This window comes from Heterocephalus glaber, unplaced genomic scaffold (genome assembly GCF_053883595.1).
Source record: "Heterocephalus glaber isolate CG9 unplaced genomic scaffold, H.glaber_assembly_v1.0 deba00001479, whole genome shotgun sequence".
NCBI classification, from domain to species: Eukaryota; Metazoa; Chordata; class Mammalia; order Rodentia; family Bathyergidae; genus Heterocephalus; species Heterocephalus glaber.
The window spans coordinates 6585792-6724596 of record NW_028258316.1 but is presented as its reverse complement, the minus strand read 5'-3'; the positions used below and the strand labels follow the sequence as shown (position 1 = coordinate 6724596).

General features: G+C 51.2%; 6 protein-coding genes and 2 long non-coding RNA genes across 57 annotated transcripts; 5 read left to right on the top strand and 3 right to left on the bottom strand.

Annotated features, from left to right (window-relative positions):
* Window positions 1-26451: 26451 nt before the first annotated feature.
* On the top strand, window positions 26452-29861 carry LOC101702190 (neutrophil gelatinase-associated lipocalin-like). The gene is made up of 6 exons (XM_004849605.1): window positions 26452-26589; window positions 27007-27140; window positions 28468-28547; window positions 28703-28822; window positions 29212-29313; window positions 29788-29861. Exons 1-6 carry the CDS (start codon window positions 26452-26454, stop codon window positions 29859-29861), a joined length of 648 nt encoding a protein of 215 aa, XP_004849662.1.
* A 9409-nt stretch (window positions 29862-39270) lies between these two features.
* Window positions 39271-42271, bottom strand: LOC147826059 (uncharacterized). Its single transcript, XR_015439833.1, has 2 exons — window positions 41785-42271; window positions 39271-40254 (listed from the first exon to the last, which is right to left on the bottom strand). It is a non-coding gene; the product is annotated as an uncharacterized LOC147826059 (long non-coding RNA).
* Window positions 42272-42335: 64 nt separating this feature from the next.
* On the top strand, window positions 42336-45995 carry Bbln (bublin coiled coil protein). Its single transcript, XM_004849251.4, has 2 exons — window positions 42336-42532; window positions 45578-45995. Exons 1-2 carry the CDS (start codon window positions 42454-42456, stop codon window positions 45748-45750), a joined length of 252 nt encoding a protein of 83 aa, XP_004849308.2. The 5' UTR covers window positions 42336-42453; the 3' UTR covers window positions 45751-45995.
* Window positions 45996-46184: 189 nt separating this feature from the next.
* On the bottom strand, window positions 46185-64826 carry Ciz1 (CDKN1A interacting zinc finger protein 1). Of its 26 annotated transcripts, none has more exons than XM_087183109.1 (18): window positions 64623-64826; window positions 63774-63885; window positions 63428-63534; window positions 62312-62383; window positions 60968-61197; window positions 59736-59829; window positions 59440-59548; window positions 55680-55986; window positions 55385-55595; window positions 55038-55159; window positions 54161-54358; window positions 53334-53455; window positions 49483-49570; window positions 48974-49087; window positions 48670-48792; window positions 47179-47248; window positions 46853-46974; window positions 46185-46535 (listed from the first exon to the last, which is right to left on the bottom strand). In XM_087183109.1, the coding sequence occupies exons 2-18, from the start codon at window positions 63878-63880 to the stop codon at window positions 46302-46304; spliced, it is 2430 nt and encodes an 809-aa protein (XP_087039235.1). In that variant the 5' UTR covers window positions 63881-63885; window positions 64623-64826; the 3' UTR covers window positions 46185-46301. The 26 variants fall into 26 exon arrangements, with proteins under 26 accessions (XP_087039235.1, XP_087039233.1, XP_087039234.1 ...); XM_087183107.1 differs by lacking the exon at window positions 64623-64826 and adding an exon at window positions 64274-64547 and having other exon boundaries at window positions 48646-48792; XM_087183108.1 differs by lacking the exon at window positions 64623-64826 and adding an exon at window positions 64274-64547.
* On the top strand, window positions 64204-69219 carry LOC110350159 (uncharacterized). The gene is made up of 3 exons (XR_002396557.2): window positions 64204-64322; window positions 67739-67838; window positions 68143-69219. It is a non-coding gene; the product is annotated as an uncharacterized LOC110350159 (long non-coding RNA).
* Window positions 69220-71988: 2769 nt separating this feature from the next.
* Window positions 71989-112486, top strand: Dnm1 (dynamin 1). Of its 9 annotated transcripts, XM_004849233.4 has the most exons (23): window positions 71990-72266; window positions 83587-83660; window positions 83895-84044; window positions 84296-84499; window positions 84925-85023; window positions 85123-85283; window positions 86553-86695; window positions 86783-86918; window positions 87070-87137; window positions 88202-88340; window positions 95758-95844; window positions 97962-98032; window positions 98187-98238; window positions 98451-98462; window positions 100202-100315; window positions 103749-103858; window positions 104766-104877; window positions 105300-105311; window positions 105581-105751; window positions 107462-107703; window positions 108056-108271; window positions 110400-110436; window positions 111277-112486. In XM_004849233.4, the coding sequence occupies exons 1-22, from the start codon at window positions 72106-72108 to the stop codon at window positions 110419-110421; spliced, it is 2556 nt and encodes an 851-aa protein (XP_004849290.1). In that variant the 5' UTR covers window positions 71990-72105; the 3' UTR covers window positions 110422-110436; window positions 111277-112486. The 9 variants fall into 9 exon arrangements, with proteins under 9 accessions (XP_012929047.1, XP_021117614.1, XP_087039246.1 ...); XM_013073593.3 differs by lacking the exons at window positions 88202-88340; window positions 110400-110436 and adding an exon at window positions 89867-90005 and having other exon boundaries at window positions 71989-72266; window positions 111280-112486; XM_021261955.2 differs by lacking the exons at window positions 88202-88340; window positions 110400-110436 and adding an exon at window positions 89867-90005 and having other exon boundaries at window positions 71989-72266.
* Window positions 112487-112869: 383 nt separating this feature from the next.
* Golga2 (golgin A2) lies at window positions 112870-130179 on the bottom strand. Of its 17 annotated transcripts, none has more exons than XM_021261946.2 (28): window positions 129951-130160; window positions 127474-127596; window positions 126497-126577; window positions 123728-123835; window positions 123405-123448; window positions 123225-123288; window positions 122765-122821; window positions 122504-122584; window positions 121673-121711; window positions 121354-121416; window positions 121178-121271; window positions 120981-121087; window positions 119826-119884; window positions 119364-119505; window positions 118243-118332; window positions 118028-118135; window positions 117633-117720; window positions 116943-117280; window positions 116597-116710; window positions 115621-115845; window positions 115468-115543; window positions 115239-115327; window positions 114819-115037; window positions 114640-114742; window positions 114445-114551; window positions 114171-114330; window positions 113899-114092; window positions 112870-113662 (listed from the first exon to the last, which is right to left on the bottom strand). In XM_021261946.2, exons 1-28 carry the CDS (start codon window positions 130032-130034, stop codon window positions 113609-113611), a joined length of 3111 nt encoding a protein of 1036 aa, XP_021117605.1. In that variant the 5' UTR covers window positions 130035-130160; the 3' UTR covers window positions 112870-113608. The 17 variants fall into 17 exon arrangements, with proteins under 17 accessions (XP_021117605.1, XP_021117613.1, XP_004849278.1 ...); XM_021261954.2 differs by lacking the exon at window positions 129951-130160 and adding an exon at window positions 129312-129884; XM_004849221.4 differs by having other exon boundaries at window positions 112870-114092; window positions 129951-130179.
* Window positions 130180-130217: 38 nt separating this feature from the next.
* On the top strand, window positions 130218-138389 carry Swi5 (SWI5 homologous recombination repair protein; the record flags this gene model as incomplete). Its single annotated transcript, XM_021261962.2, has 5 exons — window positions 130218-130453; window positions 130720-130768; window positions 133615-133736; window positions 134512-134606; window positions 136135-138389. Coding segments are annotated over 5 exons (567 nt in total), but the record flags the coding sequence as incomplete, so codon positions are not given.
* Between the last annotated feature and the right edge of the window lie 416 nt (window positions 138390-138805).

The window sequence follows — 138805 nt, the reverse complement described above, 5'->3', positions numbered from 1 at the left end:
ACACAATAGGAACAAATCCATTTGTCAAATCTTCTTTTATTACTTCCTGTTCAATTCTCTAACAGTTATGATTTGGTTTCCAGTAGGCCCATTGAACTGAAATATATAGAACCTTGATTTCTAAACACACACTTTTTTTTCAATTATATTATTAACTTTTGGGGGGGTTACCAGAGATAGAACTCGGGACCTTGTGCTTGCGAGGTAGGCACCAGAACCACTGAGCTAAATCCCCAGCTAAATTATATATAAAGTACTGGGTTTACCTCTTTTTTCACACCCCCAAGGAAAGAGGTTGGACAGAGTTGAAACTGTTGCCCAAAATTTATTACAGCAGTGCAACACTTTAGCAAACATTATTCCCTAAAGGTAGGAGAGGCTGTCCTGTGACTGTCACACCACCTCATCAGACTCTGGTCCAATGACTTCATATGAAGTGTCTAGTATGTGCAGCTGCTTTTCCATGGCAGCAAGGAAAAGACTGAAGTCTCTCTGCATCCTAATTCTGAACACTTCTTTCTGGTTGTCACCTTTCTTTGTGATTAATGCAGCCACAAAATCTTCATAGGATGGAGCTGCCCTTAGGGCTATGGAAAAACTCCTGAGCAGTACCTATAAGTGCATGGCCATGTTTTATCTTGTGCATTATTTGAGACTATCTGGGTATCCTTTTCCCTATTTTTCACTTCTGTCAAAATCCCTCTAAAAATTTGAGATCTTTCTTCATCCACAAAAAGGCTTCAGCAGTTGAGTTCCTATCCTGAGCTGCGTCTGATTCCACCTGCAGCACTATTATTCTAGAGGGTAGGAGACTCTTCCTTGTTGTTTGTATACTTCTCAATTACTTTCTTAATATTTCTAACAAGTTCCATTTTCAAGGAACATGTTATTTTTTAATTTTTATTAGTGCATGTTACAGCACATAATGATTATATTCATTGTGGGGACCTGGTACTTATGCATAAGACATCTCAATTCTTTTTATTCCCTTTCCCCTCTACCCCACCTTTTTTAGCAGCATCAGATTCTTTTCTTTATAAGTCCTTATAAAGTTAATTATCATATGTACAGATTAACAACCAGATCGATGGGCCAAAAGATATGTAAAAGTATGACAATTATACTAAGTCAAGGTACACTTTTAGACACATTGTCTATGCTAGATTACAATAACTTTCATTTTTCTCTCTCTTCCTATTATCTGTCTTATATTTCACACTTTATTTGCTTATTGAGTTTCTCATATAAGAGAAAACATGTGATAGATAAGTTTGTGTGTCAGATTTACTTCACTTAACATTATGGCCTCAAGGTGCATATATTTACCTACAAATGTCTCAAGTTTATCATTCTTTATGGCAGAGTAGTACTCCCTTGTCTATAAATACCACATTTTCTTTATCCATTCATCTTTTGATGGTCATATAGGCTGCTTTCAAGATTTAGCTATTAAGAATCATGCTGCTATAAACATGAGTGTGCATATATCATTGTGGTATGATGCTTTAACTATTCTAGGAAGATACCTCAAAGGGAACTGGGTGGGTCAAATAGAATTTCTATTTTTAGATTTTTGAGGAATCGCCATACTGATTTCCATAGTGGTTGTACCAATTTACAGTCCAACCAATAATGAAGAAGAATGTGTTTTTCCCTGAAACCTTGCCAGCCACCAGCAAGCAGAAATGTTACCAGGTTTTTGGGGTGCTAGAGTCTCCTTCTGGAGGTGGTTTCTAGGTTTTTTCTGTCCTGAGCAAATAATTTGCTGAGACAAGCACAAATGGCAGCAAAGCTTTATTAGAGGTAGGAAAAGAAATGCTCTGCAGAGTGAGTTTGGGCCAAGTAAAAATAGGAAGAGTACACCCTACAGCATGAGGATGGGCCACCATGGAAGAGCAAACACAGTGGCAAAAATCCAACATGGAATATCCTTTTTGCATCACTCACTACTCAGGCTTACATCATCTCTAGGCCATCCTATCAAAAACCTGCTTGAGTTTTTGTGAGAAATCTATATGCAGGGCTTTGGGAACTGTTCCACACATATTTCCTGGGATTTTGTAATTCAAAAGTCACACCTACTTCCCCAGCCAGCTTTACTATGCCCTAATCTCCTGTCTTATTTCCCCAAGAGATACATATCCTCATAATTCTTTATGGAGTACTAAGGAAGTGGAGGTATCTGTCTTCTATAGCTTCTTCCAGCTGGAAGGCACAGTAAACCTTACCTCCTGGGGATTATGTGCTCCCCAACAATGTCGGACTGTTGTGGCTCACTGGCTGGGTTGAAGAAAAGAATTGTCAAAAGACAATGAGAAGAGTTAGTGACTACTGAGCTGTCTGTCTGATAAAAGTAATTTTAAAACCCAAATATGAAGCCAGGCATGATACTGCATGCCTATAGTCCCAGCACTCTGAGAGGCTAAAGCAAAGGGTCACCATTAGTTTGAGGCAAGCCTGGGCTACACAATGAGTTCAAAGGCAGTCTGCACTACAAAGCAAGTCCCTGTCTTAGAAAGAAAGAAAGAAAGAAAGAAAGAAAGAAAGAAAGAAAGAAAGAAAGAAAGAAAGAAAGAAAGAAAGAAAGAAAGAAAGAAAGAAAGAAAGAAAGAAAGAGGGCCAGGGATTTAGCTCAGTGGTTCTGCCACCTGCCTTGCAAGCACAAGGTCCTGAGTTTGATCCCTGGTACCAAAAAAAAAAAAGAAAGATAGATAGATAGAAAGAAATAACCCAAATATGAGGAGCAGGTCAGATTTGCATGCTTCTTATGGAGGACAAAGCATGGCAAAGAGGAAGGTTAGATAAATTATCAAAAGCCTTAGATCCATAGTCTTAGCAAGATTATCCATATAATGGCTTACAAATAGGATCCTCAGTACAGATGTCTGTTTACATTGTGGTGAATTAGGGTCATTAGTGACTCTACTTATCTGCACCTGAAGCAATACTGGAGTCTTGCTTTCTGAAGAGGCACCTCAGGTCTTCCAGAAATTCTCAGGAATAGCTTTCCTTCTTAGTCCTGTGAAAATTCTAGTGACAATTTCACATGTAGGATTTTTATAGCTTGTAACTGTATTCCTTGAGAAAGGACCAGAATTGTTCCTCGGGAACTAGGAATAAAGCTAAGACCTTGAGTCTGTAGGGCTGCCCTTATTGCCTCTCTATCAGCCTTATGATTCCCCTAAGGACACTATAGACATATGCCTTTGGGATTCCTTACAATGCATGGCTGTGACCTGCTTGGGAAGAGGGAGTGCCTCTAGGAGTTGTAGAATTTCCTGCCTGTGATTCATAGATGATTGCTTATGAAAGAACTCCAGATTACTGCATGAACATGTAGAACCAGAAAGGTATATTTGGAGTCCATATAGCTATATAGCTTCTTGCCTTTTCTTAATACCAATGCCCAAAAAAGAGTAATTATCTCTGCCTTTCAAGCAGAGCTCCTGGGAGAAGAGGTTTGGTTTCAATGACCTGCTGTGAACTGACAACTGAATACTTTTATCAGTGAACCACACCTCTACACAGTGGGGGCGGGGGGGGGGGGGCAACCACTGATGTCCTGCCTTGTTTGCATAGGTTTTCAAGATCACTTGTTCACAAGACTGCCTAACTTCTGGGTCTATAGGAATCAGAGTGTTATGGCGTGTGCTTAGATATCCCCCCAAAGCTTCATGCAGTCATAGGTGGGGCTTTTTCAGAGGTGACTGAATCTAGAGTGTGTGATGCTGAAGCTGATTCCTGGTGCAATGCTAGGCTCAAAGGCACTAGGATTAAGGTGTGAGTGCTACCCACCCTAAGTAGACTGGATAAGATAAAAGGGGCTGAGTGCTCACTTCAGCAGCACATATACTGAGATAAAAGGGACAGAAAGATGCTGTTAAGGTCCCTTGCTCATTTGCTTTGCTGTCTTCTGCATGTGGTGAACTTTTTCTCCTCTGCAATAACCCTCTGCCATGTGCCACTCTGCCTTGGAGCCAGCCAACTATGGACCAATACCTCTACAACCATGAGCTAAATAAACCTTTCCCCTTTAATTTTGGGTGTCAAGTATTTTGTCTCAGCAATGAGGAAAGTAACTAAGACAGAGAGGTAGTATTAAGAGTATTATAAGTTTTGTGATAGCCTCAGGGGTGTCTAAGAGCGTGCCCTGATACTTTGCAAGCCAGTCCCCTGTTAATCACAAGTAACCTCTTGTCTCCAAAATATCCCTGACCTGAGGAGGAGTCAGAACTTCTAGTCTCTATTCTACCCCTTGGGTCAAGACATAAACAGCAATTCCTCTCTTTCCTGATATGTAGAGGCCAAAGAGTTTTCTTTAGTCTATAATTCCATCAGCAAGATACACCTCTTGGCTAGTTAGGTCAGGGAGACCTGGTATAGTCCCAACAGGGAAAATCTACTTTGGTCTTTGCCAGAATTTGAGAATTGCCCCCAACTTTGCTAGTAAATATCTTCCTAGCAAGGAAGTAAAACCCTGTGGGATAATTAGAAACTCATGGTTAAACATTTGTCCTTCAAAGTGACACACAAGTAAAGAATCTCTGACAAATGGTCCCTTTGACCCCAACTATGGCTATTGATCCAGAAGAGGGTTTTCCAGAGAAGTAAGTCAAAACAGAATGAAGTAATTTAATTGGCTCATCCATGACATCCAGTGTTGTGCAGGGCTTCTCATAAGAAATGATAATACGGGCCGGGGATTTAGTGCATTCAGTGGTGCTGCCAACTGCTTCACAAGTGCAAGGTCCTGAGTTCAATCCCCAGTACAAAAAAAAAAAGAAGTTATAATATACATGGATGGAGGCCTTGTGGATTCCCTTATGCCTCTTCAGAGCAGAAAATGTGGATTTGGGGTGACCTAGCCATGCTCTGGGAGGAAGGATAGTCAGCCCTTCAATGCTATGAGTCAAGCACATTGGCTGCCTCATGCTCAGAGCAGAACTCAGGCAGTGGCTTGGTCCAGTCATGTGCCCAGTGTCCCAACTTCTTGCACTTCAAACAGGAACCTCGGTTGTCCTTGGGTTTTCCCTTAGACAATTTGGGTGATTTTAAAGCACTGCCAGTTGCAACACTTATAATTCTAGCTTTTCTTTTTTGACCCTCCTCCAGCTCCTGATTGTTGAACACAGAAAAGGCCATGTCCAGCAATTGGTTCATAGGTGCCTGGGGTCCCATCTGAAGTTTCTTCATTAAACAGATAAAAGAGATCCATATCTCCCTGAGATACAAGTGGGGGCCCAAGGACAGGATATTCCTCAGGGACCACTCTAAATACCATAGTTTCTGGACTTTTCTTGAGATAAAATGTCACAAAAACCTGAAAATAAGGCATTGCATTCCACCTTCTATGTTTTAAGCAGAAACAATTTAACTGAAAAATAATCTCACAATTTAGACTTCCATCCTGTACCCATCTCTTGCCATTTCCTACTTTATATTGAACACAAACCATATTGCAATAATGAATAAGCTATTCCTTTCTCAAATTGGCAGGGTCAAACCTTTCCCACTGATCAAGCAGGAATCTGCAGGGAATGGTTCGTGAGGTTTCCCATAGTTCTTCTTGGGGCCTATAGAGAGAAACAACTAGGTCTCAGGTCCTTAAGAAGCTGTCCCATGAAGAAGGAAGAGACTTGATGAACCCATAAAGTGTCCCTTGTAAGATTTAAGTATTATCTATACATAATGCAATACTACTCAACTATAAGAAGGATAAACTCAAGACATTTGTAGGAAAATAAACACACCTGGAAAATATAATGTTAACTGAAATAAATCACACAAGATTAGATACCATATGGAATCTCTCACTTATGTATGGAAAAGTACAAATAAAGAGCAAAATAAAGGATAAATGGGGAGGGGTCCAGGAAACCAAGGGTGAGAGAAGTTGGGAGATGAAGAAGTTAAAAGATTTAAGATGAGCCATATAAATGTACCAAAGATCCACAATGAATGTAAACATTATATGTTGTAAACATGAACTAAATACAATAACAAAAATAATAATGAAAATGGAGAAAGAGGATTTAGAGGCAGAGGGAGGGAGGGAGGGGAAGGAAAGGAGATTAAAAAAGAATCGAGGAGGGCCAGGGATTTAGCTCAGTGGTTCCAGCGCCTGCCTTTCGAGTGCAAGTTCCCATGTTCAATCCCTGGCACAAAAAAAAAAAAAAAAAGAATTGAGGGCAGGGGATGTAGCTCAAGGTCCTGAGTTTGATTCCCAATACCAAAAAAAATGAATCGAGATGTGCTATGTGTTATGTACATGTACCTACTGCCTAAGATGAATGTAAACCATGTACTTCAAATGTGTACTAGTAAAACTAAAAAGAATATAGTACTAGCATAGTTCCAAACATTAAATATGGTAGACAGTCAATGCAAGATTTGAGGATGAAGGAGTGTTTTTTAATACATATTGATTTAAAAGGACAAAAATCCCACAAGCTAAAATATGGAGTTCAGAGGTGTCCCAATATGACATTGGGAGAAGCTTTATATTTCAGAATGACACTCACATAATAATGGGAAGTTGCCTCAAGCCACTGCACATGCATCCTAATGGATATTACCCTTCAAAGTCAACTCCCTGGGCCTGTGTGCTCAACATTCCACAAAACCTTATTGGAAGTCCCTTTAGACCTGGATCAAGAGCCCCTAAAGAAATCACCTCCTCTTGATAGCTGAGTATGCATGAATCATTGCCATCACCAACTTTAAAGACATCTTCACTTTACTATGACTTTACCAACCAATTTAAGTTGGCTCACTATTAAGCCATGCAAATAAAAAGCATTCGGACTACATCATGAGGGCCCACTTGTCTGTAAACCAACTTAGTAGAACTTTTGGAGAATAATATATACCTGAAAGCTAACACACCAAAAACACACACATTAACCTAAGTCACATATAATTTTTGTTATCAAAGTTTAGTATTTTTATTTGTAAGTTTTATGTAGGCCTTGAGCCTAGCATGTTTTACCTTCTAATATGTTGAGCTTAGTTACCCTTGAATATTTGTATTTAGTCAATATTTTTATGGCAATCCCTAAGAGCCTAAAGTCTGTAAGGACAAAAAAAGAAAAAAAGAAATAGAAATTCATATGAGCTCAAATTTTTTTCTTTTTTTGTTTGAATGAAGGAGCTACAGGTACCTCAATCAATTACTAAAACAGATTAACAGTCAGAAAAACAGACAATAAAACATATGGAATACATAAAATAATTACATTAAATCAGACTGCATTCTTAGATGCATTGGCCATGGTAAATTATCATAATCTTTTTTCTCAGTTTTAGGTTTATACCTACAAATTGATTGCTCAGAATTTTCCCTAGGAGTTATTAGTTAAGGTTTACTTTTTCTTTCTTTCTTTTTTTTTTTTTTTTGGTATCGGGATCGAACTCAGGTCCTTGCACTTGCGAAGCAGACAGCAAAACCACTGAGCTAAATCCCCAGCCCAAGGTTTACTTTTTCTTATGTATATCATCACAGTATTTCCTTTAATACTTTAAGTATTCTTTTTCCTGTAATTAACATTGCACATTTTTTTCTTAGGTTCTTTTATTGGTACATTTTAGGTATACAATTCATTTACATTTATCACTGGGTGTTTGTACCTGTACATGATGTATCTTGATTCTTATTTTTTCCCCATTACTGTGCACCCTTCACCCCCTCCACCCCTCCCTATTTACATAGACATCATTTCCATTTTCTTTTTCTTTTCTAATAATTTTTCCTTTCCCTTCTTTCCTTTTCCCTTCCCCTCCCTTCACCCCTACGTCTTTGGACCTTTTTTCCTATTTCAAATTATCAATTATTCATTTTGATCATTTTAACCCTAATTTACACTATCAGTTTCTCATGCTAGAGAAACTATTCGGTATTTACACGTGTCCTATTAATTTCACTTAAGAGTATGGCCTCGATATGCATCCATTTAGCTATAAATGACTTTAGTTTTTTGTTCTTTATGGCTGAGTACTACTCTATTTTATTTAAAAAAAAAAAAAAAAAACACATCTTCTTTATCCAGTTTCCAGTTGATGGGCACTTGGGCTGCTTCCAAGCTTTAGCTATTACAAACTGTGCCACTATAAACATGGTTACATGTTGCTGTGGTATGATTCTTTTAATTCTTTTGGGAAGATCCCCAGCAGGGGAAGAGCTGGGTCAAATGGGACCTGTAGGCCTAGTTCTTTGAGGTACCTCCATACTGATTTCCACAGTGGTTACACCAGCCTGCGCTCCCACCAGCAATGGAGAAAGGTTCCTTTCTCCCCACACCCCCGCCAGCATTTGTTATTGATTTCTTGACAGCAGCCATTCTTTCTGGGGTGAGGTGGAATCTTAGTGTTGTTTTCATCTGCATCTCTCGAATGACCATTAATGTTGAACATTTTTTCATGTATTTATTTGCTGCTTTTACTTCTTATTCTGAGAAATGTCTGTTCATTTCAGATGCCCATTTTTGAACTGGGTCTTTGAATTTGGGGGGGGTCTGATTTTTTTCAGTTCTTTATATATTCTAGATAGTAATCCTTTGTCTGAAGTACTGCTGCTAAAAAATTTTTCCCACATTGTAGGTTGTCTGTTAGCTCTGTTGGTGGTTTCTTTTGCAGTGCAGAAGCTTTTTAATAAGATGAGGTCCCAGTTGTTGATTCTTTGTGCTAGTTCCCGTGCTACTGAGGTTTTGTTCATAAAGTCTTTTCCTATGCCAATGTCTTCTACACTGAAAACTACAGGACTCTGAAAAAAGAGATCAAAGAGGATACAAGAAAATGGAAAGACATCCCTTGTTCTTGGGTAGGAAGAACAAATATAGTGAAAATGGTCATACTTCCAAAACTACTATATAGATTTAATGCAATGCTGATTGAAATTCCAACAATATACTTCACAGAACTAGAGAAAACAATCCAAAAATTCATATGGAACCAGAAGAGACCTAGAACAACAAAAGCAATTCTAAGCAACAGAGACATGGCTGGGGGGTATCACAATGCCCAACTTGAAACCACACTACAAAGCCACTGTGATAAAAACCGCATGGCACTAGCAAAAGGACAGACATGAAGATCAGTGGAATATATTAGAAGATGCAGAAGCAACTCCAGACACACTCAGCCACCTCATCTTTGACAAAGGAGCCAACCACTATCATTAGAGGAAGGACAGCCCATTTAATAAATGGTGTTGGAAAAACTGGATTTCAACCTGCCAAAGATTAAAACTAGACCCATACCCATCACCATGCACTAAACTAAGATCAAAGTGGATTAAAGATCTAAATATTAAAACAGAAACACTAAACTTGCTGGAAGATAAGTTAGGTAGAACTCTCGAAGTTTCCCCATTTTTGAATGAAGCTCTGAATCCCAACTCTGGAGTTCCCTACCTAAATAGAGTTAGAGTGAGGACTCCCTCTCAGAGTAGAGAAAGGGGCCCTGGTCCTACTGAGATATGTGGGTAGGAGATGGCAGGGTTCATTCACTGAACACATGTATATGAAGCACCTATCGTGTCCAGGCATGTTTCCAGTCACTTAGGATCTAATTCAGGGGAAAAAAGCAAACAAACTTCTCAGCCTTCCCCTGCTGCCATTCTCATCAGGGAAGGAGACAGTCCCCCTAGACTGCCTGGTAGGTGGGGGCACTAAAAGAGGATGCTAAGGGGCCACCCTCTCCTGACCTTCTCTATGTATGGATTCCTTCACCCACCCCAACTGTGAGAAGGATGAGTAGATCAAGAAGTGAGTGAGCCTAGGGCCAAGAGAGAAGGTTCTTGTCTCCAAAGTGGGGGACATTTGAGGAAACGAGTTTGAGGGGAGCTGAGAAATCCCAAATCCCAACATGTTGATTGCTAGTAGAGGGATGGGGGCTAGGGATTTGCCTTAAGGAGGAGGAAGACAGGCAACCAGGCAGCACAGGGGCTGTGGGGAGCTGTGAAGAGCAGGCCCCTGTGAAGACACATGCCCCATCACAGACCATCCCAGTCAGACATGCCCACATCATCCTGTATGAAGGCTATAGAGAAGCAGTGAGAGCACACTGCTCACATAAGCCTCATGCATTTGCTCTCAGTGCCCAGCTGCATGTGGGGTGGTCACTACCCTGAAGAATTGGGCCCATTCCCAGACCTGGCCAGACTAACCAGCTATGTGCTACATACTGAACAGCATGCCAGGCTCAGACTTCTCCACAAATGTACAAATTCCTGACCCAGCTGGAGGACCTAGTGACCAGGGAGGACAAGCCTGAGGATGAGAAGGCCTGGGGTGGGTGTCTGAGGGCATGGGTGGAGTGGTCATAGCTGAGCCCCACTGGGAGGGAGCTCTGACCACTATATCCTCATCCACTGAGAGAGAACAACCTCCTCAACTGGCAGCAGATGTTCCATCCAAGGTGCACCAACAGTGGTCCAATTCAGCAGAGGCAGAATATCACCCCATTCCAATCCTGTCAGCACATCTTCCTGCAGCTGTGGATCTCTAGTCACTGATTACCCTTTCACTGAGATACAATCACCTCCCAGTGTGGTAACAGACCCTGTTTCCAAGATCACCAGGAGCCATCTAACTCAGAAGTGGTACAGCCTGATGCCATTCCACCTCTGACAGCATATCTTCTGGCTGGTGTGATCTCCAGCCAGCTGAGTCTCCATCCCCGAAGACAGACCCACCTCCCAGAGTGGCAGTATGCATTTCATCCAAGGTAGAACAGGAGCAAGCTGATATAAGAGAAGTTGAGCCTGACTCCATTCCAACTCCAGAAGAACATCTTCCAATGAAGTTTATCTCCACCTGATTTTCTGTCCACCAAGATAAATTCACCTCCCTCTGTGGTAGTACACCCTCTCTGAGTGGCCTTGGCTCAGAGGCTCCATGTCCAGGTCAAGGGGAAGATGAGGCAGTTAGAGTAGAATTCAAACTGTCCATGGGCTTGCACCACCCTTTGCTGCTCCACCCTCCTTCCATGCACAGAATGTCCTAAACTTGACTTGCATTGACAGCTCTGAGCAGACAGCTGCTGAGGAGATGAAGCAGAGCTCTGTGGTCACCCCTCTAGAAGGCTCTCTGCTGGACATAAAGCATGGCTGACTGCCGTGCTTCGGTCAGGAGGCGGGAAGGGTCCAGAGAGGACTGTGAGCAGCTGGTCAACATTGTACATTTATAACCAGTAAGAATCAGAAGAGGGGAAGAGAGAAGAGCTGTAGATTGCTAGATGAGGTCTTTGTTCATTTTCCCTCCTTATTATAAAACCAACTTTGAAGGCTTATCTCTTTATTCTTTAATTTACATTTGGAGAAAATTTAACCTTTTTAAATCTTTTATCTCAAATGGGTCCCCAGTTTATAAAATATAAACTAAAGGTGATTATTTTTGGATGGATGTCGAGTTACCCATAATCATTTAAGATGAACTATGCACCTTTAAGATTCTCCTTGGGTACTTTTGGAAAAAGATAGAGAACTGGGCATGTTAGTACAGGCCTGTAATCCAAGCACTCTGGAGGCTGAGGCAGGAGGATTGCCACAAGTTCAAGGCCAGCCTAGGCTACATAGCAAGTTCAAGGCCAGCATAAAATACATAGTGAAACCCTGTCTCAAAAAAAGAAAGAAAAGAGAAAAGAAAAATAGGATCCTATTTAGCCCCCCTGGGTCACTCTGCATCCACTTCATCCCACAAACCAAGGTCTAGGCATGTGTGCAGCCCACCTAACATGAATCTACAGGTATGCGTGTGCATCAGCCCTATTCCCCAGAGCCTGAACTGCCCACAAGGGCAGCTCTGCCCTGTTACCCCAGTGTCAGAATCACTCACAATTGGCAACTCTGCCTTGTTTCCTCAGAGTCAAATTGCTCACAGGGGCTACTCTGCTCTGAGACCCCAGAGTAGGGACTGCTGGAGAGGGGTGGGGCACAGCTCTGCTGTGTTTTCTGTCATTGATTACTCCAAGCATCCCTTCTAATGGTACAGAAATCTGTCATTTAGGGTCCTTGTTCCTGGCACATAGCTACTGCAACATCCATCAACAGATCAGGAAAGCAAAGAAAGGGCATTGCACACACAGCTGGGCTTTACTCAAAAAAACTCTTACTTCAAAGATCTTTATTGTCAGGTTGATAGCCTGACTATAGTTGTCATGGCTTATAGCTGGACCAGTTGTCATGTTGATACCCTGACTAGTCACTAGGGATGCCCAATCACCTCATGAGGGACAGCAGGGGATGAAAGAATGATATACAAAGAACAAGAAATGAAGAATACAGAACGAACAATAGTTTATTACTTGGGGAGCCGGGAGTTGATCTTTAGCTCTCTCTCTCTCTTGGCTAAACACTACATGATCTTGGCTCTGTCCTGGCTAAGACCACGAGCTCTGGATAAGTCAGTATTTATGGTTATACAACATAGCAAAGAGGCATGAAATGAAGGCAGATGTAAGGAATAGCAGAACTAATGCACTTAATGAGCCAGGCTTGGAAAAGGGAGTAACTATGTATACTTGTGAAGGTCACAGTTAACAAGCTATCTTGCAGGTCATAGCTAACAAGCCACCTACATTACCTTGCTGACGTTTGATCTTAGAGAATGGTTGTACAGAGTCATAATTCCTCAGCTGCAGTGTTTCCTTGCTACAGAGATGTCACAACTGCATGGATCATTGAGACCTCAATTGTGACCATTGGCATAGGGAAGTCTCTCTCCGAACACCAGCAGAAAGGTCAATTAGCACTTTGCACTTCAGAGTGACTCATAACCTTAATCAATACCCGAGTTCATAAGCCAAATCAATAATATTTAGCCTGCTCAGTGCAGTTTCAAGTTGGTCTCCTACACTTTATATCTAGGAGTCTAGGAAATCATAGAAGGTTTAGAAAATCTGGAAATGTCCCTTAGCAACTATAAAATATCTACTATTTTAGACAAGAAGATAAGCTTGAGGCCAGAATTATCAGAAGAATATTAGAACCAAATAAGGTAGAAGGAGGAACCAGGCTAGCATTAAAGAAGCAACCCAGAGAGGCCCCAGGAAAAAGAGAGAAAAAAATACCAACAGGCAGGGCTCAAGGGGTGTCCCTAGGACCCAGGAAGGACACACCAGGCAGATGTGAAGAGCTGCCAGTGGGCCTTTCCCACCAGCAGGAAAATATGGAGGCCATGTGCTTCCCCACATCCTTCCCACATAGTGGGCCACACTAGAAACTGCCTCCAGAGCCATGAGAAAATTGCCTGAGCTCCCCACCAGGCCCCTTTCCCTCTAGCTTCCTGCTTCTCCCTGACAACTAATATCAGAAGAAGTTGAAAGATTTGAATTTTCTGACAGGTGAAATCCTGAGTGGGAGAGAAAAGACAATAAGAAGGTTGGAGCTTTCTTAGGGCAGAAGAGATGGGAGAAATAAAAACCAGTGGGCTTGTTCTTTGTCTGAATCCATAGACTCCACCAGGTTCTAAGAATAATGTCAGTGATCACCTGAGTAATCTGACTCTGCATGCTTTAAGAAATGCTCCCAGCCACCCAAAAATATGGGAGCCATGGCATCGATGGGCTGAGCCTATGCCCTTTGGGGGAGAAGGAGATCAAAAGCACACTTGAGAGGATCTCCTTTTATCCAAAGTGTTCAGAACCTAAAACAGCACATGACCTAAGGAGATTGCTTCCCTCAGGTGTCCCTCCAAAGGTTGCTCTTCTTCATTGTGTCTTGGGTATGGGTTTTCCATGGCAGTGGCATGAGAAACTGTTTGACACGCTGCATGGGCCTATCCTTACAGATGTCTCCACACTGAGAAAATTTTAGCTCCATGTGACACAGGAATGGATATGCGATCCTGAGGGAATACTTCATGAGGCTGCTACACATCATGGAGGATGCCTCTTGACACCTGTTCCCATTTCTAGTTAGAGGACGTAGGTACCTCTTGTCTTCAGTGTTTGTGTGTAAAAGCACTCATTTTCTAGGGAATTGATGAAAAGGAACTGTCCAGACTTATTGTGTTCTGGGACAAGAGAAAGAAAAAAAATTTAAACTGGATTTGTATCCTGAAGCTGAAGTTTTCACTTTTAAATTATAATTATCCTTGCCTTCTTTTTGCCTATTTCCCGCATTAAGTTTATTGGTACATTTTAGGCATAAAATATATTTACATACATCATTGGGATCTTGTACCATTACATGAGTATCTTGGTTCTTATTTTTTTCCCCTTCCCTTGCAATCCCTTCATCCCCTCCACCCTTCCCTATTTGCAAAGACTTTGTTTCCATTTTTTTCCTTTTCTCATATTTTTTCTTTTCCCTTTTTTCCTTTCCCCTACCCCTTCCACTTCCCCTGCTCCTTTAGACCCTTTCTTCCTATTACACAATATCAATTATACATTTTTTAAATTACAATATCAAGATCTAGGAGACATTGCCATAGATTTTACAGAATTTAAAAGGATATAGAGGGCTGGGGATTTAGCTCAGTGGTTTCGCCCCTGCTGCGCAAGCGCAAAGACCCGAGTTCAATCCCCAGTACCAAAAAAAAAATTTTTTTCAAAAAGGATATAGAAAGCATATTTCAAAAATCTGTTTTGAAATAAATTTGAAAACTTCTAAGAAGTACCTTGGAAGACAAATTAATGAAACTAACTCTGGAGGAAATACAAAATTTGAATAGCACCTATTAAAGAAAGTATATTCCTAGCTTGAAACCCTACCTATATGACAACAGCAGGCTCATATACATTTTAACTGATAAATTATATCAAGCAATTAAAGCAGAAAAAAAAAGGAACACTTCTCCCCTCATTTTAGGAAATCAACATTGTGCTAGTCCTAAAACTGGATAAAGATAATAGAAGAAAAAAGTATAAACATAGAAGTTTGTTTAACAAAACAAACCATTAAAAGTCAGATCTGGCAGTATGTAGAAAGTGGTTTTATTATAGGGATGGCAGTATTGGTTCAGCATTCAAAGATCCACCCCCAAAAGTCATCATTTTAACAGAGGAAAGGGAAAAGCCATATGATCCTGTCACTAGTTGGAGAAAAAGTATTGGACTAAATTCTATAGCTGTTCGTGGTAAAAGCTATCAGGAGACTAGAAGTAGAACAGAACCTTCTCAACAGATTAAAGACGTAGTCCATACTTCCAGTGAGAATACCTTATACAAGTGGAGAAGATACAATGCTTTCTCCTTAAGGTGGGGAACGAGGGCAGATATGCTTACTCTTCATCTGTCCATCAAACTTTGAAACATAGGCCCAAACCAAAATAGTCTGGCAATAAAATGACACAATTAGGATAGGATTGGCAAGGTAGAAGCAAAATCTTTATATGTAGATGAAATGATCATCTACAGAAAAAATACTAAGAAATCTCTAAGAGCCCCAAGAACTTATATTTGAATTTAGCAGGATTAGAAAACACAGGGTATATATAAAAATTCAGGTCTATGTATACTTGCTATAAATGAAGAATTGGATATGGAAATTTAAAAGTTATGTAGGAGTACAAAGGACCTAGAAAAGGTAAAAAAAAAAAAAGTGCTGGAAGACATTTAGTACCTAATTTTAAGACTTCCTGTAAAGTTACAGTAATCAAGGTAGTGTTGGTGTAAGGAAGGATCATTGGAATAAAACAGAGAATCTAGAAATAGAACCACACAGATATGGTCCACTGAGTTTTGAAAGATTACTTAACATTAACATTTTATAGAGTATAAACTCAATTCAAGAGCCAAGGAAAAGACAGTGTTTTCAGCAAATGGCACTAGAACACCTGGTATCCATATATAAAAAATTAACCTCAACCCTTTATTTCCATACATAAAAATAACTTGAAAGGATCTATGAATCTAAATATGAAAGCCTAAAAGTATAAAACTTTAAGAAGAAATTATAAGGAAAAATGTTTATGAATTTAGGGTAGGCAAGAACTTCCTAGGATACAAAAAACATGATGTATAAAAGAAATTGATAAGAGAAGCTGAGCTGGTCCCAGCATGTGGAAGGAAGCTCCCCCGCTGCCATCCCAAGCTCCTAGGGCAGAGAAGCTGAGCCAGTCCCAGCACCTGGAAGGAAGCTCCTCCACCGCCATCCCACGCTCCTAGGGCAGAGAAGGTGAGCTGCATGGGCACCAGAAGCACACCCCCCACCCCATGGAAATGAGAAGATACGTAAACAAGCCTCAAAAACAGACTTCCAGATCACCTACAGTAACCCCAAAGGGAAATGAGATGGAACAATCTGATACTCAACCATCTGGACTCTCTGAACTGGCAACAAAAGAGGATCTGGGAAAAATGAAATCAGAAATAATTACTCAGATAACAGCAAAGATTGTGCTCATAGTGCAAGACGTGACTAATAAATCTAGAGAGGACACAGATTTTTAAAAATAGAGGATCTGAGGAACATGATGGAACGCCAACACAGGAAACAAATGGAATCCATAAAACATATGCAAACAGATTTCCAGGAGATGAAAAACTCCATCGAAAGTTTACACAGCAGAATGAAACAATGTGAGGATAGAATTTCAGATATAAAAGATAAGATTGCAATTAGTGACCAGGAAAAGAAAAATTGCTTTAAAATTGTAAGGGAACACAAGAAATCAATCCAGCAGCTGCTAGACGATGCAAAGAAGAATAACATAAGACTGATTGGAGTAAATGAAGAAACAGGAGAGAGTGCAGATGACATAAAAAACTGTTCACAGAAGTGATGGCAGAAAACATCCCAAGGAGGGGAAAAGAACTTGACATACAGATAAGTGAGGCATATAGGACTCCAACTAGCCTTGATCAAAAAAAACCTACACATAGGCAAATAATAGTTAGGATTCCAGAAATTCAACAGAAGAACAAAATTCTACAAGCAGTGAGAGAAAAGAAACAAATCACATACAAAGGAAAGCCCATCAGAATCACAGCAGACTTCTCCATGCAAACCCTCAAGGCAAGAAGAGCTTGGAGTGATGTATTTCAAGCCCTAAAGGAAAACAGCCTCCAACCCAGATTGATGTACCCTGCAAAACTATCTTTCAAAACTGATGGAGAAATAAGATACTTTCATGATAAAGAGCATGTCAGGAACTTCATGAATACCAAACCAGCACTCCAAAAAATTTTAGACAATACCCTAGGAAAAGACAATGAGGATCACAACCCCAGGAAACCCAACAGAATGAATCCATTGGGCATGACAAATTAAATGCAAAGGGGGAGAATCCAACAAAAAGAAAATGTCATGACAAAGCTTTTAAAACTTTTAACTTCATCTCCCTAATGAGTATATAATTCAATCTTGTTATTGTACTGATTAGTATTTTTAAAGTTGCACACCTTTCCTTGTGCTATACTGGCTATTTATCATCTTCTTATGTCTACTTTTTAATTGGGTTGTCTATTAATGAGCTGTAAGAGTTCTTTATATATTCTGGTCATAGGTTATATGCATTGATAAATATGGTCTGTTTAAGGACTACTTTTCATTTTAATGATGTCATTTAAAGTTCTAAATTTTGATGGAATCTCATTTATCAATTTTTTTCTTTTATACATCATGTTTTTTGTATTCTAGGTAGTTCTTGCCTACCCTGAATTCATAAACATTTTCCCTTGTAATTTCTTCTTTTTTTGTTAAATTCTTTTATTGGTACACTTTAGGTATACAGCACAATTACATTTCTCATTGAGAATTGTACCTTTACATAATGCATCTTGGTTCTTATTTTTTCCCCATTCCTAGCCCTCCCTTCACCCCCTCCACCCTTCCCTATTTTTCCCTTGTAATTTCTTCTTAAAGTTTTATACTTTTAGGCTTTCATATTTAGGTTCATAGATCCTTTCAAGTTATTTTCATGTATAGAAATAAAGGGTTGAAGTTAATTTTTTATATATGGATACCAGGTGTTCTAGTGCCATTTGCTGAAAACACTATCTCTTCCTTGGCTATTGAATTGAGTTTCTGTTCTGTAAAATGCTAATGTTAAATAATCTTTCAAAACTCAGTGGACCATATATGTGTGGTTCTATTTGTAGATTCTCTGTTTTATTCAAATGATCTATATGTCTTTCCTTACACCAACACTGCCTTGATTACTGTAGCTTTAGAAGAAGTCTTAAAATTATGTACTAAATGTCTTCCCACATTTTTTTAACTTTTCTAGGTCCTTTGTATGCCTACATAACTTTTAAATTTCAATATCCAATTCTTCATTTAAAGAAAGTATACACAGACCTGAATTTTTATATATACCTTGTGTTTTCTAATCCTGCTAAACTCAAATACAAGTTCTCGGGGCTCCTAGAGATTTCTTAGTATTTTCTCTGTAGATGATCATTTCATCTACATATAAAGATTTTGCTTCTGCGGTGCCAATCCTATCCTAGTTGTGTCATTTTATTGCCAGACTATTTTGGTGGGGACTAGGTTTCAAAGTTTAATGGACAGATAAAGAGTAAGCATATCTGCCCTTGTCCCCCACCTGAAGGAAAAAGAATTGTATCTTCTCCATTTATATAAGGCATTCTCGCTGGAAGTATGGAGTACATGTCTTTAATCTGTTGAGAAGTTTCTGTTCTACTTCTAGGCTCCTGATAGCTTTTACCATGAACAGCTGTAGAATTTGATCGAATACTTTTTCTCCAACTAGTGATAGGATCATATGGTTTTTCCCTTTCCTCTGTTAAAATGATGACTTTTGGGGGTGGATCTTCCAATGCTGAGCCAACACTGCCATCCCTATAACAAAACCACTTTCTACATCCTCCCAGATCTGACTTCCAGTAGTTTGTTTTGTTAAACAAATTTCTATCCATGTTCATACTTTTTTCTTTTATTATCTTTATCCAGTTTTAGGATTAGCACAATGTTGAGTTCCTAAAATGAGGGGAGAAGTGTTCCTTCTTTTTTCTGCTTTAATTGTTTGATATAATTTATCAGTTAAAATGTATATGAGCCTGCTGTTGTCATATAAGTAGGTTTTCAAGCTAGAAATATACTTTCTTTAATAGATGCTATTCAAATTTTATATTTCCTCCAGAGTTAGTTTCATTAATTTGTCTTCCAAGGTACTTCTTAGAAGTTTTCAAATTTATTTCAAAACAGATTTTTGAAATATGCTTTCTATATCCTTCTAAATTCTGTAAAATCTGTGGTAATGTCTCCTTGATCTTGATATTGTAATTTTAAAAATGTATAGTTGATGTTGTGTAATAGGAAGAAAGGATCTAAAGGATCAGGGGAAGTGGGACGGGTAGGGGAAAGGAAAAAAGAGAGAAGAAAAAATATGAGAAAAGGAAAAAAATGGAAACGAAATCTTTGCAAATAGGGAAGGGTGGAGGGGATGAAGGGATTGCAAGGGAAGGGGAAAAAAATAAGAACCAAGATACTCATGTAATGGTACAAGATCCCAATGATGAATGTAACTATATATTATACCTAAAATGTACCAATAAACTTAATGGAAAAATTAAAAAAAATTTTAAAAAGAAATTGATAAATGAGATTCCATCAAAATTTAGAACTTTAAATGACATCATTAAAATGAAAAGTAGTCCTTAAACAGACCATATTTACAATGCATATAACCTATGACCAGAATATATAAAGAACTCTTACAGCTCATTAATAGACAACCCAATTAAAAAGTAGACACAAAAAGATGATAAATAGCCAGTACAGCGCAAGGAAAGGTGTGCAATTCTAGAATCAGAAAAATACTAATCATGAACAATAACAAGATTGAATTATATACTCATTAGGGAGATGAAGTTAAAAGTTTTAAAAGCCTTGTCATGACATTTTCTTTTTGTTGGATTCTCCCCCTTTGCATTTAATTTGTCATGCCCAATGGATTCATTCTGTTGGGTTTCCTGGGGTTGTGATCCTCATTGTCTTTTCCTAGGGTATTGTCTAAAATTTTTTGGAGTGCTGGTTTGGTATTCATGAAGTTCCTGACATGCTCTTTATCATGAAAGTACCTTATTTCTCCATCAGTTTTGAAAGATAGTTTTGCAGGGTACATCAATCTGGGTTGGAGGCTGTTTTCCTTTAGGGTTTGAAATACATCACTCCAAGCTCTTCTTGCCTTGAGGGTTTGCATGGAGAAGTCTGCTGTGATTCTGATGGGCTTTCCTTTGTATGTGATTTGTTTCTTTTCTCTAACTGCTTGTAGAATTTTGTTCTTCTGTTGGGTTTGTGGAATCCTAACTATTATATGTCTATGTGTAGAGTTTTTTTGATCAAGGCTAGTTGGAGTCCTATATGCCTCACTTATCTGTATGTCAAGTTCTTTTCCCCTCCTTGGGATGTTTTTGGCCATTACTTCTGTGAACAGTTTTTTATGTCATCTGCACTCTCTCCTGTTTCTTCATTTACTCCAATCAGTCTTATGTTATTCTTCTTTGCATCGTCTAGCAGCTGCTGGATTGATTTCTTGTGTTCCCTTACAATTTTGAAGCAACTTTTCTTTTCCTGGTCACTAATTGCAATCTTATCTTCTATATCTGAAATTCTATCCTCACATTGTTTCATTCTGCTGTGTAAACTTTCGATGGAGTTTTTCATCTCCTGGAAATCTGTTTGCATATGTTTTATGGATTCCATTTGTTTCCTGTGTTGGCATTCCATCATGTTCCTCAGATCCTCTATTTTTTTAAATCTATGTCCTCTCTAGATTTATTAATCGTTTCTTGCACTATGGACACAATCTTTGCTGTTATCTGAAAAATTATTTCTGATTTCATTTTTTCCAGAACCTCTTTTGTTGCCAGTTCAGGGAGTCTAGGTGGTTAAGTATCAGATTGTTCCATCTCATTTCCCTTTGGGGTTACTGTAGGTGATCTGGAAGTCTGTTTTTGAGGCTTGTTTATGTGTCTTCTCATTTCCACGGTGGGGAGGGGTGCTTCTGGCACCCACACGGCTCACCTTCTCTGCCCTAGGAGCAGGGAATGGTGGCGGGGGAGGCTCTTCCTGGGCACTGGGATTGGCTCACCTTCTCTGACCTAGAAGCGTGGAATGGCAGTCGGGGAGCCTTTTCCCGGGTGCTGGGATTGGCTCAACTTCTCTGCTCTAGGAGCGTGGAATCCTTTTTGCCTATTTTGAAATTTCTTCTATCAGCCTGAGCTGGCTGCTGAAAAGAACTATGCTTTTCTAGAAATGCCTTCCTGGGTAGGGGAATTACAGAGAGGATGGTACTTGGAAAGTACCAAAGAGCCCCCCTCAACTACTTTTGGGGGCGTCTAGAGTTATCCTGGAGCTGTCTCCAAGTTAGGAAGCAAGCACCTGAGAACAGGTCCCAGGAAACCACAGCACTGGAGAACAGTGGGCCTTCAGTCCCAGTTTACACAAGTGGAAACTGAGGCAGCTTCAAGAACATACTGTTTAAGATTTGCTCCAGCTACTTCCTGAAATTCTTAAGGAGATGAAGTTGCCTGGAAGGGACCAGGCAGAGTTTAGCCAGCTTGGCTCAGCAGGAGGGTCTGGCCTGGTACCTTGATCACCCTCCTGGTGAGTCTTCTCCCCTTCCCAGACACCTGGCTTAGCTGATGTGACCTGTTACAAAACAGCCTGTGTCCATGCAGCACTACCAAGGCCTGGAGAACCATCCACCATCCACTCTCGTCTCTTTCTCCAACCTCAGTAATGTAGTAATAATGACTGGCATCCCCCACATTGACAGGTCTTGGGATTAAAAGTGAAAATAAATGGGGAGAGGCTGTGAAACCAGCAAGGCTGATGCCAGGAGATCCTTTTTTGCTTTTTTGTTGGTGGGGGGCGTACCAGGGATCAAACTCAGGTCCTTGCACTTGCAAGGCAGGCGGCAGAATCACTGAGCTAAATCCCTGGCCTTGATCCTATTTTTAACTCACCTACCAACTACCAGATCCTAGCATAAGATGACTCGTCTTTTTTAAATCTAGGGAGGAAACCCCATGACCAGCCCCTCTACCAAAATACTTGGCAAAGTTCTCCCTTTGCCCTAACTAAAATGACTCTTGCCTCACTGCGATGCTCAAGTGTGATCAGCACTGGTCACATATGCTTAATAAGCAAGGATGCAGAGGACCACAGCCAGACAGGAGACTAAAATGTGGCCAATTGGCTGAGCATGTGGGCATTTATCAGAGAATTCTGCAGTAGGTTCTGATCTCCAGGTCAGTGCTATGGTGCAAGGCTGAGAAAAAACCTGAAAAACAGAATTAAAGAGACAAAAAACTGGGGAGCCAAGACAACAAATGCTGCTCGTCCAGCAAAAGCACTGGTTAGTCTAAGCCACTGATTTTTATTGGTAATCAATTGGGGTAGAGGCAAACTTCGTGCTAAAGGGGAACTAAGTGTGAGGACATGCAATGTGCAGTTACTACGGATACTAATGCAAGCAAGGCTTATAAAGGACAAGACAGAGCATTCTCAAATTAGGAACAGAAAAAACAAAATATAAGGTTATAATTAGAACCTTGTCCTTCTAGTTAAGAAGGTTTTAATTGTGGCAACGGAATTTGGGTTCGAGTTCCTCTGACTTCAGCATGTAGGCTTTGGCTGGACTTGCTTCTCAAAACAAGCCAATTATGGGGTTAACTCTTTAGTGTCTGCACTCCTTACAGCCTGCTTTGAGCATAATCAATATTGTGGACCCTGTGACCATTCCCTTTCTTTCTTTTTTTTTTTTGGTACCGGAGATCGAACTCGGGTCCTTGCACTTGCGAGGCAGGCGATGGAACCACTGGGCAAAATCCCCACCCCAACAATTCCCTTTCAATGACAGAGATTCAAAGCACATGCACAAAACAGTTTCCAATACTTTCACTAGGGACAAATCAGAAACTGCTATCTACAGGCCCGGTGATTTAGTTCAGTGGTGCTGCCGCCTCCCTCGCAAGCACAAGGTCTGCAATTCGATCCCCGGTACCTCACCCCAAAAAAAGAAAGTGCTATCTTCAATTCCTCCGGTGTAAAATCAAGCAGGTATTTGATAGGGTGGCCTAACTCAGGTGTCAGCCTGAAGAATGATGGATGCCAAAGACCTCTACCATTAACTTCATGGTCACCATGAACCTTTTCAGTCTCCTACCCTCACTCTGCAGAGCACACTTCTTTTCCTAACTTTACTAAATGCAAAACCTCACTACCTTTATCACATATCTTACACAGTTCTTTGTTCAAGACACCAAGGACCTAAAAAGACCCTACAGAACCCCAGAAAGCTGGTAACAACAGGGCCAAGACACCCATTGTATCTGGGGTTCTAGGCCCAGTTCTGAGCAAATGTGAGGGCCCCGTATGGTAGAGGGTTGCTCAGCCTGGGCTGTGAGGCCCCTGCTCCTGCCCATGTCTCAGCCCGAGTCTCTGATGGTACCAGCCCATTCCTCCCACCAGCCCTGTCCCAACCCCATCCTTTGTCCTTGCCACCTCTCCAGCCTTCTTCCTGACCCTACCTAAGCCTGGTCCAGCTCTCATTTAAGGCCAAGCAAGTGGGCACAGCCTCCTTCCCCTAGGGACAAGTGAAGGGGCAGAAAGCTCCATCAGGTACAGTGCTGCTGTGATTTGAATGTGTGTGTCCCTGCCAAACCCATCAGTTGGAACCTAAGACCCCAAGTAAGTATCAAGAGGTGAGGCCTTTAGGCCTTCAGGTAGGGCTCCAGTAGAGTTAGGCCCTTTTTGCCCTCCATCTCTTCCACCATGCAAGGACAGCTAGATAGTGCCAACCATGAGAAACAGGCCAGCCACCAAACCTGCTGGTGCCTTGTGGACTTCCCAGCCTCCAGAATTGTGAGAAATAAATCTCTATTACTTATGAATGACACAGTCTATAGTGCTTTGTTAGAGCAGCAGAAACAAACTGAGACTGCTGTGCACTTCTCTGTTGCTGTGGGGACCACTGGGAATAGGTAGCAAGGACTCCAGGTTCTCACACATGGGAAAGTATGGAGCCTCTGCCCAAGAAGACTCCAGATCCTGCCATTCCATGCACCCCATTCTGGGCTCAACTTCTGTAAGCGCTTCTCTGATTGTCTAAACCATACCCAGTTCCATCCTCTTAACATCTCACAGTGGGGATTAAATTCAAATACATGAACCCTTGGGGACACTCAAATCACACCCAAACCGTAGCAGTCATCCTGTCTCCTTAGGCTCTTCTTGGCTATGACACTTTCTCAGATTTCCCTCGGTTCTGATGACCCTGACAGCGTGACATTTGTTTGGCAGGCTTGCCTGGGATTCAATGTTTGGCTAAAAGACAGATATTCTAAACCAGTGCTTGGCCTTTCCCCTTTTAATCTCACTTCTTTGTATCTCTCCTTCCTTCTTTCCCTCTTACCATTCTACCTTTTAAATGAATTAAGGATTTAAAATAAACAGATTATTCTGGATTATCCAGCTGGGACATAAATGTCAGTGTCCTGTGAGACACACAGAGGGAGATTAAACACAGAAGAGACAGCCCTGAGAAGACAGAGGCAGGAACAAGGGGCATTAGGCCACGATCCCAGGAAGCTGGAGGAGCCAAGGTCCATCCTTGGAGCCTGTGGAAGGAGCAAGACCCTGCCCACACCTTGATTCCAGCGCAAAATGAATTCAGATATTTTGTTTCTGGCCTTTGGAAGATTCAGATTTGAGCTACCAGTGTGTAGCAATGTGTTGTAATAATTTGATGTGGGGGGCTCTGGGGTGACCCAGTTTGCAGAGGATGATGACAGTAGGAAATGCACTGTGAAGAAAGTTGCCCTTGAGAGGCCAAGGGTGTTACTCTAGGGGACCTGTGGCTGTGGGGAGGAAGAGGCCCAAGATAAGGGGCCACAAGAAATCTGGAGGAGGTGGCCTGAATCAAGGGAACCCAGCAGTACAGGTAGCAAGGAGCAGGGGCCAAAGCACTGTCAGGATGAGGTAACCCAGGAGGGCACCCAGAGATGTTGGTGAGACTGGGGACCATGAGCCACTGCAGTCTTGGCAGGCCCAAGCCAAGGTCCTAGGGAGGGACACTAGGGGCTTCAGTGACCCTGGGCAGGCTAGTGTCCACCTGAGGGACTCTGAGCCCCAGGAAAGGCACCCAGTCCTGCACCCTGTGACCTCTTCCTGCCTGCTCTTCAAGTAGCTGCAGAACATGGCACCCATGAGAAGTGACTCTGAGGATCACAGGAAGGGAGCAGGAGGTGATTCTCCCTCCAGGCCAATGCCTCTGTGACCATTCTCAGCATTGTTTTCCTCTGCTCCTTTCCCACCATGCAGCCTCTTACCTCATCTCTGTTGGCCCAGGTCAACCCTGCTCCCTGTGTCTCTCATAGTGGGGACAGACACTGCTCACGTGCTGCTCTTCTGGAAATCAGACCAAGGGTCAGACTGGATTCCTGAGATGCAAGAACAGGGATCTTCTCCCTCCCCTCAGGGGCCATCTGGACCCAAGTGGGTCCAGGCCTGTCCCTGGGAAGACAGGCCAATGTGCTCTCCCTCCAGGGAGCCTCCAGGGGGCTATGTCCAGAGTAGCCTAAATTCTCCTGGCTTCTAGCCACAGGAAACCCAAGTGTGGACCTGATCCACATTGCTAAACCAATCCAGAGAGGGACTTCAGGAGCCAACCTCTGGCTTCTCTCAGCAGGGAATCAGCCCAAAAGCTTCTTCAGGGCTTGCTGAGGGCTCGATAAAAGGGTCTGGAGTCCCTCAGAGATAGCACAGGAGCTGGTGTGGTGGCTGTGTGGGACCAGTTCAGGGTCACTCTGGCAATAGAGGAACGGGGTGGGGACAGAACAGTGCTCAGCATGCCAACGCATGGTGCCACACATACAAGAGGAAACATTCCAAGTGCAAAGGCTCTAAACAGTATGGACCTTTGAGTCCTCCCCCTGGCCGGCGGCCCAGTGTGAGAGGAGTGGGTAGAGGCTGGAGCCTCTAGTATCCTGTCTACCTCGGAGCCTGAAAGTGAGCCTAAGTCTCACCAGGATGTCTACTCCATTGTCCCCCAACCCTCTGTATGCTGAGCCTCACACAAAGCTGGTGTGTGGAGCTGACACCCTCCTCACGAGGCGCACAGAAACTTTCCCCTTGAACCCAGACTGCATGAGGCTTCCTGTCCCAAAGCAGGATGCTGCCTTCACCCTAGAGGGTCCCATGCCCCTTCAGCTCGAGCTCCACTTGGCAAGGATGGCTCAACATTGGCGTGGCTCATGGCTACGTAGCCCTGCCACACTGTGGAGGTTGGGAATGTCCCTTCTGTCCCCTGTTGCATCCCCTACCTCTACCTTGCACAATTCTGACCAGAGGGGAAGAAGAGACAGAGAGCTTGCCACGTGTTTCTGAAGGAGCTGATGACAAGTGGCTCAACCTTACTCAATCAGCCTTCTCAAGGGAGGGGTCAGCAGCCAGGTGGTCCATAAATAGCTCCTCCACACCAGCCTCCTCAGCCCTCCTCTTCCTCCTCCAACACCTGCCAGCCCAGCAGCTGTCCTGGAGGCATGACCCTGGGTCTGCTGTGGCTGGGCCTCCCCCTGCTGGGGGCCCTGCAGACCCAAGCCCAGAACTCCACTCCAACCCTGATACCACCCATTCCTCTGCACATAGGCCCAATGGAGCCAGAGTTCCAGGATGACCAGGTAAGGGCTCTGGAAGGACAGCTGTATGCAGGGTCCAGGGGAGAGGGTAGGGGGCAGAGGGGAGGAGAGACAAAGGGGCTCAGGGGCAGTGGTGGGTGGGAGGATCAGGACTCAGGGAGTCCAGGCCCAGCGCATGCCAGGTGGGGAATCATCATCCCTCCACACAGACAAGAAAACCGAGGCTCAGAAAGACCACCAGCCACTTGCCCAGGGCCACCCCATCCCTGACAATTCAGGGCTAACTCCTCACCCAGGGTCCCTCCTGGCCCTGGAGGACCCAGCTCCTATGAGCTTCTCAGGGGCAGCCCCACCCACCGGCCCTGCTGTACAGAGCACTGCCCAAAGGTAGCAGCAGGGGCAGCATGGGTGGGGCTCTGGGGCCATCCCCGGGCTCTGCCTGTCATGGGCCCCTTGCAGTTCCAGGGGAAGTGGTACGTCTTGGGTGTGGCAGAGAACACAATTCAGAATGGAAACCAATTAAGCATGTACAGCACCACCTTCGAGCTAAATGATGCTGACCACAGCTACAATGTCACCACCGCTCTGATCAGGTGAAGCCGCCACTTCCTAAGGCTGTGATGTCACAGCCAAAGGGTGACCTAAGCTGAGGGAAACTGTCCTTCATTGCACTGCTCTGCACCAAATCTGTCTTTCTTCCGCTCTTTCTCCCTTTCCCTTTCTCCCTCCTTCCTTCTCTCCCTCCTCTCCATCAACATTCATGAGTAGCTCCAGTACAAACACACGCAGCAGAAAACAAGACTGAGAATAGGGTGTCCCAGAGAGGGAGGAGAGACACTGGATCCAGCCTAGGACCCCACCCAAGGCCTCCCTCTAGGGCTTGTAGAGAAGTGACCTTAAGGAGCCAATCTGCCAAGTTTGGGGGTCCATGCCTACAATCCTAGCAGACTCAGCTCAGGAGAGTGAAGCAAGAGGATCACAAATTTGAAACCAGCCTGGGCAACTTGGCGAGTATCTGTCTCAAAATAAAAAATAAAAGCAAGCCTGGGAATGTAGCTCAGTGCCATGGCCCCGGGTTCAACCCCCATTACCACCACCACTGCCTAAAGAAAGAGGAGGTATACGGGTCCCACCAAGGGCTAGTATTCTCTGAATCAGAAAGCCTCACCTTAGCAGGCAGCAAATCATCCAGCCAGCAGCGTGGGCACCTGAGCAAGGGCTGATGAGCAGATGGGAAGGGACTCCTAGGCCAGTCTCTGGGCAATCTCACCCCGAGGCAGGTCCTGGCCTGGGGCTCCTGCAAGGGCCAGGGTCTGAGCTCAGCTGCATCAAGGAAGGTGGGGGAACCCAGAAGGTAAAGCTGGGCAGTCCCAGGCAGGAGATGACGGAGGTGGGGCAGATGAGGACTCAGAGAGGAGAGAGCCCAGGCTCATCCTCCTTCAGTGCGTTTTGGCTCTGTCCACTGTATGGGCTGCAGTTGGAGCATTTGAGTATCTAAGGGTCCAGGAGGGCAGGTGTGGGGGGTGACTCTGGGATGCAGGGCTGGGGTAGACTTGGAGAGTTCAGGTTGCTACAGAGCTGGGCAGAATTTGGCTCAGACAGACTGGAAGCTCAGAGGAAATTGCCAGGAGAGATGGGAAAGGGGGAGCAGCAGGATAGAGCAGGGCTCAGTGCCTGGGGTCTGTGTGTGGGACAGGCCGCCCCAGGAGGCTGCAAAGGAGACAGTGAGTGCTGGGGGGAGGGTCCAGTGGCCCCGTAGAAGGCCAGGCAGAGGCTCAGGGGAAGGCCCGGGGTCAAGGAGAGGGTGGACTGGGACCCAAACAGAGTGGGGGTCCTGCTGCTGCCTTGGGCCTTCCTCCAGCCCAGAGGGACCAGGTCTGTGTCATCTTCCAGTTCAGCCTCCATCTCTTGTTCCCACAGGGAGGATTTGTGTGAAAATCAGACTTACACTTTCGTCCCAGGTGTCCACCGAAGTCAGTACACCCTGAGCAACACGACATGTGAGTCTGTGTAACGGGGACCCCAGGGCTGGGATGGGGGAGCTCAGGCCTCCTGGAAGGGCACAGGCCTCCCTGTCCCTCCACACAGATGCCCTGCTGATCAGTCAGGGAGGGGGACAGTCCCTTCCTCATGACCAGGGCCTTCCATACTGTAGGGCCCACTGGAACACAGAGCTACACCATGAGAGTGGTAGCCACCAACTACAAGCAGTTTGCCGTAGTGTTCTCAGAGAAGACTTTTGAAGACACGGTGTACTTCAAAACCATTGTCTATGGTAGGTCCTCACTCCATCCCCTCAGGGACCCGGATCCTGGTCACACTGGGGGAGGAGACCCTCTATGCCCCAGATCCCAAAGTCGTCTCCAGTTTGAGTCCCCCTCAGGAAGGAGGGGGACTTGGAGAGGGGAGAGGGTTCTGAGGTGAGAGAGAGGGGAGAGGTGTCCATGGGAGAGGGGTCTGAGACCTTGTTCATCACTCAATAATATAACGGGCCGGGGGGTAGTCCACACCCGTCACCCCAGCACCTGAGAGGCTGAGGCAAGAGGGTTTGGAATTTAAGGTCAGTCCAAACTACATAATAAGACTGTCTCAAAAAAAAAACTTGGGAAAAAATAATATTACCAAGAGTCTTGTGTTGTCCACTCACCACCATCTTAACCACAGGGAGAACCAAGGAGCTGAGCCCTGAGCTGAAGGAGCGCTTTGTCAACTTTGTCAAGTCTGTAGGCTTCACTGAGGACAACATTATCTTTACTGATCCCATAGGTAATGGCTAACTGGGGAGAGGGGAAGGGGATGTGGGGTCTATCCAGGCCTGATGCTGCTCCACCAGGGAAAGGGGACAGGAGAGACTCAGTTTCTTCTTCCAGTCACTGGAGAGGTAGTGGCTTCCAGGTCCTCAGGGCAGCCCATCCCCAGGCACTGATTTCAGGGAACCCCCCAGATCCTTGAGGTACAGCCGGGCCAGGCTGGGTCTAAGGCTGCTAGGGGTAGTGCAGGGGTCCCTGCAGCCAGAGATCCCACACACACACACTCATCCACACATGCACACCTGTCTGCTCTGATGTTCTTTCTCCTCGCAGATGAGTGCATCTGATGACTGAACAGATTGTGAGTATGGCTGGGCAGGGGGCGATGGGAGGCCAGGGCAGGGTGGGCTGCACATCTCAGGGCTGCCTTTGCTCTTCCCCTCCCCCAAACCTAAACCCCAGTCATCTTTTCTCTGCTGTCCTCTCTCAGGTGCCTCCTGTCTCTCACCCCCTGTCACTCTACCTAAGGAGCCATCGAGCTGCCCCACCGGGCACAATGCCTGAAGATCCCTCTGATAGCACAGGTCTGACCACCCACTGCCCCCAAAGCCACCTCCCTGATGGAGCCCCCTTTCTGTTAAATAAACACAACCCCACTGGTCTCTGAGTCTGTGCTCCTTGTCCAGGAGGCCCATGAGGGAAGGAAGGGCAAAGGGAGAGCTCACACCACCGTCACTCCCACAGCCTGCTGCCTGATGTTAGCTTGGCAGGAGGCAGAGAGAAGTTCCTGGATGGAGGGGGCCTGAAGGCCAGAGAAAAAAAAGGTGCTGGCTCTCTAAAAACCACAGCGATTGCCAGTTCTGACAGGTAGATCTTGGCTAGGAGAGACAAGAGGATGCATGTGCAATAGGCTTCCAGGGGACCAAGATAAGCTCTCTTGAATCCAACAAGTGCACAAATACACTCCTGAAAGTGACCGCAACTCAATTATAATTGTAATAATAATCTCGTTTACATTGTGATTTTGACATCCCTCCCCCTTCCTGGGCTTTGGGCATCACTATCACTGGGAATCAGGATCCTGATACAACAAGGAACCTGCCCCTCACTTCCTTGGTCCCGGGTTCTTTGTGCCCTTGATAATTAAGTCAGGACACATAGGCCGTGCAGAAGTCTAAGTTGAACGTGTTATAAAGTACATAGAGTTACATCTTCAGGCAAGACGGCAGGCAGTGCCAAGAGAGTATATGTACCTAGAAGTTTGGGGCATTTTTATGCACCTGAGAGTTACTCTTGAGATCCAGAGAACTTGGGTAATTATGATGCTTATCACCATTTTACTTAGAAGTTACGTAGGAATTGCAAATGTCTTTCTGTCCTATTTAGATGTCAGTGTTTCTTCAAGGGCTTTAGTGGCGTAAGAAACTTCCAAAAGATAAGTTCTTCATTTAAACCAGGTCCCAGCCCAAGGCAGCAGGGTCTTAAAGAACATTTCCCTTCCTGATGTCATTGACTTTAGGCTATGGCAGCCAGGAATGCTGTGTGCCTTGCCCTGGAGTTAGGCAGGTGGCCAGGTATCAGGAGGAAAGTGCACAATGTGTAATCTGAAGATGTCACAATTGCTCTGTAAGATTGCTTTGGGTTTGAAACCTAACAAATGATCATAAATGTATTATACATTGATATATTCCTGTAACAACTGGCAATGCATGCTATTTTAGACCCCCTCCCCTCAGGCCTGCTAATATCTATCTGCCTAATAATATGACAGCTCCTCAAAGGTCCATACAGGGACAAAAACTTCCCCCTCCAATAGAAAGGAGGGAACTTGTCCCTGATTGGAATAAACTGCTATTTCAAGAGCTACTTCCTCCTTGTAGAAACCATATATAGGCTGACATCTCGTTGCTTCGGGCTGTGAGCTCTTTTCTCTAGTCTGTTCCTACCCTGAGGAGCACAGCCTGACTAATAAATCTACGCTTTCACTTCTCCCTCTGTGTCTCCTGCTTGATTCTTCATTCAGGATACCAAGATCCTAGGACAGTCACCACCCTCAACAACACTCAGGTACAGAGGAAAAGGACAGGGCAAAAGGACTCCAGGTTCCCCTGCCACCACTGTGACCTCTGAGTCTGCCCTGGGCAGAACCATACTGTAATCACTCCTGCTTTGACTGGGCATTCCTAGTCCCAGAGCAAGCTAAGAGGGTGCACCATCCAAGAACACTGCTGGGGCCACACTTCATGCCCACACTTGGCCACAGGTATAACAGGTCTCACAGCAGCAGCCACATTATGGCTGGGGAGCAGGAGGGCCTTTCGGCATTGTATAGGGCAGCCACACCCAGCTCACAGGACGCAGTGGATGCTGGGAAACAGCAACCAAGAAAGAGGGGCAGAGGCCTATTCCAGGCAGAGGGTGAACAGGGGTGGACATCTGCCCCTCTGTCAGGCCCATATGGGCCTGGTGTCCACCCTTCTGTGCCTGGACACTGGGGACCATGTCTGTGCTGAGCCTGTTCAGATGCTGCTGCCACCATGATGACATTCAGACCACCTGAGGGTCCACTCTGGAGCAAGGGCAGGGCTGCTGCTGACCCAGCCTCCTGGGTTAAGATGAATAGCTGGGCCTGTGCCTGGCCTCTTAGGTCCCTGTTCCCTCACTAATCCCAGTGGCAGTCTTTCTAGGTGTGCAAAACATGGGAATCCCTCCTGTCTCTTCTCCTCTCGTAAGGGCAGCAGTAGAGCAGGTTTGGCTCCAATGGAACCCTGGCTTCCCATCCAACAAACACACACTGCCACTTTCACCCTGGCTGGGAGACAAGGAGATTCCCAAGGAATGACAGCCCCAACCATGGCTCCCCAGGTAACAGGACAATCCTGAGATCCAGGCCCACCAAATGGTGTCGAAGTCTAGGCCAGGCCGCAGGGAGAGACTGGTTTGGTTCTGGGTGGGTTTCTAACTTGACATGGGGACTGTACTGACCCAGAGATGTTCCAGGATGAAAGGGGCATCTAGGGGTGGCTGGCCAGAGCCCCACTAGCTGGTCAAAAACACAGAAACTTCACCCTGCATGCCTGGCCCTTGGATCCACTTAGAGCATCAAGGGGAAAAAGAGCATAAGCCACACTTTCAAAGTAATTGAAAGGATAACAGAAGAGGTTAGAAAATGAATCAAAGAAGTATTCATCAAGATCACAGAAGATATAAATAAACAGATAATGGGAGCAATAATCATAATGATCCAGGAGCTTTCAGAAGACACTAAATAAAAAGCTAGATGAGCTAAATGATATAAAACTTAAATGACCAGTTGAGCAAAGTTTAGAATCCATGAAAAAGCTTCAATCAGAAATCCAGAAAATTAAAAATCATATTGAAAGTATGGGCAACAGAAGTGACCTATGTGAGGACAGAATTTCAGAAGACAATGATGCTGTTAAAGACCAACTACTCAAAGACACTTTAAAAGCAACAAAAGAACATGAAAAATGGATCCAATAACTGTTAGATGATGCAAAGACGATTAATCTAAGAATAACTGGAATAAGTGGAAACATCAGACAACATAAATGGCATGAAAAATTTGTTCATAGAAATAATGGCAGAAAACTTCCCAAATATAGGGAAAGAAATAAACATACAGATAAGTGAGACATACAGAACCCCAAATAGCTATGATGACAAGAGAACCTCTCCACACCACATTATATTCAAAGTACCGGAAGCCCATCACAGGGACCAAAGCTTTAAAGCTGCTTGAGAGAGAAAACACATATAAAAATAAATCACATATAAAGGTAAACCCACTAGAATTACAGCAGACTTCTCAACACAAGTGTTAAATACCAGAGGGCTTGGAATGAAGTGTGTCAAGCCCTAAAAAAAAAAATAACAACTTCCCACCCTGACTTATGTATCCTGCAAAACTTTCCTTCAAAATCAATGGAGAAATAAGGTACACTTGAAAAAGTTATTTCCATGACAAAGAGCATCAAAACAGAATGATAAGAAATTCTCAAGGATATCTTAGAAAGAGGCAATCAATTCAACAATGCCAATAAGTCAAAAAGAATGAATACACCTGGTGGGATGAGCAGCTAAGCAAATGGGAAAAAATAAGGAAATCAGCAACAGAAAAATAATAAAATGACAAGAATTGGTCAACACCTTTCAGTAATAACTCTCAATGTGAGTGGCCTCAATTCCCCAATCAAAAGATATAGATTAACACAATGGTTAAAGAAACAAAATCCAACAATATGCAATTTACAGGAAACACATTTAATTCAAAAAGAAATTCATGGATTAAAAAATCAAAGGATGGAAAACAATATTCCATGCAACAGGTACCTGAAAAAAAAGCAGGAATAGCTATCCTAATTTCAGGCAAAGTGAATTTCAAGCCAAAACTGATCAGAAGCATCAAAGAAGGTCACTACATATTGGTTACAGGAACAATTCAACAGGAAGAGATAACAATTATAAAAATGTATGCACCAAATACTAGTAGCATGGCCAACTTCCTTAAACAAACAGTAATGGACATGAAAAGCCAGATAACACCAGTGAAACTGTAATGGGGACCTCAGTACCACACTGTCACTAAAGGGCAGATCAACTAGACAAAAAAATCGACAAAGGGATCGAGTTGAAACAAACCTTCAAGCGAGTAGACTTAATAGATATCTACAGGGCCAGGGATTTAGTTCAGTGGTTCTGCCGCCTGCCTCACAAGCGCAAGGACCCAAGTTCGATCTCCAGTACAAAAAAAAAAAAAAAAGGATGATATCTACAGAATGTTCCAGCATGCTTAAGTAAATGCAAAAGAATCAAAATTATTCCATGCATATTATTGGATTATAATGCAATGAAACTAGAAATCATGGCAAAATAAACCACAGAAACTATACAAACATATGGAAATTAAACAATACCCTCTTGATCAATCAATAAGGCACAGATGAAATAGAGAAAGAAATTAGACAGTTTAGGCCCAGGGATTTTGCTCAGTGGTTCAGCCTCTTGCCTCACAAGCGAAAGGTCCCGAGTTCGATCCCCATTACCAAAAAAAAAAACAAAGACAAAAGAAATTAGACAGTTTGTACAGTCAAAGGATAATGCCAGTACAATGTACTGGAACCTATGGGGCATAATGAAAATAATCCTAAGAGAGAAGTCTGTAGTGGTGAATTACCACATTAGAAAAACGGAGCAAGCTCAAACAACCTAGTTATGTACCTCAAGGTCCTAGAAGAACAAGAACAATCCAAACCCAAAGCTAGTACAAGGAAAGAAATTATAAATATTCAAACATAAATTAATGAAATTGAGACTTTAAAACAATAGAAAGAATTAATGAATTGGTTCTTTGAAAGAATAGACAAAATTGGGCCTGGGATTTAGCTCAGTGGTTCCACTGCCTGCTTCACAGGCACAAGGACCCAAGTTCAACCTCTGGTACCAAAAAAAAAAAAAAAAGAATAGACAAACCCTATGCCAATCTTACCAAAATAAAAAAACAAAGCACAAAAATCCATGCAAGTAAAAATGAAAAAAGGCAAAACCTTAACAGAGTCTCCTGCAATCCAAAAGATCATTGGTAACTACTTTGAGAACTATACTCTAATAAAATGGAAAATTCAGAAGAAATGGATAGATTCTTAGATACATATGAACTTCCAAAGCTGAACCAAGAAGATATAAAAATCCTGATTAATGTATTATCAGTCAATGAAATTGAAAAAGTAGGGCCAGACACGATGGTGCACACCTGCATTCCCAGCACTCAGGAGGCTGAGGCAGGAGGATCGCAATGAGTTTGAGGCCAGCCTGAACTGCATAGCAAGACCTTGTCTCAAAAAAAAAGAAAAGAAATTGAAGAAGTACTAAAAACAAACCAAAGTACTAACTAAGAAAAGCCCTGGTCCCAGTGGATTCACTGCCAAATTCTATAAGAACTTTAGAGGCCACCTAATGCCAATACTCCTAAAATTCTTTAATGAAAACAAAAGAGAAGCAGTACTCCCAAAGTCACTCCTGGAGGGATTGAAACTAGACCTATATCTCTCACCAGGCACTAAACTAAAATCAAAAGAGATCAAAGATCTAACAAAAACAGAAACAATCTGGTGGAAGACAAAATAGGTAAAACTCTTGAAAACATAGGTCATAGGCAAGGACTTTCTGAACAGAACCCAGGTTGTACAAAAAAAATACCAAAAATCAACAAATGGCATCACACTATGTTACTAAAGTTCTTGTCTTGGTTACTTTTCTCTCATTGCTGAGACAAAATACCCAACACCTAAGGTTAAAGGGGAAGTTTACTTAGCTCACAGTTTGTAGAGGTTTCAGTCCATAACTGGCTGGCTCCAAGGCAGAGTGGCACATGGCAGAGCGGAGTCACAGAAGAGAAGCAGTTCATGGCACCCACACAGTAGCAAAAGCAAGGAAGAACCTTAACAGCATCTTTCTGCCCCTTTTATATTCTATCTAGGCTACTGGGATTAGCACGATGCCAAACCAGTCAATGGACTGACTTAGTAATTACACATCCTTAATCCCAGCATCACACACTCTAGATCCAGTCACCTCTGAAAAAGCCCCATCTAAGACCACATGAGACTCTGGGGGGACATCTAGGCATGAGCCATAACACCTCTGCAAAGCAAAGGTAACAATGAACAGAGTGAACAAACTAAGGAATGGGGAAAAAAATTTGCCAGCTACTCCTCAAAAAATTAATATCTAGAATATAGAATCCACCAAAAAAGTATACACACTTCAGCAGTTCACCATACTAATAAATGTCTGGAAGCTAATGGCCACCACTTTGAGTACCTCTTGTAATTGTAGAGACCAAAAGTAACTTGTATTATTAATCTCATAAGGTCTCAATAAATTTAGTATTAAAATATTTATACAAAGTTTTCTTTTCTTGATGTATACATTTTTGGAAAACTGTATATAAAGAACTCCAAAAATTAGACCCCCAAAAAATAAAAGACCCAATCAAAAAATGGGCATCTGAAATGAATATATACTTGTCAGATGAAGAAGTATAAATGGGCAACAAATACATGAAAAAATGCTCAACATTTTAAAACAACTCTGAGATTCCATCACACTCCAGAAAGAATGGCTACCTTCAAGAAATCAAACAATAGCAAATATATACTGGGGAGGCTGCAGGAAGAAAAGAAACACTTCTTCATTGTTCATGGGAATGCAAACTGGTGCAGCCACTATGGAAATCAGTATGGAGATTCCTCAAAAAACAAAAACTATAAATTCCAGGAGCTGGAGATTTAGCTCAGTGGTTCTGCCGCCTGCCTCACAAGCACAAGGACCTGAGTTCGATCCCCGGTACCAAAAAAAACTATAAATTCCATTTGACCCATCTATTCCCCTTCTAGGTACCTGCCCAAAAGAGTTAAAGACATTACATTACATTGATACATGCATACTCATGTATATAGCATAATTCATGAGAGTTAAAAATCTTCGAAGCAGCCTGTATATCAAGATGAATGGATGAAGAAAAAGTGGTATTTATACACAACAGAGTACTACTCTGCCATAAAGAAAGATAAACTTTTTGGTTTTTGTTTATTTGTTTTTTTGGTACCAGGGGTCGATGTTTGTTTGTTTTTTGAGACAAGGTCTCACTATGTATCCCAGGCTGGCTTCAAACTTGGGGCAACCCTCCTGCCTCAGCCATCCAAGTGCTAGGATTACAGACATGCACCACCCCGGCCAGCAAGGATAAAATTGAGTCACTTGTAGAAAAATGGGTGCACCTTGAGATCATAATGTTAAGTGAAGCAAATTAGACACACAAGCTTAAATATTGCATGGTTTCTCTTATATGAGAAAGCTCATATACAAATAAAGCGCAAAATAAAAGAAAAAACGTTATTATAATCTAGCATGGCCAATGTATCCAAAATCCTGGCTAATGATCTATGTTTATGATAATTAGATTGATCAAGACATTAAATGAATAAATAAATAAATAAATGAATAAGCTGCTGGCAAAAAAAATTTAGAAACAGGGGTGGAGGGGAAGGGAAAAAAATTGAGATGTGTCATGCACATGTATCAATTTCCCACAATGAATATAATCACTGTGTACTGCAAACATGTACTAATAAAAAATTTTGAATGATTTGTTAATAAATCTGGAAATTCCAAAAAAAATTTTTTGTAAATCCTGAGCAAGCTACTGGTGAATAGAATACAACAAGTCATCAAAAAGCTCATACAGCAGGCCGGGGATTTAGCTCAGTGGTTCCAGCGCCTGCCTTGCAAGCGTAAGGTCCCAAGTTTGATCCCCGGTACCAAAAAAAAGCTCATACACCATGACCAAGTAGGTTTCATCCCAGGGATACAAAGATGACTCACCATATGCAAATCAATAAATGTAATCCATCATATAAACAGAAACAAGGACAAAAATTGTCTGACCATCTCAATAGATGCAGGAAAAGCCTTTGACAATATCCAACATTCATTCATTATTAAAAAAAAAAAAAAACTCACAGAAAATTGGTATAGAAAGATCCTATCTCAATCTAATAAAAGGCATTTATGGCAAACCTACTGCCAACACCCTATTAAATGGGGGAAACTGAAAGCTTTCTCCCTAAAATCAGGAACAAGATAAGGAAATCCACTTTCACCACTCCTCTAATTTAGTCCTGAAAACATTAGCCAGAGCAATCAGGCCAGAGAAAGAAAAAAAGGGTACATACAGGAAAAAATGAAGTCAAAGTACCATTATTTGCAGAAGACATGACCCTCTACTTATAAGGCCTAAAATCTATGACAAAAGACTCCTAGAATTAATAACCAAATTCAGTAATGTAGCAGGATACAAAATCTACCCACAAAAGTCAATAGTGTTAGACTGGGATTTAGCTCAGTGGCACTGCACCTGCCTCTCAAGCGCAAGGTCTTGAGTTCAAACCCTGGTACCAAAAAAAAAAAAAGTTAATAGCGTTCCTGTACACTAATAATAAACTCACTGAAAGAAATTCATAAAATAATACAATTCTCAGTAGCATCAAGAAAAACTAAATACCTAGAAATTAACTTAATAGAGAAATTGAAAGACTTCTAAAATAAAAATTACATCACTCTGGAAAAGGAGATGAAAGGGAACATTAGAAAAGGAAAAGATATCCCATGTTCCTGATAGGGAGAGGCGATATAGCCAAAATGGCTATACTTCCAAAACTGACCTGTAGGTCCCTTCAATACCTAGTGATCCTTTTTGGTTTTTTGAGACAGGGTCTCGCTATGCGGTTCAGGCTGGCCTTGAACTCACTATGTATTTCAGGCTGGCCTCAAACTTGACAATCTTCCTGCCTCAGCCTTCTGAGGGCTGGGAACACAGGCATGCACCACCATGCCCAACTAGTGATCCATTTTTAAATTGCCCATAACAACAGAACACAATGAAATGTTTTCTCTTCAAATTCTTGTTCCTTGAATTTTTCTAGGTAACATACATGAATTTCACGCAAAAATTCAAAAGATTTCAATCTTCAGCATAAATGGGTTAATACAATTCTAATCAAAAAACCAATAGCATTCCTCATAGATCTAGAGGAAACAATCCTAAGATTCATATGGAACCAGAAAAGACCCAGAATAGAGAAGGCAATCCTGGGTAACAAAAGCAAAGCAGGAGGTATCACAATCCCAGATATGAAGTTAGGTCACATAGCTACAGTGACAAAAAACAGTACAAGGTCCCCCCAGGCCACTTTAGCTCAGTGTTCTGGTGGCTGCCTCACAAGTGCAAGGTCCCAGGTTCGATCCTCAGTACCAAAAAAAACAGTACAATACTGGCACAAAAACAGACATGTGAATCAATGGAATGGAATGGAATAGAGGAAGTAGAAACAAGCCCAGAGACATTCAGCTATTTAATCTTTGACAAAAGAGCCAAAAACATACACTGGAGGAAAGATGACCTCCTTAATAAACAGCTGGGAAAACTGGATATATACATGCAGAAGATTGAGTCTAGACCCATACATCTCACCATGTACTAAACTAAAATCAAAAAGGGTCAAAGACTCAAATGTTAAAACGGAAACACTTAATCAGCTAGAAGATAAAATACATAAAATTCTTGAAGACATAAATTTAGACAAGGACTTCTAAACAGAACCCCAATGGCACAAGAAATAATACCAAGAACCAACAAATAGTATCATATCAAATTACAAAGCTTCTACACAGCAAAAGAGATAACCAAACAGAATGAAGAGACAACCTACAGAATAGGAAAAAAAATTGCCAGCTATTATTGCTTGGCCAGAGGACTAACATCCAAAATGTATAAAGAACTCAAAAATATTAGGCCCTCAAAATAAAAGACCCAATCAAAAAGTGGGCAACTGAGATATATAGACACTTCTCAGAAGAAGTCCAAGTGGCCAATACATGAAAAAATGTTCAACATTACTGGCCATTTGAGAAATCCAAATTAAAACAACACTGAAGTTCCATCTCACACCTGAAAGAATGGCTATCTTCAAGAAATCAAGTAACAGGGCCAGGGATTTAGCTCAGTGGTTCCAGAGCCTGCCTCAAAAGTGCAAGGTCCTGAGTTCAATTCCCTGGTACCAAAAGAAAAAGAAAAATCAAGTAACAGCCAGGTGTAGTGGCACACACCTGTAGTCCCAGCACCCTGGAGGCTGAGGCAGGAGTATCGCTTCAATTCAAAACCAACCCAACCTAAACTACACAGTGAGACAGTTTCAAAAAAAAAAAAAATCAGTAACAAATGCTGAAGAGGCCAGTAGGGGGAGCCCTTCTACATTGTTGATAGGAATGTAAAGCAGTTTAACCACCATAGAGATTCGCCTTAGGGCCTGGGATTTAGCTCAGTGGGTCGGCCGCTTACTTCAAAAGTGCAAGGTCCTGAGTTCGATGCCCGGTACTGAAAAAAAAAAAGAGAGATTAGCATCAGTAGAGATTACTCAAAAAAAACCTGGACTGGATATTTAGTTCAGTGGCACCGTGCCTGCCTGGCAAGCACAAGGTCCTGAGTTCGATCCCAGATACAAAAAAAAAAACCTAAAACTAGAAATTCCATTTGACCCAGCTATTTACTTGCAGGTATTTTCCCAAAAGAGTTAAAGTCATCATATTACAGGAATACATACATACCTATGTTTATAGCACTATAATTCATAATAGCTAAGCCTTAGAAGCAGCATTTATGTCCATCAAAGGATGAATGGATAAAGAAAATGTGATATTTATACACAATGGAGTACTACTCCACCATAAAGAATGATAAATGGGGCCACAGATTTAGCTCAGTGATGCTGCACCTGCCTTGAAAGCGTAAGGTCCTGAGTTCAATCCCTGGTACCAAAAAAAAAAAAAAAGTGATAAACTTGAGGCATTCATAGGTAAATGGATATACCTTGAGACCATAATGCTAAGTGAAATAAATCACACACAAGCTTAAATATCACATGATTTCCTTATGAGAAACCCAAAATATAAAGAGTAAAACAAAAGATAACAAGAAAGAGGGAGATCTTTTTGAAATGGGAAAAGGAATAAGAGGTGGGAGGAAAGGGAGGGAAGGGAGAGAAAGGGGATGGGGAAAAAAAAGAACTGAAGGGGAAAAAAAGGCTTAAAGGGGAAAAAACAGAAATACAGCTTCAAAGATGCAGCATAGCATCAGCAAACCCCTGTCCCTGGTGGGTCCTCACTTTCAGGCAGTGATGGTCAGCTGACCCACATAAGGGACCTTTCTCTGGAATCCTCTGGGCACTGATTCAGTGGTCCCCACTGCCACTCCACCTGGGTCAGGGAGAAGGTGGTGCTACTCGTGCGTAATCCAGTAGTGGTCCCTATAGCAGGCTGTGAGCTCCACCTGGCTCCACCTTCCTGTCACCTCCTGGGACATGTACCAGGCCTGGCCCCCGTGCTGAGCATGGCCAACACTCTTAGGCATCCAATCCAATTGGAGACCAGGACACCGCTGCAGCCATAGGGCCTCCTGGCCACTACAGCTGCAGGAGTCCCAGGAAGTGAGCCGCTGTCTCCTGGGATGTGGGCCTGAGTCTCAGCTGGACCCCTGGATAGGATCACACCTCTGGGTCCCATCCAGGAGTGAGCCTGCTGGTGAGGTGACTTCTGTACAGCCCTCTCTTTCCACACCAGTCCATCGGATGGGGAGTGACGGCAGCTGGGCCACATTAGTATCCTGCTGGCAGTCACACCAAGCCTGCTCCGTGGCTCAACGGCCTCCGCTGCGCACTGCAGCACGCACGGGAGGAGGCAGCCAGTCCCTTCCGTAGGGAAACCATAACAGTCCTGGAAGCACTTGAGCAGAGCCAGGTCTGGGGAAGCCTCGCACCCCTCTCCTGCCCCTGCCCAGCTACGGGGCTCTGCCTAACAGGAACTGTCCCTGCTTGTCTTGTCTAGGGCTCCAGTCTGGGCTGAGTCCCACCTGTGCACAGGAGTTGCCTCTGAGAGCCCTAAGGGAAGCGCTGGAATCGGAGGGAGGCCCAAGACCGTGTAAGGGTGGTGGCGTCACTGCGGGAGCTGGTGGAGGCGCGGAGGAGGTAGACCAGGTGGCGGGAGCGGGATGGGCGCTGTGGCCAGGAGTGTCTGAAGAGAGGGGAGGCCTTGGAAACCGAGTCTCTGATTTCGGTCACGCGGCGACAGCAACAGTATGGGACAGAATGTAGGGGTCCAGGGTGCTCTGCCCCTCTTCCGGGCTCTCCTGGGCTCGCTCATCTTTCCCGCGGGCCTGCGCCTCCGCCTCCTGGCTGTTGCGGTACCGCCCAGCCCAGAGGCCCTTTGAGGGGCGAGGCTGGGGGGGGCGGGTGAGGGGCGAGGGTCTACACTGTGTGGGCGTGGTCCCTCCTGGGGGCGGTGTTAGACAGCGGGTCGAGGGCCGGGTCCTAGTCGTGGGCGGGGAGGAGGCGGAGCTCCGGCCTCTGGACTCCGCCCCTGGGGCCGGGCCCTGGCTGCCGGGCCGCCCGCCGCCTTTGGGTTCCACCCTTCCGCCCGGCGTTCGCCTGCTGCTTCCACCTTCCGCCCGGCTCCGCCGGCTTTCGGCGCGACCGTCGCCGCTTCCCATCGTTGCGCTGCCCCTGCGGCGCCCGAGCCCGCAATGTCGGGCCCCAACGGGGATCTGGGCATGCCGGTGGAGGCGGCCACGGAAGGGGAGGACGACGGTTTCGAGGAAGCAGGTGACCCAGGAGGGTGTGGAAGCCGCCTTTGCTTTTCTGGGCTTGCTGCCTGGCAGGGGAATCGGGGCGGGGATGGGGGCTTGGAAGGGACGGAAGAGGCCCCCTGAACCCCAAGAGGCCCCTGGGCGCCCCCGCGTTGTCCTGGAGCTGTCTCAAGTGCAAGGCAAGCACCAGAGAACGAGCCCTCCATGGAAACCGCAGCACTGGAAAACTGTGGGCAACCAGCTCCGGTTTACAGATGTGGAAACTGAGGCAGCTCAGGGACGCACAGCCGTTTGGGATTTGCTCCAGCCGCTTCCTTCACCGCAGAGGGGCGGGACCGAGCTCACCAGCTCGGGTTAGCTGTAGGGGACTACAGTGGGCTTCCCGCTCTGCTGAGTCAGCACCCCAACCACCGCTTTCCTGGTGACTCTCAACCGAGCACTGCGGGAGGGCGGGAGGACCACCAACCCTCGGCTCCTCGTCTCCTTGAGCCTCAGTTTCCCCATCTGTAACATAGGAATAGTGATTAGTGCCTCCCGTAGTATAGGGTTAGAGGAAACATGGAATGCAAAGTGCTTAGCAGATTCCAGCATGCAGAGTGTTGTGGTTATGGGGATTATGAGGATTCTCTTTGCTGTAGTAAGACTGCTGTATTAACGTAGAGGTCAGGACTTAGTAAACGTGGGGTAAGATAGAGTAGGCTTTCTGGGTTTGGTAACAGCTTTATTGAGCTATAATTCACAGTGTACAATTTACCTATTTAAATTGTACAATTGCATGGCTTGTAGTTGAATCAGAGTTGTGCATGCATCCACACAATCGTTTTACATTTTCATGACCCACAGTCTGCTTGGTTTCGGATCGAACTTGGGACCTTGGGCTTTGGAGGCAGGCAGCCGAACCACTGAGCTAAATCCCCAGCCCCTTTTGTGTTTTTTGATACTGGGGATTGAACCTAGGGCCTTTGTACAGGGTTATGTCCTCGGCCTCACTCTTCTTTCTTTTTTTTGAGACAGGGTCTTGCTAAGTCACTAATTGCCCACTCTGGACTTGAATTTGCAGTCCTCCTGCCTCAGCCTCCCAGAGTGCTGGGCTTAGAGGCATGTATCACCACATCCAGCTCCAGCCCTCTCATTGTTTGAGACAGGGTCTCCCTAAATTGACCAGACAGGTCTTGAACTTGTGATCTTCCTGCCTCAGTTGCCCCTGTAGCCAGGATTACAGATGAATGTTACACTACCTGGCCAGGATCTGCTTTTAATAGAGGTAGAAGACCCCACACTGGGGCCAAGGAGTGGGCTAGCAGGTGTGCACTGCTGATGCTGGTGGACAGGGGCCAGATTGTCATCACTGTGGGAGCCATTGGTGGGAGCATTGCGAAGGGCTTCCCAGGAGGTCACAGAGTGGATGCTGGCAGGGCCACGGAACAGTAGGGAGGAGGGTGTCCTGGGCAGAATCAAAGGCTTGGAACTGGACACAAATAAAGCCAGGGCCCAGAGTGGTGTGGAGACACCCCCTCCCCCACCCCTCATCCCAGCTTGTGGCCCTGATGCTGAATGCAAAATGTTGATCATAATGACCATCTATTGAGTGCGTGCTGTGCCCAGACCCTGTCTGAATTCTTGGTGTATTTGAATCCTGTTCTCAACCTTTTCCAGAAAGGAGCCACAGTAACTTGCTAGGGTGGAACAGCTGGAGCTCAAACCCAAGAGCCACTAATCCCCAAGTCTGTTTTGGTTCTGTCATCAACCAGCCATGGGACCCGCACAGGTTTCTTCTTTCTTAGGCCTGTTTCCCCATCTGTACCACAAGGGGGGTGGACTTCTGAGGTCCAGCAGACTCCCAGGACTGTCCTGTGAGGGGACATCGCCCTCTCTGGGCAATGCTGCCCCTCCTCTAGAATGCAGGCATATTCACACCACATCCCACATGCACCACCAGCCACTTCCCCTCTAGTCCCATGCTGGCAGCCTCATGTATCTGACTCATGTGCTGGCATAGAACTGGGTCCCGCAGTGGGCACAGGCCCAGACCTTGGGGCCTACGGGACACTGTGTTGCCCCAAGAGGCAGGTCGTGAATGGAGGCAGAGGGAGAAGTTTCAAGTGGAGACCTGGGAGGACTTCTTGGAGAAGTCTTTGTGAGCTGGTCCTGGAAAGGTTGTTGCACCAATGCATTCTGGGTGGCAGGGACAGATGAGCGGAGGCAGACAGGCTGGACAGTCAGAACTTCATTCATTCATTCATTCACCCATTCATCCATTCAACAATTGTTTTGTTGGGAGGGCACTGCGGAGACAGCAGCAAACATAAGATCAGCCACTTCTTGGAGACTTATAGTCAAGGGAGAACACAGATGGGCACATAAATAATCACAGTGGTCAGTCCTGATTGAGGGAGAGGCAGGGAGGGGCCGGGATGGCCAGGGTCTCAGAACAGAGGATGATCAGGCCCGGGTACTGGGAAGGCTCCCCAGTGGCGACATCCTGGGACTTATCCAGGAGGAGGGAAGACAAGAGGAGGACCCAGTGCGTTCCAGCCAGAGGCAACAAACAGCACATTCAAGGGCCTGAGGTAGGCAAAAGCTAGTGGGAGAGGGAAAGAAAAAGCTCAGCAGAGGATAGCGGGCTGGCTCCCATTCCAAGGCTCAGGACAGTCTGCTGAGTGCTTTATCCTGAAGGCAGAGGGAGCCATGGAAGGGCCAAAGGGTGAGTTTAGCCAAGAACAGTGGCCTTGACTGCCAGACTCAGGACACAGGCTGTGCCTACGCAGCTGCTGAAGGAAGAGGAGAGATTCGGCATCCACCAGACCCCCAGGGCAGGATCCCAGCTGTCTGCCCTGACACAACCCTAACCCTAGGAAAAAGCGCATGAAGGTTTTATTTCTTCCAAGTCTTTCTCCTTTTGGAATCCACCCACTTTCCAGATGGTGACAGTGAGGCTCAGGAAGGAGGGATTTGCCTTGCCGGAAGCCCTGCTGGAGGCCAGCTGGGGCACAGTGGAATGTGAGGGGATCAGTGAGCCCTGAGGCGACACAGGACTTGACTCTGATTCCCCTTCCTCCAGAGTACGCCACCATCAACTCCATGTTGGACCAGATCAACTCCTGCCTGGACCACCTGGAGGAGAAGAACGACCACCTCCACGCCCGCCTCCAGGAGCTGCTGGAGTCCAACCGGCAGACACGCCTCGAGTTCCAGCAGCAGCTCGGGGAGGCCACTGATGATGCCAGCCCCTAGGCTGCAGGAGTCCTTGGGGCAGGCCCCAGCCCTGTGTCCCTGGGCCAGGCTCTGCCTGGGCACTCACCTTCTGGCCTCAACACCTTGAAGACTGGCCTTTGGTCCCCTTGTGGGCCCGCCCCTACTGCCCAGCGTCCCTCCTGGGCCCAGGTATGGGCTGGTCACCCACCCACCAGTCTGCCCACCTCCCGGGCATGCCCCACTCTGTCGAGGATCGAATCCCTACATTAAACGGGTCTCCCACACCACTGCGCCTCTGTCCTCTGTGTGCCAGGATGCAGACCCCGGGACCACTGGCAGTGAAAGGGCTGTCGAGGCTTCCAGGCACTGACCACACTTTGGTGGCACCAGCTGTACCCAGAGAGGCTGGGTGCTGAGTGAGAGCTGCTGGGCGCCCTGTCACCAGTCCACCAAACAGAAGTGCTGGTGGGCACTGTGCATCCAAACTATCTTTTATTGTGTTTTGAGTAAAAACATCAAGCACATTCATTTCCACACAAAATCCTAAAAGCATGAACAGATCTGGACCCAGACACAAGGAGCTTGAGCTTTCAGGTTTTGAGGCGGCTCGAGCGCCGAGGCCGGGGAGGGGGATTAGGGGATTGGGATCCAGGCGTCACCTTGCTGGGGGTTTTGGCCTTGTCCTGGGGGCTGGACTGGCTGGGCGAGCGGCCACCGCCAACACTGGAGGTGAACAGTGCAGTCAGCGCATTGCGGGCATTGATGGCGCACTGGCGGCTCACGGGCCGGGACGTGGGGCCGGAGCTCTCAGCTGCTTTGTGTTTCTGGACAGAGGGTGCACTGAGGTCAGGGCTTCCTACTTACCTGGGTTCTCTTGGCCAGCAGCAGCTTCCTCAGCCCAGTGCGCTGTGACCCTGTGTGACGCCCTTGGCCCTTCTGAGCCAGGTTTGGGAGCCAACAGCCTTGCCCTCAGCTTCCCTAGAGCAGGGACACAAAGAACCCAGCCCCACCCCAGCTCTGACTCCCTGCCCACGGCAGGTGTGTGCCTGGGGACAGGCTAAGCACAAGGGCTGTGGTTGCTGGCCATCTGTCAGCGGGGACAGAGGCTGTGTCCCCAAGCAAAGGAGGGGGTCCAGCTCACCTGCATGTTCTCAAAGTGGGCCAACGACTTGCAGTGGGAGAGCCGCGCCCTGGAGCTGCCATGGCAGAATTTGCGGCAGACGTGACAGATGTAGCCCATCACGGGTACCAGGAAGTCCACACCTACAAGGGCAGGGTCATGTACACAAGTCCTCAGGACCAGCCAGGTGTCCTGCCCCCTCTGGGGCCCACTTACCCCACACCCACCGTCTAGGTGGGGGCAGAAGAGGACAGGTTGGCTGGCTGGAATGCAGCGGCTGGGACCTGGGGGGTCACCTGGAGGTGGGACCACTGTCCCCACTGGTGGGCTCGGAGCTTGGGTCTTACCATACACAGTGCTGGAGCTGTAGGTCTCCAAGCCCTTCCGCTCCTCTCCTGAGCCATCTTTGCACTTCAACTGGAGAAATGCAAGTGAGGGCCTCAGATCCCGGTCTGGCTACCCCAAGCCCCAGCCCCTAGATTTCTGGTGTGTGGGGCGCTGCCGTCAGAGATGCCCCTCCTACTCTGTGCTTTCCAGGCCCTGCTCAACCTGTCCTGTCCTCCAGGCAGCTCCCCCCCACACAGTGGCCGCGATCTGCCAAGTGTGCCCAACAGATCACGTGTTTCACCTCAGTGACTGCTCATAGCAACCCTATGGCTACACCCATCTTGCAAAAAAGGAAACTGAGGCTGCGGGGACATTAACTCACTTGCCCAGGGCTTCTCTGGTCTGTGGAGAGGCCAGGGAGTGAACCCTGGTGGGCTCGAGCCGGAGTTCAAATTCTCACCTGGGAACCCTCAGCTCCCTGAGTTCCCACCCAACACTGCGGTGATCTTAGTCCTGGAGTCGGTTTCAGGTGACCAAGGACCCTGTGTCTCACCTGCCAGACACAGGCCCCTTCCAGAGGAGACTATCCCCAGCCCTGTCAGCCCTAGCACACCCTGAAGCGTCCTCCACCACTAGCCATGTGGCTCCCAGAATCACTGTCCCCTTTGGCAAGCCCTTCCTATGACCACCCTGGACTATAAACAGGCAGCCTCTGTGAGGCAGGGGCCAGGCCTTGGGCCTCACACGTCATGTACCTGTGTCTAGCACCAGGGCTTGGCCCCAGTCAGGTTCCCAGAAACATCTGTTAAACTGGCAAATATCGAAGACCTGACCAACTCCTCGTTTAGAGACACAGAGCCGGGCCATTAGAGGCATGGGCTCAGGAACCTCACTTTGTATTTTTTTGTTTTTTGAGACAGTATCACTATGTATTCCAGACCAGCCTCGAATCACTATGTAGCCTAGACTGGCCTCAAAACTCATAGCAGTACTCCTGCCTCAGCAGCCCAGGTGCTGAGATTACAGGCGTGTGCCATCATGAGTCTGGCATGCACCAGCCTGGCTATTAGTCTCCCTTCCTGCCATCCACTAGGATGAGATTCTGCAGTACAGTGCATGGTGCCTGCCTAGTACATAGTAAGTGCTCAAAAAACAAAAAAAGTCAGCTGCCAACACCATCACCATCACCACCATGACCTTACTCTGTGCCTCTCTGCTCAAGACACCTTTCCCTTCCCCTGGACCAGTCTGAATCTCCACCAGGCTTCCAGGCCCCACATTTTTCAGCTGCTACTCAATAGTCACCCTGCTGCACATCTACATGGTCACATTCAATACAGTCCGTGCTAATAACCCTGAGGCAACATGAGTGCTACAAGTGCCAGCCCCAGGCCTAGCCCCTGGGGTGGACTAAGGCCTTCCGGGCTGAGCTGTCCAGCCTACAGCCTGCCTACTGCAACCTGCCTACTGCAGCCTACCCCAGCCACCTGCTTGCAGAGTTCTTCCTCAACCTCAACCTCTTCCTCTTCATCATCGTCCTCCTCCTCCTCTTCTTCATCGCCCTCAAAGCAGCCCACGGCATCCACTGTGATGAAGTGGTCCTCATCCTGGCCAGCCGTCTCCTTCTCGAGTGTCTTCAAATACACAGGGGAGAGGGTGAAGGGCGTGGGGCAGCCGTAGGCAGCCGAGATGCCACATGCCCCTGAGAGTCCCGGTCCCTTTGGACCTGCTGAGTTAGAGCCCAACCTGCCATGTGGCCCTGGCCAAGGCTCTGTACCTCTCCAGGCCCATGTCCTCTGAGGCAGCTGGGGTTACCTCCTTGGCTTTGTCCTTGTGCCCCTGGGACTTCACATGTTCCACAAACTTGCGGGGGGTCTTGAAGTAGCGGTTGCAAATAGTGCAGAAGGGTCTCAGGGACTGTTTGGCGACCTAGGAAAAGGAGGCCAGGCCATGTGCATGGCAGGAAGCACCCCAGGTGTGACCCACAGATGAGTGGCCAGGCAGCACCCAGCAAGACCACTCCTCCCACCTGCAGGCCCAGCGCATCTGTCATCAGCTGGCCTGGCTCTGCCTCTGCCCTGGGACACTCACAAACACAGCCCTTCCCTGTGGCACCCAGGAGATAGGCTCCAGGTGGCAACAAGACAAGAGAGAGGGGAGCCCCTAAAGGACCTGTGAGCCCTGTGGCGGAAGGGCAGGTGCTGTGCCCCAGCTGGGAGTGACACATGCAGACAAGGACAGAGCTTTACTTCCACTCTGTCCTGGCTCCCTCCTCCCCAGGCCTTGGTGCATGCAGGAGCCTTCAAAGCAGGAGCACCTCCTACCTTGTGGTCCTGTGTCCTGCGGTGCTGGATCAGATCCCCCACATAGTATACCTGACAGGTGTTGCACCAGCGCCTGGGAGGTGGCTCTCTGAATGACAATCAAAACAAGCACAGTGTGGGGCCGGGGATTTAGCTCAGTGGTTTCAATGCCTGCTTTGCTTCGAAAAGCCCAACGACGCAAGTTCGATCCCCAGTACCAAAAAAAACGAGCACAGTGTGACACTATGTTCTAGGAGGAAACATGGCAGGTCCCCTAAATCGCTCCATAAATATAATGCAGTTCAGGGGGTGCAGTGCAGCTCAGCAGCAGAGCACATGCCCAGAGCACAGGAGGCCCTGGGTTCCATGCCCAGCACAAAAAAAAAAACAACAAAAAAATGAGAAAAATGTGGTGGGTCACATTTATCATCCCAGCACTCAAGAGGCTGAGGCAGGAGGACCACCATGAGTTAGGCCAGCCTGGGCTACACAGTGAGTTCAAACCTAGTCTGAACTACACAGTGAGACCCTGTCCCAAAAAAAAAAGTAATAATAAAAGAAAATTGGGCTGGAATTTAGCTCCATGGCACCTGTGGCTGCCTCGCAAGCACAAGGCCCTGAGTTCGATCCCCAGTACAAAGAGAAAGAGGAAAGACAGAAAGACAGAAAGACAGACAGACAGACAGACAGACAGACAGAAAGAAAGAAAGAAAGAAAGAAAATAGATAAATAAATCAAAAAACAAACAGCTGTGTGAGAAGAGGGATGTGTAAAAACAGGCCAGCATGTATCATTAATGTAGGCAGCTTGTTAAAGAAAAACCAAATATATAAACGAACAGATTCCAAATTGGGGATGCAGCTCAGTGGTAGAGCACTCACCTAGAATGTGAGAGGTCCTGGATTCCATCCCCAGACCACAAAACAAACGAATAAGAATTCTCTACAAACTATGCAAATAGGCCACTTCATACCAATGTTAGGGGCCATGAGAGCGCCCCCTCAGTGTCTGCAGGTAGAGCTCTGAGGTAAGCCCTAATATTACTTGCACTACATCTTGCAACATGACTCCAATTTTTATTTTTAAAGAAACTAAAGCTGGGCGTGGTGGCACAGGCCTTTAATCCCAGCACTTGGGAGGCTGAGGCAGGATAATTGTCATGAGTTTGAGGCCAGCCTCAGCTATGTAGTGAGTTCAAGGCCAGGCTGAACTATAATAGCAAAACCCTGTCCAAAAAAAAAAAAAAAAAAAAATATATATATATATATATATATATATATATATATATATATATATAGCACAGAAAGCATCATGGGAGGAGCTAGGCCAAAATATAGTGTTTTATCTCTGGGCAATTTTTATCTTGTGTGTGTTGTATTTTCAAAATGTTATACAATGGACAAATTATTTATTTATTTATTTTATGCTGGGGATCAAACCAAGGGGCACTCCCTTTTTACTTTTTTTTTTTTTTTAGTACCGGGGATCGAACTCAGGACCTTAGGCTTGTGAGGCAGGCAGAGGAACCACTGAGCTAAATCCCCAGACCCCTCTTTTACTTTTTAATTTTTAATTTTCATTTATTCATTTTTGCAGTACTGGAGACTGATGGATTGATGTGGTACTACAGATTGAACCCAGGACTTTCACACTGAGCTACATCCTAGCCCTTTTCTTATTTTTTACTGTGATACAGGGTCTGGCTAAATTGCCCAGGCTTGCCTTGACCTTGAGATTCTCCTGTTTCAGCCTCCTGGGTAGCTGGGATTACATACAGGAATGTTCCACCCCACTCAGTTAAATTTGAGTTTTACAAGGACCATTTTAGTACCTTGGTAAATTTTTTTTTAAAGCACTAAATGGCAGGGAGTGGTGGCACATGCCTGTAATCTCATCACCCAGGAGCCTGAGGCAGGAGGACCACTGTTGAGGTCAGCCTGGGCTACTCAGTGAGTTCAAGGCCAGCCTGGACTACATAGTGAGACCTTGTCTAAAACAAACAATAAGTACTAAATGAAGAAATGTATTCATCAAACAGTTGTGGCCAGTGGCATGCCTGAGGCCTCCTAGAAACGGCCAAGGTAGGCAAGGGTAGCAGACTCTTAGGAGGGAGGAAGGGTCTCCCTCGCCAGTGGGCGACCTCAGTTCTGGGGTCCAGCACTTCAGCCATTCTTGGGAACATTTCTTCATCTCCCATGGGAAACCCACGCCATGTGACTTGAGTAGAGCCGGCCCTGCACCCCGAGGCCTGGCCAGGCCGGGCAGGACACCCCCGCCTGGCCAGGAGAGTGGTTCAGAAAGGCCAGCATCGCCTCCAGCACACCCAGCACTTTCCGCCCCTGCACACACAGACCCTGCCTTCCTAACGGGTCACTGTGCACCAAGGCTGGGCCTGTGGGTAGCCTGGTGCTTCTCTACAAAATGGTGTCCCCTATTGTCCCTCACTTCCTCAGTGACAAAGGCCAGAAACATCATTCCTTTGCGGTCAAGCTAATTTTTGTCTTGTCTCGTGTGGAAGACCGAAGGAAGGTAGGAGACTGGGCCTGGGGGTTACTTTGTCTCATGAATCGTTAACATTGTAATGTGGCACGGCATCGACAGACGACTCTACCAGTGCCTCATCCAGGACTCCACTAGGAGGATAATATAACTGAGGATAATGGCCTGGAAAATTCCAGTTTAATTTGTCCTTCAGTGTAAATGCCTCGTCTGTCTGTCTGTTTGTTCTGTTTTTGTTTTTGAGACAGGATCCCAATGTAGCTCAGGCTGGCCTCAAACTTGCAGCGATCCTCCTGCCTCTGCCTCCCCAGTGCTACAATTACAGGCCTGCACCACCATGCCTAGCTTCCAGTCAAGGTCATTCTGTGCATGCAAGGTTGAATCCTGTTTTAACCTGACCAATTCACATTGTTATAAAGTCCCTGTAAGTCTCCTGTGTATTGGTTGGACAGGGCTTAACTGATCTAACCAATCCACTGCTTTGTGATACTTCAGATCATTCCTAATTAGATTTTCCTACCATTATATTAACTCATCTTTGAGAGTCCCCTCCCTCCTGTGTTTATGATAATGTCTCCTAGGCAGAAGACCAAGGAAAGGGCTCTTCTCCCAGGGAGAAACAGCTAACAGGACCTGAGCTGCTGAGGAGGGAAGCGCATCTGTCACATGAGGCGTGTCACCACGGCCAACCAAGAGCCCTTTCTGTCCCCGCCTGGGAAAGTTCAAGCCATGACCTGTACAACTTTGACAAAGTCCCTGGCCACTGACTCAAGGGACAACTGTAAAAGGTTCTATTTGGTCTCCCTTGGGTTCGCATTTTGAAATGGAGAGTTTTCACCATCAATCTAGATTTCTGAATTTTCCTGCAAGAGCAGGAGATCTGGGTGGGGATGACAGACCAGCCCCACACAGTCCTGCTTCTCCATGATCCCTCCCAGCCCCTGAGCCCTGTGACAGCCCAGTGGGTCTTGCCAGCTCCTGCAGGGCCCTGCCAACCTCTAGGAGGACAATGTCTCCGACCAATAGAACCCTGTGAGGGTGAAAGAAGGGACTTGGGGACCCTCTGTAAACACAGGCTGGCCTGATCCTTGCCACTGTACCTCCACAGCACACGTGCCAGGGCTCTGGGCCACAGCGCCCCCTTCTTCCCACTAGGTGTTCCTGTCTGGATGGAAGCTAGGGAGACTGTGATGAATCCCTACACCACGTCCTCACCAGGCCATGGGGGAACCGAGGTCCACAGCCATTGTTAATGGTGTCAAGGGGCCTCTGGGAAGGGTGGGAATTAACCCAGAGGCAGCCCTGGCAGAAGGTAGCTTCAGCGCCTTCCTGGTGAGCCTGCCCACCCCAGCACAGAGCAGCCCCCAGCTCACTCCTCTCTCTCCAGGGCATCCCGGGGCATGGGTAGCAGGGACAGGAGGCACGCCTGGTTCATGTGCTGGAGCTCCGAGAGCCGCTGCAGGTGCTGGGCCTCTGACATGTGGTCCTGGAACTCCTGTAGCATGAGGAAGCCAGGGACGGGCATGAGGGGAGGCCCCGAGGAAGAGAGCTCCAACCTGGGCTTCACAGCAACCCTGCCATCTCTATGAGCTGGAACAGGCCAGTAAACTGAGGCGGAGAATGAGTACACAGCAGCCAGAGCTTTGCCCCTCCCAGGGACTATGACCATCTCACAGACAAAGAGCTTTCTGGTTCACTTAGTTCTTCATGGCTCTACTCAGGCCAGGCAGAGTAGAGAGGTAACCATAGCAACAAAAGTACCAACACAGAAGGCTTGTTACTGATGCTTGGGCCCCTTGCACCAGCCCCGGGCTCTGGACTGCAATATCAGGTCCAGTCCCACACAGCTGATCAGGGCTGATTTGAACCAAGTTTGCCTGACTCTAAAACCTACCCTGCTGGCTGGTCAGGAAATGCTTTCTGTTTTTGTTTTGTTTTGAAATAGGGTCTTGCTGTGTAGTTCAGGCTGGCCTTTAACTGCAAACAATCAATCCTCCTGCCTCAGCCTCCCAAGTGCTGGGATTACAGGTGTGTGCCACCAGGCCCAGCAGGAAACGCTTTCTGAACTGATGCTCCGCTGCACAGGGCCAGGCTTGAGGGTCCTGTGCAGCCACTAGGGCAGCATGGAAAGGGCAGGCTGTGTGCTGTGCAGACTCCGACCCTCCCCGAACCCTCACCGACACCCGTCCACCCCTAGTACCTGCTGGCTGCTGCAGTTCACCTTGCAGACATAGCAGAAGAAGTGAAGGCCCTGCTTAGAGGGTGTGCTGGTGGCCACAGGGGTGGCAGAGGAAGAGTCGCCGGGACGGGGCCCAGGCGTGAGGGGTGCAGTGTTAAAGGCCCGGCTGTCGCTGCTCTGCAGGATGGTGACCTTCAGGGAGCCCCCAGCGCCCCACACCTGCACCAGGAGCAGAACCAGGGCTTCTGCCATCTGGGTGCTTCTGGCCAGCCCACCCCAGGGTGAACATCGATGAACACTGTGCTATCACAGCCCCTGGCAGACAGGGAAACTGAGGCTCCCGCTCTTAGGTGACTGCCCAACATGTAGCCAGAGTAGGAACCCAGGTCTGCCAAATTATGAAGTCTAACCCACGCCACCCCTCACACAACAGATGGGGAAACTGTGACCAAAAGGGAAAGGGCTTGCCCAAGGCAGGGACCCGGACCTCGGAGAAGCTTTCACACTGCACTCCTCCAACTAGAGAGCCGTCCCCGGCATGAGGGAACTGGAAGCTTTTGCTCAGGGACAGGCCAGCTGTAAGGGGCTCTTTTTGTTTGTTTTCTTGAGACAGGGTCTCACTATGTAGCCCAGGCTGGCCTCCAACTCCCTAGGATCCTCCTGTCTCAGCTTCCTGAGTGCTGGAATTGACAGATGTGCACCCCAAGCCCAGCTCTAGAAGGGACTCTTGTCACCAAAAGCACCCTAGGTCTTCAGAGCAAAAGCATGGGAAGGCAACACTACTGCACCACCTTCCATGCAGCCAGTCTACATCAAACTCAGTGGGGAAACAGGAGGGGACCCTAGGCGGCCTGAGGGAGAGGCAGGACACCCAGCTGCTGCCCCCACTGCTACCCACCCCAAGCATCTCTCGTGCTCTTTTTTCACATTCTGCTGCGTGCGTACCACCGGCTGATGACTCCTGGCTGGCTGCCACCCCAACCTGGGCCCCCACCGGTTCCGGTGACGCCTCCTTCATGCCTGAAACGACAGGTGTGCTCCTTCTCCCAGAGTCCATTTGCCACCCTGGGCTCTGAGGGACTTGGGCCAAGAGCTGCCTTCCCCGCCCACAGCTAGGACGCTGATGTCCCAGTGTGGACAGCCACAGACCTGGGCTCAAGGCCTGGCCCTCAGCCTCTAGCAGCACCCAGTCCAAGCTGGACAGTGTCAGAGGTGGAAACTGGCCGGAAGGCGACACTCACTCACCTCCCCCAGCCTCTCCTATGGCATGAGCTGGTGTCCCCAGCACGGTGGCATGCACAGACATCGGCACTCGCTCTGGGGTGGGCACCGACCCCTGCACCTGGGTCTCAGGGTGGCCCTGGGTCTGCTCCGGTGGCTGTACAGGCACCTGCGTGGAAGGCTGCTCTGGGGGCTGCTCCTGCGGCTGCTCCCTCAGCTGGCCCTGGCTAGGCACCTGTGGATACGTCTGGGTCTGGGCCTGCTTCTGCAGCTGCAGCTGCCCCTGCTTTGGGGGCTGGGCACAGGCCTGTGACTGCACCTGCTTCTGTGGCTCTGCCTCCTTCTGCAGCGGCACTAAGTGCTCTGGGGAGGTCTGTGTTTGTGCCTGCTTCTGCAGCTTCAGCGGCACCTGGGTGTCCACAGGTAGCATCTGTGGTGGAGTCTGGGGCTGCACCTGGGCCTGGATCTGCAGGACCCGTGGCTGGAATCGGGGCAGCACTCGGGCTTCCGGTGGCTCAGGCAGCAGTTCTGGTGTCTGGGTCTGCTTGGCCACTGTCATCCGGGCCTGCGGCTGCACCTTCACCTGTGACTGCCCTGGAGGCCCCTTCTCTGTGGGCCTCTCTGAGCTACAAGGGATCAAAAGAAGATCAAACTCACATCTCCCAAGAGACCCCAAGAAAGACCAAGACCCAGGTTCTAATCCCAGTTCCACCACTAACAAGCAGATTGGGGCAACTCTGTGGCTTTCTTAGCTGTGATCATTAATCCTGATGTATCAACTTGACTGGATTAAGAAACACTTGGCAGGGGCTAGGGATTTAGCTCAGTGGTTCCACCACCTGCCTTGCAAGCAGAAGGACCTGAGTTCAATCCCCAGTACCAAAAAAAAAAAAAAAAAGAAAGAAAGAAACACTTGGCAGGGGCTGGGGATTTAGCTCAATGGTACCACTGCCTGCCTCAAAATCGCATGGTCCTGAGTTCGATCCCCGGTACAAAAAGAAACATTTGGCAGGTTAGTAAAGCACACTTCTGGGTACACCTGGGTGTGCCATGGAGGTGTGACTTGGGGACTATATATCAATGGTCCTCAAAATTTGGGGCACCAGGGACCAGTTTCATGGAAGACAATTTTTCCACAGAACAGGGGTAGTGATGAAGAATAGTTTCAGGATGATTCAAACACATTACATTTGTTGTGCACTTTATTTCTATTATTATTACATTAGATTCTCATAAAGAGAGCACGACCTAGACCCCTCAGCTCTCCCTACACACCTCTTGGTAGGGTGTGCACTCCTATGAGAAGCTAATGCAACCACTGATCTGCAGGAGGTGAAGTTCAAGAGGTGATGCAAAAGATGGGACGTGGATGTAAATACAGATGAAGTGGCCTGGTTCCAAACAGGCCACGTATATACTGGCACTAGACTGTGGCCTGGGGGGTGTGGACCTCCACTATATATGGTCCCTGGCCCCTTTTGCTCTGGTGCTATTTCCCTATTCCACTTCCTGGCTGCTGTGAGCTAGGCAGCTTTGCTCTGCCATATCCCTCTGCCATGATGTTTCTGCCTTGGAGCCAGCAAACCATGGACTGAATCCTCTGAAACAGCTATATTAAACCTCTTCTCCTTTAAATTATGGGCATCGGTTATTGTGTCCCAAAGATGGGAAAACTCACTTATAGAAAACAGATACCTAGAGTGGGGCTGCTGCTCTAATTATATCTGACCATTTGATTTAGAAGCTTCTGAATTGGCTTGTGGGAGGTTTTTGGAAGTTTGGAGAAGCCAGCAAAAGAAGCCCTACTAAGCAGAGCTTGATGGGTGATTCTGGTAGGAGGCCAGAAAACCAGACTGCTGATAGGAATTCAAACAGTAGGGACAGGGATTTAGCTCAGTGGTTTCGCCACCTGCTGCACAAGCGGCAAAGACCCGAGTTCAATCCCCGGTACCAAAAAAAAATACTTACCAGGAATTCAAACAGTAAAGGCCAGGCTCAAGAAGTTTTAGTTGGGAAGAAGGACTCTATTAGAAACTGGACTAGAGGCCATGTTTGTTACATTCTGGCAAACTCGTCTTCATTTTGTCCATGTCCTAAGACTACATGAGGTTGAATTTAAAGGTAGCAGACTAATTAATCTGATGAAGGAAATTTCAAGACAGCCCAACATTCAGGCTGTGGCATGGATACTGCTGGCTGCTTTCAACCAAATTTATAGTGAAAACTGGGGGCAAAAACCAGAACAGAAAAATTTGAAAAACTTAAATTTTGGTCCAAAACGAATCATGTGTAAAGTTGGGGCCAAAGGAAGTGTGGTTGCTGAAGAGACCAATGCCATAAAAAAGAAACCAAGTACTTTGTACCGGGGCAAGAAGAAAGATGCCTTAAGGGCATCTCAGGAATCAGCAAGATCCCACCCATCACAAGCTCAATGGTACAAAAGTATAAACCTTTCATTTGAGAAAAGCCCTGGGCCCCCTACTCCATTGAAGGGCCACCTAAAGAACTGATTCCTTGGGATTCATTTCACTGTATTCAGTCATCTAGGCACTCAGAGGCTGCTGCTGCCATGGTCCCAAGGGGCCTGGCTACTGCCTGCACTGGTGGCAGACCTTAGCATCATCCATGTGATGCTGGTTTTACAATGAATATGTTGTGGAGTCTGGGAGACTCCTGCCCAGATATCAAAGGAAGGCCTAAGAGGCCAGGCAGTATGGCCCTGAGAGGGCAGTGCATGAAGCAGTGAAAGTGAAGCCAAAAGTGCAGTGGAGACCCCAGGAAGTTGGAGATGTCAGAAACACAGAACATCTGCAGGCTATGAGTGGTGTCACCCCAAGGTATAAGCCATGTGGGCTGCAACCAGCAAGACCACAGGAATAGGGCCGCCCAAGCCCTTTGAAGCTCACATCTCACCACAACCTGCCCTGGGTGCCTGACTTGGAGCTATAGGATTTAATGTTTGCCCTGCTGGGTTTCAGTCTTGCTTGGGTCTGATTCTTTTCTATCCTCCTATTCCTCCTTTTCAGAATGGAAATGTTTACCCTGTACCGTTCTACCTTAGGATTGTGTAACTTTTTTTTTTACTTTCACAGTGGTTCACAGCTAAGAGTTTGCTTGAGTTGCAGAAGAGATTTTGACTTGGGCCAGGGATTTACCTCAGTGACACTGTGCCTGCCGTGAAAGTGCAAGGTCCTGAGTTCGATCCCCAGTACCAAAAAAGAGAGAGAGACTTTGACTCAGACTTCTGAAAAATGCTGGAATTGTCAAGACTGAGAAAAAGATTATTACATTTTTTTATTGTATGCAAGATAGTTGGATCATGTTAGGTGAAATTATTAATGTATTGTGTTTATTTGGATATTAAGGAGATATGTTTGGTGTGAGGCTGACAAGGGGTGGACTGTGATTGGTCATGTTGATATGTCAGTTTGATTGGATTAAAACACGCATATCAGATTAGTAAAGTACAACTTCTGGGTGTTCCTGGGTAGGTCACTGAAGGCATGACCTTGGGTACTATTTATGGTCCCTTGTTCCTTCCTCTATGGCCCTGTTCCCCTGCTCTGTTTCCCAGCTGCCATGAACTAGGCAGCTTTACCCTCCCCTGCCCTCCTGCCATTATGTTCCTGCCTTAGAGCCACCTGACCATGTACTGAATCCACTAAAACCATGAACTGAATTAAAACTCTCCTCCTTTAAGCTGTGGGTGTCAACTTTTGTATCCCAGGGCCAGAAAACCTGACTAATACAGGGGCATCAGTGTCACCTAAATAAATTGGAGAGGATTTCCCCCTCCTGCTACCTGCTAACACATCTCCAATTAGCCCTGGAAACCTGCCCACCCTCTGCCACTCTCTGAGGTCTCAGGAATACATCTTCATCCCTCCATCCTGATCCCTAGTGTGGCCTACAGGTCTGGCCTGGTGCCTTCCCAGGTAGGTGCAGAACTAAGTATGACTTTCCTCCATGCTAGAGACCAACCTGTCCCCATGCTCCACAGGGTTGGCCCTTGCCTCTCCCACCTTTGCAGGGATGAACACAGGGCACCTGGGCCCTGGCACCTCCCCAGATTCACTTACCTCCTCAACCTCTTGGCCAGTGGCTCAGTCACCTCACAAGGTTCAGGTTCAGGTGTGGGAGTGAGTTTCTCACTCATGATGCCATCTGGGCAGGGGAGCGAATCTTGGTCTAGAGTGGGGATGGACAGGGGAATAGAGGTGCCATGTAGAGCATGTCTGTGCCCCAGAAATGGGGCCAGGTCTCAACCCCACCAAGAATGCCTGCCCCTCACATCTGCCTCCATGACCTGGGCCCTCCTCCCACCCCCCAATCCATGTCCCCACTGAAGGGCTGGCAGGCTCCCCACCTCCCTCACCTTCGGGTGTGTCCATTCTGAACTCTTCAGCTTCTTCAGACCCCTCTCGGGGGTCTGCCCCATCTTCCACAGGCATTGTCTGGGAAGAAGAATCCTGCTTCCTTTCAGAAACCATTTCTGACAGCTGCCACCACCACTGCAAATGCTGCCTTGCCCTAGAGTGGCTGACACAGTCCCCAAGGGCTGCCAGGGTCCAGGGGATCTCTGGTGGGCCTGGCTCCGGAGCTGCCGGGCAGGTGTTTGGATACACCCCACACCCCGTTTAACAAAAGTCAGGCTGGGGGTCACGAAGCTTCCCCAGCCCCTGGCTTTCCCACACCCTTCTTCCCAAGGAGCCTGTGAAACACAGTCCTGATAGTGTCTCTGGCCTCTTTCAAGTTGAAACTGCTCTTGGCTTCTCATACACAGAGGTACTCCTTGCCCCAAGCCTGAAACCATCCTTCCTTGCCCACCCCATCCCACACAACCCGGTCTCTGCCCCCTCAGCCCCCGCCAGCCCCCTCTGGCCTCAGTGTCTCTGCTCTTCCTGCCACTCTCTGTGTGTCCATGCTGGGCTTCTCCAGCAAGCAAGCCCTGGGCCTCCACCTTCTCCCAGGGCCCCCAAAGCAGCTCCTTTCAGGAAGCCTCCTACCCCAAACCAGGTCCAGACCCTTCCTGTTCCTGTAGGCCCCAGGTGGCCTTCCACTTACTTTGGTGGCATTTTCCAGTGTTAAATAGTTCATCAGGGCATTATATACTTTAACATCTCTCACGCCCTGCCCCCATGACCTACAGGAAGGCCAGGCCACATGGAACATCTGCACTACTGGACCCCTCATCCCACAGGGGCTTTACAGACATTTGCTCTATGAACACAAGGCTCCAGGCAGCTCCGGGCACCCTGGGAAGCCCTGGGGCCTGCCTGCAACTTCCTTCCCTCCTGTGAAGCCCCACGCACTAGGACTGAGGGGAAAGGAAATCTGCACCCACATCAGGACTCTCAGATTCCACCTAGCTCTCGCCTTGCAGGACACAGGCATTTGCCTGAGAGTTGGGGGCCCAATGCTGAACTGGGCCCCTTTTGGAAGACAGTGCCTTGTCTCCAGATGTGGGCAGCCTGAAGCAACCAGGTAAGGGTTGTCACCTGTGCCCAGGAAAGTGCTCAAATAAATCTAACAAAGCCAGGCGTGGTTGAGCTGGGGCTGACATCCAGCTGTCCCCTTTCCCACTCCCCTCCCCCAGCCACCACTCACCTTGCGATTGGGGGTGTTGGAAGAGTGGGTCCGGGTCTGTTTCTGGGGGTTTCTCCCTGAGAGATTAAGCTGCGAGGGGTTCATAGGGACCCCAACAGGAGGGGGGCCCAGCAGAGACTGGCGAGTGGCCTGGGGAAAGAACTGCTGCAGATTGGGAGGACCCAGCTGGGACGGTGTAATACTAGGGGTTGTGAGGCTTGGGGTTGCCATGCTGTAGCCACGGAGGTTGCCTACAGGCAGGAGAGGAGAGAAGAGGCTCTCACCATGGCTGGGTGGTGGAGGCTGGGGTCAAGGGTCACCCCCAAAGAATCATGGGAATATCATGGTTAACATCCAAGGGCACCATGCCCATCCCTGGGCAGCCAGAGTTGAGAGATGAGAGACACAATCTCCCCCACACCATGTGTGTTGGCGGTGAAGGAGGTTTTGGGGCTGGTTTTCTGCTCCAGCTAGGGGTCAGGGCTGCTGAAAAGGGAAAACCTCCCAGATGTCTCCTCAAATCATCTTAAGCACCCCAGCAAACCCGCTCACCTCAGGCATGCTTTAGAGTTCACCGCAGCTATGTGACAGACCCCAGCACAGGGCCCACAGGAAAAACCAGAAAGATTCTGGTCCTACCCCAAAGCTCCCCTTTCTCCAAAGCCTACTGTGAGCCAGGTACTGTATTAAGTAAGCGCTTCCCATCACTGCTTCTGTCACCTGGCCTCCCAGGCATCAGGCAAGATAGCATCATCTCTACTGGTGACAAAACACAAGCTGGGCATAATGGCACATACTTATAATCCCAGCACTCAGGAGGCTGAGACAGGAGGATCAACACAAGTTCAAGGCCAGCCTGGGCTACATAGTGAGTTGAAGACCAGCCTGACTTGCATACCAAAAAAACCAAAAAATATACGTCTCAAAAAACCAAAAATACACATGTGTGCCTGGTACACAGTAAGTGTTCAGTTATCATTAACTCAAAACAAATACATATATACACATGCGAAGAGAGCCAACCAGCTCTTTTTTTTTTTTTTTGGTACCGGAGATCGAACTCGGGACCTTCTCTGCTTGTGAGGCAGGCAGCGGAACCACTGAGTTAAATCCCCGGCCCCAACCAGCTCTTAAAAACAAGAAGACGAAAGATGGAACATGCTCAAAGAAAAATGGAAAAGGACATGGACAAGTCACAAAAAGATAAACAAATGTTTAACAGATAAATATAAAAATGTTCAACAGCACTGGAACTCCAGGAAATGTATATTAAAACATTAATGACTTCGTATTTTTTTTGCCTACCAACTTAGTAAATTATACAGATAGAAACATTTATAAATATAAAAAAGAAGCATATAATACCCAGTGTTGCCGTGGGCATGGTGAGACCGGCACTGTCATACGTGGCTGGTGGCATTGCAAACTGGTCCAGTCCTTTAGAAAAGCAATTTGGCAATACTTATCAAAAGCCATAATACATCCAACCCCTGATTCAGTCATTCCACTTTTGGGAATCTAGTCTAAGAAAATAGTCTCAAAAAAAATTTTTTAAATTAAAAAAGAAGAAGAAAATAGTCTCAACTATCATATTCATCATATTATTTAAAACAGGAAAAGAAAAAGGAACAGCTGAGAAAATTTATGTAAACAAGGGTAGATTCCCTCCAGTGAATTAAAAATAACCTCAACGGATTGTCAAACCATGTGGTAAATGATCGGGTCCCTCTATTCAAGGAAAAGAAATAAGACACAGTCTCTCACTTAGAGCAACCCCAATAATCATACACAGCTCCCCACGTCCTTGCCTAGAAAACAATGGGAGGAAATATACCAAAATATTGGCTGGCGATTTTCTTTAGGAAGTGAGTCTATGGATAATCTGAGCTTTCCAACCCCCCCCTTTTTTTACACATTATTTTCATTTTGAAGAGTGTTACTTTGGAAATGTACAAGATAAAGGGTAAATACTGGTATATGTGGGTCCCATGGAGGTGGTTTCGTTCTCTATCCATCCATGTACAATTTGTAAATTAGCTTACAGGATTTTTCACACTCATGTTGCCCTGGCAAGGCAATAACCATCCAATCAACTCTTCCCTGCAGGTGACCTTGGGCACATGATCCCTCCCTCTCTGGGCCTCAGCTTTTTTGTTTAGTTTGGTTTTATTTGGTTTTTTGAAACAGAGTCTCGCTCTGTAGTTCAGCCAGGCCTTGAACTGGAGGCAATCCTCCTGCCTCAGCCTCCCAACTGCTGGGATCACAGGCGTGCACCACCACACCCGGCATTCAAATGGCATCTATGAGTAAGGGCTGCTGAGCATTGCCCAAGGAACCAGCACGATGGCCCAGGGCACCTCTGTGACCTAACAGCTGCATTCAGCTGAGCAGCTTGGGGACTTCCACCTTCTGCAGTCCCAGGGTCCTGAGAGGGAGAGCAATGAGGGGACCCAGAAGCTGGCACAAGCGTGGGGTTCATACCTTGCAACTGCTGCAAAAGCAAAGCTCTCTGCAGCATGGAGCCATTGAGGAGGGAGGTGGCCTGGAGGTTCAGGAGCTGCTGCTGGGGCTGCTGCTGGGGGAGGCTGCTATGTGGAGAAAGTGGCCCTGGAGAGTTACTAGGAAAGTCAGACCCGCCCTCCTTGGGACCCCCCTGCCTCCTTTTTCTGCCCACCCTGCCCATTTTCTCTACAGCAGAGCAGGACTCTCCCTCAGGGAGGGAACTGATTAAATCTAGGACTCCTACAAGGACTAGGATAGCAGGGGGCTCCCACACATGGGTCTGTAGGACAGACTGAAGCCTGCATCCACCCAAGCTGGGACTCACCGGCTCATGGCCATGGGCAGGGGGGCTTGCGGTGGGGACTGCTGGAGCAGCTGCTGGAGCTGCAGTAGTTGCTGCTGCTGCTGCAGTTGCTGCTGGTGGCTGAACATGGTGGCTGAGGGGAACAAGGAGAGTGAGGCCCGGGTTCCCTCCGCTTCACAGCCTCCTGCCCCAGCCTGCAGCCTCACGTGCTCCCCTCTGAGCTACACCACATACGCACCCAGAGCCCTCCCCTGCCAGCTTCCCGAAATCCTACCAACGTCCTTCCATCCCAGCATCCAAACACAACACACTTTCAGCCCCACCTCCAGGCTCCCAGGCAACCGGCACTGGAGGGGCCCGCCCCTCCCCAGTCACACCCCGGGCGGTACCGACGTCCTGCTTTTTGTGCCCAGCCTGTGTCAATAACAGCGGCACCGTCCTGGCGGAAAGGTGCCCCCATCTAACCCGCCCCCCACCCCTCCGGCGCCCCCGATCCCTCCCAGCGGACTCGCCAGCCTTACCCACGGCTCCCGCGCCCGGCCTGCCGCGAACCCTGCAGTCTCCTTGCAGGTAGCCCCAAACCCCGCAGTTCCCCCCACCCGCGGCTCCCCCACCTCCCCGCCGCACGCGGCTTCCAACCCAGATCCTGCAGCCCCCCGCGCCCCAGCAGTCGCGTGCCCCACGGGGAGGGCGCGTAGCGCGCCAGCCACTCGCGGGCCGGGCTGCTCCAGATCTGGGCTTTCGGGATGCCCGCGACTCAGCCGGGCCTGGACACTCGGAAGGGTGGCCACGGCGGGCCGGACAGCGCCCCCCGGAGGACGGGAGGTCCAGGGGCCGGGTCGGCTTCCGGGTTCGCGTCCGCTCACCCACCCTGCGCGGTGACGGCAGCGGGAATTTAAGGCGCCTACGAGGAGGCCTCCGCCTCGGGAAGGCGGGGCTGTGAGCCCTGGCTCCGTCTGTTGCCTAGAGGGGTCTGTTGTTCGGCGAGGCCATCGCTGGGGCTTCCAGGAGGACTCGTCCCCAGCCGACCTCCCCGAGTCCGCTCGGCCACGAGACCCAGAGCCGCGCGGCCTGGGGTGGGAGGGGCGAGGAGGCGCCCGTGCACTTTCGGTGACTACCGGGCAGGGGCAGAGGACGGCCTGCCCGGGAGTAAGGGGAGGGACGATTTGAAAGTTTGTTTTGTTTTGTTTTGTTTTTCTATTAGATTTGGCCGGAGGGATAGGGTGAGATTTCAGTTATAAAAACCTGCCCTGGCCGGGTGTGGTGGTGCACACCTGTAATCCCAGAATTTGGGAGGCTGGGACAGGAGGATCGTCTCGAGTTAAAGGCCAGTCTGGGCTACATATTGAGTTCAAGACCAGGTTGAACTACATAGCGAGACCCTGTCTCAAAAAAAAACAAAGGCCGGGGATTTAGCTCAGTGGTTCCGGCGCCTGCCTCACAAGTGCAAGGACCCGACTTCGATCCCCGGTACCAAAAAAAAAAAAAATCTTGCTCTGAACCCTCACCCACCCTCCGAAAACGGGCCTGCTCTCCAAGGTCCCCTCTTAATGACCACTCCGAGCTCTATCCCTATCCCGGTTCCTAAACAATCTTTGCCTACTAGGAAGCCATTCTTTTTTTCTCTTTTCTACTGCTCAAAGCCATCCCCTGCCCGGGGCAAGCTGCTCAAGGGGCCTGCTGCGCCGACTGTCAACAACTTCTTTTGCAACTGCCCGGCCGGGTCCACAAGTCACTGCAGTCAGGTGACAGGCGCTGCCCCAGGGCTGTGGACCGGCTCTACCGCAGCCCCCCGCGGCGGCTCAGGTGTCTAACGACCTGGGCCAGTGGCTGGGACCTGGGACTCAGAGCCCCGAAAGTGGCTCTGAGGGGCCGAGCTCGGGGTGGGGACCAGCCCGGGCGGGGGGACATCTGGAAAGGCAGCCTGGCAAATGTGGAGCCTTTGGACGCCGGGCAGAGGAAGTGGCTGCGTCCCTGAAGGGTAGGGAGCTTTCGGGAAGGGCGTGAAGCCCGCGGTGACTTCAAATCCGGGCATTAGAAAAAATGCACCCCGCTGAGAATAGAGGCTCAGGCACTGCAGACTGGGAGGAGGAGCGAGTGAGAACTGCACAGGCTGCCAACCAGGTGGAAGCAGGTGACACCCTGATGAGGGACCTGCCTTGAAGTCCAGGGTTCCGCGCCATCAGGCTAGGCGAGCCTGGCGGACAGGAGAGACCTCTCCAACCGTTTCATCTGTAAAACGGGTGCCCCCTCCCAGAGGGGTATGGGTCGTGACATTGCATAAGCTTCACACTGGACTGGCACACAGATTTACAAATTGCCAAAGTAAAAACAACAATGCCCACGTGGTGGTGCAGGCCTGGAATCCTACCTGAAGGTGCTGAGGCAGGAGGATCACCACGAGTTCAAGACCACCCTGAACTACATAGCAAGACCCTGTCTCAAAACACAAAACAAAGAAATGCTAACAAGCCCAGTGCTGGTGAAGGTAGAAAAACTAGCCCTGGCTTCCCTTACCTATGTATCTTATTGTAAACCAATCAGCAAATTTTCTATCCACATCTAAGAACACATTCTGCTCTTTGACTGAATAACTTCACATGTAGAAATCAGGCCCAAGAAAATAATCAGGAGTGAGGTTTTAAAAAGTCAGTAGACCGGGGCCAGGGATTTAGCTCAGTGGTTTCACTGCCTGCTGTGCAAGCACAAGGACCCGAGTTCGATCCCCAGAACCAAAAAAAAAAAGTCAGCAGACTGTGCATGGAAACTTTTTTTTTTTTGAGACAGGGTCTTGCTGTGTAGTTCAGGCTGACCATGCACTCGCTATGAAGCCCAGGCTGGCCTCAAACTCAGTGATCCTCCTGCCTCAGCCTCCCGAGTGCCGGGATAACAGGCGTGTGCTGCCACACCCAGCAGAAACATTATTTATGATAGCTGTCTGGAAAATAATCAACTTTAAGGGAACAGCTAAATAAATCATGGTGTCTGCCTCTCGAGGAATAGCAGACAGCCATCAGAAATTGTGTCTTCAAAAGAACTTGGCATGGGCCGGGGATTTAGCTCAGTAGTTTTGCCGCCTGCTGCGCAAGCACAAGGACCCGAGTTCGATCCCTGGTACCAAAAAAAAAAAAAAAGAACTTGGCAGGGCACAAAACTGCACATGGTTTCGGAAAGAATAAATACATGTGTGTAGGAGCGGGGATTTAGCTCAGTGGCTCGGGCGCCTGCCTCGCAAGCTCAAGGACCCAAGTTCAATCCCTGGTACCAAAAAAAAAAAAAATTCTTCAGCACTTAGGAAGCTGAGGGAAGAGGATCACAAGTTCAAGGCCAAACTGTATTTTAAAAAGAGACCCCTCTCAAAAAACTAAAAATTGGGCCGGGGATTTAGCTCAGTGGTTCTACCGCCTGCCTCCTGCCTTGCAGGCACAAAGATTTGAGTTCGATCCCCAGTACCAAAAAAAAAAAATTAAAAATTGAGGCTTGAGGGCTGAGGATTTAGCTCAGTGGTTTCGCTGCCTGCTGCCCAAGCACAAGGACCCAAGTTTGATCCCCGGTACCAAAAAAAAAAAAAATTGAGGCTTGGGGATGTAGCTCCCCAGTTTCTCTTGTAGGGGACCATGCTCAACCTGCACATCCCTCCTGGAACCCACCCAGCTTCCTTGGTGGCCTTGTTGCTGCTTTTGCCAGTGCACTTTCCAAGCAGCTATTGATTATGGCGTCCTTATTTTGTAACCTGCCACCTCCTCCCCTCACATTGTTTCCGTCCTCACTGATGTCATGTGCCCCTTGATGATAGAAAGCAGTGGCTGAGTTATCCCAGCTCAGCCCTCCAAATCACAGGGTGGCCTGGGGAAGGCGAATTCCATGAATGAATGGACGGATGAATGAATGAATGAATGGATGAAATGAATGAATGGATGAATGAATGAATGAACGAATGAATGAATGAATGACACTGGGATGTGGTTTCCTCCCTCCATCCTCAGGCTGATGTTCCTGGTACAGCTCATCCATCCTTGACATCTGAGTCCGTTCCCTAGAGCCCCAGACGGAGACCCAGCACGCCATGTGGACACAGGCAGGGAGGTGGGCTCCGAGCTCCGGGGAACAGGCTGTGCTCAGCGGCAGCTCCGAGTCAGGCGAGAGGCAGAGAATACCAGGCCATATGCTTATCACGTGGTTTTCCCAGTGGCTGTCGCCCACCTGCACCTCTTCCTATAAATAAACGGGGTGAGGGAGACAGAGGACAGAGGTGCAGACAAGCAGGATGGGCACAGTCTCGCTGCCGTCTCTACCTTCTGGGGTGACCCCGCCCCACTTAGGGCCCTGGTCTGGCCATCTCTGCCGGGTGGGGCTGACTCTCCCCATCCCTGCCTCCTTCTGTATCCAGCCACGCCCCCTGCTTTCCCCAAAAGACTGAAGAAACACCGAGAAGTGGTGCCTAAGCCTTCTTCACATGCTGGGAAGTGGACAATCACAAGTTCAAACCTAGCCTGGGTAATTTAATGACTTAGTAAGACCCTGTCTCAAAATTTTAAAAGAGGGGTGGGGATGTAGCTCAGTGGCAAGGTTCCAGGTTTAATCCCTTGTAGCCCCCCCCCCCAAAATAAAAGACTGAAGAAGCCCCTTTGGACAGTGCAAGGTGATGATGATTAGAATCACACTAATCACAGCTCTCATTATGCACTATTCCAATGCTTTACCTAAGGTGTTTTCTTTATCTTTTATTATTTTGCAGTGTGGGGATAGAACCCGGGGTCTCGTGTATGCTAGGCAAGAGCTTTACCACTGAGCTACATCCCCAGCCTGCACCTAAGCTACTACATCACTGACTCCCCACATAATCTTATGAGTGAGGCTTTATGATTCCTCCCTTTTACAGAGGAAGAAACTGAGGATCAGAAAGGTGAAGTGGCTTGCTCAAGGCATGGCAGTGCACCCCTGTGATCCCAGCACTTGGGAGGCTGAGGCAGGAAGACCACAAGTTCAAGGCCAGCTGGGGCTGCATAACAAGACCCTGTCTCAAAATAAAAATTTTTTAAAGGATAGAGAGACAGCTCAGTGGTAGAGCACTTGCCAAGCATGCACAAGCCCCTGCTTCAATCCCCAGTACTGCAAAAATCAAACAAACATAGATTTCAAGAGCTGGTGTAATGTAAGACGTAAATGTGGAAGCTCTGAGTCACACTGGTCTCCATCCACATCCTGACTCTGTCACTTCCCTGTGCCTCAGTTTCTTCATCTGTCAAAGCGAGCTAATAACAATTCTCCCTTCTGAGGGCTGGGAGAAAGTACAGGTGGCATCGCTCAGCTCAGTAATCTGGCTAGGAGGGGAGGCCCAGTGCACATTCCTGTTAATGATTGGCCTAGCACAGCCATTTTTAGCAGACCAGGACAAGGGCTACATTGTGGAAAACTATGCAGCCATTAACAAGGAATGTAGCTGATTAATCTTTTTTTTTTTTTCTTTCAGTGCCAGGGATTGAACTCAGGACCTTGCATTTGTGAGGCAGGCGGGGCACCACTGAGCTGAATCCCTAGCCCCAATCTGTTCTTATCTTACACTGGAAGATGTCTAAAATATACTGTTGTTAAAAACCAAATTTTAGATAATGTATATCAAAGCTTCTGCAACTCTAATGTGCACAGGAATCTTTTGCAGTCATTTGTTGGGTTTTTTTGTTGTTGTTACTGTCTTTCTGGAACCAGGGATCAAACTCGGGACCTTGTGCTTATAAACCAGGCATGGTGCCACTAGGCTAAATCCTCAGCCCAATCCTTGGTTATTGTCACACAAGCTGTGATGCAGCTGGTCTTGGGTGAGGCTTGGGATTCTGCACTTCTCACCCACTTCCCATGACCCCTAGGCTGCTGGTCTACTGTCAGCGATAAGATATTTCATGGGCCGGGGATTTAGCTCAGTGGTTTCGCTGCCTGCTATGCAAGTGCAAAGACCCTAGTTCGATCCCTGGTACCAAAAAAAAAAAAAAAAAAAAAATTCATATGATCCCATTTCTGTACAAACAAAATAGAAGAAAACAAATATATATGGGGGAGGAGGCCAGAGAAGGTAGGTAATGATGATCTCTAGATGAAGAAATGACCAGAGGCTTTCAAGCATCTGTATAAAATCTGACTTTGCTGGGCACAGTGGCACAAGCATGAATCCCAGCACTCTGGGAAGCTGAGGCAGGAAGATTACAAGTTTGAGCCTAGCCTGGGCAACTTAGCCAGAGACTGTCTCAAAAAAAAAATTTTAAAGGGCTGGGGATTTAGCTCAGTGGGGAGATCTTGGGCTCAACCCCCAACACCATACATATATACATACATTATATACATACATACATACATAAATACATGGGCTGGGAATGTAGCTCAGTTTGAAGGTCATGGGTTTGATCCCTTGTACCACAATAAACAAATAAATCTGTTTTTCACAACAAGTCTCACAATTGTAATCCAGGAGGGGGAAAAGGATGAAAAACAATAAAAGACCAGGTGACAGTGCCCCTCCAGGCAGACAACAGCAAACTACACCCTGCCCCAGGTAATGGTGCTGCACATCTGGGCTCCCATCTCTGCCCTCTCTGGCCCTCAGAGCCCAGAACACGCAGGCCTGGAGCAGCTGCTCAGGATGTGGGACCAGTGGAGCTGATCCCCCAGCTGGCCAGAGAGCTGTCATCATCGAGTGCTCACCTGAGGTCTATGAGGGCCTGCTGGGTGCCAGCTGGGGCTATGCCCTATGCAGGCATTGGGATCAATCAGTATGCCATCACCCAGGTTAGACAGGGGAGCCTCAGTGATGTGAAAGGACCTGGAGGACATAGCTGCAGGTAGCCCTACTACCAAGGGCCACTCGGTCCCCTCTGCAGGCCTCGAAATTTCCTCCCCCACATGGGTCCGTCCTTCACTTGCAGCAAATCTCTGCTCCAATATCACCTTACCAGACACTTCTTTGTGTGTCCTCAACAGCTAGCAACACTCCCCCTCCCTGACACTGCCTTCTTGCTCGACACTACTTGTCATACTTGGCTTACTTGTAGGTTGTCTCAAACAGCAGAGAGCTGGCTGGCCTTCCCTTCCTAGTGGCCTGGGACCCCACTGCCTGTCTGTGTGAAGAGGATGGGAAGAGTAGGCTTGTAGAAGCCCTGGATTTGAATCCCATTATTTTACTACCATTCTGATGAGTTGGGGCCACTCTGCCACTCTGTAGGACAAGAACTCCTCACTCCCCCAAGAAGGGCCTTCCAAGTGTCAGGGCCTTTGCACCTGCTCTTCATTCTGCTTGGCGCACTTGTCCCCTGTCGCTGCCTGCTCCTCATCTTTGTTTTTTTGTTTTGGTTTGGTTTTTGTTTGGTTGGTTGATTGATTTTGTTTTTTTGAGACAGGGTCGAGATATGTAGTCCAGGTCAGCCTTGAACTTACCGTGTAGCCCAGGCGATCCTCCTACCTCAGCCTCCGAGTGCTGAGATCACAGGTGTGTGCCACCTGACAAGGTTTCCTCCCAGTGTCTTCTTCAGAGAACGCCTGACTCCTCCGAGGCTGAAGTGGACTTTCCACACCCACAGATACCACTCTCTACACTCCCCATTTATTTTTTCCAATGCTCCCACTAGAAACTCTTCCAGCGTTCCCTACCCCATTTACCTACTCGTTTGCTGCCTACCCTGCAAGCTGTGAGATCTCCCGGGTGGAGATCTTGGCTATCTGGCTCAGTGCTGAAGCCCTAGGCTTAGGACAGAGCCTGGTTTATCCTGGCTGCTCAGTGAATATATGCTGAATTCATGTTCCATTTTTCCCCTCCTAGAAATGGGGAAACTGAGGCCCAAAGGCAGGAAGGGACACATGTTAGACATTAGTGTCAGAACCTACAAGAGGCGGCAAGGTTAAGTGGAGGCTTAGTCAGGAGACTGTGACCTCGGGGCAGTTCCATCTTCTCTCCAGGCCTCAATTTCCCCACCTGTAAAGTGGAGCAAAGCAGCTATGACCACCATCCAAGACTCTACTGCTAGGGAAGGTACCTCGTCCGTTGCCAGAAATTATATCTTCGAGGCAACACCCGCACCCCCCCCCCCCCCGGCCCCCAAATCCTTGGAAAGCGCCCTGAAAGCTGCAGAATGAGAAAACTACAACGTCCATGATGCTCCAGGCAGCGCCTGCGCACAGCGGCCAGCCCGCGGAACCGCGCGCGCCTTCTACCGGCGGCCTGGCGCGGCGCTCAGCTCGCATCCTCCAGGGGCGGGGGGGCCCGCGGCGCACGCAGTTGGGGCGAGCGGCTGCTGCAGCGGACCCGGGAGCCGGAGCGGGAGCAGGAGCGGCATCCTGATCACAGCCCGCGGGGCCCGCCGCAGCCATGGGCAACCGCGGTATGGAGGATCTCATCCCGCTGGTCAACCGGCTGCAGGATGCCTTCTCCGCCATCGGCCAGAACGCGGACCTCGACCTGCCGCAGATCGCCGTGGTGGGCGGCCAGAGCGCCGGCAAGAGCTCGGTGCTCGAGAATTTCGTAGGCAGGTAAGGGCGGCGCGGCCCCCAGCCCCGTCCCCGCGCTCCCCGAGCCGCGCCCCCGGCCCCGCCCGGCCCCCACCTCGAGATACCCGGGGGTGGCAGCGCCCCCCACCCTTCGCGTCACGCCTCCTCCGCAGCCGCATCCCTTGGGAACGGCAGCGCGGTGCCCGGGGACCCTGGCAAAGGGTGACCCCCGCCCCAACACGGGCACGAGGGGCCGCCTTACTCAGCGCCTCCCCTGGCCCGGGGCTCCCGTCGCACCGAGGCTCTGCCCGAGCCCCCGGGAGTCCCCGCGCCGTGACAGGGGACGCCCCCACCTCGGGCTGGAACAGGACCTGGCCCCGTGGGCCCGAGGACCGGCGCGGCGCCCCCCGCGCACACGCGCACCTCTGCGGCTCCCGCCGCCATCCGTGCGCAGCGCGGCGAGGGGGAGGCGCGGGGGCTGTGGGGAGGACGCGAGGGGGAAGCCGGAGCCGCTTCTGCCGATCCTGAGCCGCCGGCCCCTGGCTTCACCGCCCCTGGGTGGGGGCGCCTGTCAGTGTCCCCTCCCCCTTGGCCTGGCACAGGGATTGCGATGAGGGAGAAGGCGGCGGAGGGCAGCGATGACTAAAACGGGGAGGCAGCGTGGCGGGGAGGGGGAGCCATCTGCAGAATCTAATCCCCCTCCCGCCTCTGATCCCACAAGGCACCGAGGCCAGGTGGCGGGGTGGGAAGCCGCGCAAACACAAAGGGTCCTGGTTTAGGGGAGCAGCAGAGTCGCGACCCCCCACCCCCAAAGAAGGGGTGCAGAGATGGAAAGAAGCTGAGAGGGTTCTCGGGCCCGGGCGGGCTGGGAGGAGACAGAGGGTGACATTGACCTCCACCCCGCCACCTCCCTTCACCTCTCAGAAACCCTGGCTTTCTCTCAGTGACCTTCGGGCCTAAGGAAGTGACCGACCTGTGGCAAAGGAGGCAGGGGTCCCTCCTGCCAGAGGGACAGTGGTTCTGTGGGGTGACATGTTTTTAAGTCTACTGAGAAACCTCAGGCAAGTCACTTGTCCTCTCCGAGCCTCAGTTTCCCCATATCTGATAAGGACGGGGGGGGGGGTTGGTTTGTGCCAGCACTAGCGGAGAGGGGGGACATTGGGAAGCTACCGTGGTCAGCCCATCTGGTCAGCATGGAGGGAGGCGGATGTCCTTCAGGATGGCTTCTCAGAACCCCCTCTGGGTCACATGACCCCCAGAGCTGCAGAGACCCAGCATCAGGGTTAGGGGTAAAGAGGACCCTGAGGACCATGGCACTTTTCAGTGTGTAAACCTCCTTCCCATCGTCCACCATTGGACATTTGCTGACCCCCTGCTCTGGACAGGGGTTGTGGGGACTAGGGACATCAGCTCCTGTCCCCTCCCATGCCCCCATGCCCGCCTGGTCCTTCACAGACTCACAGCGGCCCCTGTGAGGCAGGCACAGTGATGCCCACCCTACAGATGGGGAAACTGAGACATGGATGTTAGCTACACGCCTTGCCCAAGGTCACACATGCACAAAAGGGAGCACTTGTCAGACTCCAGAGCTTGGCTTCCTGATCTCCACCCCCAGGGCCTCTGAGAGCCAGGCCCTGTGCTGGGCTCCGGGCATGCAGGCGTGTGGCCTCTGTGTCCCCATCAGAGGGACGGGAACCCAGGCAGCTGCTGCCAGGCCTTGCTGAGGAGGGCTCTCGTGAGTTCGTGGGTGCCACAGCCCTTTTGTCTGTTTGCTTGCTTGGTCTTTGAGACAGGGTCTTGCTCTGTAGCTCAGGCAGGCCTTGAACTCACTGCGGAGCCCATGCTGGCCTCAAACTCATGCCGAGCCTCCTACCTCCATGCCCAGCCCCCCTGTTGGCACCACAGGGGAGGGAGGCGTTGGTAGTCACCAGGCTGCTGGCCTGTGTGTACCCAGCACGTTCTTTTGGAGGCCACAGTGCAGCAGGTACTGCAGATTTTGGCAACTGCTTGTCCAGGCCAGAGTAATGTGTGGCTCTCATTGCCCCTTGCACCCCAGTGCCCTTGGCCGAGGTCCCTGCAGGAGGAATCGCGGGTTGCCCGGGCAGGGAACAGGCCAGAAAGCTCTGTCCATCTCCCGGAAGCTGGGGAGGAGGCCAGGGCTGGGGCACAGGCAGGGAAACTGAGGCTCAGGATCACCCATCCAGCATTTGCTGCTTCCTGGGCTTCCAACCTCTCCACCTAGTGCTGGGTCCCCAGACCCGTGAGCATGGTAACAGCAGCGCTGCTCCTGGGAGAGCTCTGCTCCTGTAGAGGAAGTGGAAAATGCATCCCAGGAAAGTGGCTGCTCCAGGCCTGTGGGGATCCCAGGGTCCCCATGGTGAACGTGGCCCGGAGGCTGCCCAGGACCCCGCTAGAACTTGTCAGGGTCTGTGCTGGTTCCTGCTCCCCTTTCTCAGAAGGGAAAACTGGGGCCCCTTCATTCCATCATGTAGCAGACATTCATGCAGAAGCCCCCATGTCTTGGGGATTGGATGGCAGAAAAGTTAAAGGCTGGGCATTCCACTAGGACAATTACAGGATGTGGCCAGTGTCAGCAGAGAGCAGTAAGGCCCCTGAACCTGTGGGAGGTGGCATTTAGCATGAGAAGCCAGCAGCACATGTGAGGCTGGGAGAATTCCAGGCCAGGGAACAGCAAGTGCAAAGGCCCTGGGGCAAGAAAGTTTCTGATGCCCTTTGAAGCACTGTCTTTGAAGACTGCTGTGGCTGGTGTTTGCCCATTGGGAGAGATGGGATGAGAGAAGTAGGTGGGGGCCAGGTCGGTAAGGCCCTTAGAACACCGTGGGTGACTTGGGGGCAGCAGGAGGGTGGTGAGGAGAATACTGAGCCAGGGCTTTCATGGTGGCAAGGAGGAGAATGGCAAGGCTCAGGCTCTGTTTTAGGCGAGGCTCGAACTGGTGCGTGACGTCAAGAAAGAGCGGGGTCTTTGATGCGCACTGGGCTCGGGGTTGGTGGTTGGTGCTGTTCATAGAGTCTGGAAGGATATGGCAGGGACAGGTCTGCGGGTCTGCGGGTGGGCTGTGTGTGTGTGCGTGGTGCTGGGATAGAACCCTGGACCTCGAATATGCTAAGCTGAGCCACGTCCCCAACATTTTTTTCCCCAGTACTGGGACATCACACTGAGCCGCATCCTCGGCCCTTTTGTTATTTTTTATTTTGAGACAAGGGCTCCCGAAGTCACTTGAGTTGTCGAGACTGGCTTCAAATTTACAATCCTCCCGCCTCGGCCTCCCAGAGTGTTGGGATTACAGGGGTCTCACACCACACCTGGCTCCCCAGCTCTTTTTTATTTATGACTTTTGGGTTGTTGTTTTTTCTTTTTGAGAGCAAGCCTTTGCTAAGTTGCCCAGGCTGGCCTGGAACTTGTGATCCTCCAGCCTCAGCCTCCTGAGTAGCTGGGATGACAGATGTGTACCGCTGCACCCACCCATTGGAGGATTTGGTTTTGAACATATTGAGCCTGAGGTGCTTGTTAGACTTCCACGTGGAGGTGTTGGGGAGCTTGGGCGGGAAAGCGGGCTGGAAATAGAAATTTGGAAGTCGTCGGTGTAGAGATGCAATTTCAACCCGTGAGAGTCGATGAGCTCACCCTGGGGTAAGTGTGGACTGGACAGAGGAGTTTCCTGGACCCCAGGACCCTCCAGTGTTTCAGGAACAGATGCCCGGTGCCCTAGGCCAAAGGGGACATCTCTGCTGTCCCTCTGCCCCTCGATCAGTCCTGGCTATGTGCCCTGTGACCCCTCCTTGGGGCCTGGAGTGTCCTGCGACATCACCCTCCGGCCAGGGCGGCGGGGCAGTGGGAGTAGCAGAGGCGAGGGCCAGGTGCTGGGGTGGCCGTGCAGCTCTGCCTCTTACTGAAGAATGACCTCCAGCAGGTTCCTCTCGCCCTGACCAGCTGCCCCGTGAAACGGGGACAGTGACAGCGAGTGTCTCCTCGCGAGAGTCCGGCAGCCTCTGGGGGGCCAGCTGGGGCTGGGAGGGTCTGTGGCATCAGGCGGACTGGGGCCCCGCCTCCCCAAAACCCGTCTGGGCCCTCACCCGCCCATCACCCACCCACCCTCCAAGACTGTGGCCTCCGTGCTGCGCTTGGCCTTGGCCCTGTGTCCGGCCCAGCCCTTCCTGGTGAGCCAAGCTGCTCCCCACAACTGTGCTGTTCCTTCCCATGAACACATCAGGATACAGGGTGGGCCCACTTCTCAGATGCGGAGACCAGGCCAACGAGGAGGAAAGAGGAGGGAGACATCAGGGCAGGGCTCACTGGCCAGAGGGGCAGAGGAAGTGACGTTTCCCAGGCATTCACTGAGTGCCAGGCACATCCCTGCTGCGGGTGCTCACAGGGCAGATAGAGGCCAAGTGCCCGAGGGTCGGGTTCAAGGAGCACAGTCTTGGAGAGAAGAGCTTGTCGGGAGTCAGAGAGGCCCTGAGGTTGGCATTAAGGTTGGACCTGAGCAGGCCTGGAATTGGGTTAGGCGTGGCAGTGCACATCCATAATCCCAGCACTCGGGAGGCTGAGGCAGGAGGATCACCACCAGTTCAAGGCCATCCTGGGCTCCATGGTGAGTTCAAGGCCAGCCTGAACTACATCGAGAGACCCTGTCTCACAAAATGAAAAAGGTTAGGATTTGGACAAGCGGAAGAGGGGAGCCCCCAGGCCGGAAGCTGCCCAAGGGTTTGGGAAGGTCAGAGGCCAGTGTGGCCAAGGGAGCAGCAAAGGCAGCAGGTAGGATTAAGAAGGTGAGGGGTGGGCCGGGGATTTAGCTCAGTGGCTCCGTCACCTGCCTCACAAGCGCAAGGACCCGAGTTCGATCCCCCGTACCAAAAAAAAAAGAAGGTGAGGAGGCCGAGCTCAATGAGCCCTCTTGGGGCCCTCAGTAGTCACCCTTGTCCCTAGAGCTACCGGCACTCGTCTCTCTGGCCTCTGGTGGCCCAGCCAGAGGACATCGGGCCATCCCCATCCCTCCTGGTGGCCCAGTGCAGCTGGGGACGAAAGGTGACCTGGCAGATGGCATCTGATCCTGGCGCCAGGAGAATCGAGTTTCCCAGGCTGGGGCTGGGGCTGGGCTCAGAGGGTGGGAAGCCGGGGAGGGCCCGGCAGGAGCGAGGAAGCTGAGAGGAGCATTGCCGGGGTGGGCAGGAGTGGAACCCAGGCCCTGGAGCCGAGGCCCTGGAGCGGTCTGTCTGTCGGTCCGGCCAGAAACCAGGCGGGGCCACCCCTAAATTCAGCTGCCCCGCCCTCCCTCGGCCGGTGAGCCTTCTCAACAGCCGGCGTGGCTTTGAGCAGAACTTCAGCCTCCATCACTCTGCCCGGCCTCGTGTTAGCAGGTAGGCACCGCAGCCCTTGGCCCAGGCGCTGTCCACTCCCAGAAGGGAGACCCGGGGGAGGCGGGGACTGCTGGAGAGGGAATTCTGAGCCACCCAGGCAGCCTAGGAGGGGCACACAGGCTCCTGCTGGCCACTTTGCATTCATCCCCCCTGCCCCACAGGGAAAGTGAGGCCAGAGAAAGTCCAGAGGGAGCCGGAAAGTGTGAGGGCCTGGGTCAGGGCCCAGACTCCCCCAGTCTGAGGACAGCACTCATTCTTGTCTTCTTGGAACCCACAGCGCACTAGCAGGAGCGGCACAGACTTTCATCCCAGGTTTTCAGGCAGCACAAAGAGGGCAGGGGACCTGCCTGAAGTCACACAGTGACTGAAGCGTGGGCAGGACAGAAACCAGCCCAGGTCTCCTGCTTCCCGGCCAGACGTGGCCGTGGGCCTCTCCACGCTCTGCTCCCCATCCACAGCCCGCACACCTCAGTTTCCCCACCTGTGCTCCTTGGGGGTGTCTCCGCCTCCTCACCCCGCTCCTCCCTGGACTGAACTCTGGCTGGGAACGGAGAATGGTTTGGAGGAGTAGCTCTAGCGACTCGGAATTATGACAGGCAGAGGGGCAAAGGGATCATTAGCTCGGAGGGCGCAGGGCGGTCTCCTGGATCCTCCCGGTGCCGGGTCAGCAGCCACATCCTCTCCATCCCGGCCTGGTCCCCACCCCTGAACTCCCCCCACCCAGTGGCACACCAGGTGATGACTCCTCCATGCGGCCGTCTCTGCTCTCCGTGCCTAGGACCCAGCCCTGTGTGGGGCTCCGTCTTCCCCAACAATGAGGAAGAAAGAAGCCTCTGACATCGGGGAGCTCGAACCATGGCTATTATCACATCTAATTTCTTTAAAATCCCCCTTTTTTTCCTTGTAGTACCAGGGATTGAACCCACTGAGCTACATTCCCCAGCCCTTTGTTTTTGTTTTTATTGTTTTTGTTTTTGTTTTGAGACTCTGCTATCTCCTTAGGTCACTTAAATTGCCCAGGCTGGGCTCAAACGTGCGATCCTCCTGCCTCAGCCTCCCAAGTGCTAGGATTACAGGTATACACCACCAAGCCCAGCTTTATCATAATTTATGTACCATAAAATCCATCTGTTTCAAGTCCCCAATGCAGTGATTTTTTAGGATATTTGCAGAGTTGTGCAACCATCATCACAATCTAAGTTTAGAACATTCTCATCACCCCTAAAAAGAAATCTCAGAAGGATGCAGAGTGCCTGCCTGGCAGAGCCTGCCCAATGGCCAGCCGTCCGCCACTGTTGGCCACCGTGGGCCCTGTTACCATGGGCATCTTTGCAAGGTGATCCCCAGATGTTACAGTGGTAGATGGTTTTCATTTTTTAAATTCTTTATGAATTCTTCTCAAATGGAGAACATATGATTTTTTTTAATTAGTTGCAAAAGAGAAGTCTGTTTCCATTTTGAAAATATGAAGTCATCAACACTTGGAAGGGAGGGAGGGAGAGAGGGAGAGGCAGAAAGGAAGGAAGAAAAGAAGAAATAGGAAGAGGGAAAGATAATAGCTTCTGGTTAGTGGGGAAAACAGTTGCTGTGGAGCACAGCCCGCATACCCATCACCAGCTTGCCCTGTGACGTTGGGCAGGACTCTTCCTTCCTCTTTTGTGCCTCAGTTTCCTCAGGCTGAGGGGTGGAGAATTCTCAGAGGTCATCTTGAAATCATTTTCGGTTAGCAGCCATGTGCTGAAGGCTCTGCCTGGGCCCTGGAACGTGAAGGAAAGCCAGGTGTGTTGGTACACGCTTGTAATCCCAGTACCTGGGAGGCTGAGGCAGGAGGATCGCTGCGAGTTGGTGGCCAGCCTGGGCTACATAGCGAGACCCTGTCTCAGAAAAACCAGAAGGAGGAGGAGGGGAAGGGGGGGCAGAAGGAGGAAGAAGAGGCAAGGCTGAGACCAGACTGTCCTGCCAGGTCCAAACCTCAGCCTGAAATTCATGAGCTGTGACTTGGGCCTTCTCGGGATGCCTGGGGCCTCCTGGGGCCGCAGGAACAGAGGGACTTGTTGTTAAAGCAGCCTCACCTCTGCCACTGTATTTCTTGGCCCACCCGCTTCTTGGCCCTCGCCCCAGCTCCCTGCTCCAGAGAGCACCTCCAAGCCTGCCCAGCCCCTGCTTGCTCCCCATTTTGAGGTCCAGATTTGGCCTGAAACATCCCAATCCGACCCCTGCTCTTCCTACCAGCCACCTGGAAACCCACAGGGTCCCTCCCACGGATGTCCAACTTGGGTTCCCAGCATGCTCCAGTTATTTATCATCACCATTTACTCAGACACTGACTCGTATGAGCCTCCCAGCAATCCACTTTACTGTGGAAGCTGAGGTCAGAGACGTATGATCATTTGTTCACAGCCACACAGCTCCCAAGTGATGGCTGTGACATTCAGGCGAGGCCTGGCATCAGAGCTCAAGAGGCAGGAGACATAAAAATGACCACCAAGCCAGGCATGGTAGCACAGGCCTGTCATCCCAGCACTGTAGGAGGCTGAGGCAGGAGGATTGCAATGTTGAGCCTAGACAGCTTAGCTAGACTCTTGTCTCAAAATAAAAATTTTTAGAAAGGGCTAGGGATGCAGCTTAATGTGAAGGCCCTGGGTTCAGTCCCCAGCACCTGGGCCCACCCCAAAGCAGGCGCATTATTTCCTGGTATCGGTTTGCCTCCAACAGGGCCTGGCAACCAAGGGACCCCGAGCTCTGGTCCCCAGATCTCAGGTCCTAATGATGGGGGTCCCTTTAGCCCTCTGGTGTGGCTTCTCCGACACCACTGGGGGTGACAGTGCCAGTTCAGACAGAGTAGGTGGCCCCTGGGAGGTGTTTACTCAGCCCTCTCTATACCTCAGGTCCGAAGGTGGCTCTACAGATGGCGAGGTGCCACGTCGCTGGGAAGCCACCATCTGCTTGGAGTGCGTGGGCCAAGCTGGCAGGGCCACCGCTCCCACCCCCGTGCTGGGCACAGTGCTCTGGTGGGCTTGGCACACTCTGTCTGGGCACCTGCTCTCCACTCACTCAGCCTCCAAGAGGGGCTGGACAGGTGGGGCAGGGTTGGCACTGTCTGGAGGCCAGATCGGCTGGGTCTCCCTGGGGACCTGTTTCCTCTGACACAGCACCGAGCTGGGACAGTGTGTCTGGGTGTTGGGAAACAGCCACCCTTATTCCTTCCAGTATTGCTTGAGCACCTACTGTGTGCCAGGCTCGCCATCTAGACACAGGCACCTGCTGGTCCTGTCTACCCTCTGTCCAGGCGTGAGGCTAGGAAGCCGGCCTACTGGGGGCCAGTCTCATCTTAGCCACCTGTCCCATTGCTGTGTGTCCCTGTAGCTCCCTGCCCAATCTGGCCCTTGGTCCCACCTTCTGTTTGTGGCGTTTTTTGTGTTTTGAGGCGGGGTCTCACTATGTAGTTCAGGCTGGCCTTGAACTCACTATGTAGACTAAGCTGGCCTCAAACTCACAGCGATCCTCCTGCCTCGGCCCCGAGAGTGCTGGGATGACCGGCATGCACCATCAGGCCCACTGCTCCACCAGTCCTGACACAGGCCGGGTGAGGGCCTCACTTTGAGAACCTGGGTCCAGGAACAGTGTGGCACCTCACAGCCTGGCACCCCCATGCCCACCCTGGCCCCAGGAGAGCTTGCTCTAGGGACTCTACCCTCGGCCGTTGCCCTGGCCCCTAATCTGCTACCCCCCACTTCTCCTTGAAGAGCCCAGCAGGTGTCATGACTTGGGGCAGACTGGCCCAGGCCCCTTGTCCCCCATCCTCCTCAGCAGGGTCCTGGGTTCCCCACCTTCTGTGTGGCCCGTCCAGCCCACCAGGGACGGGTGGACCATCTGCTGAGGGGGAGGCCTGCAGGGAAGGTCCGTGTCTGTTCGCGGGGGCTCTCTGTGGGGAGTCCCACCCTTCTCAGCCCCTCCTGCAGTTTCCATGGCAACAGCAGTTGCCATGGTATTGCTGGACAAGGAGCTGGTGGGGAAGAGGACGGACCCCTGGCCCCCACACCCACTTCAGCCTCTGGGAGAATAGAGGTCCTATCTCCACAGCCCTGGGGGACCCCCAAAAGGAGCCACTGAGGAAAGGATGGGGGAGAGAGGCAGGAAGTCCCCCACCCACCGCTCCCTCCCTCTCTGCTGTGCAGCCACCTCCAGCTCAAGCCCGCTGCATCCCACTATCTGTTTACTTGTCTGTCTCTCCCACCACACGCCAGCGTGTGAGCACCTCGGGTGGGGAGCCGAGTGACTCATCACCTCCCATCCCTGGCCCAGCACAGCCCCGATTTAATTGACTTACATAAAAAGGCAAGTCTGGCTCCTCAGGTGTGGGGGGCAGCACAATTGGATGGGGGAGTTTCCAGGCCTCAGGTCCAGCAGGCTCTGGGTTTGAATCTCATTTCTGGGGCTGGAAAGTAGCTCAGGACTTGCTTAGCCTGCGTGAGGCCCTGGGTTCAAATCCCAGCAGTGCAACAAAACATCCAGATATGGCAGCACATGCTTGTAATCCTAGCACTCAGGAGACTGAGGCAGGAGGATGCTAGCCCAGCCTGGACAATTTATCAAGATTCTGTCTCAAAAAAGGGCTGGAGATGTAGCTCAGTGTAGAGGCCCTGGGTTCAGTTCCCCATACTTGGGGGTGGGGGGTGGAAGGCACTGCCTGGCACCTAGCAGGAGTCACTACTGCCCATCTCCTCCCTCATTATGGTGACTGACTGCTGTCCCCAGAACTTTACCCCTAAGCTGGCATGAGGATGCTTTGTGAGTCTGGATCTGGCTCTGGGTTCAAGCCAAAAGACCAGGGCTAAGCCTGAGCACCTGTCCCCCACCCCAGGGCTCTGGGGAGGTGGCTGCCCGGATCTCAGGCCCACTTCCCCTTTCCTGGGTCCCGGCGATCCCATGACTGCTGACTCTGACAGCCTGGTTCCTGAGAGGCCTCCAAGCTCACCCTAGCCTGCTGAGGGAGAGATGGGGGCAAGAAGAGCTCTCAGAACCTAAAACTGGCACCCTCAGTAGTCAGCTGAAGCCGGGTGTGGTAGTGCACACATATAGTCCCAGCATTCTGGGAGGCTGAGGCAGGAGGGTTGCAAATTCAAGCCCAGCCTGGGCAATTTAATGACTTAGCAAGACCCTGTCTCAAAATTTGAAAAACAATTTTTTTTTAATAGCTGGGGATATAGCTCAGTGTGAAGGCCCTGAAGCTCAATTCCCTGTATGGTAAAGAAAAAAAGGAGTCAGCCCCGAGGACAGCTGGGGTATAGCCTGTCAGGTGTGGGGACAGAGGGGACTTCAGGAGCCCTCAGTCCAGTCCTTCAGAGGGGGCTGGGTCCATGGGAAGCTGAGGAGAGGAAGCTCATAGTGCAGAGAGGAACAGGTCTGAGCCCAGTCTGCTGTGCTGGAGGAACAGCTCTGAGCCTCAGTTTTCTCCTCTGTAAAATGGGGGCTAGCAATAGCACCTTCCTCCAAGGAAGAGGAGGCATCCATGAGATGCTTCCCCCAAAGTGGCTAGCACACAGTAGGCACTGGGGAAACCTGAGTTCTGTCCCTTGCTTCCGCCTCCTGCCTCTGCCTGCCTCGTCCTCGTCCTCAACTCCGGCCAGCTGAGGCCTGGGGAAGGGAAGTGAGGAGCTGCCCTCCCTGCGGAGGAAGGGAGGGGATGCCGTTTCCTGGGATCCGCCCTGTGGCCACCAAACACTTAGGCACGTGGGCCACCCTATGCTCAGTTTCTCCAGGCTGCACGCCAGGGGCTGGGGTGGGGCAGGGACTTCCTGGTTGGCTCAGAACCAACACAGGGCATATCCGAGAGGCCCCTGGGGAGTCGCTGGTCTGGGCTGTTGGATGCATAAATTCTGCAACCTGGGGGACTTGGATCTCCCAGCAGCAGGACAAGAACTCCTGGGTCATGGCAGCCCCTTCAGATCTTGACCTTCCTCTGATCCCTCACTCACTGCAGGGATTTCTTGCCCCGCGGATCTGGCATTGTCACCCGGCGTCCCCTGGTCCTGCAGCTGGTCAATGCTACCACAGGTACGTGCCCTCCATCACAGGCAGGCCCAGCTTCTCTAGCACACACCCCGCCCTCAAGGTGCTTGCTGAGATACTTCCCCCAGGACATCCTCTCTTGCCTCTGGGCCTCCATACCCCATCTGGACAAAGGAGACTGGGCTGTTGTGTTTGGAGATGGGTCTATTGCCATGGGACATGGAGCCCAGGTGGGGTTCTGTGATGCCTACTTCCCTTTCCCTACCTGCTTCTGGGCAGAATACGCCGAGTTCCTGCACTGCAAGGGGAAGAAGTTCACCGACTTCGAAGAGGTACGCCTGGAGATCGAGGCTGAGACCGACCGGGTCACAGGCACCAACAAGGGCATCTCGCCAGTGCCCATTAACCTGCGAGTCTACTCGCCACACGGTGAGGACCTGGCCTCGCCCCACCCTCTCGACTAATTTCCCTGGCCACGCCCTGGTATAATTTCCAGGCCCCGCCCCTCTCTGGTGCCTTCCTATGCGCAGCCGCTCCGGGCACACTCCGCCCCCCACAGCGACCCCACCTCTGCATCCTTCTTTCCCAAGCTCCACCCTCCAGTGGCTCCGCCCACCTCTGGCCACACACCCCCACGAGCCCTTGTTTCAGCCAATCGTATTTTCCTAACCCCTGTCCAGTGCTGAACCTGACCCTGGTGGACCTGCCCGGAATGACCAAGGTCCCCGTGGGAGACCAGCCTCCCGACATCGAGTTCCAGATCCGGGACATGCTTATGCAGTTCGTCACCAAGGAGAACTGCCTCATCTTGGCCGTGTCCCCTGCCAACTCTGACCTGGCCAACTCGGATGCCCTCAAGATCGCCAAGGAGGTGGACCCCCAGGGTAAGTCTCCGCCACACAGGCTGGGGCGCTGTCATTTTACTTTGGGGGAGCGCCTGCAGAGAGCTGGATCCAGTTTATGCCTTTGAAAATCATTTTGGAGCCGGATGTGCTGGTCCATGTCTCTATCCCAGCGCTCTAGGAGGCTGAGGCAGAAAAGTCGAAAATTTGAGCCCATCCTGAGCAACTTAGCAAGACCCTGTCTCAAAATTTAAAAGGAGGGAGGCCCTGGGGATGTAGCTCAGTGCAAAGGCCCTGACTTCAATCCCCAGTATTGCAACAGACAAAAAATTATTTTGGCCTTTCTGGAACATGAAAGGGGGGTGGTCGGGATTGGGTGAGGATGGCCAGGGGATGAGGGGAGCAGGGTTGGTGAGTGTGGGAGTGCATAGGCCCCCTGTGTGAGCCCTCCTGTGACCCGCACCCAGGCCAGCGCACCATTGGGGTCATCACCAAGCTGGACCTCATGGACGAGGGCACAGACGCCCGAGATGTGCTGGAGAACAAACTGCTCCCCCTGCGCAGAGGTAGGCAGGCCTTGCCCCTTCTGGCTCCCCTGCCCCCCCACCCCGACCCCTTCCCATCTTCCCCAAAGCCCAGAGCCCCAGTCTTGACTCTGCCCGAAGGTTACATTGGGGTGGTGAACCGGAGCCAGAAGGACATAGATGGCAAGAAAGACATCACAGCTGCCCTGGCTGCTGAACGCAAGTTCTTCCTCTCCCACCCATCCTACCGCCACCTGGCTGACCGCATGGGGACACCCTACCTGCAGAAGATCCTCAACCAGGTAGGGGAACAGGAGGAATGGAGCCTGGGGAGCCCCCGAGAATAGGACAAAGTAAGCATACGCAGTGGGGGGCCAATAGAGGGGAGCATTCTGCAAGCAAACAGACCCAGAAAAGCGACGCAGTTCGCCACTGTCCCACATGGGGTGAAGTAGAGCTTGGCTGACCTTTACCTATCTGGGACCTGCAAGGGGAGCCCTGGGACTGGAAAGACATAAAGACACCAAGATCTTGTGTGGAGTGTGGGGTTTGCAGCCAGGATGAGGGGGGCCGCTGGCTGGAGACCTCAATTCCCCCTGAGATGGGAGAGGCTGGCCTGGAAAGGATACCAGCTTCCCCAGGGGTTTCTCTCGGATGTTTCTCCATCTGGAATGGGCCTTCCAGAATGTATGTGACCCAGGCGCAGTGACACACACCTACAGTCCCAGCACTCGGGAGGCTGAGACAGGAGGATCGCAGGGTTGTGTTCAAAGCCAGCCTGAACTACACAGGGAGACCTTGTCTCAAAAAAAATGTGGGAATGTACATGTGTGTTCATGGGAGGGATGTGGTGGGAGTTCCAATCCTAGGGTTGTTATTCTCCCACTGAGACACACTTTCCAACTCTCTGAGCCTCTTCTTCTGCATCTGTAAAATGGGCATCGTGGTGACCAGACCCTCTTTCAGAGGGTCATGAAGGTTCAGAGAGCTATACTGTAAGGGGCCCTAGTGCAAAAGAGAATTGCCTTAATAAGGAAGGTCTGAAACCCAGAAGGTGCAAGGGGGCGGCCCTCAGCACTCCTGCCCCAGGTGCATTTGGCTTGCTCTTTATGGTATCAAAAAATATTAAGTTACTAAAAGTCTGGGGACTTTTTTTTCAATTTGAGACAGTGGCACACACTCATGACCCCAGCTATTCAGGAGGCTGAAACAGGAAAATCACAAGTTGGAGGCCCACCTGGGCGACTTAATGAGGCCCTCTATCGAAATAAAATATTTTGGAAAAAGAGCTGGGGATGTAGGTTAACGTAGAGTCCTCTTGGCTTCAATCCCCAGTATCACCAGATGATGATGATGATGATAATCATTTTTACAATCAGGTGATTTCAAATATAAATTCAGATCTCTGGCTTATGTTGAGAACTGAGTTTTACGCTTACTAACTCAAATAGCACACCTCTGGGGGGCCGCCTGAGTGCCAGCCAGCAGCCTCCTGGCACCCGCGCCTGCCTGGTGCTGTGGCATCTGGGTTTATAACTGTGACCTTAACCCTTGCCTCACCTGCATCCCAGCAACTGACGAACCACATCCGGGACACACTGCCAGGGCTGCGGAACAAGCTGCAGAGCCAGCTGCTGTCCATTGAGAAGGAAGTGGAGGAGTACAAGAACTTCCGCCCTGATGACCCAGCCCGAAAGACCAAGGCCCTGCTGCAGTGAGACCCCCAGCCCCCGACACCCATCATTTAGCTATCCCATCCCCAGCCTCTCAGCACCCTCAGGCCACACTGCTCTCCCCACAGGATGGTTCAGCAGTTTGCGGTAGACTTTGAGAAGCGCATCGAGGGCTCCGGAGACCAGATTGACACCTATGAACTGTCAGGGGGAGCCCGCATTAACCGGATCTTCCATGAGCGCTTCCCCTTTGAGCTGGTCAAGGTAGGCCGGGCAGCCACAGGGCCACCCCGAGCCCCTGTTCTACCCAGGACACTCGGATGTGCACCTCCGCTGACCCCTGGGAATGGGGTGGGCCCTCCGTCCCCTCCCTGGGGCGGCCCTGACCGGCTTTCTGTCTCTGCTCTCCTGGCAGATGGAGTTTGATGAGAAGGAGCTCCGACGGGAGATCAGCTATGCTATCAAGAACATCCATGGCATTAGGCATGTACTGGGACCGGGGAGCGGGCTGAACCCCAGAAGGCAGAGAGTCTGTGCCAAGGCACAGGGAGCAGTGAAGTGGGTCTCCCTCAAGAAAGGCCCCAGAACTCTGGTTCCCAACTTTCCAGCTCCAGCTCAACAGGCTCCAGCCTGGGGAGGTGGATGGGAGGCCTGGGCCACCCCATTCCCTGCAGCCTGCTGCCCTCCTCTGCTGTACCTGGGAGCAGGGCCTATAAGCACAGGGCACAGGTGGCCAGGGAAGCCCCTTCTAGGGCTGGAGCCTGCCCTTCCCCTAGGTGAGACACCTCTACCCACACTGCTGGGTAGGACCTGGGCGGAGCACCCTGTGGGGGTCTGCCTCCCTCCTTGACAGTGGGAGCCTCTCCACCCATCAGACCCTCTCACATCCCCCTTGGCTCAAGTCAGCCCATCCCACCCACCTACCTCCCTCCTTCTGGGCCACCCAAGGCCCATGGGACAGGAGGGATTGGAAGAGAGAGACTGGGTTCCTTCAAAGCCTAGGCCCCTCTTCAGGGACCCCAATCTGCACCATGCTCACTCAATAAATGCATTCAGCAGAAAAACTTAAAGCCCATACTATCCGCCAGGCAGTGACTGAGACCCACATCTCCCTGCATTCATGCAGGCTCAATTCCAAGCTTTGGCATGGAATTTAGACACTGGTAGCTGCTCTGGTCGAGACACGGGGAAACATCTCTGATGCATCTCCAAATGAAAAGCTCTATTCCTGGAAAGCCACTTAAGGAGAGCCCAGTTTGGCAATTTCTAAACCATCGGGGCCAGAGAACCTTTTGCAGGGACGAATAAGAGGAAGCAGAACAGTCCTCACCGACACATACATTCCCCTTCTCTTGCTCCACGGAGCATCAGTGGGAAACCCCACCTTACAACCCCCTGCTCGTTTGACAGATGGGGACACTGAGAGCCAGAGAGGGTAGTAGGGCTCCTCCAGGAACAGCTCAGGGGTCTGGGGAGGGGCCTGGCCTGGCACTTGTGGCAGGCACTGGCCTGTGACACTCTGCCCTTCTCCCGCTCCGGGCATTCAGAACGGGGCTGTTTACCCCAGACATGGCCTTTGAGACCATTGTGAAAAAGCAGGTGAAGAAGATCCGAGAACCGTGTCTCAAGTGTGTGGACATGGTTATCTCGGAGCTAATCAGCACCGTTAGACAGTGCACCAAGAAGGTAACCCCGCCCGTCCGCCCACCCGGCAGCCTGCCTCCACCCTGCCGTGCACCTCAGCCAGGCGCTCCCCCCTCCGTGTCCTCACATCCCCGTGTCCTCACTGCCTCTGCGGCAGCATGTACAGACCCCAGCGGGGTAGGGGAGGCCAGGGGGACCCACCTCCAGCCCTACGGACCTCAGGCTGGACATTGGGGAGACGGAGTGATGGCTGGATGTTGTCCCTGGGTGCCCACCATGATCTCCCCCAGTTCAGAGAGAGTAGGGCTTGGAGACCCTGCTGCGCCCCTCCCCGCCACAAAGGTGGGTCCTCTTGGGGTGAGGTACAGGGCCTTCTTGGGCGTGGCACTGGGAACCTGGGCACCAGAGGGGTGCAGAGGGTCCAGGACTAGCGGGGGCCATGATCCTGCTGTCCTCCATCCCTCCATGTCACCCACCTTCACTCAGGCCCCTCGCTCAGGCCTCCCCTTCCATCCACATTCAGCTTTGCAGGGACAGAGCTGTCTCCCATCTGCTGTGTTGTCTGAGCCCCCAGGGCCACACAGGGAGGCCAGGGTGAGGAGAGTGGCACCTGCCTCACAGCAGGAGAGCTGAGGCTTGCCCACAGTGTCAGGGCTGTCTCTGGTAGCCAGAGCTCTGGACTCCCAAGCTGACTGCACCCCAGCCTCCCTCCCTCTGCTGTCCCCACTGCTGCCCCAGCCCCTCTCTCTCACCACTTCCACTCTTCCTGTCTTCCCTCTTCTCTCTCTCTCTGTCTTTTGGAGCTGAGTTCCACCAGAGCCTTTGGGGAGAAAGGCAAGGGATGCCCCTTGGGAAGAAAGGAGGGGCAGGAGTAGGGCAGGAGCTGGAACGTGGGGGCGGGACTGCCCACTGAAGCTCCAGGAGGCCATCGGCACCAGAGTCTGCAAGTGGAGGCCCCTGGAGCTGCTCAGTGCACAGCCTGGGCACCGAATGCAGCAGCCCTGGTGGAGGTAGGGAACAGTGCTGGGCTCTGGAGTCAGGATGAAGCAAATGCAGGGGTCACTGGGAAACCTAGAATTGGACGGGGTGCTGGGCAGGGTCCTGGCCTGGGTCAGCTCCTTAGGAAGACCCAAAGTGTAGATAAAAGCGGGTCTGGAAAAGGGAGAGTGAGCAGGCTTAGCCTAGCTGGGGACGGGGTGGGCAGCCCTGGGGTGAAGTCTGAAGCCAGGAGAGATCTTTCCTATGGAGCAGGGGCTTGGGCCCCAACCCTCTGGCCATTCGACACCTGGGAGGTGCAAGCCGGGTGGCGGCAGGGAGGGCCGGGTCCCACGCTCACATTGTCTTCTGTTCTCTTTCTCTGTGTCGGTGTCTCTCTCTTCCCCCGTGCCTGTGCCACCCTCCCTCACCCCCCGAGCCCGGCCCTCTTGGCTTTCACTCCCCTCCTCCTCCCCACCCACCCAGCCACGCCCCCTCACCCTCCTCCTCCTCCTCCTCCTCCTCCTCCTCCTCCTCCTCCTCCTCCTCCTCCTCCTCCTCCTCTCCTTCCTCCTCATCCTCCCTGGGTGCAGGACGGGCCTCTTCACACCTGACCTCGCTTTTGAAGCCACAGTGAAAAAGCAGGTGCAGAAGCTCAAAGAGCCCAGTATCAAGTGTGTGGATATGGTAGTCAGTGAGCTCACGGCCACCATCAGAAAGTGTAGCGAAAAGGTACGGTGGCCGCCTGGGCGGGGCTGGGCCCGGCCGTCCCTTCCCATGGCCATGGCCTCCCGGGGGCAGAGCCATCTGCCGAGCAGACCTGGCAGCCCCTGGACTCCCCACAGGAACCAGACTCCTTCACATGCTGGTGACCCCGGCCCACTGTTTCCTGCTGGCTTATAACCCTGACTCTCCTTGCCCTCGGCATCACTCCAGGCCCTTCTCTGCCAGAGGACTTTGGTCCAATTCGAGCTTCCTCAGCAGCTCCCTTCCATCCATAAGAATGACAATGACAGCTGGGCATGGTGGCACACACCTGTAATCCTAGCACTCGGGAGGCTGAGGCAGGAGGATTGTCGTGATTTTGAGACCAGCCTGGGCTACTTAGCGAGTGCAAGGCTAGCCTGAACTATGTATCGAGACCCTGTCTCAAAAAACCAAACAAATAAAGAGAATGACAGTGAGGACCACAAGACTGATAATAGTGTACGTGGCTGCTACTGGGTACAAGCACCAGGCTAAATGCTTGCCCTGACCATCTGGCTTAATTCTCTCAACATCCCTCAGAGGTGGGCAGCCTTATATCATTTGTCAGATGGCCAGAGACTCTAAAAGGGAAAGCAAATTTAGGAAGGGGTCTGGGGTCAGAGCCTCCTGAGGTGGGGAAACATCCAGTCCCTCAAAACCAATTTGCCCCAAAGCATATTGGATGACTCATTGCACGGGAATCCATCCACATTAGAAGGGTCAGCCTCCTTTGAGTCGCCTGTGACCTTTTAGATGCCTTTTCCCCGTCTGTCTGCTTTTGGGGTATTTTGAGGACTTTCAGCCAGGTCACCCAAAGCAGTTTTTTCCCCCTGGGTGTGCAAGAGAACCCCCTGGCTACAGGAGCTTTTCCCAAATCCAGATAGTGCCCCCACCTCCAGTCTCACTGGTGTTTGAGAAAAGGCCCTTGTGCTACGGGGTGGAGCACAATGATACCACCCGATTCTTTTCTGCCCAGCATCATGCTGTGGCCCCTGGTACCCTGCTGCATACAGACGGGTCCAGGCCCTTTAACTTCGAGGTCTCTGTCTGTCCCCTGTCCCCTGTCCCAGTCCCAGTGCTTCCCTGCATCCTTGTTCTGGCTTAGACAAGAGATAATGAGCAGTTACAGCTAATGACTCTGCAAGACTGCCCTCCAAAAAAACTTTCTATATTTCTCCAAATCTCTTGCTTTTCCATTTTCTTCTTTTTTTTTTTTTTTTGAGACACAGTGGTTCAGGCTGGCCTTGAACTCACAGTTATCCTCAGACCCTGATCCTCCTGCCTCAGCCTCCCTAGTGCTGGGATTATAGATACATGCTACCACGCCCCAGACTTCTTTTTTCTTTCTTTCTTCCTTCCTTTCTTTCTTTCTCTTTCTTTCTTTCTTTCCTTTTTCCTTTTGGAAAAAGCTCAATCACTGAGCTACGTCAGCCTTTTTTTTAAATTTTGAGACTGGGTCTTGATATGTTTCCCAGGCTAGCCATGAACCCCTGATCCTCCTGCCTGAGCCTCCCCTGTAGCTGGATTACAGGCATGTGCCACCATATCTGGCCAAATCTTGTTGGGCTTTTTGTTTGTTTTAACATATATATATATATATATATATATATATATATATATATATATATATATATATGGGCTGGTTGGGTTTTCACACTGAATGTATTAGCATCCTGCTTTTTCTCTTATTAGATGCATTTTGGGAGCAATTATTGTAGAGTCTACATAAACATTTTTAATGATTGCATGAGTGTCTAAGAAATAGATTTATTGTGGTTTACTTAACCACATTCCTATTGTTGAACATTTAAATAGTTGTCAGTTATTCAATATTTTGAATAAATAAGCTGGCATTGACATCTTTGTATATAAAGATATATTATTTTTCTTTCTCTAGGATTACTTCCTAAGGCTAGATTCCTAGAAGATTGATTACTAGATATAAACATTTAAAAGCTGTAGAACACTTTGCTGAATTGAGTTCCAAAAAGAAAATGGTAATTTTTGTCAAGGGTAAAATTTTGGAAACAACCTAGATATCCATCAAGAGGAGATCAATAAATCAGGCACGGTAGCACAATCCTGTCATCTCAGCACTCTAGGAGGGTGAACAGGAAGACTGAAAGTTTGAGCCCAGCTTGGGCAATTTAATGACTTAGCGAGACCCTGTCTCAAAATGAAAACTAAAACAAAAAGGACTGGGGATGTAGCCAGCGAAGGCCCTGGGTTCGGTCCCCTGTACTGGGGGCGGGGGGCACCCTGAGCTCAATAATAGGTCAAGTATACAGACAGGGAGACTGCAGCTGTTAAGCACCCAAGACATATTTGTTTCTAGTCACATGTCCTTCCACAATTTACTGTGGACAAAAAAACAAAACCCAAGTTTTAGAATAGAATGCATGTAGTATTTGGGGGAAAATTAATTAAATAATAAAATTTCAAAGTCAAACCAGGTGTGTGGTGGTACATGCCTGAAATCCCAGCTACTTAGGAGGCTGAGGCAGGTAGATTACAAATTCCAAGCCAAACTGAACAACTTACCAAGACTCTATCTCAAAATTTAAAACAAATAATAATAAGGCCAAAGGCTGTAGCTCAGTAATAGAGCACTGCTGGGTTAATCCTCAGTACCAAGCTGGACGTGGTGGCAGACACCTGTGAGCCCAGCACCTGGGAGCCTGAGGCAGGAGTATCACTGTGAGTTTGAGGACAGTCTAGGCTACATAGTGATTTCAAGCACAGCCTGAACTACATAGCAAGATCCTGTCTCAAAAAAAAGGGGGGGGGGGCTGGGGATTTAGCTCAGTGGTTTCACCACCTGCTGCGCAAGTGCAAGGACCCGAGTTCGATCCCTGGTACCAAAAAAAAAAAAAGTCCCCAGTACCACACCAAACATAAAACAAAAACAAAAAAATCCAAATTCATATTCACCAGCCACTAAATTTTATTTTGAAGGAGGGCAAGGAACATAGGAATCTTTCCATTTCTACTTCACAAATTTTAGTCATATTCAATATTTTATAGTTATCTGTATGATTTTTATGGATAGAAAAACTGATCAACAAAACCTTTGAAAAGGAAAACTTTGGCCTAAAAATCAAGAAAATAGTTGGGCATGATGGTACACATCTATAATCCCAGCACTCTGGAGGCTGAGGCAGGAGGATCACTGTGAGTTCAAGGCCAGCCTGAACTGCAGAGTGAGACCCTTACTCTAAATAAATAAATAAATAAATAGCAGGAAAATAATACTTTTGCCTTGATTTAATCAACAGTATTTTTCCTTAATAACAAAACTCATCTATCTTTATTTTTTTCTCTCCATGAGTTTTTGTCTTTTTTTTTTTTTTTTTTTTTTTTTTTTGGTACCAGGGATCGGACTCGAAACCTTGTGCTTGCGAGGCTGGCAGCGGAACCACTGAGCTAAATCCCTGGCCCTTCTCCATGAGTTTTTTTAACCATAGCAAATCCCTCCTATGAGAAGTTTGATAAATGTTTAACTCTAATTATTCCTAGCCCTGCCGGGACTAGACTTTTCATGTCTGATAAAACTTAGAATTTAAGGTTGGGTATGAGGTTTGCTACTCCAGTTATCTCAAGAACCCTAAAAGGGAAGTCAGCTATTTGGCACATGGAGAAACTGAGGCTCGGTGACGTCTGGTCACCTTGCTAAAGAGAGTGGACAGGTGGGGCTGGTGCGAGCCCAGGGCTCTGTGGCCGCAGGCGCTGCGACCCCAGCCACTAAACCAGCAGGGTCCAAGCTGCCTGACCTGCTCCACCAAGGCCGGGAGAGAAAAGTTCTGTTTTCAGAACTGGCCAAAAGTCCCAGAAATGCTCCCAGGCAGCCAGAATGGAAAAAGATGCTCGAAGGAAACAGAACTCCTCAAAGGGGCTGAGGCTGCCCTGCCACATGTGACGCGTGGAAAACTTGAGAAATGTCCCATGCAGGCGGTTGGTGGGAGGACTGGCTGGTTGTGCTCTTGGACATGTTGCTCCCTCCTCCCTTCCTGTCACCACCCCCCAAGCCCTGCCCTGGGAGGGAGCGGCAGGACCCCTCAGAGGCCCAGTGGTTGTGTCCCTGTCCCCAGTCTGCCCAGATCAGAGACTGCCAGAGTGGGGTGGGTCTTCCTTGAGCCTTGGGGCATGGCGGGTCTATGGGGGCCCCTCTGCCAGCATTTCCCAGCCCCTGGTCTCAGGCGGCTCCTCCCCAGGTCCCTGGTGCTCGGCACAGCCACAGGACGGTGGGGCGCGGGCATCTCACGTCTGCCTCTCGTGAGCTGGCATGCAGGGCGCCGCTTTCTTCCCCGTCCTCCTGCCTCTCCTGACCCACCAACTCCTCAGCCCCCATCTTGCCCTCCGATGCACCCCTGTGATCCAGGTGCACCACCCCTCGGCTCTCATTCCACTTTGGGGGCCCCACCTGAGGGGCCTGACCGGGGCACAGACAAAGGACAAGGAAGCCGGGCGTGGTGGCACACGCCTGTGATCCCAGCACTTGGGAGGCTGAGACAGGAGGACTGCCACAAGTTCAAGGCCAGCCTGAACTACACAGTGAGATCCCATCTCAAAAAAGAAGAGAGACAGGCATTGCTTAGCTTTCCCAACCACGTCTCACAGGAAGGGACAGCACACCTGGAGGGCCCCGCCGGGGAGTGGGGGGGCTCCGCCATCAAGGCTCAGTGAGCTTCCCTCCCTGAGGGCCGGAGACCCTGTGCCCGCCGGCCGAGGACATCCATCCTTCATCCATCCCTTCATCCGTCAACATGCCCTCTGCGCACCGCCCAGGGATGGCTTCTGCCCAGTGGGTGGGGGAGGCCGGGGGCACTGGAGGCCCCAGCTCAGCTCTCCACACTGGGGCAGGGTTTCTAGGAGAGGCGGCAGCCAGAGTCAGTCACCTGGGCGTTGTCCAAGCCCGGCTGAGTGGAGGGCAGGGTTCATAGGGAAGGGTTTGGAGCAACCAGGGGAAGAGGCGCTGCCAGACTCCCACCCCGAGGGAGCAGGGTGGAGACAGCTCGAGCTGGATGATGGTGTCTGTCAGGGGCACGGAAAGGGACAGGACGGGGGGTACTGTAGGAAGGGCCCGGCCAGGCCCCGCGGGGTACTGCGCATGCTGCTGGCTCCCTCACTCCGCATGCCCCCCTCCCATGCCCTAGCGTACCTGCCTGCGGCCCCTGCATGTCCTCTGGTGTGACTGCTAGTTTTCCCCTGCAATGGCCCCCACTCCCAGCTCTGACAAAGAGCATCACCTGTCCCCAGCCATACCCTGGCACTTTGGGCCTTGCCCAGTTTCTCCAGCCCAGGACTCCAGGCTGCCCATGCCTGCTTCCCCACCCAGGTCCCAGCCTTAGGGAAGCACGGTGGCCCTGTGGGTCAGCGAGGCCTTGGAAGCCAGCTCTGTCTCATGGGCCTGTGTCCGCCTACTGGGTCAGCGCCAAAGTGGCACCATGCAGGCTATGCTTCTCCCCATGGGCCCTGCGCTTCCCACCAAAGCTGCCCAGGCAGGCTGGAGAAGAGGGCCTGGAGCCGGGGAACCCCGTAAATTGCCATTTGGAGCTCACACTTAGAGGAATGGGTTGGCCAAGACCTGGTGCCATCCACTTCCTGGGAGCCTAGGGCCCTCTTCCAGCCTGGCAGGCCTTCTGTGTGCACCTCCCGCAGCCCTGGACCCTGGGACTCGGGTGGGCCGGGTGCCCCCTGCCTGTGCCCCCTGCGTACGTGGCACTCTCTCCCCGCCCAGCTCCAGCAGTACCCTCGGCTGCGCGAGGAGATGGAGCGCATCGTCACCACCCACATCCGGGAGCGCGAGGGCCGCACCAAGGAGCAGGTGAGCCGCCTCCCCTCCTGCCCCTGTGACACGCCATTCTGTCTGTCTGTCTGTCTGTCTGTGTTTTCAGATAGGTTCTCTGTATGTAGTTCAGATTGGCCTTGAACTCACTTTGTAGCTCAGGATCACACGAGTGAGCCGCAAACACCTGGCCTCCTTCCTTTTTGTCTCCATGGTCTCGGCCTTTCTCTTTCCCTTCATGCTGACTCTTTGCTGTTCTCTCTTTTTTCTGATGGTAAAATACACATACCAAAATCTACCACTTTAGACATTTCCAAGTGTACAGTTGAGTGGTATTGAGTGCGTTCCAGCTGTGGCTCAGCCATCACCACCATCCGTCCACAGACCTCTTTTCATCTCATCTGGGTTTTAGTGTGTGCCGGAATCTTCTTCCTTTTTAACATGTGAATAATATTCCATTGAACATACGTACCACATTTTACTTATTCACTTGAGTTGTTTCAATCTTCTGTAAAGATAGATGCACAAATATCTGTTCAAGTCCTTCCTGTCTATGATTTTTTTTTGGTACTGAGGATATTTCTGATTTTTTTTTATCTATACCTGGAAGTGAAACAGCTGGTTCATGATCTATGTTTTTTCTTTTTCTTCTTTTTTTTTCCCTAGTACTACAGATTGAACCCAGGGCCACTCTTTTATGAGCTACATCCCAACCCTTTTTATAGTTTATTTTGAGACAAGATCTTGCTAGGTGGACCAGGCTGGTCTTGAATTGAGAATTCTCCTGCCTCAGCCTCCCAAGTGCTGGATTATATGCATGCACCACCATGCCCAGCTGGAGTCTACCTTTCTCTTAAAAAACCACAGTTCTTATGATCTCTCACAATACTTGTAACACTTAACCTCTGTTCAGTGCCTATGACTGCCCCATCTCTTCAGTCTTTACCGGTCTGGTGGGAATCCAGGCTCAATGAGGACAGATCCAAGCTCACAGGAAGTAGCAGGGGTTAAGGCTGATCCAGCAGGCTGCTTCCAGGAAATTCCTCTCATCAGGATTCAAAGAGTCAAAAACGAGTCCCTGCACACTAATAACTTGTGGGGGTGAGGCTGTCTGCCATACCAGAACCTAAAATTCCTTATTCTTTTGAACAGCTGCAGAGTGCTTCATTGTTTAGAGTACTATAATCTATTTCACCTTCTGATGGTTTGTTCTTCTTTTTTTTTTTTCTATTGTAAATCATACTACAGCTGGGTGCAGTAGCATGGACCTGTGGTCCTACCTACTGGGAAGGCTGAAGCAGGATTGCTTGAAACTAGGAATCTGAGGCCAGCCCGGGCAATGTAACAAGACCCTGACTCAAAACAAAACAAAACCTTATGCTACCTTGAATACTCTGGTACCTATATCTTTGTTTATTTCATGAGTTATCCGTGAGATACAATCTTAGAAGGGGGTATGTGCATTTGAATGTTGTTAAATGTTGCCAAATTGCCCTCCCCAGCATGATGATAATTATGCTTCTGGGGCTGGTGGTGTCGCAGAGGTAGAGCACTTGCCTGGCATATATGCAAGGTCCTGGGTTCAATCCGCAGCATGGAAAAAAAGATTATACTTCTGAGCCAGGCATGGTGGCACACACCTATAATCCCAGCACTCAAGAGGCTGAAGCAGGAGGATCACTGAGAGTTCAAGGCCAGCCTGGGCTACAGAGTGAGTTCAAGGCCAGCCTGGAATACATAGGAAGAGGAGACCCTGTCTCAAAAATCAGACAAAAGATAATACTTCTACCAAGAGTGTACGAGACAGTCCATCTCCCTGTACTTGTGCCCAGACTGATCATTACCAATGCTTATTATTGTTCAGTAGATTTTAAAAGGATTTCATTGTTTTAATTTCTGTTTCTTTATTCATGAGGGTGAGCGGTTTTGACAAATCCTTCTAGGTTGCATGGGTTTCTTCTCTGGATCACCCATCCATTCTTCACCTGTTGTAACTGTGTTCCTTCTGTCTTTCACTGACTGGTGGCAGGGGTGTTTATTTATTAAGGGCACTAACCTTCCGTATATGCGGCAAGTGTTTTTCTCCCAGCCGGCCATGCATTTTTAAACTCTGTGGTGTCTTTTCCACTTACACGCTGACCTGGGCGCCCTCGAAGGTCATGCTTCTCATTGATATTGAGCTGGCTTACATGAACACCAACCATGAAGACTTCATAGGCTTTGCCAAGTGAGTGCTTCCCGGGCAGCGGAGGGAACCCTCGGGTGCAGGTGCGACTGTGTGTGTCGAGTGCAGGGCTACCAGGTTAACCCAGAGCACCAGGCACTGGGGCCGGACCTCTGGAGAGGAGAGCCCTTGAGACTCCTCCCCTCTGTCCCATTAGTGCTCAGCAGAGGAGTAACCAGATGAACAAGAAGAAGGCTTCCGGGAACCAGGTGAGTGCGCCCCAGCGCCCCAGCCCGAGGGATGGAGGGTGCCAGACAGACGGACGCGGCCAAGCTCTGAGAACCCCCTCCCCCAAGGGCAAGGGTCCCATGGGGGCCAGGGAGCCTGTCATCTGCCAGCCACAAGCCTCCCACTCTGCCTCAGTAACCCTCTCTCCTCTCTCCCGATGCTTCTCGTGGTTGCTATGGTTACCTCTTTGCAGGATGAGATTCTGGTGAGTATCAGGACTGGGGCTCTGGGCTTGTGCAGTGAGGGGGAGGAAGGGGTCCTTTGGTAGTCGGGGGCCACAGAGGGCAAGAGGTCACCTTTTGGCTTGAACCACTTGCACACGCCAGTGCATGAGCCTTCCACGCCCGCTCAGGCCAGAGCAAGGCCTGACCACACGCACAGTTCCATCTGCCCATCCAGCCACATGTGTGAGCCTGGCTTCTGCTCCAAGCAGAGCTAGACTGTGTGGAGGTGGCCTGGCACTAGGCATAAACATCTCCATAAACATAAACATCTGCTGATGGATGGCTGGGTGAACGGATGGGTGAATGGCTATGTGAGAGACATTTTTAGGAAGCTGACAGCTCCTCCACCAGAGAGTTGAACAAAAAGATGAGTGCAAAGTCAAGACAAGCCCCTCTCCACCTGGCTTCCTGCTCTCTGTCCTTCAGATGCCTGCAGAAACCTTCCCACATCAAAAGCCCTGCTCCACCCCAGTTGTACACAGGAGCCCTAGGCCTCAGCGCTACCCATGAGTTCCAGACACTATAGTTGCCTCACAGGAAGCTATGCATTTGTGAGATGTTTCCCTCCCGGACTCCAAAGGGGAGGCTGGGCCTGATGAAGCATGAAATGAGGGATGCGAATAACGTCACGGGAAGCTCGGCTGAGACCTGGGCCTCAGGCAGGGCCCTGCTGAGGTCCCCAGAGCCCCAGGCAGAGTGGAAGTCACCATGCTGGAAGGACTAGGAAGAAGGGGGCCTGGATAGTCCACATGCTCAGCCTCTTTGCTCTGCCTTCCTGGGCCTGGGTCGAAGATTCTAGAACCACACCAGTGTAGCACTCACCTGTTTGTGTCAGCACTGACTGTCTGCAAGGAGCTAGGGTATAAACAGGACAGTTTATGACTCCAGCTGGATGTGGTGGCGCAAGCCTATAATTCCAGCACTCAGGTTGAGGCAGAAGGATCACCATGAGTTCGAGGCCAGCCTAGGGTACATAGTGAGCTCAAGAGCAGCCTAAACTACACAGCAAGACCCTGTCTCAAAAAAAAAAAAAAAAAAAAAAGAGGGCCGGGGATTTAGCTCAGTGGTTTCATCTCCTGCTGCGCAAGTGTAAGGACCCAAGTTCGATCCCCAGTACCAAAAAAGAAAAAATACACATATACAGAGGTATTTTAAAATTGGGGTCATTTTTATATAGAAGAAAACCTAAGAGAGTGATCAAAGATTATTACTACAAGGAACGTGATTTACACTGGGGCCTTCCTGGGAATAGAAACTCTGAGCTGATACCCACAGAATGATTTAGGTATTTGCCAGGTGAAAAGGAAGAAGTGCCTTCTAGCATGTGCAAAGTCCCTGAGGTCAGAAACAAGTCTTAGACTAGCTTAGACCTTCAACTTAAAACATACTTGGGGTTGTCTTGCCCAGTCAGCTATAAAACTCTGCAAACTTCAAGCAAGCAGAGCTCACTTACGTGCTAAAAGGGGAGCTCATCCAGAACCGAAGTCACCAGTCCCTTGCTCAGACAGAAGGTCTTCACCCTGAGCTGCGCTCTGCCTTCCCCTGCCGTCCTCTCTGGTCCCTTGGGGGTCAAGCCAGGCAGGTCTGGCCCCCACCCTCCCTGACCAGCCAGGCCTCCAGCATTGGGGGAAGGGTGGGCTTTGGATGCCTCTGTTTGCCCACCCTTCTCCACGGGGAAGCCCAGGCCCCACGTACTGAACTCCTGCGCCCCCTCCCCCAGGTCATCCGGAAGGGCTGGCTGACCATCAACAACATTGGCATCATGAAGGGGGGCTCCAAGGAGTACTGGTTTGTGCTCACCGCTGAGAACCTGTCCTGGTATAAGGATGACGAGGTGAGTGGAGGGGCCACTGGTTATCACAGGGTTGGGCTGGTGGCCTGGGGTGGACCGGATCAGGATACGGGAGACCTGTGGGTGAAGGTGGGGCGCAGGGACCAGCAGCTTGCTGTGTCGGGGCTCTGGAGGAGGTACTCTGTCCTCCACATTGGCAGGAGAGGGTGGCCCGGCAGAACCGGGGACGTGGGGCTGAGCACCCTGGAGAAGGTGGGCAGAGGCGCTGGGTGCCCCTCCCTGCCCGAAGCCCAGTGGCCCTTCCTGTTTTCTTGCTCCAGGGCGTGCCGCCTCCTCTGTGGCCCCCACAGGCCATGACACACACAAATCCAGCTGCCAGACACCCGGTTAACCCCTGCACCCCAGTCCCCTAGGTCCCTTCCTCCAGGGGAGCTGTGCAGGGTGCCCCTAGGCCAAGGGGCAAGGGGTGATGGTGCCCTGCAGGGCCACCCCCTAAAACACCTCCCCGACGGCCAGGGTACCCAGAAGCCGCTGCCACCTCCTTCCCCTGCTGCTGGTCTCCTTTAAGAGTGAGTCTGTTTGGCTTCCACATCTGGATTCCAGAGGTGACCAGAGAGAGCGGGAGGTTTGGGGGTTGTGCTAATGAACTCCAGCTGGCCAAACCGTGGGGGAAGGGACCCTCTTCTTCCTGAGGGGCTGTTGGAGATAGGGTGCCCTCAGAGGGGAAGCGGGGCTTCGATGGGGTGATTTTGCTCTCCGTGCCTCCTTCTTGGTCCCTGTCTCCTCCAAGCCTGCCCTGGGCAGGGTCCCCACCTCCCTACCTTGAGTTGGACCCTCTGCTGTCACCAGCAGGGGCGCCAAGCCATGTGGACCTCATTACCCCAACCCTGGCCTCTTCCCCAGCCTGGGGGCCCCTGAAAGAGATGAAGTGGCGTGGGATCCGGGTAGGGGGTTGGCTTCCGGCTCTGTCACCCTGGCAGGCGCCATAGACACCCTCGTGGGTCTGGGGCTCCTATATCGGGGCTCTTTACACAGGGCCGGGGGATGGTGTGACCTGGGGCTAAGGGCCCCTGGGGAGGGCGAGCATAACTGAGGGGTCCCCTGTCCTCATCCCCTAGGGTGTGGGTCTTTTTTGAGCCCTGTGTGTGCCTTTGAGCTTTGGTGTGTGTGAAAACTGGCTGCGTTGTGTATGTGGGGCTGCATGTGCACTCGTGTAACTTGTATGTGTTGTGCCGGGTGCTTCGTAGGTGAAGGTGTTGGGGTGGAAGCACTAGGATGAGTGTGTATGCTGCAGTGCGACTCCTGGTGTGCATGCAATGCCTGAGTGTGAGGGCAACGGGTGGGGAGGGGGCTCGGGAGGGAGGCTCTGAGTGTGGGGTATTGGAGAATTCAGGTCTGTGTTGGGGTGGGGTGGGGGAGGGGCCGGTTCCATTGTGAGGCTGTGTGTCTGGGTGTGTGTGCGCGTGTGTGCATGCACTTGTGATGTGCGTGTGTGCCTGAGGTGTGGATGTGAGCTTTAAAATCTGGGTGTGCAGATAAATGTGCCCGAGCTCCGGTGGGGTGAATGTCAAGGTGCGTGGGTGGGGTGTCAGTGGATTTTGGCACTAAGACCACTGAGGACCTGGAGGTGCTGGGCTTGAGGACGGGAGTCTGGCCTCCCGGTCCATCCAGCTGCCTGCTCTCTGGTCTTCAGGGTGAGGCAGGCCCCCAGGCAGACAGACCCACACCCCCAGCTCCCCAGGACCCCGTCTTCTCTGTCTCTCTGTCTTCCTCCCCCGCCCACCCACCGGCACCACTACCCCAGCAGGGTGGTACCCCCAGCCCTCTGCACCTTCTTCCCACCCACCCTGTGCCCCCCAACCCCCGGGCCCCAATTCCATGCTCCGGATCTGGGATGGCAGGCGGGGATCAGTCCAGCTCTCCAGCGGCGGCGCCGAGGGTCTAACCCAGCCCAGCCTAACCAATGTGCAGACTACTGTACAATTTGGGAGTCCTGAACAGATAGTCTAAACACTGGGTAGACGGAGTGGAGGTGTCCTCAGGTCTATCCCGGCAGCAGTGTCTGTCCATCCATCCAGTGGGAGCTTCGACCCCTTCCCCTGGATATCCAAGGCCCCCCAGTCCCAGCCTGTGTCCTCCCAGCCCGGCTAGCCTCGGTCCCTCTCTGCTGCGACTCCCCTTCTGCCTCCTTTGACGTGGCAGGGGTGAGCGCGGGAGCTGGGCTGGGAGGAGGGGCCTGGGGAGGGGGCCGGCGGCAGGAAGGGAGGGCTGGCCAAGGAGGCCGCTCCCACCTAGTGTCCAACCCGAAGCGAAGCGCAGGCAGCAGCGGCGGCGACGGCGGCAGGGCCTCCCTCAAATGGTTCCAGATGTTGTCTGGCCGTGTGTGCAACTTCCTCCTCTCCTCCCCCAGCCGTCCTCTGGGGCTCCGGGCCACCCGCCTGGCATAAAGAGGGCTTTATGTGGCTGCATGGGCCAGGAGGGTGTGGGGGGCAGAGAGGGTGGGGAGGATGACGCCAAGATGGAGGAGTGAGGTCCCCCAACCCAGCCCCCGACCCAAGATCCTGGACTAGTCTTGTGCCTGAGCCCTTTGAGCCCCATAGATGCCATCCCTCCAACATAGGTCCAGGCAAGTAGGATGCAATCAGCAGAACCCCATTGTGGGGTACCTACTGCTTCCCAAGATCCCTCAAGCCCTCCCCCGGGACACAGCAGCAGACAGCCACATCTGTTCCCAGACACACATAGCCCCTTCCACACAGCTCTAGATAAAGCCTCTTGTACACGCGGATCGCAGGTGTCCCCATGGAACAGGTTCCATGGGATACCCACGCAACACCAGGTGTGCACAGTTGCCACACACACCCACGTAGTGCACAGACCCCCACAGGATGCACAAACATGGTCACACTGACTCCTGATCGTGTAGGACACCTCCCCACACACACACGTGCACACACATGCATGGTGATGTGTTTGGGCGTGCCCATGCTCAGACAAGCACACAACTAAACATGTGCACACCCAACCACACGCGTGAATGTCCGCCGCACGCACACACAAACTGCAGGCCTGTGCCGTGTGTCTGGTCGCTACCACATGGGTGGCCAGGGGACTGGGCTGGCAGCCCCCCTTCCTTGGGTCTGCAGTCCGGAAATGAAGTCAGGGGCGGCCAGGCCAGGCTGACAGCAGTTCCCTGAGCAATCGGTCCCTCCTGGGCCACCTGGCCCGCCTCCAGATCTTCTTAAGGTTGGAGGTGGGAACCTCCTAAGCCCTCACCAGCTCCTTGGGCACTGTCGGATATGTAAGGTGCATGGGGCTGGCTCGAAAGCCCCAAGGCCAGGGTGTCCAGCCCAGCCAGGGCCCCTTGACCAGGCCTTATCCGGCTGGTGTCCAGGCACCCTCCAGCACAAAGTGCTCTTAGGGATCGAGGCGTGGCGGTGCCAGCCTTCCCCATGGCTCCTGTCTCTGCCCGCAGGAGAAAGAGAAGAAATACATGCTGTCTGTGGACAACCTGAAGCTGCGCGACGTGGAGAAGGGCTTCATGTCGAGCAAGCACATCTTCGCCCTCTTCAACACGGAGCAGAGGTGCTTGCCCCAGACCCCCCCACTGGGAGAAGCGGGGCACACAGTCCGTGCATCAGGAGAGGCACCTGGCCCAGGGCTCATAGCGAGCCATTCACTTAACAGACACCCACTAAGTTTCTACTTGACATGGTGTTAGATCACTGCCCTCCCCTTCCACTCCCTCCTCCCTTCCTTCCCTCCTTCTATTCTCTTTCCTTCTTCCTTCCTTCTTCCTCCCCTTCTTCCCTCTCTCCTCTCTCCCTTTCACAGCCACTTGTCAGTGCCTGGTATGCATGAGACCTTCCGCCAGGCACTGGAGACAAATAAGAGACCTGGTTGACCCTGTCCCCCTGTGCCCACGACTCCAGCGGCAGGACTGGGCCTCTCACCTCCCTGTCCCAGCCCCTTCTCTCTCCTACTGAGGGGGTCCTTAGAAAGCCAGAGTCAGGGCTGATGGAGGTCTTATGGGTGTCCGTTTTATGGGGACTCAGTCCCTTTCTAAGCATTTTACTGCTCATTGAAGCCTCCCAGTGACCATAGGAGACAGGAGCTATTGTTGTTGTTGTTGTTGTTGTTGTTGTTGTTTTGGTTTTTGGAAATCAGGTCTCCCTGTGCAGTCCAGGTTGGCCTTGAACTCACTATGTAGCCCAGGCTGGCCCCAAACTCTTGGCAGTCCTCCTGCCTCCGCCTCTTGAGTGCTGGGATTGCAAGCATGCGCCACCCCACCCAATTTGGAACTGTTATTAACCTATCTTCCAGATGAGGAAACTGAGGCCTGGAGAGGAGAGTGGCCTTTCCCAGGGTCCCAAGGTTAGGAAACAAGAAGACTGGGGCTGGACCTGATAGCACCAAAGTCCAGGCCTTCCCTTAACCCCTGAGGAGACCAATACTTCGCCCACCTTCCCTCCCCACCCACCCTGTCTTGCAGGAATGTCTACAAGGATTATCGGCAGCTGGAACTGGCCTGCGAGACACAGGAGGAGGTGGACAGCTGGAAGGCCTCCTTCCTGCGGGCTGGCGTATACCCTGAGCGTGTTGGGGTGAGTGGCAGGGTGGGGAGGGGAAGGCACCACCCTCAGTCATGCCACGATTCCGAGCACTGCCATGGCCGGCAGAGAGCTGGCATCCCCCCTACCCCCTACCCGCACTGGGTGGGGTCAGCGTGAACCCCCGGTCTCCCACCCTCTGCAGCAACAGTTTTATGGGGCCCCTTACCTGCCCCATAAGCACTTCAGCACCCCTGTTGGATGATGGCCGTTTCCAGCTGCTTCACTCTTTCTCCCCTTTCACTGGGAAGTGCAGAGTTACCTCAGAGTTGGGGTGCAGAGTCCAGGTGCACTCAGTCCCTCCCCTTTTCCTCTCTGTGTCTCTGTTTCTGCGCCCCTGGTGGCGGTGGTGGTGGCACTGATGGTGGCGGCAATGCTGCTGTGCTGGCCTCTGTGGCTCCGTGTGGACCTCCCAGGACAAGGAGAAAGTGAGTGTGCCCACCCTTGCCTCCTGCCAGCTGCCTCCAGCCTGGCACCAGCTCTGGCCTTGTCTTCAAGCAAGGGAGCTTGAAGATGTCCTTTTTAATGTCTGCATTGAGAAACTGAGGCAGTTTCTAGGCACTAGAGTCAGAGCCAAGACAAGGGCTACTGAGAGGAGTCTGGGGTCCTGGGAGGTACAGGGTGGGCAGACTGAGGTCCTCGGGATGCTCAGAGCCTGGGCCTGGCCACACTGATGCCCTTCTGTCCCCAATGGCAGGCCAGTGAGACGGAGGAGAACGGCTCTGACAGCTTCATGCACTCCATGGACCCTCAGCTGGAGCGGCAGGTGGAGACCATCCGGAACCTGGTGGACTCGTACATGGCCATTGTCAACAAGACTGTGCGGGACCTCATGCCGAAGACCATCATGCACCTCATGATCAACAACGTGCGTGCTTCGCCGGGGGCCAGGGTGGCGGGAGGTGGGGGGTGCTGTGGAACCAAGCCCAGGAGACACTGAGCAGCCCAACACAGCCAGGCCTAGGAGGGAGTCCAGGTCCAGACCGGAGCTGCCTGGGAGAAAAGGAATGTGGCCTTCATCTGTAATTTTACATTTTATAATAGCCATGGTGGAAGAAATGCAAGGGCTGATGAAACACTACAATGAGTGCTTAAATTTTAAAAAATTTGTTGGTGTGATAGCTCACGACTGTAATCCCAGATCTCAGGAGCCTGAGGCAGGAGGATAGCCGCAAGTTCCAGGCCAGCCAGGGCTATGTAGGGAATTCAAGGCCAGCCTAAACTACATAGGGAGACCCTGTCTCAAAAAAAAAAAAAAAAAAAGGCTGGAGATTTAGCTCAGTGGTTTCGCCGCTGCTGGGCAAGCACAAGGACCCGAGTTCAATCCCCAGTACCAAAAAGAAAAAAAAAAATGGCACAAATGATGAATACATGTGTTTGGAACAAGGGGGAGTATTTTGGGAAGGATTAATGGCAATGTGTCATTGACTGTAATAGTTTTTAAAAATTAAACATTCACTGTAGTTTTTTATCACACCTTGTGAAAAGATAGCTGAATATGTACTTTAGTGGTAGAGTTTGCAGTTAGCATGCCCAAGGCCCTGGGTTCTGGGTGTGATCCCCAACACTACAATAAAAAAAAAAGACTTAATTTTAATAATGTATATTTTAAGCCCAGAATACCCAAAAATTATTTTTCAGCATCTAGAAAACATTAACATATTTTACATGCCTTTTTTCATACTAAGTTTTCCAAGTCCAATTCAGACATAGTTTCCATTGGAAATATAAATTTAGATTTCATGAAATTTACAGTTGAAGCCAGGCATGGTGGTGCACACCTTTAATCCCACCACTTGGGAGGCTGAGGCAGGAGGTCTCCTCAAGTTTGAGGCCAACCTGGACTACATAGTGAGTTCAAGGCCAGTCTGAACTACACAGTGATACCTTATCTCAAAAAGAAAGAAAGAAAGAAAAAAAAATTAACAATTGAGGATTAAATGCAAATAAAGTGTGTGGCACATGGCAGATGGTCATTACATATTTGACCAAGAAGTAAATGAGACAGAAGCATTGAGTTAATACTCTGCAGCCTCCATGAATATTCCAAAGCCTGGCCAAGTAAACTTCTGGATATTTTAACCTAAATCTAATGTCAGCTATGGTGGCGCAGGTGTGTGATCCCAGCACTCAGGAGGCTGAGCCAAGAGGATCACAGCTAGTTTGAAGACAGCCTGAACTATGTAGCAAGACCCTGTCTCGGAAAAAAAACAAAAACAAAACACCACCCCTGCAAACAGAGACGTTTCACCCAATCCAGACACACATTTTCAGCGGTTTCTCTCTTCCTCAAGGGCTCAGAACATTTTAAACTATCAGCTTCCTTCCAAAGCTGAGTAGGCAGGTGTCCTGGTAGCATACTAGGTTCTGAGCCACCGTGGCCTGGACCGGGTGACTTTTCCTCTCTGGATGTCAGTGTCGCCCAACGGAGAAAGGAGCCTGGGGGTAGTCTTCGAGGTCAGGCGCAAAGTCTCATCTAAACCCAGGCCAGTGCAGGGTCCAGCACGGCCTGATGGGGTGGGCAGCGGGCCCAGGCACCAGGTCGCAGCCCCATCTCCTCTTTGCCCACTGTCCGCAGACCAAGGAGTTCATCTTCTCGGAGTTGCTGGCCAACCTGTACTCGTGCGGGGACCAGAACACGCTGATGGAGGAGTCTGCCGAGCAGGCGCAGCGGCGCGACGAGATGCTGCGCATGTACCACGCGCTGAAGGAGGCTCTCAGCATCATCGGCGACATCAACACGACCACCGTCAGCACGCCCATGCCCCCGCCCGTGGACGACTCCTGGCTGCAGGTGCAGAGCGTACCGGCCGGACGCAGGTACCAGGGCCGGTCCCCACGGCCCCAAAGCCCCCCAGCCCGGGGCCCGAGGGAGGAGGGCCGGGACCGGGCAGTGGCGCGCCCGCGTCACCGGGATGGCTCCCACCTGGAGCGAGGGGCGGAGCTTAGAACGGGGCGGGGCTTGTCGCTGGGCGGGGCTTGCCGTGGAGCGCTGGCTGCGGGGAGCGAGCTGGAACGTTGGAGGCGGGGCTTAGGCTCCGGGGATCACCTAGTGGCGGGTGGGGCGGGGGCTTGCTGCATGGGCGGGGCCGGCACTGGGCTGGGGGCGGGGCCTCCCACCGGCGCGGAGCCACTCATCTGGTTCTTGTTCCCGGCTCTCTGTCGCCCGCAGATCGCCCACGTCCAGCCCCACGCCGCAGCGCCGAGCCCCCGCCGTCCCCCCAGCCCGGCCCGGGTCGCGGGGCCCTGCTCCTGGGCCTCCGCCTGCTGGATCCGCCCTGGGGGGGGCGCCCCCCGTGCCCTCCAGGCCGGGGGCTTCCCCTGACCCCTTCGGTCCCCCTCCCCAGGTGCCCTCGCGCCCCAACCGTGCCCCGCCTGGGGTGCCCAGGTGAGTAGGGGCTGAGAGGCCACCGGGCGGGCAAGGCCGGGAGGGAGGTGGAGTCGGATCTGGAGCCCCGGCCCAGCGGGCAGAGCCGGCGCTCCCCTTCCCGGCGGAGCCGAGGCCGCAGGGAGCCTGACCCAGGGAGCGCTGAGTCCCCAAGGCGGTCGTTTCTGGGCAGGAGGCTGTGCGCTCGTCCCACCTGCCCTTTTCTTCTCAGCATTTGCATGGCGCTTCCCTCTTTTTTCACTCCTGGCCTCCCACATGTTGAGTTTCTCCTTTCCCCTTCTGTTTCCTCTCTCATTCTGTCCTCAACTCCTCTTCGAGCCCCTGGCAGCCTACCTCAGGTCTAGCGGTCTGGTCTGAGCCCAGATCCTCTCTGGACGTGTGGTACTCATTCAGTTTCATCCAGGGCTGCCTGATGCCCCCATTCCATAGCCCGGACTCGAGCTGTCCAAGGGGTGTCCAGCCTCTGGCCCATAGGAACAGAGGCCAGGCTATGACTGTGTGAGCAGCAAGGTGTGTGAGGTGCGTGTGGGCGTGCACACAGGTGTGAGTGTGAGCGTGGCACCCAGGCACGGGACAGCACAGGGAGCAGATGAAGAAGGGCCTGGGAGGCATTGCATCCTGGTGGCTTTTCTGTCCCCTTGCCTCTGGCCCTGCCTGGTCTGGACCAGTTGGGGTAGGGTGGGGCCAGGCAGGAGTGAGTGAAGACGTCCAGAGAAAAGGGATACTATGTCTTCTCCTGGCATCCCCCCCACACACACACACACACACACACACACACACACACACACACTGCTGGAAATCTAACCCAGGGCCTCAATCACACAAGGCAAACACCCTGTTACTGAGCTGTCTCCCAGCCCTAGCTTTGCCCTCTTGAGCCATGGACTTTCGAGGAAGTTCACTCCCATATCTAACTCAGTCTGCCTGGCTTCGACAGGCCCCATTCCCTGCGGAAGAGCACATTAGATCAAGAGCATCACTTATGTTTCCAGGTTGCTGGAAGGTAGGGCTGGGCATCTAGCTACCTTAAAACAGATGAAGTGTCACTGGGACGTGCCCTATGAGGACCTGATGGGCAGCGTGGTAATGGGCAGGAACACTGGACTGGACATCCTGCCCCTTTAAGCTAAACGTTTTCCCTCCAGAGCCTCAGTTTCCTTCCACCTGCCAAATGATAACCTTCTGCCTTTCTCCCACGGTTGGTGTGGGGACCAAGGGACACGGTGGTTACAGGGATGCCACATTAATGGCAGGTGTGGCTATGCAAGCACTTTGCTAACTGCCAACGTGGGTTCAGACTCTTCTGGGTGCGTGCTGAGCTGTGATACATGAGAACTATGATTTGGTACCTGCTCTGACTCCAGTCTCACTAACACTCGGTAAACATCTGGCAAGTGGAGTCTTGGTCCTGCTGGGGGCATGAGAGCAGCCCGGAAGAGAGCAATTCTTTAAGACAGCCTGACTTCAGTGGGATCCGAGCATGATGGAAATAAGGCTCGGGTGGTACAGAATGGGAGGACATTCCATAGGCAGCAGCAGTGTGGGCAAAGGTTGGGGCAGAATGTCTGGGTGAAGTGCTGGCCAGGCAGAGAGTATGGATAGAGTGAGGAAGAGATCTGTGTGTGGGTGGGCAGGTTGGAAAACCTCACAAGAGGCTGACTTGTTGGATTCAAAGCTGTAGGCAATAGGGAGCCATTGAAGGCTCTTTGGCAGAGAAATGACAACCAGACCCCTAGAAAGCAAGCCCAGTCCCTTATGGAATAGTGTGGTGGCCCTCTGAGCACACCAGGCACAAGTGTGCAGGGAGCTGGTGCAAATGCCTTCTGTGTGTGGGCAAGCTTCCGTGTTGTGACAGCCCACGCGTGTGCTTCCATGTACCAAGTGGCTGCATGCCCCAGATCTGTGCTGCACGCGCCGGCCGGCGAGGGTGCTGGGCACAAGGAGGTGGGTGGGAGGTGTATGCGTGTTGTTCATGGGCATGTGTGTTAGCGTGTGCATGCAGGGCCATGGGGCCACACCGCATGTGTGTGCACGCCTGGGCGTGTGTGTGTGTGTGTGTCCCCCACCCCCAGGCCTGCCCCACTCGTGTGCGTGTGAACTGCCCTGTTGATTTCGTGCTGTCTTTCAGAATCACTATCAGTGACCCCTGAGGAGTGTCAGCCACGGTAGGTACATGCTCTCAGCCTGCTGCATGAACCGTGTGTCTGCCCCACTGCACCAGCTCCACACTGCGGGGCACACCTGGGGACCAAGAGCCAGGCCCTCCTCTCCCTTCTGCAGCTCCAGGCACCCTCTTCCTTTCTTTCCTCTATCAGCTGGCTCTGTCACCTCCTTCTCAGCGAGACTCAGGACTCAGCGCCACTGCCCATGGCCTCATGGCTGAGACAAGGGCTCTTGGGACAGGCTCCCTGCCTGAACTGGCAGGCGGGGTGCTCTCTGGAGCCGCCAGAAAGGCCAGAGAGCTCATGGCGTGTGATGTAGGGGCTGGGAGTTTGAAGGGGTATGTGTGTGACTGGGCTCTGTGTTAACTAGCAGCCTGGAACCTCAGCTGGGATGCCACACCCCATCCCCAGTCTGAGCCCTGCTGCTGAGGCTGAACATCCAGCTCCCAGCCCCAAGCTCTGGGAACAAAGTCCTCCACCAGGCAGGGGTGACAATCAGGCAGCGATTGAGCGGAGGCTCTTGTTGGTTGATGATTTCTGGAAGCCCGAGGGTCCCATACACACCATCAGCCCACAGTATTCCTCACAGTCAAAGCAGGGACACGCAGGCCCTTCCCCACCTCCTTGGCTTGTCACACCAGGTGAGGCACCGCATGGGCTCCTGCAACTCGTCTTCTTGTTCCTAGGGGTGACTGTGCTTTTTAGCCAAGGGTACAACAGGGTCTGCTGACCTGAGCCTGTCAGCTTCTGGAGTTCCACCTAGCCAGGACACGGAATTCACCCAGGGACCCCACGTGCCACTCCTCCCCAGCCACTGACTCTCGCTCTTCTGCTTTTCCCCAGCAGGAAGGGCCCGGCCTCGCCTACGAGACCTGCAGCGCCCCGACCAGCTGAGGGTCCCCTCTTAGACCTATAAGTCTGGTCCCTGGCATCAGCTGCTGCCCTTTCAGCCTCCCCAGGGTTCCCTCCGAGGACTCCTGAGCTTTCTGACTCCCTGAGGGGCCTCCAGGACTCTCCAGCCACCCCTTTTAGATTTGCCCTCCTGGCTCCAGCCGTCTTCTTCTTCTAGCCTGCCGGCTGTTGTGTGGGACTCCCCGAGATTAGGGGTGGCTCTGGGCCAGTGGGATGGAAGACAGGGTGACCCGAGAAGAGGGAGGCCTGCCACGTGTCTGGAACTGGGTGCACTGCCTGGTGATGTGTGAGGCTGCGCGTGTGGCAGGGGACACCCCAGCCTTTGCCCGGATTACCCGGGAGCTCCGGCCCACCGCCTCCAGCAACCCGTTCCCATCCTCCTTCCCTTTCCCATCTGTCCGTCCGCCTCGTCTCTTTCCAGAAACCTCACCATGCCCACACTGCGTCATCCCCTCCTGCCGCTGCTGGGCCATGGCTGCCTTGCCTTACCAGCTCTCTCCTTCCTTCTCTCTCCCGGTTTCTCTCTTGGCCTTCTCTCCAACTGCCAGCCGATCGGGTCAGGCAAGTCCATCCCGTCCTGAGAGTCCCAGGCCCCCCTTCGACCTCTAACCAGATCCCTCCTATTCCTCGGAGACCTCCCCAAAGCCTGCCTGGACGGCTGTTCTGTGACTTGACAGTGGCTCCCCGGCCCCAAAGCGTCCCCTTCATCTGTGACTTAGTCTGTTGTAGTGGTGAGCTGACACATCCAGGCGTGACAACGGTGAACTCTTGTGCCCCTGTGTGGTATATTGCTCCCGCCCTTATCTATAAATATCTATAAATACTCATATATATATATATATACATATATACATATATATGGCAAACAGCCTCGCCTCTAGTGTTGGGAATCAATCACCATGCTGTCCTTGTGGAGTCTTGTGGCCCAACTACAAGGGAACACTGTCACCGACACCCCCCTTCTGCAGTGAGCCTCCCTGCCCTGCTTGGCCTGTGGACAGCCAGCCCCCCGGCCATCCTTTCCGTAACCCCCCCACCCAAAGCATGGGGGCACTGCAATGGCAGCTGTGTGGTTCTCTGACCGCCACCAGTCCTGCTCTCTCTTGGCTGAGAATAAAACCTGTACCTGGACTATGGGAAACCTGTGTCCTCCTGGCTCGAGTTCGCTGCAGAGCACAGGGATGGGGCTGGAAGGAGGGTGGCGACTAGGAAAGCACCGAAAGTCGGCCTTTCCGCAGGCTGTGAGCCCCGCTCTGGCCACTAGGGGGCCAGGCCTCACACTCGGCCTGAAGGATTTGGGACTGGAGCTGGCACAAGGGAGGGCCGGACGGGAGGAGCCAGTGCCCAGGGATGGACGGGCCAGGCCTGGTAGCCCCCACGGTGGTCGGTGGTCGTCTCACCCGCACTGAGCAACGTACAGGAAGGTGCCACACAGCCCAAAGCCCACCTGGCAGGACGCACTCCCTGCTCAGTGGCAACCTACAGCCGACCCAGGACCCCAGAGCAGGAACACACAAGGCCAGGTTGTATGACTAAATCCATTTATTCCAAAGAAAAAGCAAAATAAACAGGAGCCGCATCACCAGGGCACCACAACCCCATCCCCGTCTCCTTCCTCTGTTCTCTGCTACCAATAAATAAGTTTCCTAGCCCCAAATAATTATAGGATCTGCTCCCCGTTCACGAGCTCCAGCCTCTGCTATGATACAGGGGGCGGCCCTCCCCCGGAATATACAAAATGTTACACAGGTACAGTATGTACATGGGGGTGGGAGGCCCACCCAGCAGCCTCTGCCCTCACGGGGCCTACTGCGCCCCAATGGTTGTAAGGCCTGTGATAGCGCTGCCCCATTGCCCTGCCGGAAAGTGCCTTGGAGGCGGAAGCCCCTGAATGAAACTGCTTCACTGACTGCCTGACTGACTGGCCACAGGGGGACCCAGCTGGCCTGCTCCAGAGCCTCACAGATTGAGATTGCGGCTGGGGCTGGGGCTGGGACTGGGGACTCGCCTGCCTTCGTGCACCAGGCCGCGTGCTCCATCCACAGGACAAAGATGGAGCGCGGCTGGATGAAGGATGCCCTGCCAGGCCTCACCCGGCCCCAGGGAGCCCTACCTGCACCAGGAGCTGGCAGATGCTGCCCACTGTCCTGCCCCAAAGCATCTGAGCAAGAGTGGGTCCCCACTGCGGGATGGCTCAGCAAGGGCGAGGAGGCCCCAAGGACAGGCTACGGCTCCATCCAAACAGCAGTCCAGAAAGTAAGACTCACGCCGACCAGCACAGCAAACAGCAAAGGGTCTGCACCTGTCTGTGTCCCCACTTAGAAAGGGGGTCATATATTTTTCTATTTATTTTTTTAATTTTAAAAATTTTTTTCTTTTTTTAATTTTTAATTTGAAAAATTATTGTTTTATTTTAATTTTTTTATTTTTTTAGTTTCTCTGACTACTCTAAAGATAAAAGGTGGCAGGGACTGAGTGGGGGACAGTGGGGACAGCCTTGCCTTGCTTCTCTAGGTCTGGCGCTCAGTCTCTTTAGATCACCATGATCTTCACCTCATCGTTCTTGTCCGCCCGGTAGAAGAAGGGGATGCAGGGGTTGCTGCCCAGGCCCGGGTGCTCCTCAGGGTTCTGGATCTCTCGCAGCAGCTGCATGATCTGCCGCGCCGTGGGGTTCTCAGGGGCACAGCCCAGCACAGCCGCTTCCTGGGCAGGCTCAGCGCTGTCGGCAAGGCTCACCTCACGAAGGTCTTTGGAGAGAGCAGAGGCCTCAGTGCTCACCCCCTCCCCACTCCTGCCCCTCACCTGCCCCCCGGGGCTCTGCTCACCACCCTGCTCGGCCACGGCAGCACCAAGTTCGTGAGCGTCTTTGGCCCCTGGAATGGGCTCCTCAGCAGGGCTTCGGGCGGCTGCCAGGAACCTGCCCTGCCACTCGTTGCGCTCACCCACAAGCCTCAGCACCAGCTCCTGTAGCTCCAGTAGCTTCACCTGGAGGGAGAGGTGCTCAGTGCCTGCTGTGGCCCGGCCAGCCCCAGCCCCAGCCCCAGCCCCAGCCCCAGCCCCAGCCCCAGCCCCAGGCCACAGCCACCTGCCCGGCCCCACCTTCATCTCTTCCTTGTCCTGGGCCAGCCGGCTGATGTACTCCTCCTTCTCTCGGTGCCGCTCCTTCAGCACCGCCCTCTGGTTTTGGTAGAGGGCGATGTACTCCCCTGAGGGGAAGCGCACCACGTCAGGGCTCCCACACGGCTCCCTGCACCCCACCGCTCTGCCCTGCCGCCTTGGACCCAGCCTGTTCACCGATGGTGTCTGTCTCCCCAGAGAGCTGGATGCAGCGATGCTCCAGCTCGTCCACCCGCTCCTTGAGCTCTGCCTTCTCCTGCATGACCTCCAGGAAGCGGCGCTGGAGCCAGAACAGCGGATCAGGTCTGTGGCCACGAGCCCTGACCGCCCTTCCTAGCCCATCGGGACAGACTCACCTGCAGCTTCTCCATGGTCACCTGTAGGGCCCGATGGCTCTCCCCAGACACGCTGTCACCCGTGCTCCCGGGGGTCGGGACCTCCTTCTCAGGCACACGGTGAGACGTGGCTGACAGGTGGGCGAGGTGCTGGCACTGCACCCTCTGCTCCCTCAGCTGCCCAAGCAGCCTCGCCCGCTCTTCCCGGGCACTGGCGAGAGCTGCATTACAAAATGCCACCTGCAGGAAGAGGGTGTCTGTGCCGGGGGACTGCTCAGGGTCTCGGAGCTCCTGTTCTTCCTAGGGGGATGGCGTCTGAGACTGGTGCCCAGGGAAGCAAGAGAAACCAGAGGGTGGGGAAACCAAGGAATTGGGGTGTCCAAAGGGACCACGGGGAGGCAGGGAAGGTAGACAGGGAAGGGACACTTAAGCCCAACTCACCATGGCCTCCCGGCTGTCTAAGTCCTCTGGGATGGTCACATCAGGCTGAGGAGCCTCCTCCTCCGTGTCCTCCTCATCCACCTCCTCTCCTGTGGGAGCAGCCAGAGGGTCCTGGCCCACCTCTGCTGCACCATCCCATCGCGTCCCCCTGGCCCACATCTCTCCCCTCCATTCTCTTTGGCCAAGAGTCCTCCTCAGGCTCCTCCTCCCTCCCCACAGCCTCACTCACCTTCCCCAGGTGGGGCCAGGAGGCTGAGCTGGGCCTGCAGCTGGCGGTTCTGCTGGCTGGTGGCCTCCAGGCGCTCCTGCAGTCAGCGAGAAGGTGAGCAGACACAGAGGCGGCCAGGTCCTCCCGCCCAGCCTCAGCCACTCCCGGGCTCACCTGGGTCTCCCGCAGCTCCTGGCGGGCCCTGTCCTCGGCTGTCTTACCCTGCATCTGCTCGTGCTGCAGCTGGTCCAGGAGCTGCGTGTGCACCAGGAACTGCCTATGCAGTGCCTCCTTCTCGGAGGCCACCTGCTGCCAGGCCGCTGCATACTGCTGCAGCTGGGACAGGAGTTGCTCTCGCTGCTGCTGCAGACCCTGCACCTCCTGGCTCTTCAGTTCCATCTGCAGAAGATGCTGGGCGTGAGGCAGTGGGATGACCTGTTTCCCAGTTATGACCCATAAACAGGGTAGGGACACCCAGAGCCCAGGCCTTCTGCACCCAGCCTCACACCTTGGAACCTCCTTTTCCACCACTTGGACTTTACTTCTGTATATATATATATATATTTTTTTTAAATATATATTTTTGAGACAGGGTCTCACGATGTAGTCCAGGCTGGCCTCAAACTCTTGGCAATCCTCCTGCCTCAGCCTCCCAAGTGCTGGGATTACAGAGGCATGTGCCACCACACCTGGCTGTAGCACTTGAACTTTAGACTCCGGATCTGGAACATCAGAGGGAGCCAACGCACATCTGCTAAGCACTTTCTGCTAGCACCCTTACTTCACACATATTATCTCACTCAATCCTCAAAGTCTCTATGAAGAAAAGGCTAATCTCCTGAAGTTAAGGAAACTGAGGCTCAGTGATATGAAACATTGAAACTGACGGGTGGAGCTGAGGTTAGAATAAGAGCCCAAAAAGCCTCCCATCAAACGCTGTTTCCCCCTGTGATGAGGACATCTGCACCTGGAGGAGCCCAGGCCTGCCCATCTCTAGCAGTCAGAGGCAGGGAGTGACAGTCACAGGATAGCTCTGCAGGACTCTGGGAGCACCTGTCCCCAGGCTGCAGCACATCTGCCCTGGTCCCCACACCTCCCCTCCCCTGGCTGGCACCTCTGTCAGAGCCCAGGCTCATGGGACAGGAGTTACCATCTCTGTGAGCTCCGCCAGCTTCTCCTGCAGCTGCCCCAGCTTCTTGGCCAGCTCCTTCTTGACATGCTGCTCTGACTGCAGTGCACTGGTCATCTCCACATTCTCGTTGGTCTACACAAAAAGGAGCAATCAGTGCCACCAACACAGGCAGACCCGGGCCCTGGATGCAGGTCCACAACACAGGGAAGGACAATTATCCCTTCTTCCCCAACAGATGCCTAGGCAGGGTTCTAGCTCACAGGGCATCTACCTACGTGAGATGCCCATTTCTATGGGGGGAGACAAAAGCCCAGAAGGTTTGTTGCTCTGCCCTGAAGGACTTGGCAAGTCAGTGGCCACACACCAGCCTGACGAAGCCGTCCTGCAGCTCGGCCAGCTGCTCCTTGAGCTCGCGATTCTGCGAGACGGCCCGGCTGATGGTGGTGCGGTCGCTCTGCATGCTTTCCAGGATCTGCCTGCGCTCCTCCGCCTGCTCGCCCCACACCTCGGCCTCACGCTCCAGCTGCAGCAACCGCTCCTCCTGCTCCCGATTCAGGCGACTCAGGCTTTCATTGTCCTGCACCTGGGCTTGGAGCTGACCTGCCAGGCACTCCAGCTCTTTCTGCAGCCGCTCAGCCTCTGCCTGTAGCCGCTGTTCCTCCTCGGAGGGCCCGGCTGGGGACTCTGGGGCTGCGGGCTCCACTGGGAAAGGAAGAGAGCAGTCAGGGCCTGAAGCCTCTGGCTTCTGGAACACTCTTCTCAGGCCTCACTCCCAATTCAGGGTCCTTGCCCTAATCTTGGCTTCCTAAGACCTCATACCCAAAGGATGGCCATTCTCGAAGCCACTTCCCAGTACGGCTGGCCATGGGCACATCCCCCTCTCTGCAGATGGGGACACTGAGGCTCAGAGGGATGGCAAGACTTGGATCTCCTGGCCCAGACCCCTGTCCCTTTGCACAGTGCCCTCAACTCCATCCCACTCCTTGGGGCACCGTAAGCCATCCCCACAGCCCGGGGCCGGCCCTGGTCCCAGGTCACCCTCCTCCCTGCTCACCCATCTGGCTCCTCAGTTCGGCCAAGCTGCTCTCCAGCTCCTGTACCTGACTCACACTGTGCTCCTTCTCCTCCTTCAATGTGTGCACCTGCCCAAGGCACAGGGGACAGTGGAGGGAGGTGGGGCTGGCAAGCCCAGGCTCACCTCCCTCCCAGCCCCACCTCCACAAAACCCACACACAGGGCTGGGTGTGGTGGCACACGCCTAAAACCCCAGCACTCGGGAGGCTGAGGCAGGAGAATCCCTGTAAGTTCAAGGCCAGCCTAGGCCACATAATGAGTTCAAAGCCAACTTGAACTACAAAATGAGACCCTGTCTCAAAAAAACCCCACAGCAAGCAATTCCAACCCTGCTGCAGAGGCCCAGCACAGCCGCCGAGGGTCACCACGCTTCACCTGCTCTGACATCTGCCGCATCCTCTGCTGCCAGATGGCACGCTCTTCCTTCAGGCTCTCTGTATACTGGTCTCTCTCCAGCTGCAGCTGTTTCAGTGACTCTGTCAGCTGCAAGAGTGGGCACAGAAGTGAGGAAGGGCCATCGCCGGCCCTCACCTGCTCCCGGCCACCTGGGGCCATCTGCCTCCCTCGTTCCTTCCTCTGTGAAACCTCACCTGCCCCACATGTGTCTCCAGCCGTGTCCGATCCTCCATGGCCTGCTGGAACCGCTGATCACTGTCAGGGGATGCAGACCCGCTGGAGAACTGGACGGAGAAAAATGAGACGTTTAGATCTGGAAGCCCAGGCTGCTCCACCCGGGCCCACAAGAGTGCGCGCTAGGATCGGTGCCCACCTCAGGCTCTTACCACTGACAACGAAGAGCTGCCTTGCCCCCAAGAGGAGGGAAACAGACTCCTGGGCTAGCTGAAAGGCTGAGGCAGGAGGATAGCAAGTTCCAGCCCAGCTTAGGTAAGTTACTGACTTAGCGAGACCCTGTCTCAAAATGAAAATATGGGGGAGGGGGGATAAAATAAAATTTATTAAAAAATAAATCAATTTTTAAAAATAAAATTGGTCAGCCGGGGATTTAGCTCAGTGGTTCCGCCGCCTGCTGCGCAAGCGCAAGGACCAGAGTTCGATCCCCGGTACCATAAATAAATAAGTAAATAACTAATAAATAATAAAATTGGTCTAAAAAAAACAAAAGAAAATATAAAAAAGGGCTGGAGACGTAGCTCAGTGTGGAGACCCTGGGTTCAGTTTCTAGTACCACAGTACTTAAAACAAAAAAAAGCCATACAGGGGCTGGGGATTTAGCTCAGTGGTTCTGGCGCCTGCCTCGAAAATGCAAGGTCCTGAGTTTGATCCCTGGTACAAAAAAAAAAAAAGGCATACTACTGATCTTTTTTTTTTTTTTTTTTTTGAGACAGGATCTCACTGTGCAGTACACGCTAGCCTTGAACTCACTCCAATTCATGCCTATCCTCCTGCCTCAGCCTCCCAAGTTTTAGGATTACAGGTGTGCAGCATTATAACCTAGCTCATCCACTGATACTCTGCTTTTTTTTTTTTTTGGTACCAAGGATCAAACTCGGGTCCTTGTGCTTGCGAGGCAGGCAGCGGAACCACTCAGCTAAATCCCCAGCCCTCCATTGATATTCTGACTCAACAGGTCTGGGCAGGATCCATGTTTATGGATTTCTAGCTATCTCTAAAGGATTCTACCGCAAATTTCTTTGGCTCCTGGAGACTGTGGCAGCCGCAGGGGCTCGGGCTGCCCACTGCAACCTCTCACCTGCTGCAGCAGAAGCTCACACATCTCCAGCTTCTTCTGTAGCTCCTCCATTCCCAACTGGCTGGCTGCATTCTCTGCTGCGAGGATGCGGAGCCTCTCTTCTAGTTCTGAGTTGTGCTGCTTCAGGTCCTCGTTGACTTTGCTGTGGCCAGAGGCAGAGGTAGTACAGCAAGGAATGAACCAAGAAAAGGAAGGACCACCTTGATGAACAGCCCACTACCCTCGCCACATGACCCAGAACATTGGCCTCAGAAGGGACTCCAGCAATCACGAGTTTCTAGTGACAGACACGGGACTGAGTTGCCTGGGGATGCCCCAGGAGTCAGGGGACACCACTGGGACGAGAGCTCAGCCTGGCACACATCCCAAGCTGTGCAGCCCCTCCCCATACGCCTCTGTGCACCACCCCCCCACACACCCATCCCAAGGCCCCAAAAGGCCCAGCCTCCACTCCCCTCCTACTTGTTCTTGAACAACTCCAGCCTGAGGGTGTCACGCTCTTCTGTTAGCTCCTTGTTGTACTGCAAACACAGATAGTCAACTCAGGGTTGGTAGGTCAAAGAGGCAGCTGGCACACAGACCACCACTAAAGCAACCACAACACAGTGCCACTTCCTCACCCTCAATCACACGTGATATCTCTGCCAGACATTTCCATGCCCAGTCCTGTGTGTGTGTGTGTGTGTGTGTGTGTGTGTGTGTCTGTCTATCTGTCTATCTGTCTGTCTTCCAGTACCAGAGATTGAACCCAGGGCCTTCACCCTGAGCTCTAGCCCTACCCCTTTCTTTAGTTTTTATCTTGTGACAGGGTCTCACTAGAAGTCACTAAGTTGCCCAGGCTGGGCTCAAACTTGCAATCCTCCTGCCTCAACCTCCCAGAGTGTTAGAATCATAGGCATGTGTCAGCACACCTGGACTCTGTGTGTTCTGACAGGATCTTGCTATGTTGCCCAGTCTGGCTCCAAACCCCTGGATCAAGTGATCCTCCTGCATCAGCCTCCCAAGTAGCTGGGACTAGAGGCACAAGTAGCCACGCTCATATGAGGCAGTTACTGTCACTGCCATTTTGTAAGTGAAACACCGCATATCAACACCAAATGCCTACCTAAGACACACTCGGGCAGAGCCGGGATTTGGACACCCAGATCTAATTCTCTGGGCTCATCTTTTATTCACCTTTGACTGGATGGTACATTCACACAGTCGCCTCAGAAGTAAAACGTCTCCCAGGCCCCCTTCTCCTCTCTGAGTTTATGAATCCCCTCAGACAAGGTTCATGCAAATTACACGCTCACAGGTGGCAACACATTGAGCTGCTCTGACCTTCCGAGCCCATGCCTCATATCCATTCTCCTAGCTGTTGGCCAAGGCCACAGCCAGTTAAGGGCATGGCAGGCATCCAGTGTTCAGGTTCCCCATCCAGGGCTCGCTCTGCACGGCACCCAAAATCATCCACAGCAGCCCACTCCTCCACCAGCTGTTTCTACCAACTATGCAGCAAGAACAGCCCATGCTGCATTCTGGGCAGCAAGGCCTCCACCCTGAGGAAGGGCCTTTTGGACTCATGCCCACCAGGGAAGCTGGGCTTCCAGTGGCCAGGAAGGCAACGGGGCTCACCTTTTCCGCCTGCTTCTGCTGTGTGGAGACGGCAGACAGTGTCTTCTCCAGCTCTCCCACACGCTGTCTCGAAGACTTCAGGCGGGTGGCAAGATCTTCACACTCTCCTGAGATGACAGAGGTCGAGATGAGCCCCCAGGACCCTCTCCACCTGCCAGGGTACCAGGTGAAGGAGGAAGGAGTGTCTGGGCGCCCACCTGCTTTCTGCCTAGCTGCCTGCTGAGTGTGGGCCAGGGCCGTGTGCAATTCTGCCTTTTCAGAAACCAGGATGCCTATGGTCTGAATGTGAACCTTCAGAAGAAAAGCCAAACAAGTGTGAGAGAGCAAAGAAACTCTGTCCAGGGGCCGCGGGACTACCACGCCATCTACTCACCTGCAGCTGTTCCCGCAGAGCCACCTGCTCCTTTGACAGCTTCTGCTGAAACTCCTGTTTCTCCTACAGAAGGAAGAAGTACGTCTTACTGGGGCGCAGAGATGGAAAGCTGAGGGCGTGCCTCCAGGATGCCACACTGGCCCAGGTCAGGGATGCCAATGAGACCAGATGAGCAGGGACCCTGTGGGGCCCAGAGCTGGGGTTTGGGGGGGATCATTCTCCAGGATGGGAGGGAGCAAGACAAGCCTGGGGCTCCTCCTTCCATATCTTCACCCCATCCCAGCAGCCATGCAATGAGCAAACATAGAAATCACATTACTTTTTCCAGCTGTTGCACAGTATCTTGGTTCTGCTGTTTCTGTGGGGAGAGGCAAAGGCAGGTAACTGGGGTTGGCCCCTTTACACGGGTCCCCAGACCAGGAAGAGGCAGGCAGGGGCTAGGGATGGATCTGAGAGGAGAACCCAGATCCCACAGGGATATAACGACCACCTCCTCAAACTCCCAAGGAAAGAGAAATGGCTTTTCCCTAGCTTTCCCTCATGGCTATGCCACTGAAGGTCTGAATCTAGGCTCTCCTTAAACACGAGAACATAAGCCTCTAGAAAGGGAGAAGACAGGTGACCCTCTGCCAGCTGGGAGCCTAGAAGGTTGCACTCACTGAACAACTGAGCTGCCCTACAGGCTGAGGACTGTCCTGAGCGGCAGGGGTGCACAGATGAGGACAGACACCATCCTTTCTCCCTAGCATTCTCATGACAGTGACCTTTTAAATTTTTGCTTCATAGAGCACGAGAGATTTGTGCCATCCTCTAATTCTACCTTTGCAGCGAACTCAAGCCCAGAGAGGAAAGGTGGATTATCCAAAATCTGGCAATTAGGGCCCAAGCCAGGGCAGGACATCGCTGGAGGCGACAAGCCCAGAGCAAGTGGGGGAGGAGTCAAGCGGGGGTGTCTGCAGGCCAGAGAGGAAGCAAAGAGAGAGCCAAGCTGCATGCTTTGTGCCCTGGGGTCCCTCCAGCTGAGACCTAGGCCCCCACTACCCCATTCCCTTTGGTGCCAGGGGGGCCCAGCCCCTTTCTTCAGAGCCCCAAGGGGAAAGTGGAGCCCCAGTTGGCAGCATAGAATCAGGGGACCCCACTGGACTCTTACCAATTCCTCTATCTTGCTACTGAGTTGTTTGTTTGTTAGATAGCTGGAGTCCAGGGCTACTGCTAGCTCTTGGTACCGGCTCTGAGGCGCATGCAGAGAGGAGGAGGTGGAGGAGGTTGGGGGGAGAGGTAGAGAGAGCATCATTAGGGACGGGGGGTGTGTGGGCTATCTCAGCTGGCAGCGGGGCACCCAGGCCCCACTATGGGAGGAGAAGGGGGACTGGCCCGCAGGGTCACTGGGCCACAGTCCAAGGCCGCTCACCTCTAGATCCTTCATGTTAGCAGACGTGAGGCCCTCCCCGTTGACATAGGATGCTGACTAAAAGAGACGAGAACTCGCATGGAGAGGCTCTGTCCCCACAATGCCTGAACCCTCCAATTTCCTCTTCCCTTGTCCTGGTGAAATCTTTCCTGCCTACCTCGACCCCCTCCTCCCACAGCCCCCGTGCCAACTTCTCATGATCCTATTCCCCATCATGCACCCTGCCGGGCAGCTCTCATCCTGAGCCTTCTCCACCAGGATAAATGATGTCACTAACTGCATGGTCCAAGTCCTTCATCTGTACAGCTTCGAGGGACAAGACTCTGGGGACTGAAGACTTGTCTGGTGCTATCCAGCATACAGGCTGGTCAGAAGTTCTTTTGCTGTCCTGTGAATCTCTGCATTGGTTTCTAAGACACTATCCTCCCCCTACACACACTTCTGGGCCCCAGGGGGGTACCTCAGACAAAAGACCGTTGAGCTGTTGGGAAAGTTGTCGCAGGCTCTCAGTGGATGAGAAAGTCCTAGGGATGGAGAGGGGGTCAGGGGTGCAGGCAGCTGCATGGGGAAGAGGCTCAGGGGCAATGGTCTGCCCTGGCCCCTCAGCCAAAGGGACCGCTGCCCCGTAGGAGACACTCACTTGGTTTCATCCATGACATTAGGGTCGCTGTCAGCGTCACAGTTCTGTTTGGAAAGAGACATAAAGGGTGGTGATTCAACTTCTGGTAAGAATCACCCAGGAGCAGGGGGAGCCAAGCTCACTCCAACAACTTTCCGTCTTCCCAGACCTCAAGGAAAAGCCTCATCAGGGCCTCCCCAGCCTCACTTCCCAAGGAGAACAAGTGGCTGTAGGGACCAGGCTGCCTGAAGAGAGAAGAGACTCCACAGAGGGTGCAGACCTTTGGGAAGTACGATGTGGTGGGCACACAGGGAGGCGGCCGGCCAAAGGGAAAAGGCACAAACCTGAAGTGACGCCATGCTAGTAAGAGTGGTGCCTGGGGAAGGGACACCGCCAGGTGACACAGTGTCATCAGCAGAAGGTGGTGCAGAAGCAGCATGGTCTTTGGGTGCCTGTCACAGAACACAGCGGGCTTTAGGGGGCCATGCAGGAGGGGAGATTCCTAACTGCCATGACACAAAGGGGTGGTGTGGGCAGGACAGTGCTGCTGCAGTCAGAAGGACAGTCACACGTGCTGGGAGCCACTGGGGGTGTGGATAAGGCTCGCCCCGGCTTCGGGCCACTTGCAGCACTTCAGACGGCCAAAGCTCGGTGGGAGCAACAGCACACAGCCTCTGTCTGGACTCCCTGAGGACCTTGTCTCCCTGCAGCTCAGCAAAAAGACAGGCCAGGCTCTGACGGGGGCTGCCACAGCAGGCGGAAGGAAGGTGTGGGAGGCGCTATTCTTCCGGGAAGCCAGTCTGTGCCATGGTGACCCTGACCCTGGCCCTGTTGGCCAGAGGCTGTGGTGATGGACTTGTTGCTGTGACCAATGTAATTATCTGTGCCCCGCTTCTCCGCTCTTCCTCTTTTCCTCCCTTCCTCCTGCCTCACCCCCAAGCATTGCCTGTGTGATTCAGAAAGAACTTGAACATCCAGGGAGTAGTATCTGCCTCCTGGACCACTTCCCTAGAATAGCAGCTGGGGAACAGTCCTCAGGTTCGGGACCTGGGCCATGTGGACACTTCTCCCACTCACCCAACTGGACCCACCTGCTTGGCCAGCTGTGTCCCACCAATCCCCAAGTTCAGGCCTCACCCTTAGATAGGCAGCCTCTGGCTCTAATATCCTCTAATGTCCAATAGGCCAGGCGGGCAGAGAATGGGAAAGGTGAGGCAGCTGACATCCGACAGGGAACAAGCACTAGGGCACCAAGGCCTGTGCGGGGAGGCTGCTGTGGGGAGGAAGTGGCTGTGTCTCCCTCCATGGAAAGGGCTGCCTGCTTTCCGGACCCTTCAGCGCTCACCTCTGAACACCCAAACTGACTTCCCTCCACACAGCAATGCTACAGAGTCTGGGGAACTCAGGGCGGCCCACATCCTTGCAGGTTTACTGTGACCATGACCCTGGAACCTGGTGTCCCTCGTGTGACTGTTAGCCCAGGAACCTGACGTTGCCTTGACAACATCTAATAGGTATGAGCCGAGATGCTGCAGCTGACCAGGCACGAGACACGGGGGGGAGGTGCAGTCCTAGCCACAGACCCTGCAGGTTCTAGGTCCTTCCTCAAATCTTGGGTTCCTACTGATCTCTGGGATTAGACCCAGGAACACTCAGGGGCAAATAGTATTTTTCTGAGTATTTCCAAATATATTTGACGTGATTTTTTTTTTTTTTTTGCACTTGTGGAGCAGGCAGCAAAACCACTGAGCTAAATCCTTGGCCCTCAATTCATAATCTTGTCTTTTTTTTTTTTTTTGCAGTATATTGCAGATGGAACCCAGTAGCACTCAGCCAGTGAGCTACAACCCCAGCTCTTTTAATTATCTTATTTCAAGACAGGATTCTCACTAGTTGTTTAGGCTAGCCTAAAACTTGAGATCTTTCTGCCTCAACCTCCAGGGTAGCTGGGATTACAGGTGTAGGCCACTGCACCCAGCTCACCATAAATTTTAAATCTTGTGGTTAAGTGTGTCCCAGTATGTCTGAGTTGACTGGGTGAATCACAGCACCTGAGCAGAGATAACTTCCCAGGTGGGAACAGCTGTGACAACTGGAAACTCTCCAGTACCAGCCAAGGGGACCCATCCATCCCTTTCCCCAAGCCCAGCTCCAGCAGGATCTGGCCCTGGCTCAGCCCTGCTCCTCGGGCTTGGCAGATATCCCAGGGAAAGCTAGCTAAGGAGGATGTGCCAACATCACATCCGGAAGAAGCCACTTCCTCACCCTCTAGACCTAGGCCCCGCATCCCCAGAAAGTGGTCCGAGAGCTCATGATGCTGGTTGTGAGCTTAGCTCTTCCCCACCCCACCCCCACGCTCCCTGGCCTGAATGTGACCTACCTTTAATCTTCAAAGCAACCTCAAATGCCACCTCCTCCAGCCTCAAGTCGACTGAGCATTTGCATACTGCCGCCTTGTCCCTGCTGCTTCCAGAAGCCTCTGTCTGCCCCTCGGGCACTTTATCTTGCTCATCTATGTTCACCACTACTTAGCAAAGTGCCTTTGCTACCTAGGACCCAGGGAATATGGCCAAGTAGCCTCTGATTTGTAAAACAGATTAGGGGCAGAGTTCTGATCACTCATCTGTCTGGTTAACCTCATACCCTCTGCACTTAGTTCATCTGAAAAAAACTAGACTTAATCTTTGCAACTCTAATGCAAACTCATTTTCTTTTAACTCCTTTCTCATTGCAAACCAAGATAAATTAATTCCATTCTATTGGTCTTTGAGGGATAGAAGCCCAGAGGGTGCGACCTAAAGGTGTTTTTTATTTCTCTCATCCTGACAGCACTACACAAGGTGCTCAAAAGCCAAAACCCCACAGATCTGCTCTGAAAGTTTTCCCAAATTAGCTTTACCCTTCAAGGTATGTGTCACCTCCTCCAAGATGATAAAAGATGGAAAAAACGCCCAATCAACCAAGCAGGTGAAGAAGCAGACACAGGCGGGCTGAGGGTTAATGGCAGCAACATAAAATAAGCCAGCAGCAGAGGATCCTCAAACCAGAGAAGCCTCAGGGGCATGCACAGCTGGAAGAGAGCAAGCCAGAGAGGGGTCTCAGCACTGCCTCACCTGCCATCTGTCCAATGAGGGGAGCGCTACCCCATTGGAACGGTTAAGGTCGGACACCAGCACCTTCAGAATGTCCTGAATCTACAGGAGGCGGGAAGGGAAAAACAAGGGCAGGGGGGAAAAGAGAAAAGTGGCTTAGAGAAGCAAGAAAGTCAGGGAAGGAAAAAGTGGGCTCAGGGAAATGGAATGCTGAAGAAGAACAGAGATCAGTACCAGGACCTGTGCCACCTTTCAGACAGCCACTTCCAATCAAGGTACACAAGTCGGTGGGAATGTTGACCCAAGGGATGGAGTCACATCACCGGAACAATGCAGCCCTTATATGCACATGAGACCCTCGCCTCAGATCCAGAATTGGGGAGGAGTCTGGACGGGCTCCAGACCCCCATCTCCATTTTCAAAACCAGACTCCCAAGTAAGGGATCACTTGAACACAACAGGCTACAGCTGAAAATTAACTTTGGGAGACACTGAGGCCCAGGGGAGAAGGTGATTTTTCTGAGGTCACCCAGCAAGCTAATGCAAAACTCAGATCTTCTCCTCCTCCTGCTGCCTGGGGCTCTCCTCCCCACACCTTGGGGCTCTTCCAGAGAGCCTGATGGCAAGTGGCTGTTCTCACTGGCCTGACTTCCCGAGGTTGAGGAAAATCAAATAGCAACTACCATTTAGTGAAGGTCTACTCTGCACCAGGCCCTAGGGAACTGACATAAAAGCAACAACATCTCATTTAAATTTCTTAAGAATACATATTATCTGTGTGTGTGTGTGTGTGTGTGTGTGTGTGTTTGATCCCCGGCGCTGGGGATCAAACCCAAGGCTTCACACATGGTACTCAAATGCCCTACCACTGAGTTACAACACTCTTAGCCCTTAAATGCAGAATTCTAACCAGTACCTGACTCTTTTCTCATCTGAACCATGACCCTCTCCTACTATATGAGCCCCTAGCCCCAGCAGCCTGGCCTGCCAAGACTCACGTCCTCAGGTGAGTGGTCATCACCAGCAGTGCTTGTCTCAGGGTTACTGTCATATTTCAGCTTTTTCTTCTTCTTCACTACTGCAGGACCACCAGGGCTGTTCTTCTGCTGAAATTCCCTCAACTGTGGAAAGGAAAAGCAATGATACTCATGAAAATGATAAGCCCCTGTTTTCACATCCTCCTGCAGTTTTTAGTACTCTTTTTTTTTTTGCAGGGAAGGCAGGGAATACTAGGGATCAAACTCAGGACTTTGTGCTTGCAAGGCAGGTTTGGTGCCACTGAACTAAATCCCCGACCTAGTTTTTAGTAGTCTTATCAGCCAGGTGTGATGGCACACTCCTGTGATCCTAGCACTAAGAAGGCTGTGAGTTCAAGGCCAGCCTGAATTACAGACCCACACCCTGTCTCCAAAAAAAGGCCAGGCATGATGGCACACACCTGTAATCTCAGCACTTGGAAGGCATGAGAATTGCTGTGAGTTCGAGGACAGGCAGTGCTACATAGTGAGTTCAAGGACAGTCTGAACAACATAGCAAGACCTTGTCTCACAAAGACCGCCCCCCTCAAAAAAAAAAAAAAAAAGACAAACTGGAATGCTGGTGTACACCTACAATCCCAACTACTGGGAATGTTGTAGCAAGGGGAATCGTAAGTTTGAGACCAGCCTGGGAAATTTTTTTAAAAGGTCAAAATAGAGCCGGGGATTTAGCTCAGTGGTTCCGCCGCCTGCCTCGCAAGCGAAAGGACCCGAGTTCGATCCCTAGTACCAAAAAAAAAAAAAGTCAAAATAAAAAATAAATAAATAAAAAGGGGTGGGGGAATGGGATAAAATAAAATAAAAAATTTTAAAAATACATAAAATTTTTTAAAAATACATAAAATTTAAAAATAAAAAGGGGTGGGGATGTAGTTCAGCACTCTCTGGACTCAATCCCTAGTACTGAAAAACAAAAAGGCAATAAATGGACTGCGGATGTAGCTCAGTGGTAAGGCACTTACCCACCATGCTCAAAACCCTGTGCTCAATCCTGAGCACCATACCCCCCACACACCAAAGGCAATAATGGATTTAAATTTAATCTTCTAACTCTCAGCTCTGGGGTTTGCCATGAATCAGCCACTCCCAGGGGGCAAACCCAGAGGTAGAAGTGGAAAAGTAAACATTAAACAGGCAGGAACTGTACATTTGGTGGTTTAGAAAGCAGACATCCGGGTACTTTCTTACACATCTGTCAGGGCTGTATACCAAGATTCCAAAACTTCCATCAATGTGCCCTTAGGCCAGAAGCAGTCAAGGCACAGCCTCAGAGAACCCGGGAACTAACAGCCCAATTCAAGCACCATTTCAGAAAGAAATCTATTCCACTTCACAAATCTGTGCACATGCCATTCCTAAGTACATTAACATGGTTGATCTCTCTCAAGAGAATCAAGTAGAACTGATGTTTCAGAAAATAGCTAGACATGGTGCTGCGTGCCTGTAATCCTAGCACCTGAGAGGCTGAGGCTCCCAAGAATTCAAAGCCAACCTGGGATACATAGTAAATTCAAGGCTAGCCTGAACTACTGAGTGAGACTCTGTATCAAAAAACCAAAACAAACAAAAAAGGCCTCGTATTTATCCTGTGACACTAAGCACCCCAGGTAGAGACAAAACTGTGAAGTTGTTTCCAAGGATCTGCTCCGCATTAAACAAGCAGATCTCTTTCCAACGAGCTTAAATAAAGGCCATTCTGGTCCCAGAGTCAAAGGGAATTTGAATATAAAGCAGAGAATCTAGAAAAAAAATTTAAGTCTCTCTGGACACTTGAAGCCTGTGAGAAAACCAACACAAACCTGCTCTCCTATGGTCACCCAGAGATACTGTGTCAACGTTTTGAGTTCCTTGGTGAAGTTTGCGCGTTGTCGGGGTCTAAATTAAAGGACTCAGGGAACCTAAAAGCTCTCTGCACTCTTTCTCATGGTCCCGAGTCCCCTTCCAGGTGGACTTCTGCACCGCGCGACCAGAAAAACCAGAAAGGGTGTTCGAACACTTAGGGGGCCGAGTGGGAAGATCAAAGGCCGGGCTGGCGGTAGTAATGACAGTTGGGGGACGGTGACATAACTGCATCCTACTCCTCCCTCCCGATCCCCCGGAGCAGGTCCGTAGTCGGCCCTCCTCTCCTTTCCAATGGGGAAAGGGATCGACGTCCGCGGATACGGGGCCGGAAAGGTCCGGTCTGGGGCGGCAGGACGTAGGGGCCGAGCCTTGAGTGGGGAGTCCCGGGAGTCACCGCCAAAGTCACCCGGGGGCCCGGAGAGGGCGGGGGCTGAGCGGCTGAGGAGGCGGGGCTGGCTGAGAGGACTTTGGTGGGGGAACTGGGGGCGCCCAGGGGCTCGCCCCATCCGCCTCAGGAGTGGCACATGTTCTGCCCACGATCCGCCCGCCGGGAAGACTCGGGCTGGGTCGAGGGCTCGCGACCTGGTGCGTTTTACCTTTTTCTTGGCCGCAGCCAATTTCTTCTGTCTGGTTTCTTCCGACATCCCGGGGCTGGGAGGGGGGAAGGGGTGGGGCCACATCACCACAATCCCATCAGCCACTGCGGAATTTCTTCCGAAAGCTATCGCGTCAGGACGCTGCACTGGCAGGAGAGGCGTAACTTGGGCGGTACTAAACTCGATACTCGTCAGTGTGGGCAAGACCTTAATCCTCTAGGCCCATTGGTCAGTGACAGAGACGATGCCGTGTAGGGGCGAGGCCGGGCTGCTGCACCCGCGTGGGTGGGCGAGGTCACGTTGAAAGCTGCGCGCGCAGTTCCTGTTCCCGCCCATTCCGGGGGCGGGGCGTGCTCTCGCGGTGACTTGGGCACGCTTCGCTGTTTCTGTCAGTGGCTTCTGGTTGCCCGGAGGGCCAGTCCGGCTCTTTGGCGTACGGCCCTGGACCCTCCGGCGCTGCAGAGTCCCCCAACCAGGGGGCCTCGGACGCCAGGGCTCAGGAGGTGGGCGAGGCACGAGCCGTAGGGAGGAGTGCAGCGCTTCGCTGTCCCTTTCCTGAGCTCTCACAGCTCCACCACTCACTTGCAAGTTTCGGGAATTACCTCCAGGATCCCCTCACCACACCCCCTTCCTTCAGGGCCCCTGACCTGAGTCCGGGAGCAGATCGGACCGCCCTCCCGCGGTTCCTGCCGGGCCCCAGCCCCCCGTACCCCGGGTCCTCTCCGGGCCCCTTGGCGGCCTCAGCCTTTCCCTTCCGCTTCCTCTCCAGGACCGAACCGGGCCTGAGCCGGAGTTGCCGCAGGGCCTTCCGATCCCCGGTGAGTACCCCCCCCAGCCCTTTCCCCGGCTGAGCCGTCCCGCTGAGAACCCCGGGCCCGTTCTCCATCCCTCCGCTCCCCCTCCTCTCCCCACAGTGAGATTTCCACCACCACCTTCAGTTAGGTCTTGAAAGACTTGGTTTTCGTTTGTTCATTGAGCGTCCGCACTCCCAGGATCCACAGGCTGAGCGAGATAAACAGGCCAAAAAAATTCCAGGACGGTCTGAGTGTGGTTGGGAGAGGGGCAGCTCAGACTTAGGGTTGCAAGGAGGGCTCCCCAGAGGACGTGAGACCGGAGGCAAGGCCCAACCGATAATAGAGTGGGAAGCTGAGGTTTGCCAGAAGCAGCAGATTTGTGGAACCTGCAGAGTTCATGAGTGGTGCTTTCTTTTCGAAACTCAAAAGCCACCATCTGACCTTCCTTCAGTTTCACACTCTTGCAAATTATGCCTTGCGCATTCCTGTTCTTTCTTTCATTCACTTTTTTTTTTTTTTTTTTAGGTTTTTGAGACAGGGTCTTGCACTGTTTAGGCTGGCCTTGAACTCACACTCACTTTTTTTATTTTTTGAAGCAGAACATTTATTGGTATACTTTAAATGTACGTAATGATAACATTCATAATAAGGAGTTTTACACTTTTTAAAAATAAGGCTCTTGGGCCAGGGATTTAGTTCAGTGGCACCACCGCCTGCCTAGCAAGTGCAAGGTCCTGAGTTCAATCCCTGAATACCAAAAATAAATAAATAAATAAGGCTGTTTTTTGGCTTTTTAAGAGCTGAGAGAGGGGGCCGGGGATTTAGCTCGGGGATTCCACTTCCTGCCTCGCAAGCGTAAGGTCCCAAGTTCAATCCCTGGTACCAAAAAACAAAAGGAGAGAGAGATGAGGGTCTTGGGCCAGGGTTTAGCTCAGTGGCATCATGCCTGCCTAGCAAGCGCAAAGTCCTGAGTTCGATTCCTGGTACCAGGAAAAAAAGAGAGAGAGAGATGAGGGTCTCAGTATGTACCTGTTTCAGTCTTCCAAGTGCTGGGACTAGAGGTGTGCACCAGTGTGCTCTGCTAAAATCATGTTCTATTGAGCACTTACTTTATCCCAGTCGGCTTGCTTTAGTGTGTCATCTCTCAAGTCCTTCCAGCACCTTTGAGATAGACGCTTTGGCCTTTCTGCTTTACAGCTGAGGCCCGTGAGTGCCAGAGAGATGAAGTCAGGAAGCGGCAGAGCTAGGGGCTTTGAACTGAAGCAGCCTCACACCAGAGCCTGAGCTCTTCACTGGGACCCTCACTTTTCTCCTTTTTGGGCCTCTTGCATGGCCATCATCCTGTTCTCCTGCCTCAGTTTCTCTTTCCCCACCTGGCCCTCTGTCCACCTCTTCCCTCTCTGCCTTGCTCTCTACCACCTTTTTACGAAAGTACTCTCATAGACACTGTGTTGTCAGCCAGAATCAAACCCCAAATCCCTGCCCCACAGAGTTCACCATGGTAACAGTGATGTGGAACAACTTGTCAGGTAGTGAGAAGTGAGATAAATCACCAGGGCAGAGGGAGAGCTTTCCATGGAGCTGTGTGCAGGAAGGAGCTATTTGCTGGCCCTTGGCTGAGTGTCCCCAGGTCATGAGGGCCTGGCTGCATGTGGTATCCTTGCTGCTGACCCAGGGCCTTTGCCAGCGCTGTCAGATACTACTCACTTCCTGTTGTTGGGTGACGTCTGTTTGTTTGGGTTTTTTTGGTACTGGGGATCGAACTCGGGTCCTTGAGCTTGCAAGGCAAGCGACGGAACCACTGAGCTAAATCCCCGGCCCTATTGGGTGACATCTGAAGAGACAGTGTCCAGCAGATACTTCCTGAAGAGTCAGTGCGGAGTACGGTTATTAATGCTGGCCTCAGCAGCTTTTAGAGGCAGAAAGGGCAAAGTTGAACTACAGCCCCAAAGAAAGAAACCAGCTGCTCATTCTGTGGCATCACATTGGAGGCCAGGGTGGGCCTGTCACTTAGGGCTGGTTATAGCTGAGAGTCCAAGTAGGCCTGAAATAGGGATGGGGGTAGCTCAGCGGTACAGCATCTGCCTAGCATGTGTGAGTTTCTGGGTTTGATTCCTAGGACCACAAAATGGAAAAAAAAATCTGTTGAGTGTGGAGGCATATCCCTACAATCTCAGCTCCTTAGAAGGCTGAGGTAAGATAATTACAAAGTGGAAGCCAGCTTGGGCAATTTAATGAGACCCTGTGTCCAAATAAAAAGGGCTCAATAGTCAAGTGCCCCTGGGTTCAATCCCCAGTCCTGAAAGTAAATAAATAAATAGTGGCACAAACTGTCATCAAGGACCCAGGCCTCCGTCCTATTCTACTACACCCTTAACACATGGCACTTTTTTCCCTTTGCACTGTTGAGATTGAACCCAGGACCTACTTAAGCCTCCTAGCGCTGAGCTACAGCCCCAGTCCTTTTAAAATGTTTTTGGAGGACCGGGGATTTAGCTCAGTGGCTCCACTGCCTGCCTCGCAAGCGCAAGGATGCGAGTTTGATCCCCCATACCAAAAATAAAATAAAATAAATGTTTTTGGAGACAAGGTCTCTAATATTAAATTGCCCAGACTGGCCTCAAACTTGCAATCCTCCTGCCTCAGCCTCCCATAGCTGAGTTGCTGGGATTACAGACATGCCACCATGCCAGCTCATGTGGTTTCTGCCTCTTCATCCAAGATGGCTGCCCAGCCCCAGCATTACATCCACATTCCAGGCAGCAGGAAATGTTCTAGGGCCTTGGGAGAGTGGCTATTTGGGAACATCACAAAAGCTCTGAATTGTGGGAAACTGGTCAGTCCAGCTCATGGCTTTTCCTGCCACTCAGCGGCCATCTCCCAAGTCTGGCCAAGCTGATGGGACCAGTGAGGAGTCCTTGCACCTTGACGTTGAGAAGCTGAAGGAGAAGAGGGACACGCTGGACAAGGAGATATCCCAGTTAATATCTGAGTAAGTATTAGGCTCCCAGCGGAGTTTAGATAACTCTGGGCTGGGAGCTGTAGCTCAGCAGTAGAGTACTTGCCTAGCATGCTCGAAGCCCTGGGTTCCATCCTCAGCACTGCAGAAAACAAAAACAAAAATACTTAACTAATGCCTAGTAACTAAAACCTAGTCACACTAGCCAAATACTGTGGCTGGGCATGGTGCCACACAACTATAATCCTAGGGCTCAAAGGCTGAGGCAGGAGGATCACTTCAAGTTTAAGGCCAACCTGAACTACATAGTAAGACCCTGTCTCAAAAAGAATAAAAGAATGTGCTATTGGCTTCAGGGGTCCCGGCATCCTCTCTGGCAGGGCAGGGGTCCACCTGGGTTCACCTGGAGCCAACACTGGAAAGTTGCTCTGCTTCCATCCAGTGTTGCTCTGCTTCCGCCTCCACGAGCACTCACTTGCTCCACAGTGGTTTCAGTATGCAGGAAGCGGCTCATCCACACCTCCCAGCGCTCCTTGTGGCAGACACTGAGCAGCTCTGGGATATGTGTGTCACACTCGGGAGAATCTGCCGGGCTGCTTGGATCCTGTATCCATCTGTGAGTCCCTCACCTGGGGACCCTCCCTTAAGGGACAGGGCACGTTTGCCAGGAGGGCCAGGTCTGCCCAGCCATTCCTGAGCACCAAGTAAGCCTGCAGTGACCATGTGCTAGACAGGCCTTGCTGCTGTCCCAACCCGGGGTCCGCACTGACTTCCTGTGGTGGTGTCTCCCCCTCTCCATCACTCGAAGAGGCTACCGTGTGGATGAACTGGAGGAGCACATCTCCCAGCTGCACGAGTACAACGACATCAAGGATGTGGGGCAGATGCTGCTGGGCAAGCTAGGTGAGCAGAGGCTCTGGGGGAGCCCCAGGGATGAGGGTGTTGGCCTCCTCTAGAGAGTTGGGTTTTGCTCCTGTGCCTCTTAACTCACTAAATGCCCACCCCCCTTCTCTCCAGTCTGCTCCCCCTGGCTTTTGTTATTGTTGTTTTGGTACGAGGGATTGAACTCAGGACCTTGCACCAACAAGGCAGGTGCGGTGCCTCTGAGCTAAATCCCCAGCCCTCCCCCTGGTTTTTTGAGACAGGGTCTCACTGTGTAGCCCAGGCTGGCCTCCATTTTGCAGCAATCCTCCTGCCTCAGCCTCCAGAGTCCTGGGATTATAGGCATGTACCACCATGCCCAGCTTAGGGTCCCCATTCTTCCGGGGTCGCTAATATTAAATTGCCCAGACTGGCCTCAGACTTACAATCCTCCTGCCATCTCAGCCTCCAGCGCAGACTTGTTGAAGAGGAAGCAAGTGCAAAGAGAGCGCTTTGTGGCCTAGAGGGGAATTTTGTTCCACCTCACCATCAGTCTAGCTATCCAGAGGGCTTTGGCTATGACAGAAGAGTGTGAGCTGGTTCAGAGGGCAGGAGATGCAGAGATGGCCTTGTACAAACTCTCTGGCTCAGTGGGCCACCGGCAGCCATCGGGGTGTGTTCAGAGCCGGGGCTGTCTAGGACTCCTGCATCTCTCTGTGCTGCATTGCGGTGGCCTCTCTCGTTTCTAGGTTAGACGATCTGGAGCCGTGGCCTGTCCCTTTTGTGTTTACTCAGTGACTATTTACTGAGCCCCTTCTCTGTGCCCCGTACTTTCCAGGGTGCTGGAGACCTGGTGAGCAGGCGTGGGAAGGTCTGCTCTTGTGTGGCCTAGGGTTTTGTGCTGGAGTGGGTGTAGTGGTCAGTGGTCGGTAAGTAGATGAACAGAGCTAATTAATTATAAAACGTTCAAGGCTGTGAAGGAAACAAAGAGCCAAGATGGGGAGAATACTGAGAATGAATACAGTGGCAGATGGGAACAAATAAGGTGCTGGAAGGAGGCCTCCGGGACAGCCTTCCCCACGGAAAGAATGAGTCTTTAAAGCTATACTTGCTGTCTGTCACATGTGTGTAATCCCACCACTCTGGGAGGCTGAGGCAGGAGGATCCCAAGTTCAAGCCCAGCCTGGATAAGCTAGCAAGACCCTGCCGCAACATTAAAAAAGGATTGGGGATGTAGCTCAGTGTGAAGGCCCTGGGTTCAACGTCCAGTACCAAAAACCAAAATAAAAGACCATAGTTTGAAGAGGGGATTTGCTGCACAATGGGACGAGGCTTTGGAGAGTCAGGTGTTCCCGGGTCAAGCATGGGGCTCACATCTGCCTGGGGCTGACCTGAGGCGTGGCTGGCCTTGTGTGGTGCCTGGCCTTTCCCTTACCCTGGGGAGGCAGCAGTGCAGCCGTCTGGGAACCAGTGCTGGTTCTGGGGGTCGGGACAGTGACGCCGCACAGGGTTTTGGCCATTCCTGCGGCCACTTCTCCCTGGACATCCATGCTGCCTTCCTCCCGTGCAGCTGTGATCCGAGGCGTCACCACCAAAGAGCTGTATCCAGAGTTCAACCTGGACGTGAACGACTGAGCTGGTTCTAGAGGCTCCCGCTCACAGCCACAGGGACGGACAGATGTGGACTCCAGAGGCCATTGGGGCCCAGCCAGCGCCCCGCTGGGTTTCCCGAGAGGAAATGCTGGCGGCCCTTCTCTAGGATGCCCAGGCTCAGGAGAGATCCCCAAGGACAGGGCCAGAGAAGAGCAGGGATGGTGAGTCAGGGTTCCTGAAGTGTCCCACGGCTGCTATGCGGGGCTGTGTGCACATACACATGTGCGCCTTCTCAGCATGCATCTGCTCAGGTTCCCTGTCCTTTGATAGCCCCTGCTCGCACTTGGGAGCGAGCCAGCCTTGGGTTGTAGCCGCCTCACATGGCGAGCACTGTTAAGCACCTCGAAGCCATTATCGTTCATGCTTGTGGACTTGCCCAACCTAGGCTTAAGCCTGCAATCCTCCTGGCTCAGCCTCCCAGAGTGCTGGGATTCCAGGCATGTACCACCGTGCCCAGCCCTCTAATGCTTAAAAACATGTCACACACAAGGAAGTTGAGGCTCTGAGAGGCAAAGTGACTTGCTCACTTGTCACACAGGCAGAAGTGGCAGAGCAGGGATTTGAGCCCAAGCCTGACTGAAGCAGTGCTTTCTGGGCCGGGGAGACCGGAAGAGCTAGAGTGAGGAATGAGAACACTGCTGGATTCTGGTTTGGTCTGGGGTTTTTGTTTGTTTTTGGGTTTTGTTTTTGTTTTTTTGTTTTTTTTGTTACCGGGGATCGAACTTGGGTCCTTAGCTTGCAAGGCAGGCGGTGGAATTTTTTTTTTTCGAGACAGGGTCTCACTATGCAGTTCAGGCTGGCCTTGATCTCACTGTGTAGCACAGGCTGGCCTCAAACTTGTAGCAGTTCTCCTGCCTCAGCCTCCTTAGTCCTGGGATTATAGGCACGCACCACCATCCCCAGCAACCAAAACTTTATTTTATCAAAATTCTTTCTTGTGGGGGCCGGGGACTTAGCTCAGTGGTTCCAGCGCCTGCCGTGCAAGCGCAAGGTCCTAAGTTTGATCCCCAGTACTAAAGCAAAAAAAAAAAAAAATTAAAAGCATCAGTGCCATTGCTAATACTATGTGCTGTACCTGATAAATCCCTCTGCAGAAATTAAGAGGCAGATCAGGTTCAGCAGCCACAGGTCTCACGGAGTTCTCAGTGGTCATTTGATTTATCCAGTTGGTTGCTGTTGAGCCCAGAGTCCCTTTTCTAGCCTCAGGAGGAGCCGGAGGAAAGGATCCATCCCAGGCAGGCCCCAGAGCAGCTGTGGGGAGCCCTGCTCCATAGCTGGGCTCTGGCTGCAGAATGCTGGTGGCCCAGAAAGGTGCCCTGAGGTTTTCTGTCTAGGAAGCTCTCCTGTTCCCATCTCCTGAGAGTCTGCTCAGCAGCAGAGCCTCGGGGTGACAGGCACCGGCCTGTCCAGATGACTTGGGGGCAGCCTGGTCAGACCTCGCTGTGGCTGAGGCCTCCTGAGCCTGGGATTCCTGCCTGAGTCCTCTTCCAGCCTCTAGGGTCAAACCCTGGGAGTCCCCCACCCTGTCTTAGTTGCCATCGATGGTCCCCTCTTTCCCTGTTCTCACTACAGTCCACCCTGTTTGTCTCCTTTACTGTCAGAAGCCATAAGCAAGCAATTTTTAAAAACTACAAAATAAGGTACAAATGTAGTGTATTTAATAAACTGTCAACCAAAGCAAAAACAAAAAAGCCATAAGCAAGTTGAGAGCCAGCTTTGCAAGTCACCAAGGGGCCCCCTGGTTTACCCACCATGCATGCTGGTCAAATGTGTACATTGCCTTTTGTTTTGTTTTGCTTGTACTTTACAGTCAGTACTATAGGATTTGAGGTTTGGGCCAGGTGTGGTGCTGCATACCTGTAATCTCAGCGTTCAGGAGGTTGAGGCGGGACAATCCAAGTGAGTTGGAGCCCAGCCTCAGAGAGACCCTGTCTCAAAAAAAGAAAGAAAAGGGGCTGGGGATTTAGCTCAGTGGTTCCACCGCCTGCCTCAAAAGCACAAGGACCCGAGTTTGATCCCTGGTACCAAAAAGCAAAAAAAACAAACAAAAAAAGAAAGAAAATTTTTTTTTGAGTTTTGTAACTTTGTAGCATTTTAGATAAGGTTATATTTGTACTTTGTTGTGTGACGGAATTGTATTGAATAAACCTAGAGTTTGAATGCAGAATAAAAGTTGGCATTCATGTTAGTTAATTTGACAACTTTCACAGAAAAGCCTCTCCCTCGTGAGTCTCCCTGTTACCAGGTACTAGAGTGCTCAGGGGTCCCTTCTAGGCTCCTTATCCCAAAGAATTGAATAGCACAAGCAAAAAAGATGTTTAGGCCGGCCGTGGTGGCACCCTCAGAAGGCTGAGGCAGGAGGATCACCTAAGTTCTAGGCCAGCCTGGGCTACATAGCGAGACCCTGTCTCAAAAAAAAAGTTGTACATTTATTAAAGGCATTAAATGCAAGAAAAGTAGGGAGAAGAGAAGTGGAGAAGAGGAGAGGGAGTGTGGGAAGAATGAAACAGCCTGCACGCCTGCCACCCAGAAGCAGGCAGTAGCTACAAGGCCAATGGATCTGCCCCAGGGCAGGGCCCGGAAGCTGC

Coding starts and splice junctions, on each gene's coding strand:
- LOC101702190 (XM_004849605.1), top strand. CDS start 26,452: ATGACCCTGGGTCTGCTGTGGCTGGGCCTCCCCCTGCTGGGGGCCCTG. Junction 26,590..27,006: donor CAGAGTTCCAGGATGACCAG/GTAAGGGCTCTG, acceptor GGCCCCTTGCAG/TTCCAGGGGAAGTGGTACGT. Junction 28,548..28,702: donor CACCCTGAGCAACACGACAT/GTGAGTCTGTGT, acceptor TCCATACTGTAG/GGCCCACTGGAACACAGAGC.
- Bbln (XM_004849251.4), top strand. CDS start 42,454: ATGTCGGGCCCCAACGGGGATCTGGGCATGCCGGTGGAGGCGGCCACG. Junction 42,533..45,577: donor CGACGGTTTCGAGGAAGCAG/GTGACCCAGGAG, acceptor CCCTTCCTCCAG/AGTACGCCACCATCAACTCC.
- Ciz1 (XM_087183100.1), bottom strand. CDS start 64,048: ATGCTGGGATGGAAGGACGTTG. Junction 63,886..64,026: donor GCTGGGATGGAAGGACGTTG/GTAGGATTTCGG, acceptor TGTTCCCCTCAG/CCACCATGTTCAGCCACCAG. Junction 55,160..55,384: donor CATAGGAGAGGCTGGGGGAG/GTGAGTGAGTGT, acceptor CTGTCGTTTCAG/GCATGAAGGAGGCGTCACCG.
- Dnm1 (XM_021261955.2), top strand. CDS start 72,106: ATGGGCAACCGCGGTATGGAGGATCTCATCCCGCTGGTCAACCGGCTG. Junction 85,284..86,552: donor TGCAGAAGATCCTCAACCAG/GTAGGGGAACAG, acceptor CCTGCATCCCAG/CAACTGACGAACCACATCCG. Junction 108,272..111,276: donor GCCCCGCCTGGGGTGCCCAG/GTGAGTAGGGGC, acceptor GCTTTTCCCCAG/CAGGAAGGGCCCGGCCTCGC.
- Golga2 (XM_021261946.2), bottom strand. CDS start 130,034: ATGTGGCCCCACCCCTTCCCCCCTCCCAGCCCCGGGATGTCGGAAGAA. Junction 117,721..118,027: donor TGCGGCAGATGTCAGAGCAG/GTGAAGCGTGGT, acceptor TGCCTTGGGCAG/GTGCACACATTGAAGGAGGA. Junction 115,846..116,596: donor TGGCGGAGCTCACAGAGATG/GTAACTCCTGTC, acceptor CATCTTCTGCAG/ATGGAACTGAAGAGCCAGGA.